General features: G+C 48.3%; 3 protein-coding genes and 3 long non-coding RNA genes across 8 annotated transcripts; 3 read left to right on the forward strand and 3 right to left on the reverse strand.

Annotated features, from left to right (window-relative positions):
- Nucleotides 12,684–46,949, reverse strand: UBE2V1 (ubiquitin conjugating enzyme E2 V1). Its single transcript, NM_001205094.1, is given in 4 exon segments — nucleotides 12,684–14,477; nucleotides 15,777–15,902; nucleotides 23,979–24,127; nucleotides 46,872–46,949. Coding segments are annotated over 4 exon segments (444 nt in total). The 5' UTR covers nucleotides 46,894–46,949; the 3' UTR covers nucleotides 12,684–14,330.
- LOC110257430 lies at nucleotides 22,631–23,972 on the reverse strand. The gene is made up of 2 exons (XR_002340006.1): nucleotides 23,792–23,972; nucleotides 22,631–22,955 (listed from the first exon to the last, which is right to left on the reverse strand). It is a non-coding gene; the product is annotated as an uncharacterized LOC110257430 (long non-coding RNA).
- Nucleotides 49,636–63,888, forward strand: LOC110257429. 2 transcript variants are annotated; one of them, XR_002340005.1, is made up of 4 exons: nucleotides 49,636–50,700; nucleotides 60,978–61,239; nucleotides 62,177–62,247; nucleotides 63,699–63,888. It is a non-coding gene; the product is annotated as an uncharacterized LOC110257429 (long non-coding RNA). The 2 variants fall into 2 exon arrangements; XR_002340004.1 differs by having other exon boundaries at nucleotides 49,646–49,731.
- On the reverse strand, nucleotides 56,550–80,436 carry TMEM189 (transmembrane protein 189). Of its 2 annotated transcripts, NM_001205093.1 has the most exon segments (6): nucleotides 56,550–57,980; nucleotides 59,895–60,107; nucleotides 61,740–61,884; nucleotides 63,302–63,393; nucleotides 72,716–72,835; nucleotides 80,217–80,432. In NM_001205093.1, coding segments are annotated over 6 exon segments (816 nt in total). In that variant the 5' UTR covers nucleotides 80,341–80,432; the 3' UTR covers nucleotides 56,550–57,858.
- On the forward strand, nucleotides 80,577–94,961 carry LOC102164659. Its single transcript, XR_002339851.1, has 3 exons — nucleotides 80,577–81,041; nucleotides 84,454–84,536; nucleotides 94,596–94,961. It is a non-coding gene; the product is annotated as an uncharacterized LOC102164659 (long non-coding RNA).
- On the forward strand, nucleotides 105,084–106,124 carry CEBPB (CCAAT/enhancer binding protein (C/EBP), beta). The gene is given in 1 exon segment (NM_001199889.1): nucleotides 105,084–106,124. A coding segment is annotated over 1 exon segment (1,041 nt).

Here is a 127,115-nt window from a genome sequence, read left to right on the forward strand (position 1 = left end):
GCTGATTTGCAGCTCAGCCATGAAGTTGTTCAGAACCCCCTTTTCAAGCTCCCATCAGCCACTTGCTAGCTGTGTGTCTCCGGCCAATGGTATCCCTCTCTGAGCCTCAGGGCCCTTGCCCAGCCTCTCCCCTCCGCACCAGGGCTGTGCTGGCTTCCAGGAACTCAGGCCAGGAAGGTGCTTGGCTGTACCCATGTCCGGTCAAGGAGCTGGTTTTGTGATTTATCTGAACAGCGCTGTGGTGGTGTGCAGACTGCCACACACAGCCCTCGCACATTTGGTCCTGCCTAGCTGGTTGGGGTCTGCCTCCTTGGGCCCCAGAGTCCCGCAGAGTCTTTGCTTGGCCAGGCTTGAGAGTCACATTATCTATAATTTCACAGGAAGCACTGGCCTTGGGTAAAAAAAATGTTACAAGACATCAGCCTAATGGATCTGGTCCTGGGCTGGGAGTGAGCAAGGGGTTTACAATGCTCCTCCTGGGGCTGGGTTTTGGGAGAGGACTCAGGGCGCTGAGTCATGGCCTATGTCGGGCTGAGGGGCCTGAGGCTCAGGGACCAGCAAACAGCCCAAGGTCATCCAGCATCACTAGCCTTTCCCACCACCCTGGGCCTTTGGGAAGGATGGAGTCAGTGGGGACACCAGGAGCTGCAGGGGCCAGCGGACTCCCTCGGACCATCACTTAAACCTCAACTTCTTCTTCCATAAAATGGGTTTGATAAGTAGTCCCTGCCTCATAGGCCTGGGGAAAGGTATTTCAGTAAATGGACCCAGCATGTGGAAGACACTCAGTAAGGTTTTTTTTCCTTTTTTTTTTTTTTTTTTGGTCTTTTTAGGGCTGCACCTGTGACATGTGGAGGTTCCCAGGCTAGCGGCTGAATCGGAGCTACAGCTGCTGGCCTATACCACAGCCACAGCAATGCCAGATTCAAGCCATGTCTGCAACCTACCACAGCTCATGGCAACGCCAGATCTTTAACCCACTGAGTGAGGCCAGGGATCAAACCTGCATCCTCATGGATGCTAGTTGGATTCTTTTCCACTGCGCCATGACGGGAACTCCTGTTAGGACTTAACTGTTATTTGTAACCCCTAGGTCACCTCTCCTGGCCCACGAGGCATAGGGGGTTCAGATCCCAACTCTAGTAGTAAGTTACCCTAAGCTAGAAACTTAATCTCTCTGAGCCTCAATGTCCTCATCTGTAAAATGGGGGCACCAACAACATCATAGGATGGATGGGAAGGAAAGTGAGATTGTGGGTGTGATCATTCAGTCACCTTAATTTATTTAGTCAGAGCTGCATAACTGGACCTTGCCGGACAGGTCAAGTAGTTGATAATCTTTGTGGTGGGGGGCAGGCCATGAAGGTTGTGTGACTGGTTCGAGGCTACACTGTTCAGAGCTGAATCTTACTTTGTGGCTCAGAGCTGTGTGATCTTGGGTTGGTCACTCAGCCTTTCTGGGCCTCAATTTCATCCTGCTGACATCAGAAGACCCCAGGGCCATGCAGCAGCGGGCTAAATGAAATGTGGAGTCCAGTCCTGGCTGTGCTCTGTGCCTGGGGCAAATCAGTGCCCGTGAGGAGAGGCAGAGCGTGCCAGTGACTCCCAGGGCCCCTGCCCAGGTGGGCTACACCTGTAGGAAGGGGAACCTCTTCCTAATTTTTTTTTTTTTTTTTGTCTTTTGTTGTTGTTGTTGTTGTTGCTATTTCTTGGGCCGCTCCCGCGGCATATGGAGGTTTCCAGGCTAGGGGTCGAATCGGAGCTGTAGCCACCGGCCTACGCCAGAGGCACAGCAACGCAGGATCCGAGCCGCGTCTGCAACCTACACCACAGCTCACGGCAACACCGGATCGTTAACCCACTGAGCAAGGGCAGGGACCGAACTTGCAACCTCATGGTTCCTAGTCAGATTCGTTAACCACTGTGCCACGACGGGAACTCCCTCTTCCTAATTTAAAAGCCATGAGCAGTGGAACTCTACATGGGCCTCCCTTTCTCTTTCTAACCTTGCTGCTCCTGGGGAGCTCAGACTCAGCCTTAAAATCTATTTCCATGCCTGCTACTCTGGCGTCTGTCCCCACCGCCCCTCCCTCCAGCTCTCTGCTCAGCTCTAGACCTGCCAGCCTCCTTGATCCTTTGTCTGGGGGTCTTGTAGGCATCACCATATAACACTCACCCCCAGCACGAGAAAGGCCCCCTCACAAACTGCCTCCTCCAAAGCTTTCTCTGCAGGAAACGCTACTTCCTGGACTTGAGCCAAGCCTGCCCCCAACCCCAACCCGCTCTACTCACACCCCACATCTACCCCATGAGTGAACTTTGTGGTCTCCACTGTCTGCACATTCTGCATTTCACTGAATCTACGAGGCCTCCCCCTCCCTTGTTCTGTTCCAGCCACACTGGCCTTCCAGCTGTTTCTCCAACAAATTAGGTGTGCTCCTGCCTCAGGGCCTTTGCACTGCCTGTTTCCTCTACCAGAAACACTATCCCTCAGCTATCCATATGATTCACTTCCTTTCCTTTCTCAGGTCTGTATTCAAACGCCACCTTCTCAAACATCAAGGCTTCCTTGCCCTACCCTACTCATACCACCAGCACCTCCCACTCTGCTTTAGTTTCCTCCGTAGAATTTATCACCAACCAATATTCTACATAATTGGATTTTCACTTCTTTATTGTTTCTCCCTCAACCATCACCACATCCAGAATGTCAGTTTCACGAGGGCAGCTGTTTCTTCCTGATGTATCCCCTGGACTTAGGGCAGTGCCTGGCACACAGTAGGTGCTCATTAAATACTTGTTGAATGAATGAATCTGGAAGTGTGGATGCCAATGCGTCCCTGGGTTAACTGGGAAGTTCCAGGGAGCTCATGGTTTGGCATCACCCTGTAAACTGTAGAGGGCAATGCTCCCGGGACTCCATGGCTGGGTAAGCAGTTGGGGCTTGTGGGAAAGAGGCAGCTGAGGGTCCTGGGTGTTTACAGTTGGATTCCCAGAGCTGGGTGCTGATCAGGAAGGGCAAGGGGAGGCATGGTCCTGGGTCTGGCTTTAGGCCTCTGACCACAGTGTCAAGTTTGTGGAGTGAAGGGTCAGGAAGGCAGTGAGAACAGTGTGGCCGGAAGTGGCCAGTCTGTCTTCTGGCCTGAATTATCTGGGAAGAAAAATAATCACATTCCAAAGAATCCATTGCTTGGGTGTCAGAGCCACTGCAAAGGCTGAGGGGCAGGGGCAGGGCTGGCCTGGGCAGGTGGTGGCCCCACCTGAGGCTTAAAGAGATCAAGTCATCCACTCAGGGTGACCCAGGGGAAGCAGGATTTAGACCAGGCTTGGGGAGATGCCCCCAGATTGTGAATGGCTGAGGCATGGCAGCCAGGGTAGGGCTCCTTGGGAGGGGAGACCACTGCTCTAGGCTAGAGTGCCCCTCAGGGCACCTTGTGCCAGGCAGGGTTCAGTCCCATTCCCCAGACCCTGGTAGGGACAACTGGGCCAAGAGAGGAGACCACTATGCTACAAGCCACAGATAGAACCTGAAAGACCTGATGGACCTTCTCAGAATGGTCCCAAGGCCCAGACCCAGGGAGGATGACAGTGATGGATAATAACAGTAATAATAATAGCTCTTACTGTGTTTTAGACAATCACTCCATAAGGAGGCCACTATCATTTTTTCCATCACGGCAGTCCTCAAGAGCCTGGAGGTCTGCCTCCATTTCATCCTCTCTCCCACCACCAGCACCCTCACACACTCTGTTCCAGCCATACTGCCCTCCTTGCTGTCCCTTTATCCCTCCCAGCGCATGCATGCCTCAGGACCTTTGCACCTGCTGCTCCCTCTGCCAATTCTTTCTCCAATAAGCACTCAGCTCAGATGTCACTCCTCAGAGGTCTTCTCTGACCACCCATGTAAAGTAGTTCCTACCCTTTCTTCTGTCACATTGGCTCACTCTATGGCCTTTACTGCCCTGATCCAGTTATGAAATTATCTTGTTTGGGCATTATTTCTTTTGTCTTTTTTTTTGTCTTTTTGCCATTTTCTTGGGCCGCTCCCACGACACATGGAGGTTCCCAGGCTAGGGGTCTAATCGGAACTATAGCCACCGGCCTACGCCACAGCCACAGCAACGTGGGATTCAAGCTGCGTCTTCGACCTACACCACAGCTCACGGCAATGCCCGGATCCTTAACCCACTGAACAAGGCCAGGGATCGAACCTGCAACCTCATGGTTCCTAGTCGGATTCGTTAACCACTGAGCCACGATGGCATTATTTCTTTACTCTGTCTCCCACACCTGGAATGATGTCAGAGACTTTTCTGTCCTGTTCATTTATGCATCCCCAGTGCCTGGCGCAGAGCAGGCCCTCATAGTATTTGTTGAATGAACAAGAGTCAGACAGACAGACAGACATGTCCTCTCTGTGTACTGTTTATGACTGAATGAGCCAAGCTGACCACCGTTCAAGAAAGACCTCATTTCATTCAGGCTGGACCCCAGCCCAGGACAAAGGTGGGTGGGGGCTTCTGTAGCCCCCAGATCACTACCTTCCTGAGGAAAGGCCTGATGTTCCTGGACCCTCCTGCTCACCTTGGCCCAGGGAAATGAGATACTAGCTCAGCTCCCCTCTCCACCCCACACCCCTGGACATACCACGTGGACTCTGGGCCAGTTTCTAGGCCACATAAATGGGGACTCAGGCCAGACTGGGGGGCAATGTCTGAGGTTATGCAGGCCAGCCAGAGATGGAACTGGAAAATTCCCAGCCAGCTGTATATGAGGTCAGAGTGTGTGGGCAGAGGCCTGGGATCAAGCTGATGAAACCAGAGCAGAAGCAGCTGGATTTGGGCAAACCCTGGGTCTGTTCCTTCATGCATTCACCCATCCATCCATTCATTCAGCAGGTATCACCTCCCAGTGCCCAGTGCAGGGCCAGGCACAGCATATCCTTGTGTCCCCTGATCTGATTATAGTGCTTACTATGGGCCAGGTGCCGTGGACTTCTGTGACCACGTGACGTGCATCTTCCCACCTCAGGGCCTTTGCTCTTGTGATTCCCTCGCCTGGAACTGCCCCCTGCCAGGTTCTGGGCAGGGAAGGTCCTTGGCACTTTGGAAGTTTCCTCCTCAGAAAGGCCACCCCTGCCCAGTGCTGTCTCTCCATCCTGTCCTTTTACTGGAGTATTTTTATTTTTTGGCCTTTTAGGGCTGCAGGTGTGGTATATGGAGGTTCCCAGGCAAGGGGTCGAATCAGAGCTACAGCTGCCAGCCTACACCACAGCTACAGCAACTCAGGATTCAAGTCGCATCTGCAGCCTACACAAGTGACGGCAACGCTGGATCCCCAACCCACTGAGCGAGAGCGGGGATCTAACCGGCACGCTCATGGATACTAGTCGTATTCATTTTTGCTGTGCCACAAGGGGAACTCCTTACTGGGGTATTCTGCTCTGAAATGACATTGTGAGTTCACTTAGCCTATTTTGTCTGCTCTATTCCAATATCAACTCAGAAGGCAGGGGTTTTGGTTTGTCTTGTTCTCTGCTGAGACTCCAGTACAGAAATCAGTACACAGAAGCACTCAATAAATGTTTGCTCAATGAATGAATGAACCAAGGAAGGAACGTTCCACTGGGAAAGCTCAGGGATGGGTTTGGCTCCTAACCCAGATGGAGCAGGGGGCCTGCAAACTGAGGCCTGAAAGAGGGGGACCAGGTGAGTAGGTCAAGAAAGGGGGGACATGGTTTTGCCTCAAAATGCCTTCCTCCAAGGAAGGGTTAAAAGGTAGCTTGGAGGTGGTAACTGGTGATTGAAATTAAAAAGCCTTTAGGGGAGTTCCCGTCGTGGCTCAGTGGTTAACGAATCCAACTAGGAACCATGAGGTTGAGGGTTCAATCACTGGCCCCGTTCAGTGGGTTAAGGATCCGTGAGCTGTGGTGTAGGTTGCAGACACAGCTCGGATCCAGCGTTGCTGTGGCTCCGGTGTAGGCTGGCAGCTACAGCTCCGATTAGACCTCCTAGCCTGGGAACCTCCACATGCTGTGGATGTGGCCCCAGAAAAGACCGAAACAAAACAAAACAAAACAAAACAAAACAAAAATAACCAAAAGCCTTTAGGGAGTTTCCTTTGTGGCTCAGCAGTCAATGAACCTAAGATCCACGAGGATGTGGGTTTGATCCCTGGCCTCGCTCAGTGAGTGGGTTAAGGATCTGGTGTTGCCGTGAGCTGTGGTGTAGGTTGCAGATGTGGCTCAGATCCTGCATTGCTGTGGCTGTGGTATAGGCCAATGGCTACAGCTCTGATTTGACCTCTAGCCTGGGAGCTTCTATATGCCCCAGGTGTTGCCCTAAGAAGCCAACCAAAAAAAAGAAAAAAAAAAAAAAAGCCTTTAATCCATCGCCACCAGAGTTCCCGTCGTGGCTCAGTGGTTAACGAATCTGACTAGGAACTATGAGGTTGCAGGTTTGATCCCTGGCCTTGCTCACTGGGTTAAGGATCTGGGCATTGCTGTGAGCTGTGGTGTAGGTCGCAGACGCGGCTTGGATCTGTGCTGTGGCTCTGGTGGAGGCCAGTGGCTATAGCTTCGATTGGACCCCTAGCCTGGGAACCTCCATATGCCGCGGGAGCGGCCCTCAAAAGGCAAAAACACACACAAAAATAAATAAATAAAATAAAATCTATCGCCACCATCAAAATTGAGTTATTTTAGTAAACCTTGATGTCTGGCTTCTCTCTCAAACTGAAAGATGTGGCCATCCTAAGCCCTCATTCCTGAGGCAAAAAGTCATCTCCCAGTTCACAGCAGCCCTCCTGGGCCCTTGCAAGATTTGACCCCTTAAGTCAGAAGCCGCCTTGTCCTGGCTGCAGGACCCCACCATGAACACCTAGGCTAGGCAACCTTGAGGACACATCCTGGACCCTAGCTCATCCTCGGTAAAACATGCGCTGGTAGCGTGGATGCGTTAGTCCTCCAGGTATGGGACAGGGGGTGGTGGTTGTGTACCCCCCGCAACCCCCGCCCATTGCAGCGTCCCCCTGCACCAAGAGCGCACGGTCAGCTCAGAAGTGGTCGGTCCCTGCCCAGAGGCCACATTTGCCTGCGCTTCCACCCCAGCCCTGCCCCCCACCCCCGACCCCGCCCGCACACGTCTGCAGGGCGCGGGCGCCCTCTGCTGGTCCACAGCGGGCACGCAAGCTAGAGCCAGAACCCAGGCACCTGGAGGGAGTACCTGGGAGGTTTCTCTGCGGTGGAATGGGGTGATTTAACAGTAGCTAAGTAACGTTTACTGAGGGTTTGCTCTGTGCTGAGGATTGTGAGAATCTCACTACACGTAAAACCTCACGTAATTCTTAGAACAATCCTGTGAAGTGGATACAGAGAGGCCCGTGGCCACACAGCTGGTAGACGTGGAAGTGGGTTGGCGCACCTGACTCCAGGGCCTGCGCTGGCACCCCCTGAGATGGAGAGGTTACCTGAAGATCTCACCTCCGCTCACTCACAGGACCCTCGTGGCTGGTGAAGGTGGCCACTTACTGGCTGACCTGGCCAAGCCACACACAAACCACTGGTCGGTCTATGCTTCCAATGAGAATCTCAGACAGTAAGAACTCCTTCGCTTGAGGCACATTTACTAATCAGTAGGAGAAAGTAATGAAGATGACATAATTGAGGGTGGAAGAAGGCTTTTCAACTTAAGACAACCTTGCACGTAAAATGCACGTGAAACTATAAAGTAGTTCAGCTGAAAGATGGGCAAATAAGAGGTATAAGAGAAAGGGAGAGGAGAAGCTGTCCTACATTGCTGGTAGGAAGGTAAGTTGATATGACTTTGGGAGGCAACTTGAAAATGACAAAGCTGGAGTTCCCGTCATGGTGCAGCGGAAACGAATCCGACTAGGAACCATTAGGTTGTGGGTTCGATCCCTGGCCTCGCTCAGTGGGTTAAGGATCCAGAGTTGCTGTGAGCTGTGTAGGTTGCAGATGTGGCTCGGATCTGGCGATGCTGTGGCTGTGGTGGAGGCCAGTGGCTACAGCTCCGATTAGACCCCTAGCCTGGGAACCTCCATATGCCGCAGGTCGGCCCTCAAAAGACAAAAGAAAAAAAAAAATGACAAAGCTAAACATGCCCATGTCCTTGAACAGGGCAGTCCACACTTCCAGGACTTTTTGTCTTTCTTAGAGCCGCATCTGTGGCATATGGAGGTGCCCAGGCTAGGGGTCTAATTGGAGCTGTAGCTGCTGGCCTACGCCAGAGCCACAGCAACTCGGGATCCGAGCTGAGTCTGTGCCCTACATCACAGCTCACGGCAACGCCGGACCCTTAACCCACTGAGTGAGGCCAGAGATTGAACCCGCATCCTCATGGATCCTAGTCGGGTTTGTTAACCGCTGAGCCACGAAGGGAACTCCTTAAATTTTTTTTTTTTTTTTTTTTTTTGGCTGCGCCTGCAGCAGGTGTAAGTTCCTGGGCCAGGGATTAAACCTGCACCACAGCAGTGACCCAAGCCACAGGAGGCAACGCCAGGTCCTTAACTGCTAGGATCCTCAACCAGGGAACTTTAGCAGGTTAATTTCTTTAGCAGGGGATGTCCGATGGTTTCCATCCTTCACTGCCAGGGTGGCCACCACCTCTGTCCTTATCACCCCTGACAAGACACCCTACTTCTCAATCCAATCTAAAATGGACACTTTCACATCTTAACATTTCTGGAACTGGGGCATTCCTCAGAAACAGGAGTGTCTTACCCTTATGATTGGCAGCGTTTTTTCCTGGCCAGTGTACATAAAATAAAGCATCTCACAGCAGACAGCGTCTCAGACTCAATGAAACGTGGGTCTGTTTCCCATGGATCCTGCGGCAACTCTGCATTACTTGGCACCTTCTACCTGTGTCACAGGTGGTGCTGCCCGGGCTCTGAGGACCCACCACCTGTCCCCAGGCAGAGCTTCCAGGACTGCAGGCTTCCCAAAAGTCAAAGGCTACCAAGATGAAAATCTTGGGACAAGGTACAGCTGGTGACAGAGCCTCATTGTTCAGAGAATTCAACTGTGGCCTGCAAACTGCGATGGTACTTTCTTCTACGTGGGAATGAAAAGAAGTTGTCAGTTTGACACACTAACGTTAGGAGATTTCACATAAAAATCTGTATCAGAAAGATTACACCTAAAATTAGTATGATACAAATGAACTACATTTCAATTAAAAAAAAAAAAAAAGACTGGGGTCCCCTGGTGACCTGGTGGTTAAAAACTTGGTGTGGTTGGAGTTCCCACTGTGGCTCAGTGGAAATGAATCTGACTAGCATCCATGAGGACACAGGTTCGATCCTTGGTCTTGCTCAGTGGGTTAAGGATAACGGCATTGCTGTGAGCTGTGGTATGGGTCGGAGATGTGGCTCGGATCCTGCGTTGCTGTGGCTGTGGTGTAGGTGGATGACTACAGCTCTGATTCAACCCCTAACCTGGGTACCTCCATATGCTGTGGGTGCAGCCCTGAAAAGACAAAAAAAAAAAAAAAAAAAAAAAAGTCTGGCATTGTCACTGCTGGGTTCGATCCCTGGCCCAGGAACTTATACACGTCACAGTGTGGTCAAAAAAAATAAAAATAAAAATCTGGCATTCACTGAGCCCACATCCCCAGCACCAAGGAGCACCTTCATCAGACACATGCCAGAACCCTGATGAGGTAACGAGGCCAGTGCCTTCTTATTCAGGGCTGGGGAGGCTTGCTCTAGCACTAAGACCTCCCCTCTTCCACGGTCACCTCCAGATAATGGGCCAATAACCAGTAACTTGATGGAATCCCCACAAGAACGCCTCTGAGGTGGTCCAGCTGTCACCCCTATAGCTCACAGCCATGAGCAGTCCGCACAGCCCACCCCCAGCATCTTCTCTCAAATGGAGAGAAGAGAAGCTTTCATAAGCTGCCCTTCCTTAGAACTTGCTCCTCTGATAACTGAAATCCCCGATTCCATGTACTAAGTCCTTCACAGAGTTCCGTAGCAGGCACAGGCTAGGAAAGGGAACATGACTGAGGGTCCACTTGTCATGGGCTGGGGGGAGGACAAGAGGACAGGCAGGGACTGGCCGGCAGGCAGACAGGAGTGGACACCTGGCAGGGCCGGTACCGAGGACTCAACTACATCAGATCTGAAGGCAGCAGTGCATCAGCGGCACCTCCCAAAGGGCCCTCAACTCAGCAGAGAAGCAGCTCAAGGGTACTGCCCTCACTCCAAGGTTGTGGTCAGAGGTCACAGCGCAGCAGAGACCCCACACTGGTTTGCTGTTGGCCAATCAGAATTGGGTGCTCCCCCCGCCCCCAGCATTGCCAGGTCACGGTGAAGACCCCCCCTTCCCCCCGCCCCCTGCCGTTCTACACAGTGAAAAGCAACAGCTGGAAGTACTTTCTCTCAAGAGCAGAGACCTGGTAGGAGCTGGGGATCAGAGGTCACCTGGTGAAAGAAGGGCCCTCTCTGCACCTCAGAGAGCTTCTTCTCGGCCCTATGTTCAGGGCATCCACTAAGACCACCTGTGAACCCCACGAGCAAAAATGAAGAGCAAATCACACGAATGTGGGACGTATCCTCAGACATGGACTCAACCACTGGTCACAGAAGGTTCTAGCTGAGGTCTTGAAGCTCTAGCTCAGTTAGTTCCCTGAAGCCCACTAAGGTAAAGCACACCAAGTCTAGGATTTCATTTGGGACTGTTTCCTCTGGAGGCCACTGGACAGAAGAGCTTCCATTTTTTAGATTTAGTCCTATATTTGCTTTGGGGTTTTCTTTCTTTTTTTTTTTTTAAATGCCTTCACCCACAGCATATGCAAGTTCCTAGGTCAGGGACTGAATCTGAGCAGCGGCGACCTACACCACAGCTGTAGCAATGCTGGATCCCTTAATCCACTGTTGGGCCAGGAATCCAACCCATATCTTCAGTGACCTGAGCCCCTTTAGTCAGATTCTTAACCAACTCCTGCTTTGGGATTTTCTAGTAGCATTTTGAAGTTATTTTACTTTATTTTTGCTTTTTTGTCTTTTTAGGGTCGAACCCCCGGCATATGGAGGTTCCCAGGCTGGGGGTCTAATAGGAGCTGTAGCTGCTGGCCTATGCCACAGCCACAGCATCGCCAGATCCGAACTGCTCCTGCAACCTACACCACAGCTCACGGCAACGCCGGATCCTCAACCCACTGAGCAAGGCCAGGGATCGAACCCACAACCTCATGGTTCCTAGTCAGATTCGTTAACCACTGTGCCATGATGGAAACTCCTTGAAGTAATTTTAGAATCCCCCATCTGCTTTCTCCCTTAAGAGAACTGACCAAGGGTGAGGAGCCCACAGATGTCCCTCGCCTGATCTCCTCTCAGGGGAGCTTACAGGCAGCAATTTACTCCAGAGGTCAGAGTCCTAAGGACCATTTGGCAGAAATTCGGGCAGTGCTTTCTGACATTTGATCTGGTTCCACAGCCCACATGGAATGACCTGGCTCCTGCCACAGGACACCAAGGTGGTGCCTGTTGGTGGCTGGGACCACAGCAGCAAGTTCAGATCCTGAGTAAAAATAGCCACTGACATGTTTCCACTCCTCCCACAGTGGATGGGAGACAAACTGAATCATCAGATCAAGATTCTTATTTATTTATTTACTTTTTGTCTTTTTGCTATTTCTTTGGGCTGCTCCCGCGGCATATGGAGGTTCCCAGGCTAGGGGTTGAATCGGAGCTGTAGCCACCGGCCTACGCCAGAGCCACAGCAACGCGGGATCTGAGCCGTGTCTGCAACCTACACCACAGCTCACGGCAACGCCGGATCGTCAACCCACTGAGCAAGGGCAGGGAGCGAACCCGCAACCTCATGGTTCCTAGTCGGATTCGTTAACCACTGTGCCACGACGGGAACTCCAAGATTCTTATTTTAATCACTAGAAATACATGGGCAAACTCTATTTTCTTTTCTTTCCAACAGATAACTAAATTGAGCCAATAAGCAGGTACCAGTGGAGATTTAATAGCTAGGGTCCCACAAAGCTACTTAAATCAAAGGAAAGAAGACTCAGAGTTCCCTTGTGGTTCAGTGGGTTAAAGATCTGGCATTGTCACTGCAGTGGCTCGTCGCTGCTGTGGCACAGGTTTGATCCCTGCCCCAGGAACTTCCACATACCACAGGTATAGCCAAAGAAAACAACAACAAAACAACCAAAAAAAACCAACCCAATCTTTTAGATCTGGGGTTGGCAAACTATGGTCTATGTGCCAAATCTGGCCCTTTGCCCAGTTTTGTATGGCCCCTTGAATGAAGGATTTTTATAGCTGAACATTTGCAATTGGTTTGATAACAGGGAATACTAATCTTGAATCCAATTAAGTAAAATGTCATCTCCAAAAAAAAAAAGCATTCCATTCTTCTCAGCAGATCTGTAACATTACAAAAAACTGTACTCAATTATTACCATTTTGAATTTCATCAAAACAACCTGGAAATTTGTTTTCTCTCATGTATATAAATACTCATTTTCTTTGTTTTTTTGTCTCTTGGCCAATTAAGCCTAAATATTTACTAACTTTGGCCCACTGTAGAAAAAGTTTGCCGACCCCTGCTCTAGGAGACCAAACTGAATCCCAAAGCATCTATGATATTAAATTCTGCTCCTGAATAAATTATATGCCAAGAGGAAGAAGAGCACCGCTTCTTAAATATTAACGCACACTTCTTTTTATTATATTAAAATCAGGCAATGGTCTGACAATAAAAAGGCTGCTTATGGAATACTGTTATGTTAAACTTTACTTACAGGATGTTAAATCCTTAGAACTAAGGTTTTCCCCAGAAAAAGATTAATGGAAACATCAATTGCTTTTCAGACTTGATAGTTGCTGCTTCAAAAGGTGGTTTTATACAAACGCTAAATTAAAAAAAAAAAAAAAAACCCTTAGAACACAATGAATTGCTTTTATTTCGGTATGCATCCACACCTCAGCATTTAGTGGTCCTGAACAGAAAAGTGGAAAAACGCAGCAATTTGCCGGAAAGTCAAGCCCGCCAATTTCGGGGATCTGCCGTGCACACCGAGTTCTTTCTTAATCCCTGCTGAGGACCGTGAGAAGCAGCAGCACCAAAACCAAAGTATGCACCGAATTCAAGATTCTTTTTGTTCCAGTTGTCAGATTCCAAACTAGACCCAAATTGGATTGCAAGGATGACCAAATGAGATACCTTCAAAACTTCTTCAATTTTTAAAAGCAAAAGCAATTACAGGAAAAGAAAACAATTCATTCAGAGGGATTGTGTGTGCTTACAAGTGTCTTCCGTGGCCTTTCTCCAAGTTTAACCACCAAGGACTTCGAGAGCTGGCAGGTCTGAGTAGCCCTGGTGACTGTTCTTTCATCTTATCAAAACCTGAGCTAAAAACGCATCAGCTGATGATGACAGCAGAGGGTGGCAGGGCTGAGAACCCAATATTCATTTCCCAGGCTGGTGGAGAGTAAATAAACATGGTTCCAAAACTAAATGAGGGCGGTCAGAGACTCTTTCCAACCTTACCTGATGGCTTCTGGCCAAAGCAAGGAAGTGCCATGGAAAGTGTTGGGTGGTGATGGTGCAAAAAGGGATTTGAGGAGGAGGAAGGAAAAAGCAGCACCCCTCGATTAAGGTAGGGGGAGAAGATATGGGGAAAGCCCTGAATTCCTCACCAAAGGCCAATTTCAGAGGGGAGCAGAGGGGGTTACAATCTATGCTTCGGCCAAGGGTGGGAGTGGAGAGTTGGGGAAAGGATGATGGCTTGGAAGGGAGGCATCATTTAAGACTTAAAAAAAGAAACAAGGGGTGCAGACAAAGCACCCCCCCATACCCAGCAGTAGTCCAACAGGCTGTGACCTGAAACCTTCACATCTACTCTAACAAGCCACCCCAAGCTGGAGGGCTGTTGCAGGGAGGGAGGGAAGCAGGGGGAGGGGAAGGGGAAAAGGCAGAGACCCTAGGCCATGTAATCAGCAGCAAGGTGATTGTGTGATGTGTCTTTTCACAGTTGAGTTAGATGTGCCCCACCGGTTATGATGGGAATCAATTTAAATATACTTTCTTGATCCCAGAAGTTCAACTATGTGGACAGTGGTTACACTTGACAGGATGATTTGTTATAGCACAACTTATATATTTCAAATGGACAAAAAAATTAGTATCATTTACAGTATCTTAAGATAAATTGCCTTTGAATGGAAGCTTCCTTTCCAGTACTTTGAGGTCTACAAGATGTATCTAGAAAATTTACTACTGTGGAAAATGAAGACTGCTTAAATCGAATGGGGGGTAGGGGAGGGCCTGTGGTTTTTCTTTTTGATTAATTGCTGTAACACTGTCCTTCAGGCGGCTGAGGGAGTTTCATATTTTCTTTAGACATCATTAGGCGTCGAAGCTCTTGCAGAACAACTTTGATACTATATGAGTTCTGCCATTTTGCTAGCACTGATATGGCTCTTGGGTCCACCTACACAAAGGCAAACAAAAGCCAAATTACTGTCAGGTTCTCAAACAAAAGAAGAGCTGTATGCTGAAGCTAAGCTACAGAAGAAACACTGAGTAAAACGCATTTTTTCAAATTGAACATGCTGATCACGCAATGGTATGTGACACACAGAGTGTTCATGGGACTCTCTCCTTCCAGTTAGTCTGTTTCCCCCTTTTTGTGTCCCAAACGCTCACTGTTTGGGAGAAGGAAATTATGGATAAGCAAAGCCACTTTTAGAGAAATGGTCCTGACACTTGGTGAGACTCAATCCAACTGGCTCTGAAACAATGACATGACCTGACCTGCTTCTGGGCCAGCTGCTGCCACTACTCAGGACCAAGGCTCTAATCACAAGGGCCTGCCTCAGAGTCATCCCTTTTCAAGTCGTGCGGCTTCTCCCAAAACAGTTTCTCAGTGTGAGCAGAGTCCTGGATTCAGCACTTCAGGTGGAACTCAGACAACACTGAACACAGAAACAAGGCTCACCTCTTTTCTACTTTGTCAAGTTTTCCGACTATCTCAAAACAGAAGGCTTATTAGCTTGTGTGATGCTAATATGTAGCATCTTTAATACTTGCTGATCTCCTCTCTGAACAAGAGAGCAGGGATCAGAGGCTCAAAAGCCTTTGGTAAGCAACATATGGTGGAAAAACTATCAAGCTTGTTTTGTTTTTTGTAACATTTGCCATTGCCATCACTGCCTTCTTATGACAAATGAGACTGGTTTCCATTCATGGTAGTGAAAATGGTGGTAAAAATAAGTTTAGGAGTTCCCGTCGTGGCTCAGAGGAAACGAATCTGACTAGTATCCCTGAGGATGCAGGTTTGAACCCTGGCCTCGCTCAGTGGGTTAAGGACCCTGCACTGCCAGGAGCTGGGGTGTAGGTCAGCGGCCACAGCTCTGATTTGACCCCTAGCCTCGGCTGCATATGCGGCCCTAAAAAGACAAAAAGTTTGAAAAGCAAGGCCATTAAAGGAAAAAAAATACTATGCATTAGTCGTCCACAAAAAAGGCCCATGAGGTAAAAGCGTGACCTTGAGCAAGATCTTTCACCTTCATGCCTCCGTTTCCTCCTCTCTACCTGCTGGGGGTTTATCAGGAGACTGAATGAGCTCTTATCTCAAAGTGACTGGCACAGTGCTGAGTAACACAGGGCAGAGTAAATGCTGCACAAGGAACAGCTAAACACAACTGAGGAAGAGGCTTTCATTCCAAATCTGCACGTTTATACTGCAATATCATCAAATAACCAAGTAACACATGGAAAAACTACTTACCACTCCATTAGAACTATTAACTCCATTCATATTAATTTTTGTTACAAATCTTACAAAGGGGGGTGCTTCTGGGTATTTAGGTCCACATTCTATTTTAAGGCTGTATATTCGGTTTTCATAAATTGTCTGGAAAAGAAAAAAGGGTACAGCCATGTCAGGCAATTACAAAGAATTCAAAAAGGTAGAACTTCTGAAACCCCATTTATTCCTGACTGCAGAACTGATGCATTTGCTTCCATTACTCAAAGTCTACTTGTTACTTGAAAAGTTAGCAGTCCCTACACCAGTGTGTATAAATTCTGGCTTCAGGAAAACATAAGGAAGACAGAAAATTTAAGTTAGTATCACTGAAGTTTTAAGTCAGTATTATTAAATCCAATCAGATGGACTTGTTTTTATGTTAATTTTTCTACACTCTGGGAAATGGTAAGAGGCATTCTTTCTGGGAAGTCACACTAAATATTTGCTCATGTCAGGATCATCAGCCAATGCACTAAATACCATCATGTACAAAGCATAGAACATAACTCGTTGGCCCCCTGGAGGGCAGGGACCACTCTCAGAGCTCTGGGTGCCCCTCCCTCACTGTGTGATGTGTCAGAAATGGCTCCCGTGTAAACAGCGACATCTAGTGGTCTTTGGGGGGAATAAGTTAAAGAAGATGCGATTTACATGCTTGGAAACTTTACATTTGAGCAGTGGCCCATCCCTAATTTAAAAACTGGAACATATATTTTAAGATTCAGAATGCAGTCATAACATATACCCAAAGATAAGTTCCCATTGTGGCTCAGCGGAAACAAATATGACTAGGAACCATGAGGTTGCGGCCTTGCCATGAGCTGTGGGGTAGGTCGCAGACACACGGCTGGGGCATAGGTCTCAGCAGCTGCAGCTCTGATTAGACTCCTAGCCTGGGAGCCACCATATGCTGCGGGTATGGCCCTAAAAAGCAAGGGAAAACAAAACAAAACATATACCCAAAGAAACTTTTCACATCCACTTAAGAGGGACCTCAACCTATAACAAAATTAAAATTCAACTCTGGATTTCACCTAGCCTCAAGATGCTCCTCCTCTCTTATTCCCCTTAAGGAGCACCACCATCCACCAGTGAGTTAAAGCAGACACCCAGCAGCCGGCCAGGATTCCCTTTTCCCTCACCTCCTACCCTCCAATCATCAACAGGTCTCAGCTTGCACCTCTAAGAGGTCCCACACCCACTTTTCTCTACCACCACGGCTCACCTGAACCACTCTCCCCAAGCCTCTGCCTTCTCTCTTGCTCTGCTACCACTTGCTCCCCACACAGTAGCCTAACTGTTTAGTACCAGAAACTGTTCCTTCGGCTGAACCCCTGCAATGGCTTCCTGGTAGCCTGAGAAAGGAAGTCTGAACTCCTGGACTGGACCCTGCAAACCTCTGCTTTCCTTTTTATTCATCTCCCTCTGCATCCAGCCCCTATAGCTTCCATGCTACAGCTCTTCAAACACCCCAAGTTCTCTTTCCCTCAGGGCCCTGACACTGGCTGCCCCCCTGCAGCTCTGCAGCCCACGAGCACTTTTCTGAGTCCTCCTGACCCCTCATCTGAAGACTGACATTCAGTCTCCCATCGGACACCCCTCACTAAACTCAGGATAAGGAGGGGAGGAGCCACAACTGAACTGGTACTCAAAGGTTTGTTGAATGAACAAACATTGCTCTTTACGCTCTTATAAAACGAACACCTCACTGCAATTAATGAGTTTCTCCAGAGAAAGAAAAACTCACTCAGTAAACATAACAAGCAGGAAGCAAACAGGGGCATGGTTTCCATACAGATTTATGGAAAATATGATAAAAGGTCTAGCCTCAGCACCTAGCACAGCCTCACCATCAATAAGGATCTGTTGACGGCATGGATCTCAAACTCGTCTCTCGGTGTGTCCTGCATTCATGCTCAATGGGTTTTTTCACACAATTTCTTATATGAAAAAGTTCCTGGGGGAGTTCCCTTCGTGGCTCAGCAGTTAATGAACCTGACTAGGATCCATGAGGACATGGGTTCAATCCCTGGCCTCACTCAGTGGGTTAAGGATCCAGTGTAGGGTCGAAGATGCAGTTTGGATCCAGCACTGCTATGGCTGTGGCGTAGGCTTGCAGCTACAGCTCTGATTAGACCCCTAGCCTGGGAACTTCCATACACTGCAGGTGTGGCCCTAAGACAAAATTAAAAAATAAAAATAAATAAATAAATAAGACCCTGGGGAATTCCCTGGCAGCTCCGTTGGTTAAGAACTCACATTGTCACTGTTGTGGCTCACTCAGATTATTGCTGTGACACAAGTTCATTCCTGGTCCAGGAACTTCACATGCTGCAGGCGTGCCCCTCTCACCCAAACCCCCTGAGGGCTCATAATTACTAAAATCACAAAGTCTTTTTTCTTTTTTTAAAATGGCCTCACTCTGGGCATATGGAAATTCCCAGGCCAGGATGGAATCTGAGCCACAGCTGTGACCCATGCCACAGCTGGGGGCAATGCTAGACCCTTTAACCCACTGCATGGGGCTGGGGATGGAATCTGCTCCTTCTTAGCAACCTGATTCTCTGCAATTGGATTCTTAACCCACTGTGCCATACTGGGAACTCCACAAAGTCTTTTAAAATATTTGATACATCTTGGAGACACCAATGCATCAATTCATTCATCTGTTGACACATTTTGTGGCTTATCATTGTGGATAAGAGGTCATGGACCATTCGACATATTAACAGTTTAGTAATAGGATTCTGATAACATAGATTACATCTTAACATTACTCTTGACACAATGAAAGTCTAATTTAAAAATATCTATGCTACAGAATTCCCTGCTGGCTCAGAGGGCTAAGGATCTGGTTGTCAACTGCTGTGGCTTGGGTCACAACTATGGCATGAGTTTGATCCCTAGTTTGGGAACTTCCACATGCAGCAGACCAAAAAAAAAAATTACTTAAAAATAAATAAATAAAAACATCCAAGCAATGATTAACTTCTTAGAAAAAGAGAAATACTGAATTTCTCTCTTTTTTTGGCTGTGCCCACAGCACGTGGAAGTTCCTGGGCCTGGTGTCGAACCCAAGCTACCTCAGCGACTCAAACCACTGCAGTGACACCACCAGATCCTTAACCTGCTTCGTCACAGGAGAATTCTACGAAATACTGAATTTCTAACCAGTGATGTTCAACCGGCAATTCATTGTAACACGATGAAAACTACCTCAAGTCAAATGAGCAGAGATACCTGAAGGGTCACTAAAAATTTTAGCCCAAAGCAAAACTTTTACAGATTCTAGTTTTCTTCTATTTTAGAGTCCTCCAGGGACCTGCTAAAAAAGGTTTCACTGAAGAAAGGAAATGTGCCTAAAGGAGAGTTGCCAGAACATTCGGTCTCTGTGAGGTACACTGCTCTCTTTAAGATTCATTATTTGAGAAGTTCCTGTTGTGGCTCAGCGGTAATGAACCCAACTAGTATCCATGAGGATGTGGGTCCAATCCCTGGCCCTGCTCAGTGGGTTAAGGATCCAGCGCTGCTGTGAGCTGTGGTGTAGGCCACAGACAGGGCCTGGATCTGGCGTTGCTGTGGTTGTCATGGTGGCTGGCAAGCTGTGGCTCCAATGTGACACCTAGCCTGGGAACTTCCAAATGCCGTGGGTGCAGTCCTAAAAAGAGAGAGAAAAAAAGAAAGATTCATTATTTGATCATGAAACAACTTTGTGGCTATGACTTGAATTTCACGGGACAATTTGGCAGTGCCTACCAACATGTGAAACAGACATGCTCAGGCCAGCAGGACCGTTTCTAGCAATTTCCTACAGGTGGCCTTATACCTGCACAAAGTCAAAGCATCGTTATTTTTGCTACTGCAGACAATCCAAATGTCCACCTGCCAGGGACTGACTAAATAAATACGGCAAATTCACACAATCTGATATTTTGTAGCCTTTTCAAAAGCTGAGGCCCAGACAGACAGACAGACAGACAGACACACACACACACACACAGGCACGCAGGAACACATGCACCTGGCTACTATTAGCACCTCTGAGGTCAGGGTAGAAATACTCCATATCTAATGCTGTGGACAATCAGAGATTTGCCAGAGTTTTGTAAGGGGCACTTGGACAGGAAGCTCTGCTTTTAGGTTTGGAGGACTTGCTTTCCAATATAAATATATACAGGAGTTCCTGCTGTGGCACAGTGGGTTAGGAGCTGTCGTTGCCTCTAGCAGTGTAGGTTCAATCCCTAGCCCAGCACAGTGGATTAAAGATCTGGTATTGCTGCAGCTGTGGCATACGCTGAAGCTCAGATTCGATCTCTGGCCTGGGAACTGACATAAGCTGTGGGTATGGCCAAAAAACCCCCACCTGCGCACACACACACACACACACACACACACACACACACACACACACACACGATTAAAGCACTCAAAGAGCACGCCCCAGACAGCCAGATTCCCCTTTTTTTTTTGCTTTTTAGGGCTGCACTTGCGGCATATCGAAGTTCCCAGGCTAGAGGTCTAGTCAGATCTACAGCCGCCAGATCCAAGCTGAGTCTGCAACCTACACCACAGCTCACGGCAACACCAGATCCTTAACTCACTGAGCAAGGCCAGGGATGGAACCCACAACCTCATGGTTCCTAGGCAGATTTGTTTCCACTGAGCCACGACTGGAACTCCAGATTCCTTTTGAAGAAGGCAACCAGTCACCAGCTTACGTTTTCCAAAAGGATTTTAAGCACACAGAGGTAAGAGTGTATGTTTGACCTCTTCCTCCTCCTTCACCCATCCCCATCCCAAGTGACAGAATCTTCTGTGTACTGCTTTCTTTAAAGGTACCTCACTTTTTTCACTTAGGTTTCACAGAGACCACCACACCATTTCAGCACACATAAATCTGTTTCACTCTTTTCAGAAGCTAAACAGTACATAATATGGTCTATTCAAAGACACTGAGATGATTTCCAATATTTGCTACTGCTGAAAACACTGCATGAAATAATTTTGCATGTGCAGGCTTTTGGGCAATACGTTCAAGAAAAGCAGAGTAAATTCCTAGCAGAATTGCTGGATCATATGGTATATGCCTTTTAAATACTGGTGGAGGATTTTTGAGATTCACAGTAACAAGAATTAACAGGGAGAGATGAGTTACTCAGGCTTTATTTAGATGCCTTAATAATTGTGTCAATATTCCAGACACAGAGCATATACCTTGTATGTTAACCATAAAATAGACGGGTCACAGGAAGCATTTAGAAGCAGATAATTTCCTATATGACTTTGCTTTTAACATTGGGGAGCCAGGGCAATAAAAATAATAAGGGAAAGAGTTTCCTGGTGACTCAGTGGGTTAAGGACCAGTATAGTCACTGCTGTGGCATGAGTTCAATTCCTGGCCCCAGAACTTCCATGTGCTATGGTGTAGCAAAAAAAAAAAAAAAAAAAAAGACAGACAGGATTGGTGACGGAAGGGGGCAGAGAAATCGATACCCTTGGAGGTTCCACTGTGGTGCAATGAGCTAAGGATCCAGCATTGCCAAAGCTGTGGTGTAGGTTGCAGCTGCGGCTTGGATTTGATCCCTGGCCTGGGAAATTCATAATGTTCCAGGTGTGGCTGAAAAAGAAAAAAAAAAGAAATTGATACCCTCATACACTCATGCATTGCTGGCAGGAATGTAAAATGGGTGCAGTCTCTTTGGAAAAGTTAACATCTTTAAAATGCTAAAACAGAGGGAGTTTCCATTGTGGTATAGTGGAAATGAATCCAACTAGTAACCATGAAGTTGAGGTTTTGATCCCTGGCCTCGGTCAGTGGGTTAAGGACCAGTGTTGCCATGAGCTGTGGTGTAGATTGCAGATATGGCTTGGATCCCGGGTTGCTGTGGCTGTGGTGTAGGCTGGCAGCTACAGCTCCAATTTGACTCCTAGCCTGGGAACCTCCATATGCCATGGATGTAGCCCTAAAAAGCAAACAAAAAAAGTTAAACAGAGTTATCATATGATCCAACAATCCCACACCTATGTATATAATTAAGAGAATTGAAAACATTTGTCCACATATAAACTTGTATACAAATGTTCATAGCAAGTTTAATCATAATAGGCAAACAGTGGGAAAAATCCAAATGTCACATCAACTAATCAAGGGATAAACAAAATATGGTATATCCATATTAAAGAATATTATTCAGCCAAAAAAAGGAATGAACTACTGGTAAGCGCTATAACATGGATGAACTTTGAAAACATTATGCTAAGCAAAAGCCCATCACGAAAGACCACATATTCATTCCGACTACATGAAATGTCCAGAGCAGAAAAATTCATGGATATAGAAAGTTAATGATTGTCAAGGGTGTAGAGTGAGGGCATAGAGGGACAAATGAGAGTGACTACTGACAGATATGGCATAATCTCATTAAAAGTTAGCTTCCTTTGGAAAGAGGTAAACTGAAACTCAGGGTAATCAAAGGTGTTTTAGGCAGAGCCGAATATTTAACAGAACTCTGTGGTTCATTTTATTTGTTCATTTAAGTGTATAACCCAGTGATATTTAGTGTATTCGTGATGTTGTACACTGATTCATTCTTAATTTGTTAGAACCTGAAAATCAGTTCTGCTGATTAACAAGTCTACTGAAACAACTATCCCATTCGGAGTCATTTCTAGGTGCTCTGAAGAGTAAAGAAGAGGGCAGAACAGTTCGCATCCTCAAAACACCTAAACCATTCTTAGGAAGAGAAGAAATGCAATGAAGGAAGTCATCGCTATGCAATGGACTTTCAGAGACAGCAAGAGAATGACCCCCATGGAGAAATGAGCTTTCTAGATCAGGTTTTTCCCAATATTTAATAGATTCAGAAAAGCCTGGTTTTCTCGGATTAAAAAAAGATCAAGAACTGAAGAAAAACAGATCAAATATTTTTTGTTCTTTTTTTTTTTTTTTTTTTTAAAAACCCAAACAAAACTATAGGGTCACAAAAATGACTCAAAAACTAATGTTAAACAGCAAAGCCAGTCATTCATCATGAGTGTTCACGACAGTCAAAGATAACTGCTGGGTTGTCCTAACACCGAAGGAGCACCACGCACGCTTCCTTTTCTCAGCCAGGGCCACATCCCACGTGTCTATCTCCCACAGAGCTGGTGCAGGGCCTTGCGTGAAATGAAAAGAATGAATGAACATCACCATCCTTAAGCACAAGCAGACACAGGAAAGGGCCTGATGCATTCAGGCAGAATCTCTTACTGCTTGTCTGAAACAAGTGTCACATAATTGGAATCTATTTCTTCATATCTACATCAAATTACTACTTACCACTCTAGGATATTCTCTAATGGGAACAGATGAAAACTCAAAATATAAATAGGAAGGAGACAATATAGCATAGCGTTAGGAGCACAGGCTCTGGAGTCAGACCTGGTTTGGGAATAATCAGCTACATGACTTTGTGCGGGTAACTTCACTTCTGAGTTTCTTTCCTTATTATCTGTGAAATGGAATGCAACTACACAATGGTAGCATCTAACAACAGGTTCTGGCATTAACTGGCATTTCTAGGGGGGTTACTATGCACCATAAAAAAAGGTTAGCTGACATCACGAAGGCTGGGAACTCGCAAACCATGAAGGTCTCCAAGAGAGGTCACATTCCCCCTTCCCACTGTCGTCTTCTCTGCAAAGGCCTCTGGGCCTGGAACAGACCCAAGCAGACTAGGCAGGCAATAACCCTTTGCTGAATGGCTCAATGAATTAGGAGAGAGATGCATGGTAGGACTGGGAAATGATGAGTAAAAACCACAACCAAGACGGCTTTCCAAAGTTCATCTGGATATTGTCTTCAGGAATGTTGGCTGTATCTGGGAGTCGTGTTATTTGATAAGCACAAGAGTTTGTTCCAAATCTGCATCTGAGGGTGCAATTACCTCAAACCTCACTGTCTACATTGTCATGTAAATTCACACTATGAGTCTGAACAGGTTTTTGCTTACCATTTAGAGGGATTAAACAGCATCAGAGGAGGTTCAAATATATAAACTGAAACTGGTCAAAAAAGAATAGCCACATTTCAGAAACTATACCATTGGTGAGCTTTTTCCGTGATAAGGCTAATATTTTTTAAAAGGAGGCACAGTGAATTTAAGACATTGACATTTATAGCCGTAGCTCGACGCTTACTCTTGGAGGCCCAATTATCATCCCTGTCCATCTTGTAAGTGTCATGTCTTCGTCATCTTCTAGACCCCAGCTAACTGTGCCATCTCCTACTCCTTTCTGGCCTTCTTCGAGTTCTTCCAACAGTCGGAAATTGCGAGGGACTTTTACTCCTAAAATAAATGGAGAAAAATTCAAGATACTAGCAACTCCAGGGGAACTTGTAAACCTACAGCTAGCTGCTCAATAGCACCACCTGAGAATAAAGATGCTTACATGCAAAAAACTGCTCAAAGTTGTCATACCTCAAGCTTGCTGCTTACGAGGCTATCCGTACTGACCAGCACAACGAGAAGGAAGGGGTACCCGGTTTGTTACAGGTGAAGTGACGATTAAACCAGGGCTACTGACCGAACCTAGAAAGACACCCCACCCCCACAGCTTTGAAAAACTTCATAAAGGGTTTACATGTCATAATGTTGATTAATTTAGGCCCACTAGTTTGAGATGAAAACTGTCAATAAAGTGATAACAACAGTTCCTTGGAAGAAAAGACGTGAGTCTACTTCTTTTGTTCTTATTGTACATTTCTGAGTCTAAGACATGCTCATTTACTGGAATGACTCCCAAACTACTTTAGGAGGAACAGCTGCCCTGACCGTATCACATAACAATGGTGTCCTCTTGATCAACTCAGAGTCAACTGAAAGCAAGAATGAAAAATTTCAAATATTTAAGGCATAGTTTCTCTCTTAACTTGTGAAAAAGCTAAGAGGGCAGCCAGCACTCTGCTTTACCTGTTTCCAAAAACCCCAAAGGCCAGCAAGTAGCTCATGGAATCAAGCAAACAACATGTCTCACAGGTTCATGCCCCTGTACCCAGAGAGGCTTGCACTGTTTCTGGGTGTCTTCCAGAGCAGAATCTAGGTTCTCAGCCAGACAGGGATGGTGCTCTCCCGACCAGTCCTGCCAACCTCTCTCCCCACTCCCCTCTTCAAGCCCTGGCACTTAGACTATTTCCACTGGGAAAAACTCAGGATCCAGGCAAGTCACAAGCTTGCTTTCTTTCTTTTTTTTAGGGCCCACACCTGCGGCATATGGAAGTTCCCAGGCTAGGTGTTGAATCAGAGCTACAGCTGCCAGCCTGCACCACATCCACAGCAACAGAGGATCCAAAGCTCATCTGTGACATACACTGCGGCTCATGGCAACCTATATCCTTAACCCACTGAGCACGACCAGGGATTGAAACTGCATCCTCATGGATACTAGGGTTCCTTACCACTGAGTCATAATGGGAACTCCCACAAGCTGTCTTTACCGAGCCCCCAAATGGCCAGACTCTCAGAGCCACGCAGCGCTTAACACATGACCATGAAGAAAAACTCACTGGAGGAACTCAAGACTGTGGGAAGTGTTCCCAGTATATTTCAGTATTTCCCAAGGTGTTCAATACATTATTATTAATTCAACTGGACTACCGGAGGAGTTCCCATGGTGGCTCAGTGGTTAAAGAATCCCACTAGGAACCACAAGGTTGCGGGTTCGATCCCTGGCCTTGCTTGGTGGGTTAAGGATCTGGCGTTGCCTCAAGCTGTTGTGTAGGTTGCAGACGTGGCTCGGATACTGCACTGCTGTGGCTCTGGTGTAGGCTGGCAGCAACAGCTCCGATTAGACCCCTAGTCTGGGAACCTCCATATGCCGCCGGAGTGGCCCTAGAAAAGGCAGGCAAACAAACAAACAAATCAACTGGACTATCTGAGCATCTACTTTGTCAGGCACTTTTCTAGGCACTAGAAAACAAGCAGTGAACAACAAAAAAAATGCCGGTCCTCATGGAGCTTACATTCTAGTAGGAAACATATACAAATTATGCAAATTACCTAAGTATGACAGATGGTGGAGTTCTGGAGCAGAGAGTAATGCTTGGGGGAGTTACAATTCTAAATAGGGAGCATGACTTACGGGTAGCTGAGGGGAGTCTTCCCAGCAGAGAAAACAGTAGGTGCAAAGGCCCTGAAGTAGGACCTTTCCCAGAGCATCTGAGAATAGCAAAGATGCTGATTTAATAACCAAGTTAGTGAGATCAAAGAAAAGTACGAAATGAGGGGCTCCAACTGTCAAAAAGCCACTGGTGTTTTGAACAAAGCAATGACAGGACTTGTTTTTAACAGGATCCCCCTGGCTGCTGTATACAGTGACGGGAGCTAGGGTACAAACAGCTAGGAGGCTATAGCAATAATTCTAGCAAAAGATTACAGGTATTAGCAGTGAAGGTGGTGAGAATATAGCATAATTTTATTTTATTTCAGAGGTCACAATTTTAGATATTTACTGTCAGGCTGCCTAAGAATGTGAGATGAGAGATCTCTGATGGCCTAGTGGTTGGGATTTTGTACTTTCACTGCTGTGGCCTGGGTTCAACCACTGGTCTGGGAACTGAGATTCCACAATAAAAGACGCTGCATGCCATGGCCAAAAAAAAAAAAAGTGTACAAGAGAAAGAGAAGTCAACTATATGGCTCTCAGGCTTTTGGTATAAGCAACTGGGAGGATGGAGTTACTACTGGGGCACTAGATAATTTTAGGTGGTACATGGAACCCTTCATTTTACAGTCATGAATTCACTTTTAAGAAAAACTTATTCAGAAGTTCCCATCGTGGCTCAGTGGTTAGCAAACCTGACTAGTAACTATGAGGTTTCGGGTTCGATTTCCGGCCTCGCTCAGTGGGTTAAGGATCCGGCATTGCCGTGAGCTGTGGTGTAGGTCACAGACGTGGCTTGGATCTGGCATTGCTGTGGCTGTGGTGTAGGCCAGCAGCTGTAGCTCTGATTCAACCCCTAGCCTGGGAATCTCCATATGCCGTAAAAAAAAGAAAGAGACAAAAAAACAAAACAAAAACCACTTATTTAGGGCAAGTAATAGCATACTACCTTTTCCTTTATGATGGTGGTAAAAGTTTCCTTTTAAATTGTACAAGCAAAAAGAGTCAGGTGATTGAAGGAAAATATTACATAGCACAGAGGATACTACAAAGGAAACAGAAAAAACCTGAAAGCATTCTTGAATGGTCTGTTTGGAAAACACTAGCATTTTTCATTCCTAGAATGACCACCTGGATTACTTGGCTATAATGATTAAGTCTTCTTCAGCAAGTACAAAACTGAAGAATATTTGTGACATTATAAGCAAAACACCTGACAATACAATGCTTTTTGTTCAGAAAAGGTTAAATCTAAATCTTTACTAATCCTAACTAATCCAGTTTGGCTTGGGGGGGCGGAAATCACTGTGCCATTATTACTACTGTGGTCACTAACAGGTAATAAAAATGAATATCCAAAGAACACAGAATCATACTGACAGACTGATAAACACGAGGTACTTATTCACAGATTGTGTAATGGGCTGAACTGTGTCCCCTCAAATTCACACACTGAAGCCCTAACTCCCAGCGTCTCAGAAGGTGACTGTATTTTGAAACAGAGCCATTAAAGTGGTGATTAAATTAAATGAGGCCTTAGGGTACACCCCAATCCAATCTGATTGGTGTGCTTATACAAAAAAGAAACAGGAGTTCCAAGTCATGGTGGCTCAGTGGTTAACAAACCTGACTAGTATCCATGAGGATGCGGTTTGATCCCTGGCCTCGCTCAGGCGTTGCTGAGCTGTGGTGCAGGTCACAGACAAGGCTCGGTTCTTGAGTTGCTGGGGCTGTGGTGTTGGCCAGTGGCTACAGCTCCAATTCGATCCCTAGCCTGGGAACCTCCATATGCCGTGGGTGCGGCCCTAAAAAGACAAAAAAAGTTTGCATATATAAAAAAAAGAAACTTAGATGCACAAGGAGACAACTGGGATGCACACTTGCATGGAGTAGAGAAGACACAGTGAGGAGTTCCCATCGTGGCGCAGTGATTAACGAATCTGACTAGGAACCATGAGGTTGCGGGTTCGGTCCCTGCCCTTGCTCAGTGGGTTAATGATCCGGCGTTGCCGTGAGCTGTGGTGTAGGTTGCAGACGCGGCTCGGATCCCGAGTTGCTGTGGCTCTGGCGTAGGCCAGTGGCTACAGCTCCGATTGGACCCCTAGCCTGGGAACCTCCATATGCCGTGGGAGCGGCCCAAAGAAATAGCAAAAAGACAAAAAAAAAAAAAAGAAGACACAGTGAGAAGGCAGTCACCCGCAAGCCGAGGGGGGAGGCCTCAAAAGAAATCAAACCTGCTGACCTTGATCTGGGGTTTCTAGCCTCCAAAACGCTGAACAGATTTCCACTGTTTAAGCACCCAGTCAGTGTATTCTGTCATGGATGCCTAGTAAACTAATACAGATGCTAAGTGACATCCTGAGAAACTTTCAGAGTTCTCCTGTGGTGCAGCAGGTTAAGGATCTGGTGTTGTCACTGCAACGGCTTGGGTTGCTGCTGTGGCACGGGTTCAACCCCTGGCCAGGGAAATTCCACATGCAGCAAATGTGGTCAAAATTAAAACAAAACAAAACATTGGAAAGCACAGACTTAGATGGTGACAGAAGTTATCTCTGGGTGCAAGGATTATGGATGATTTCAACCCCCTTTTCCATATTTTGATTTTTTTTTTAGTGGTTTTAGTTTAAAACCACTACCTTGTGATATTTGATCCAACCTGTAGGCAAGGTCCTAACTCTGGCCTCTTCATTTGCCATTCCCTTTGCCTGGAACACTCTCCCCAGGCGAGTTACATCAGTCAAGCCCTGCTCAAAGGGCTTTAGTTAAATGACACCTGATTGAAATAAGGATCAAGGATTCTCTGAGAGTGGGAATCTCACTTAATGGTATTTCTTAAGTGACTAAGCAGTCCATTTTTTTCTTTTTCTTTTTTGGCCGCATCTGAGGCATGTAGAAGTTCCAGAACCAGGGGTTGAACCTGCACCACAGATGTTACCCAAGTCACAGCAGTGACAATGTCATATCTTTAACTCACTGTGCCACCAGGGAACTCCAAGTGGTCCCTATTTTTTAGTGTCACCAAAACTTGTTCAAGTCAAATGATCAGCAGCAAGTACGGCAGCTCCCATGGCTAAGCCCTTCATTACTGAATGGAAGTTAAACATATGACCTCTACTTTAAGTTACTCTTTTTGGTAAGATAAAAAAAAGTACTGGGAAGGATGGACTGGGGGTTTGGGACTGACACATGCACACTGAGGTATATGGAATGATTGGCCAATGGGGACCTGCTGTACAGAACAGAGAACTCTACCCAATATTCTGCAATAATCTATATGGGGAAAGAATCTGAAAGAGAATGAATGTGCGTACATGTATAACTAAATCACTCTGTACAGCAGAAATTATCACATGGTGAATCAACTATATTTCAATAAAACTTTAAAAAATGTGCTATTTTTTGTGTCAGAGCTTGAAGTCGGGCTATATTAATTATTTCTGGTGTAACTGTTCCTCTTGTAAACTTGAGCAAAGAATATCCTTATGGCTAGAAATGTTTTCTCTTCATCTAATAACCAGGTCTGATCAGGAAATCTTTTTTTTTTTTTTCTTTTTAGAGTCGCATCCATGGCATACAGAAGTTCCCAAGCTAGGGGTCAAGTCTGAGCCACAGCTGCCGGCCTACACCACAGCCACAGCAACAAGGGATCCAAGCTGCATCTGCGACCTACACCACAACTCACAGCAACACCGGATCTCTAACTGAGTGAGGCCAAGGATCGAACCGCATCCTCACAGATACTAGTTGGGTTTGTTACTGCTGAGCCATGATGGGAACTCCCTGCTTAGGAAATTTTTTTTTTTTGGTATTTTTGCTATTTTCTTGGGCCACTCCCACGGCATATGGAGGTTCCCAGGCTAGGGGTCGAATTGGAGCTGTAGCCGCTGGCCTACGCCAGAGCCACAGCAACGCGGGATCCGAGCCGCGACTGCGACCTACACCACAGCTCATGGCAATGCCGGATCCTTAACCCACTGAGCAAGGGCAGGGATTGAACCCGCAACCTCATGGTTCCTAGTCAGATTCGTTAACCACTGAGCCACAACGGGAACTCCTGCTTAGGAAATCTTAATCCAAATATTACAAACTCACTGCTATCAGTTTCGAAACTGATAGTGAATTCAAGTTATATCTTTCTGATGTTTTTATTTTTTACTTGTGAAGTAGGGAAAAATACAATATTAGTAATGAATCCTGTACTTCCAATAGTTATTTCCATTGGATCAGCCATTCAATTACTTAAAAACAAAGTGTACAAGGCCCACATACACAAGAGAACAATAACAAAAAAATGAGTCAGTAAACTTATTTTAGATTAGTATTTGGGGGAGATGGGATTAAGATGGCTGGAACAGAAGGACTGGAGCTCAACTTCTCTCCTAAAAACAACAAAATTTACAACTAAATGCTGCGCAATCTTCAACCAAATGGACCAGAAACCTTCAAAAAGATATGCTACTCCAAAAGACAAAGAGGAGGCCACATCAAGAGGTAGGAGGGGTGATTACGCGATATAAGCAACCCCATACCTCCCGGGTGGGAAGCCCCACAGACTGGAAACTAACTGGTTCACAGAGACTCACCTACAGGGGTGAGTTCTGAGCCTCACATCAAACTTCCACATGTGGGGATCTGGCACTGGGAGAAAGAGCCCCTGGAGTATCTGGCATTGAAGGCCAGTGGGGCTTGTGTGCAGGAGCTCCACGGGACTGGGGGAAACAGAGACCCCATTCTTAAAAGGCACACACAGAATTTCATGTGCACTGGGTCCCAGGGCAAAGCAAAGTCTCCATAGGAATCTGGGTCAAACCTGACTACAGTTCTTGGAGGACCTCCTGGGAAAACAGGGGTGAATGAGGCTTGTTGTGGGGGAAGGACTTTGGAAGCAAAGCTCTTGGGAATATTCAGCAGCATGCCTTTCTCTGGAGGTGGCCAATTGGGGAAAATCTGGCCCCAGGCCAAACAACAATCCAGGTGGGATCACAGCCCAGCCCATCAGTAAACAGGCTGCTAAAGACCCCCCAGGCACACAGCTGCCTCTAATCCCATCCAGAGACTAAGCCCCACCCACCAGAGGGATAGGAATCAGTTCCACCTACCAATGGGCAGGCATCAGTCCCTCCCATCAGGAAGCCTACAGCAAGCCCCCATACTGACTTCAGCCACAAGGGGGGCAGACACCAGAAGTAAGAGAGGCTACAACTCTATTTTCTGTAAAAAGGTCACCACACCAAAAGCCCATAAAAATGAAGACAGAGAACTATAACTCAGATGAGGGAGAAAGAAAAAACCCCAGCAAATTGGCTAAGTGATCAGGAGATTCTCAGCCTCCAGGAAAAAGACTTTAGAATGTTGATGCTAAAGATGATGTAAGATATTGGAAATAAACTGGAGGCAAATATGGATAACTTACAGGAAACACTGAGCAAAGAGATACAAGATATCAAACTTAAACAAGAAGAGATGCAAAACACAATAACTGAAATAAAAAATTCACTAGAAGCAGCTAACAGCAGAATACAGGAGGCAGAAGAACGAATAAGCAAGGTGGAGGACAGATTAGTGGAAATTACGGATGTAGAAGAGAAAAGAGAAAAAAGATTGAAAACAAATGAAGAGAGTCTCAAAGAACATTAAACATTAAATGCACCAACATCTGTATCACAGGAGTGCCAGAAGGAGGAGAGAGAGAGAGAGAAGAGGACAGAAAAAAATATTCCAAGAGATAATAGCTGAAAACTTCCCTAACATGGGAAAGGAACCATTCATTCAAATCCAGGAAGCCCCATGAGTATGATATAAAATAAACCCAAGAGGAGGAATACACTGAGACACACATTAATCAAACTGACCAAAATTAAATACAAAGAGAAAATATTGAAAGCAGCTAGAGAAAAGAAACAAATAACATACAAGGGAACCCCAATAAGGTTATCAGCAGATTTTTCAGCAGAAACTCTGCAGGCCAGAAGGGAGTGGCATGATATACTTAATGTGATGAAAGGAAAAAACCTCCAACCAAGATTACTTTACCCAGCAAGGCTCTCATTCAGATTTGAAGGAGAAATCAAAAGCTTCACAGATAAGCAAAAGCTAAAAGGATTCAGCAACACTAAACCAGCTTTACAATGAATACCAAAGGAATTTCCCTAGGCAGAAAAGAAAAGGCTGCAACAGGAAACAAAAATACAACAAATGACAAGGCTCACCAGTAAAGGTATATATACAGTAAAGATATGAAATCATCCACACACAATTATGCCACGGAAATCAGAAATCATGAGAAGAGGTGAGTAAAAATGCAGGACACTGGAGATGCACTTGCAATTAAGAGACCAACAACTTAAAACAATCTCATATATATCAAAACATCAGAATAACTGCAAACCAAAAATCTACAATTGATACACAAACAAGAAAAATCAACTCAAATACAACACTAAAGATCCAAAGACAGTTTGGGGGGTGGGGGAATGTGCTGGGGTTGTGGGATGGAAATCCTATCAAATGGATCGTGATGATCACTGTACAGCTATAAATGTAATAAATTCACTGAGTAATAAAAAAATTAAAAATTTTATGACACTATTTAAATCTAAAAAAAAAAAAAAAAAAAAAAAAAGATTAGTATTTGGAACAGTTATTGAGCACCACAGAAGACAAAGTCAGTTTTTTGCTAGTTCTGTAGCGACATTACAGGATGATTCAATTTGATTCAGTTATAAGGCAGGCATCAAAACAGCTTAATAAATGAAAAACTTTGGACCAGCCAATATCTACTAGGCAGTTTAGAAATATTCCAAGCAGGAGCTGGAATATACATATAAATATCAGAATAAATATACTATATATTGATTACAATACGCATTTATTCCATTTGAACAACAGTTTTTAGCTTATTTGGCCTCAACACCCTTTTACCCTCTTAAAAATTACTGAAGTAGTTCTCATCATGGCTCAGCCGTCAATGTATCCCACTAACATCCATGAGGATTCAGGTTCAATCCCTGGCCTTGCTCCGTGGGTTAAGGACAGGTTAAGGATCTGGCGTTGCCATGAGTTGTGGTATAGGCCAGCAGCTACGGCTCTGACTGGACTCCCAGCCTGGGAACCTCCATATGCCGTGGGTGCAGCTGTTTAAAAAAAAAAAAAAAAAAAAAGAGAGAGAGACCAAAAAAATTTATTGATGTCAAAGAGCCTTTGTTTATGTGGGTTATAGCTATTCATATTTACCAAATTAGAGATTAAAACTGAGAAATTATAAAAAGATTTAATTCATTTAAAACTAACCACAACAAACCATTACATGTTAAGATAAATAACATATTTTTCAAAGAACAAAATTAAATTAGCAAGAAGAGTGGTATGGCTTAGCAAATTTTTTTTTTTTTTTTTTTTTTTTTTGCAAATTTCTTTAATGTCTAGCTCAAAACAACTGAAAGTCTTAAGAATTGAGATGAGCTGGAGAATACATGTCCCTTCTAAAGGGGAGTCCCTCCTTTGCTCTGGCTAAATGTCTGTGGGTCAAATTCTGCTTATGGGCCACAATTTTGCAACATCTGAGGTCACCTAATTGTTATCAAAAACCCCTTTGAGCCCTAACACCCTAGGTTTAGCTCAGAGGATATTTTAAACCTTTTGTCAGAATGGTAAGTAAAGACTGATAAACGTGCTAATCTGGCATTGGGCAGTTAAGTACTCATTTGGTTTTTATTTATTAGCTAAATCTACAGAATTTAAGTGCGCAAAGTGGATAGCTTTTACAGGAGACTACTACTTTTTAACTCATTTTTTTCTAAGCCATAAACTTTTATTTTCACTCAAAAATTGATTGAAAGAATAAATAAATGACAGAAAAAAAAAATCTTAAAAAACTGATTAAAAGCAAAGCCTGGGAGATCCAGTCGTGGCGCAGTGCTTAACGCATCCGACTAGGAACCATGAGGTTGCGGGTTTGATCCCTGCCCTTGCTCAGTGGGTTAAGGATCCAGCGTTACCGTGAGCTGTGGAGTAGGCTGCAGGCTCGGCTTGGATTCCGCATCGCTGTGGCTGTGGCTGTGGTGTACACTGGTGGCTACAGCTGCGATTTGACCCCTGGCCTGGGAACCTCCATGTGCCATGGGAGCAGCCCAAGAAATGGCAAAAAAACAAACAAAAAAACCCCCAGAAAACAACAACAACAAAAACAAACAAACAAACACAAAGCCTGGAAGAACAACAGCTAGCAGAAATTAGGAACTGCAAAAATTTGCAAATTATGCAGTGATTCATTCAACTTTTCTGATATTTAAACAGATTAGCACCTGCTCAGCTGGTATACAACCCTCTATCTGGTAAGGAACCATCTATGGTTTACCATGCCTAATGTATGTAAAACTGAGCTCATTCCACATTCACACATTTCATGACTGCAATTTTTTACAAAGTTAGCTAGGCGTTTTACTTGTCAAAATTTCCCTACCCATAAATTTGTCAGTGATATATACATACAAACCCTTCTTTCTGTACAATAATTATCAAACACCTATCCGACACCATGCAGGACCCTACTAGGGCTATGAAAGTAAAAATGGGAGCCTCCCAATAAGAGAGAAAGTCTCACTATGGAAATAAGATATATACATACAAAGTTCAATAAAATAGTATCAAAATGTATGAGAGAAATATAATCATAGGACAATGTTTCTTAACCTTTGAGTGGGTCATAACCCCTCTAAATTTGATGAAAGTTAAAGAAGTGGGAACATATTACTACTAAAGGGCCTGGAGCTTATCCTTAGGGTGACAAGTGGAGAGCTGTGAAAGGCTCTGAGCAGGACAAGAGACAAGGCCAATCTCCTGGGTAATGTTCAGGATTGGCTGAAGGATTAGAGGCCAGGTTAGGATGTGTTACTATGAACATCTCAGGATAGAAAGCCAGAAGCATTTGCTTAGAGCAAATACTGTCAAGACAGAACAGGTTACCGAACTTCTTAGAGGCTGAGATAGGTGGGAAATGGAAGGAATGTTAAATGATTTAAGGCAGCACATATTAATTTGTGTGATTGTGGCAGTGGTTCCCATTTTTACAAAAAAACATTAAAATAAGTGGTCTTTGAGTTCCCTGGTGATGTAGCAGGTTAAGGATCTAGCATCCTCACTGCTGTGGCCTGGGTTTGATCCCTGGCCTGGGAACTTCTGCATGCCCCGAGGGAGTGCCCCCCCCCAAAAAAGAGAGAAATAAAAAAACTGTTTCTAATATTTCTCCATTAACCCCCACCCCAAACTAGCCTTTGTGGTAGGCTTTAGATAAATATTTGCTGAAAAATTTAAAAATTGAGCAAAGGATAAAAAGGTATGCACACTCTATTTTAAAGACGATTAACACAAAGTCGACCCATGCTTCCTTGTATGTGTGTACTCACATAAATGATTTTTAGATGCCAAGGAAGTAGAAACACAAACGTAAGGAAAGTTAGTGGACCACTCTCTCTGAAACAGGCTGTTCAGAGTAATGGCAAAGCTCTCTCCCACAAATAAGAATCACAGCATACATACTTAGGAGAAAATTCTATAATCTCTCAGCAGGGGATTGACAGCACAGACCTAGGATCAAGTCCTTGGCTCCGCAACTTTCTAGCAATCTAGCTGAGTGACCGTGCAAATTACCCTGACGTCAGCATAACAGGGGTCCCAATACGCCCTGCCTCTGCAGGCGGCGGCGAGGAAGAATAAATGAGGTAAAACCTGCTGAGCACTTTGTGGAACAGCTGGCACAGGGACTAAATCACCTTCTCTGGCACACTGTATTAACCACCATAAAATAAAACCCCCAAACGCCTCACCTGACCTCATATCCCCTTCTAGCTACCATCTCATTTCTTTGTTCCTTTTTAGCAAAACAACTTAAAAGGGCTGTCCAGACCCCGTGTCTGCAATTCTTCACCCTACTTGCACCCACTCCAATCAGGCTTTTCTAGCTAGTCACTCACCCAAAGTGTTCTCGCCAAGGGCACCAGGCAGCACTCACTAGCCAAATCCTGTGGTCAGTTCTCAGTCCCCGCCCCAAGTCCCTGGAGCTCTCAGCTGCACCTGGCAACTCCCTCCTTCTTCCCCCAGCCTCAGCTTCACTTCCTTCCTCACTGGCTAAGAGGCCTCACCTCCTTGACCTCCAAACACTGGTTTGCCGGGCTTTGGGGCACAGCCCACTAACCCCTGCTTTTCTGCCCTACTCAAGTGATTTTATCCAGATCAAGGAAGCTAATAACTCTCTAATTTATATTTCCAATTAACAGCCTCCTAGACATCTCCACGTAGATGCCTAATAGGCCTCTCCAACTTAAAATAATTCCCAAGAAAAGTCCCTTGCACGCCTCAAAAAACAAAAACTACTATGTACTCCTGAATCTCAGTATATGGCACAGATTTCTCTGGCTAGAAATTCTGGAGTCATGATACGAAATCTTCCCCTCACAGCCCATATCGAACCTATTTCCAAATACATCCCCCAGATGATCATTTTCACTGTTCCCACTGTGACCACTGCAGAGCAGGCCACCTCAGCTTCCTGTTTTCTTGGTCTACCTACAGTCTATTCTCTGCAGTGAGCCTTTTACTGGTAAGTTTAGATCCCATCACTCCCCTTTCTCAAAGCCCTCCACTGGCTCGCCCTTACAACTAGCATCCAGACTCCTTGCCTTCCCCACAGACCCCCACCTGCTTCCCAGCACCCTGTCCTGTCACCTTCCCCCTTGCTTGCTCACCCTCCTTCAGCCATACCATCCTTCTTGAAGTTCCTGAATAGGCAACCTGAGTTGGCCTTTCGTGCTCTGCTGTTCCTTCGCCCCAGAATTTTAGGTCCCAGCTCTGGGAATGGCTGGCTGGCTCCCTTATTCTTCATCTAAATTCCCATTCCCTTATCTTACTTTATTTTTCTTCACAGCATCATTACCACTTGACATTTTAAATGTACAGTATTCATTTCCACTTCATTAATTGTTTATTGTCTGTCTCTCCCATCTGAATATGAGAGTAAAATTTCGCTGCTTTGTTCACTGCTGAATTTCCAACACGTCAAAGAGTGCTTTGCCAGAGCATGCATTCAAATGCTTGCTGAATGAATGAATGGGTGGCTGGGTGTCAGCCAGGGTTATTATTCCAGTATGAACAATGCTCAATGTCACAAAATTCTAACTCTGGTCTATTTCTGGGAATACAGCAAGGAAACATTCATAGAACTATTAAAGGAGAGTTCTAAAATGATGATGTTATCAAAGGGGTTTAGTATGGATTTTAAATAGCCCAAGAAAAGCTATACATTAAATTTTGAATACAATGATCTTAAGAAGAAACACAAATCTTCAATAAGGAGCTGAGCAGTCAGGCTGCAGAGGTACTGGTACTCTTAGAGCTCCCCCTCACCCCCAAGTTCCTTTACCCTCACACAATGTCTGTTCTGGACCTTCTCTTTTTCTTTAAATTTCATTTTCTTTTTGTTGTCTGACTCACTCTTGGAGCTTCTCAAGTTAGAGTCATGACTCATTCAATCCTTTCTCCCCAGAACCCAGTATGCTTCTTGGTATGTAATGATCCTCAATAAATGTTTCTGATTGAAGAAAAGGCAGTATCTCTTCCTTTTTCACCGTAAACTCTAATATGCTCTACTGCGGCCAAGATATTGGACACTGATACCATATAACTGAGGTACCTAAGGTTTTTTATTTTGACATAATTAAAATTTGGTAAGTAGTTTTATTTTTTAATGAAGTGTGATCAAGACTTTTAGGGAAATATGGGAATTCTGGCTTAGTGGTTAACGAACCCGACTAGTATCCATGAGGATGTGGGTTCAATCCCTGGCCTTGCTCTGTGGGGTAAGGATCCGGCATTGCTATGAGCTATGGTGTAGGTCGCAGACTTGGCTGGGATCCCAAGTTGCTGTGGCTGTGGCGTAGGCCGGCTACAGCTCTGATTCAACCCCTAGCCTGGGAACCTCCACATGCCGCAGGTATGGCCCTAAAAAGACAGACAGACAGACAGACACACACTTTTAGGGAAACTTACTTTAAGAGAAATAAATGAGGGGATCCCGTCGTGGCTCAGTGGTTAACGAATCTGATTAGCAACCATGAGGTTGTGGGTTTGTATCCCTGGCCTTGCTCAGTGGTTATCTGGCGTTGCTGTGAGCTGTGGTGTAGGTCGCAGATGCAGCTTGGATCCCGCGTTGCTGTGGCTGTGGCATGATGTTATCAAAGGGGTTTACAGCTCTGACTGGACCCCTAGCCTGGGAAACTCCATATGCCACAGGAGCGGCCCAAGAAATGGCAAAAAGACAAAATAAATAAATAAATAAATAAAAGAAAGAAATGAGGGAAAACCGGTTTTCCCCCCAAAGCACACAAGTCAAGGATTCTTTTTCTTTCTTTTCTTTTTTTTGTTTTTTGTTTCTTAGGGCTGCACCCGAAGCGTATGGAGGTTCCCAGGCCAGGGATCAAACTGGAGCTGCAGCTGCTGGCTACAGCCACAGCCACGCGAGATCCAAGCCACTTCTGCAATCCACCTCACAGCTCACAGCAATGCCAGATCCCTGACCACTAAGCAGGGCCAGGGATCAAACCTGCATCCTTCTGGATATTAGATTCATTTCTGCTGCACCACAACAGGAACTCCAAGTCAAGAATTCTTCACTACAAACTGATCTGTTTCATAAAAATATATTTGAGAGCATGTCACTGATATTCCAACCATTTAGAAACTGCATACAAAGTTAAGGCACCTTATTTTCTAACAAGCAAGCGCATCTAACTCCAACTGGACTGACCATACCCTTGTTCTAGAATTTCGGGGGCTAGCCTAGGGACGTAAATTCAAACATTGGTGGAATTCAGGAATCCTGTACACCTTGTGAGTCTATCAGCTACACGGAGGACTTCATCCCATCCCAAGGGAGGAGAATTAGCTCAAAATCATGACACGTTAAACAAAAGATTTCAGTGAACATATTAAAAATTAGGAGTTCCCGTCATGGTTCAATGGTTAATGAATTCGACTAGGAACCATGAGGTTGCAGGTTGGATCCCTGGCCTTGCTCAGTGGGTTAAGGATCCAGCATTGCTGTGAGCTGTGGTATAGGTCTCAGACTCGGCTCGGATCCCACGTTGCTGTGGCTCTCGCGTAGGCTGGTGGCTACAGCTCTGATTTGACCTCTAGCCTGGGAACCTCCATATGCCACGGGAGCGGCCCAAGAAACAGCAAAAAGTCAAAAAGCTGGAAAAAAAAAAAATTAAACCCGTGTATGTCAAAAACCAAGAACGAATCAGAAAAACTCAGTATTACTCTTTAATGTTTTCTTCCCAGGGTGACTCAACCTAAATTTTAGGAATCCTAAAATTTCTGTGTTAACCTGACACCTAAAAGGTGGAGAAACAGCTTCAAGAGACAATATTAATACAGAGGATGTAAAAATGGACTCTTGTTAACAAACTGTAACTATCAAAAAGTTAACTATGCAAATGTTAAGATAACTTTATCAAGGTGCTAAAATAACACAGTAATCCAAGATATTTTAAAAAAGAAAGCATTGGTTCCTGTTACTTCAGAATTCTTTTCAGAAGGATTTTTCCTGGATCTGTGTCAATATCAAAAGTCAGCCAGTTATTCTCTTGGCTAAATATAAACTGAAAAGTCAGCAGCTGCAGGATATTATAAAGAAAATATGACAACCAGGTTGAAAAAGCATGAATATTTGATAGGGTTTTACACCATGCCCTAGTAAAACATTTAATGCAGTAATTTGAAACACAGCAACACATTAAAATATTTGTGGTACAAAACGGATTTTGAAGCACTTTAAAATATCTTTTTGGGAAAATCTTGGCCACAAAGCAGCAGCTATTATAGTATACCAGTCTTAGAAAATCCTGTTCTGGTCTGGGTCTTGATTTAAAATGGCAGAGACGGAGTTCCCATCATGGCTCATCAGAAACGAATCTGACTAGTATCCATGAGGATGCAGGTTCGATCCCTGACCTCGCTCAGTGTGTTAAAGATCTGGCATTGCTGTAAGCTGTGGTGTAGGTCGCAGACGTGGCTTGGATCTGGCGTTGCTGTGGCTGTGGTGTAGGCCAGCAGCTACAGCTCCAATGCGATCCCTAGCCTGGGAATTTCCATATGCCTCAGGTGTGACCCTAAAAAGACCAAAAAAATAAACAAATAAATAAATAAAAAATAAAATAAAATAAAATGGCAGAGACCTACAGGTTTCTCTTGGAAAGAAAGCTGCTAGTTGTAACTGGTTTGGTTACCCATTCAGGGAAGATGTGAATGGGTAACCAAACTCCTGAACTGGGCTCCTGAACTGGACAAGGAGCCTGCTGTGGCTACCATTTTGGAAAACAAGGAGGCCTGGAAGGTGACGTACCTGGATTCAATGTTCTTGAAAAGTGGATATGAAGTCAGGGGCAGGTCCTTTTATTGCTGAGCAACTGGCAAGCGCGGTCTGGGTGCCTAGTTAGGCTTGTCCAGAGGAGCCTGTTTCTCCTCTCCAATTATGGTCCCCAGACCTACAGCCTACACATCGCCTGGGAACCTGCTAGAAATGTGAATTCTTAGGCCACACACCAAAACACTACACTATGCGACTAATGAATCTGAAACTGAGGGTAGAGCCCAGCAACCGAATACACTCTCCTGGTGATTCTCGTGTACACTGATTGAGAATCAGTGATCTACAGTGGCAATCTATCATTCTTAACAGTCCAGACAATGTGACAACAAACGGCTGGTTGCAAAATGTAAGACCCTGTGTTTCTCTGCTGCTAGGGACATTGAGGCCAAAGACCAAATTTTCTCTGAAAGGGGTGGAGACAAAGAATGAGGTGTGGTAAGTGTCTCAGGACACCTAGGGATAAGAGCTTTCCTTTTTGAAAGGCTGAGCAGGTACTCTTGCTTCTGTCTGATCAGATACATTGTTTCCAAATATGTCAAATGTATGTATTTGGCTACATTAAAATAAGAGCCTGGATTAACTAACTGCAACATTCAATATTTGCTGAGCACCTACTATACATCAGGGGCTATGCTGGGTACTAGGGATACAGCAGAGAACAAGACAGACTCCTGCCCTACTGGAAAGGCACAGAAAATGTGCAGAACAAAACAAAACAAGAAACCTTGGCATTCCCATCATGGCACAGTGGAAATGAATCCCACCAGGAACCATGAGGATGCAGGTTCGATTCCTGGCCTCACTCAGTGGGTTAAGGATCCAGAGTTGCCATGAGCTGTGGTGTAGGTTGCAGACATGGCTCAGATCTGGTGTGGCTGTGGTGTAGGCCAGCAGCTGTAGCTCTGATTAGACCCCTAGCCTGGGAACCTCCATATGCCACAGGTTCGGCCCTAAAAAGACAAAAGACAAAAAAAAAAAAAAAAGAAAAGAAAAGAAAAAGAAACCTTCAGACAAGGTTAAGCACTTAGAACAGAACAGAGATGTGACAATGAGTGAGAAGACTATACTGAAAGGGGTGGGCAGGGATGGTCTCTCTGCAGAGCTGGGACCTGAAGAAGGAGAAGCAGTGGTCACGTGCAGGCAGAGCATTTCCCAAAAGTGGAAGAACAAGAGGAGAGGTGTACACGTCACGCAAGGCCACGTGAAGGCAAGGCCAAGACCACAGAAGGCCTAGTGGGCCATGGAAGAGAGATGGATTTTATGCTAAGTACAGCAGGAAGGGCTTTCTGCGGGGAATGGTAGTTTCTGTTTTGTCTGGAAAAATCATTCTGCCTCCTCTATAGAGAATGCACTGGACAGGGGCAAGTCCGCAAGCAGGAGAATTTTGCAGTTTTCTAGGCAAGAGAAAGACAGTTCTGGTAGGACAAGGACGACAATAATGGAGACAAAGAAGAAGATTTGGGATAACACTTACTGGAAGTACTACTGTATAAGGTGAATGTGACAATGAAGAAAGAATCCTACTTGGTGTCATTACTATCTACCCATGAAAGAACTAATCTGCCAAGGAAGGAAATGTCATAGACCTGCCAATGGCAGAAGGAACCTGAGATGCCTAGCTGGAGAAGAGGCAGTGAGGGGCTGGAAAAATGATAATACGGCCAAGAGCATATGTCCTGGAGCAGAGCTGTCCCAGTTCTGAACCCTGATTTGCAAGTCACTGGCTCTGAGCCCCAGACAAGTCACTTCTCCTCTCTGGGCTGCGATTTCCTCACCTTCACAATAGATACCTGCTTCAAAGGGCTGTTGTCAGGAAGGAGACGATGCATTTAAAACAGCACCTAGGACAGCAAGCCCTAGAAGTGCAGCTTTTTAAGAAGCCTGAAGGACTTGCCTGTAAATTGAAAACAAGGACTTAATTACTTTGCACATGACATGAGGGGCCCTAAGTGCAATAAGGGCAAGTGATTTAGTGTATGGTATAAGCAAGACCCTCCTCAGATGTGGACTTCACTCTCATTAGCCAGCGCACTACCCAGAATGGGATAAAAAGTTGCCAGCGATGCTATAAAAAGAGTTGCTGCTACAGGCAGCAGAAGCTTCTCATTAAAGCCCATTGTATCACCAAGATTAACACCAAGACCAAGGAAGGGCATGTGCCCAAATTCTTGCCTTTCCATTTCCCTCTGATGGTACGAGAGCAGGCTGGGGAAGGAACTAGAGACAAAAATCCCTCTAGGCTCTAGTCTGAGTGTCACCATTCCTCAGCCAGCCACCAGTCTCCCTTAGAAACACTTTCCCTGATTAGCTTACTAGCTTGAGGAGCCTTAAATGAGACGACATAACAGCTAAGTTAAAGTACTAAGAAAAACTCTAGACCACTACGTGTAATATCCAGCTGTAGTGTTAACATCGCTACTTCACAAAGTGTGCTGCTCTGTACGTCCCTGAGGCCCTTCAGAATTAAAGAGAGGATTCCTGACTTCACATTTTTCTATTCTACTTTTATCAAACCATTGCGGAGCTACACTTGAGGTAATGGGGTGGGAAGCGGGGAGAGAAAGGGGATGTGGCAGTGGCGGGTAGGAAGAGGGTGCTTTTAAAGTTATTGTGAAAAATAAAAAAATAAATAAAGTTATTGTGAAGGGGAACATCTCAATCATCACATTAGCCTTGGCAATCCCTATGAGGAGCTATAGGCTGTACCAGCCCAACAAAGCATTTTCCCTCCATCACTGGAGCAGAATGCTGTGCCTTCAGCTGAGTACCACATGAAGAAGTCCTCTTGAAAGCAGGGCCCATGTCGTACAAAAGGCACTCAGCTGGTATCATTCTTGTGTGTCTCACCGTGTGAGCATCTTAAGGTGCCAGTTGGAGCTAAGAGACCACAGGTTCTCATCTCCCAGCTCCAGCTGCTCCTGGGGAACACCCCTGAATGAAATGGAAGACCACGTAATATCCACTGCCCATTTAGTTAAATGTTCATTTGAGGAGTGTGTGTATGAGGCCACTCCAGCATATGCAAATTTAAAACGCAAAGGGATTACTCTTCTGGTACTCAAGTTTCTGGTTAATTGTCAGGGAAGACTGTAGGCGGCTGGGTGAGAGGAAAGGCCTGGCAACCAAGAGCTACTCTTTGAGGTCCTGCAATCTTGGCCAGGGCAGCATGGGCATCCTGAGGATTCTAGTGTACTTTCCACAGTCCCACACCCTAAGAGCTAGGCAGAAGTCACACACTGCAGAACCAAAGGAGGTGAGAAGGTGTTGCCAAGTGTTAAAAGCAGTGACCACAAAAAACTAAGCCCTTATAGGAACTCAAAGGCTTCACAGCTGTTTCCTGGCAACCAGGGGCATGGATTAATCAAGAGGCTTGTTCTAAACCAGTCTAGGGAAGGCCTCAGGGCCTCTGACCACACCTGAAAGGCTTCTCAGGGTTAGCAGAGAGGCCTGTACACTTATTTTAGTATAATACAAATAAAATCTTTCTGCTTCGACCGTAGCACTCTGCACTCTTACTGCTTGGAAGCAGATATCGGATCTTTCTCCTCTTTTTAAGACTCTCATTTATTCATTCAACAAATATTTACTGAATGTCTCTTTCAGACCAAACACTTGTTAATGGCTTCCCTTCACACAGAATAAAATCCAAAACCAAGAGTTCCCGCTGTGGTGCAAGGGGTTAAGAATCCAATTGCAGTGGCTGGGGTCACTGTGGAGGCATGGATTGGATCCCAGGCCCAGCTCAGTGGGTTAAAGGATCCTGCACTGCTATAGCTGATGTGTAGACTGGATTCAATCTCAGGTCCAGGAATCTCCATATGCCCAGGGTGCAGCCATTAAAAAAAAAGAAGGGGAAAAAAAAAAATCCAAAGCCGTATCTCTGCAACCCATCTCTTTAAGAAGACTTCCTTGCACACTAAGGCCTTTATTTTATTCTTTCAGCATGCCAAGCTTCATCCTGCCACGGGGCCTTTGCACTCACTGTCTCCCCCTCCCCTGCCTGTGACACACACTGTTGGCTCCTTCCATCATTTGTCTCAGTTCAAATGCCCCTTCTTGGAGAAGCCTTTCCTGACCACCTCTCCAGACACTATTACATTACACAATTCCCTTCACAGCATTTACTGTTATCTGAAATCTTCTTAATTATTTTGTCCTTTAATGGGCTTCTTCCTGACTTGAAGAGAAGCTCCTCAAGGACAGGGACTATGTCCATCTTGTTCGCTATTCACACGGAACACAGCAAACCCTTAATAATATACCTGTTGAATAAATAAAGGAGTTCTGGGAAACCCATTTTAGGGCAACTCAAAACCTGTTCCATCTTATCTAAACCATGCCAAGTGTTCTTATATGCCACTAGACAGCAGCTGAAGATGTTTTATCTGACCACCACAGCATTTATGAAGAACTCTTCAACTGGCAGGGCCTCAAGAAGTTAGAATTAGGTAGCTGTTAAACCGGATTATAGGTAGCCACTATCAAGTGATTGCCAACAGGGCTGAGTTGCAAGAGCACCATAATGCTGGCTGCTCCAGGCACAGTGCACCCCCCTGTTCATAGCAACCTGGCAGGGGTGTTATTCTAGTGAGAGGTTTCCCACAGCAGTCTGGCCTGACTCAGCCTCTCTCTTCTGAGAATGTCTCTGGCGGTCTCTTGGTAAATGAACTGACTCAGCACTGTTCCAACTGAAATCAAAATCTAGGAAAATGATGTATGGTTTCCTCTGTCCTCTAGGAAGACCCCATTGCTTTAAGTATAAAAGGCAGCCTGTGGCAGGTGACTTCAGTCAGATCCCCCACTTCAAATTCCCTCTATTCCCACTATAACAATCAGCCAAAGATGGCTCCTTAGGATACTGGAGGGGGACCATCGTTGAAAGACACACTCCCCCCACCCTGTTCACTTTGGGTCACCGACTCTCTCCTAACAACACTGCTGCAGCATCAGATTTCAATGTCCGGGCTGGTGGTCCTGTTTGCTTTTTCCATCACAGGTCACCCACTGTCACCTCATCTGGGAGGACTTCACTGGCCAATTTGACTGCCAGGCACCTCAGGGGACAGCATCCTCACCAAAAGGGAGGGAGACACTGTCATTCCCAAATCCTGCATTTCCAGAATCAGACTCTCTTGCATCATCAACCCCTCTGAGGGACCTTCCTCAGGCAATCCTCAGCCTGCCTGCTCCAGAAGGCCATTTGAGTCCATCCCCTGATGCTCAACTGGGAGTGTTAACTCTGAAACAGACCCTTCAGGATTTGATCCTCTGGCACATCTCAGAAATGTAGAGCAGGGAATCCAGTTTCAAAATAAATGCTACTTCCCTTTATCTACTAGGGCCTGGTAGACCCCCCCCTCCACACACACACACAAAGTGTAGCCCCCTCATGCTCTCTTGCCTCTCAGCCTTCTTCTCCAGTCACCCAAGGTTCCCATTTCACTTGTCCCTCTCCCCATGCCCATCAAGTCGATGGAGAACTGCTGAGCTGAACAACCATGTGTTATCAATATTCAAAAGAGTGGAAAGGAGTGACACTCAATAAAGATCTTTTCTAAAAGAAATATTTCTGAAACCCGACCTTTTCTTACTGTCACCCACTGCATGGGGCTTCCCTCAGTTGACTCCTACCCCAGACACCTCCAGGGCTCCCAATTCATCTCTTCTTCGCCCAGTATCGCAGGCTTCCACCAACTGCCCTACCCGGAGCTATCCAAAAACCTAACATCTATCTTCTCAAATAGGGGCCTGGTAACCATGGGGTCATTTCACTTTCTGATGCTCCAACGAGATCCCGCTGGAATCCGAGAAATCCTTTTCCCCTTCTCTTATCCTGTAGAGATACCCCGAATCTCCCCAAAAGCAGACACCCCAGACACCCCCTTTCTAATCAACATAGAAATTTCCTCAGCTAACCCCATCCCCAAAACTAACACTGGAGTCGTCCCCTGAACCAATGGGGGATCCTCTCAATCACTTCTCAGAATGCTGTTTCCTTCCCCCATCCATCCGGAGAGGCTTCTCTGAAGTCCCCGCTAAATGGACATCCCACGGTTGCTTCCCCCCCGCCTAGACCCTCAGCACCCAATAAAGGACTTCCATTCGTTTGGGGGAGCCTCCTCGTCCTCCAGAGAACCCCTTGATCTCCCCCCAGAGAGCCGCCAGCTCCAGTCTCCTCAGGGGTGTCTCTGGGCTCACCCCTCGCCCGCTCTCGCCGCCCAGCAGCGCAGCGGGGCCGGGCCCTTCCTCTCAGCTGGGCCCTCACACCGCCCGGGGGAGCCTCTGGGCCTTGCCGCGCCTCCCACAGGCCCCTCAGGCCCCCGCCCGTGCTTCCGGCCACCGCCTGCTCCTCCTCCCCACTCAGGCCGCCTGGGTCGCCGCCGTGGGGCCCAGCAGACAGAGGCAACGCAGAGACCCTAGCCCCGCAGCAAGGGCCTTTGCAGGTCCCCCGCCCCCGGCCCGAACCCCTGCCCCCTCGGCCGGCCGGGCCCGGCGCCCCCGCTCACCCGAGCCCGTGGTGGCTGCCATCTTGCGTCGCTGTCGCTCAAAGGCCGGCCCCTTCTTCACCCCCCGCCCGTCCCGGGGCCTTTCTACGCATGCGTGTGCGCATGCGCAAATCCCTCCGCTGACGCCAGCTCCGCAGACCGCGGGACCCGTTGCCGGGAAGGTTTTTTTTTTTCTGCCCTTTAGGAGAGGAAATATTTGCGTGCGCCATGGCCAGCAGCTTGCAAGGTCCTTCAGGTTTGGGTGCGAAGGAGCTATTGAGGTGCTTGGTGAGAAAGGCAAGGGTGATCAGACTTGGAAAGGCGTGACTGGGAAAGAAAAAGATAAGAAAGCTTAAAAAAACCCGCGTATTGTCATAACCTATAATGGAATATAATTTGCAAAACAACAACAGCACCACACCACAAAAACCTGAATCCCTATGCTGTGCACCTAAAGCTAACACAGTATTGTAAATCGATAAAAGTAAAAAAGTAAACATGCAAATTTATAATATATTTTTTAAAATGCCTATTTTGCTTTAAGCATTTTCCTATCTAGTTGGATCTTCACATTTCTACCAGGTGGGGATAAAAGAATGAAGCTGGGATTAAACTGCAGAGTGAAGGGAAGAGGTGTTAACCGATTTAACTAAACTCAGCTGTTAAGTGCCTCAGTCAGAATTTGAATGTGGGCCAGGTGTCTTGCTTCCAGGATGGATGCTCCCAGGCCAGAAGGGTCTTATAGAAGGGTAGCTAAAATGGTTTGGGGGGCATTAAAGTGTCAAGGAACGCATTCCCCATTCGCTTGTTCCTTCCTTCATTCATTATATCAAACAAATATTTACTAAGTATCTATTATGTGCCAGATGCAGTCCTAGGTGCTAAGGATGACTATAATCCCTGAAAAAGCAAGCCCTTGCTCTCATGGGCTTACATTTTAGTTGGAGACAGGAAGAAAGTAAACAAGTGGGAAAGAACATAACTATAATAGGATAGAGAGTAAACTAGAGAAGGAGTGGTCAGGGAGGGCCTTCTAAGGCCTCCTTCAAACTTCAATAAGGACCTGAATAATAGGAAGGAGGTAGAGGGAATGGCATGTGCAAAGGCCCTGGGGACATTTTGCAAATGTTAAATCCAGAAGAAACTCTTCAATCTTAAATGTTCTGAGAAGCCCTTAATATGGATATAGAAACTGATGCTGAGAGAGGTGAAAAGATTGCCTCAAGGTAACACAGCTAAATATGGGCAGAGAAAACACCAGGGCTTTCAGTGCAGAGGAACAAGGAAGTTGGAAGCCTTCACTCAGTGCATGCAATTCATCATTCTGTTCTGACAGCAGTGTCTCCTAAGCATCTCTCTTCTCCATCCACTTCTTCCAGGCTCCCCCTTTCTCCCACTTGGATGACCTAGCAGCCTCCATTCTTGCCCTCATGTTCCATTCTCCTTATGGCAGCCTGAGTCTGCTCAAAACATCCTTCAACTTAACTTTTCAGTGGCTCCCCATTCTCACAGAATAAAACACAGACTTTGCAAGTTGAGGGACCACAGAACACTTATCCAACAAGGAGAGTCATTAGACTGAAAGGGGGCCAAGACTGAAATCTTGCTCAGACAACAAGCAGAACCAGGACTCGCCAGGGCAAATCAAGATGTTATCCACCCTACTACCCACAAGACCTGGCACCTAGGGCCAGGACTAGGATCGGGCCAGTGAGGTGTTTAGGGCACCCAACCTAAAGGGGCTTTCACTCTCAGATCTAGGCTCTGCGCTTGCACCACCCTTCAAATGAGTGCCTCCCTAAAATCTGCACCCTGGGTGTCTTACTTCCTCCCTCCCCTGCCTGAACCTCTTAAGACTTGCTGTCCCTCTCTAGCTACACTGGCCCTTTTCAAGACCTCTGGTATGCATGTCCTCTTCCTCCTCAGGGCTTTTGCCTGCGTTGTTCCAACTCTTCCCAGCTCCAGCACTGCCCTTTCAGGGACGCTATCCCTGATTTCTCCAACCAGCTCAAATTCAGCTATGATTCTCAGAGTGCCACTTGTGTCTTCTTCCCAGCAGTGGCTGCCTGCAATCATCTTGACATTATTCTGTGTATCACATGATTCAAGTTTACCTTGAAGGGCACAGAAAATATTTGCCCCCTGACTTTAGGTCACTGTAAACGTCAAGATAGCAAGTGGGAGGTTTTTGGGCTCCTTAGCTGGGCTCACCTCTGGAATGAAATTTTCTGGGTTCGGGGCCTGCTTCACCACTCACTTTGCAGTCTGACTTCAAGCAAGAGACTTGAACCTCTCTTGGCATCAATTTCCTCTTGTGAAAAGGGGGATGACAGTACCAACTTCATAGGGTTACTGTGGAGATAAATACGTTGATAAACGCATTGGCACTGAGGGAGAAGGGGATACTAGAAGAGCTGACGTTTATCAAGCTGTCATATCCAGCTCTTAATCCTCAAAACTCAATGCAACAACTCCCAGGAATAGCCCCATTTTTTCAGATGAGAAAACAGACTCAGAGCTAACAGGTGGAGGCGTGAAGATTAAAACACAAGCCTCTCATCCACAATGCTCATAATTATTTACTGGCATAGATTCCTTGGTTCCCGCAGGAAACTTCTGGCAAGCAAAACTCACAATAAGACTAACTCCACAGAGCGCTTCGAAGGAGGAGTAAATTAACCCCGACAGCCCGTGGCATGCTGGTTATTATAGGCTAGCGGTGTCGCAGAGCCTGCTGGGAGTTGTAGTCCTCCCTAAACTAAAGCTCTCGTAGAGGCTCCGCCCCCTCCCCGGAGGTCGCCGCCAGACCTTAGAGCTGCATTATTTCTGTCGCCTGTACTCCCTTCGGTCTCTGCGCTTGAGCTGGTGGTAGCTTCAGCGGGTGAGGATGAGAGTCTTGTTTTATTGGATTCGTGGGAATATTAAAATGGCTAATAGAACTGAAGAATTTAGAAAAAGACTTGGCACAGAGCGAGTGGTATATAAATATTAGTTGCTGCCATTATTAGTTTTTATTTTTATTTTTTATAGTTGCTACCATTATTATTATTTTTACTGTTATCATTTCCTCAGTGACTCCTGCTAAGTAGCTATCATCTCGACATTTGTCATCTGTGGAAACAGACTCGGTGGAGTAGGATGGCTTTCCCAGGGTCATGTAATAAGCAGTAAAATCAGGTTTGGAAGCCAGTTCATTCAACTATGGGGCACTTGATATTTCCTCTATGGTGAGGGAGCTGAAGCCTGGGAAGTTTTAAGCAAAACTTAAGCGGGTTTGCATTTTTACAAAGTGCAGCCTGGCTGCCTCAAGGAAATTGAATTGGGTGGCAGCAAGACTGGAGGTGAAGAGTCCAGAGTGGAGGTGTGTTGGACACTGTTGACTGCCAGATCAGTCATGTCTTTCCATTCTCACGGAAGCCTGGTTTTGTTTAGGAGGCAGAAGGTCCAGTTTCCAGGTATGATCCCAAGCCAGTCACAGGCACTGCCATTTCTTTTTGCCAGTGATTGGTCCAGGGGTGTGCCTGTGATCTAGTTTTTTCTAGCCAGTGAGTTGGGGAGGAGCCATATTTGGAAAATTTCCTTCTTCTAATAATAGCTAGGGAGGAAGCCTTTTCTGTCCCCTTTCCTCCTTCATACAATATGAGGTTGTGATGGCTGGAGCTGTGGCATTTATGAAGACACCATGAGGCACAAGCCTGAGGTTGAAAAGCTGACATCCCAAAGATGCCAGCGCAGAAAGAGGGCAAGAACTAAGCAGGACCTTGATAATGTAGTTGAACAGCTGAATGAATCCTGGGCTGCCCAAGACATGAAATAATAACTGTCTTTATTGCTTAAGCTGCTCTTAAAGGTAAGTTGTTATCTACAGCCAAGGAAACTAGCACAGTGTTCCAGGAAAGAGATATATGAACTTGGACTGTTTCACAGCATTCACTCAAAAACACGGTGCTCAGCAGGGTGGGAAAACATCCAGGCAGTTTGGGGATCTCTGACCAGATATATTCAAAGTGTAAAAATTGCAATATACTTTACAGGACCTACGATATTATTTTTTAGCACAATACTTCTCAAACTCTAATGTGCACGGGAATCACTAGCAATCTTGTTAAAATGCAGACTCAGTGGGGGTGAGGGGTGCTGAGATGCTACATTTCTAACAGCCTCCTAGGGAATGCCGATGCTGAGGCACAGACCACACTTTGAGTAGCAAGGTTGTGGATAACATTATAAAGTTTTCTGTTTATATTTCCAATCGATAGTTAAGGAAAAAAGCCCAACCTCATGCTATAGCTTTTATACTACAAAGTACAGAAAGTAAAGCTGTTGACAGGAAAGGGTTGTGGGCACTCACAAGACGGAGGGAGGGATCTGTGCAGGATGGGGTGTGTGACACACTTGCTGGTAGCATTTCATAGTACATTCACGGAGTTATGTCTGATGTGTAATATTAAGGTATTTAGTTTGCTGTGGTTGCTAAAACACACAATCAAAAAAATGGAGTTTCCGTGTGGCTCAGCAGGTTAAAGATCTGACATTGTCCATGCAGTGGCTCGGGTTGCTGTGGTGGCACAGGTTTGATCCCTGGCCTGGGAACTTCTGCATGCTGCAGTTTCAGAAAAAAAAAAAAAAAAAAGGATGGGAGTGGGTGGATAGAGAGTTATGGTACAGTTCATTTACTCATATATATATATATATATATATATATTTTTTTTTTTTTTGTCTTTTTGCTATTTCTTGGGCTGCTCCCGAGGCATATGGAGGTTCCCAGGCTAGGGGTCTAATTGGAGCTGTAGCCGCCAGCCTACGCCAGAGCCACAGCAACGCGGGATCCGAGCCGCATCTGCAACCTACACCACAGCTCACGGCAACGCTGGATCATTAACCCACTGAGCAAGCGCAGGGACCGAACCCGAAACCTCATGGTTCCTAGTCGGATTCATTAACCACTGCGCCACGACGGGAACTCCCATTTACTCCTATATTGATGGACATCTGGGTCATTTCCACTGACTTCTTCCTATACAGTTTGTTTCTGTAATGTCTGAATTTTGTGTCATCTGTTATTTTTTGTGGTCAAGGAAAAAGGAGTAAAAACCAGGGATCTGGGGTGGGAGAAAAACCAAAAGGATGAGTTTCCTTAACGTATAAAGATCCCTTGTGTCTCAGTAAGATAAAAAGATCCTGAAGTTCCCTGGTGGCCTAGTGGGTTAAGGACCTGGCATTGTCATTGCTGTGGCATGGGTTTGATCCCTGGCCCAGGAACTTCTGCATGCAATGGGCTTGGCCAAAAAAAAAAAAAAAAAAAAAAAAAAAAAAAATTAAAAGAAAAATCCAAAAGGAAAGATGACAACCATAAAAGACATTTATGGAGCATTTAGTATGTTCCAAGAACATTGTGTTTTGCCTATGTAAATTCATTTAATCTTCGCAACTACCCTATCTTATGGATGAGGAAATTTGAGAGGTGGAAAGATTAAGTAACTCACTTGTACGTGGCAGAGCTGGGATTTGAACCTGAAGCTCTTAACCACTACTGTCCTGCCTCCCAAGAAAAATAAGAAAAGGACCTGTACAGAGTAAAGAAATGGGGTAAGATACCCAATTTCACTCAACATACTGTATTTCAGTGATTCTAAGATGCAAATTTTTACCTTCAAAGATCTCTAAAATCAGTTTGCATCTTACAATCAATGATACCTTGATTCAATGAAATAAAGTAAGAGAAATGCAAATTAAAACCACTTATCAGATTGGCAAAGAACAAAACACTTGATAACACTCTGTGTTGGCAAGGGTGTGGGGAAACTGGTACTCTCAAAAGTTCTGAGAGTTTAAATGGGCACAGCCTTAGTGGCATGAGCTCTCAAACGTCACCCATGGACATCCTTGACCCAGCAGTCCTGTTTCTAGGACATGACCCCTCAGGGCTACTGGCCTCTAGGAACAAAGACTTAAGTTCTCTGATGCACACAATGGCAGCTTGTATTACACTAAACTGAAAATGACCTCAGAATTAGAGGATAGATGAGTTAAAAAAAAAAAAAAAAAAAAGGCCCATCCTGAAGTTAGAATGCTATACAGCTGTAAGAAGGAATTAGGAAATATTGATATAACAGTTTCCAAAACATAGTGAATGAAAAAAGGCAAGGTGCAGAACTGTATATGTAATTTTCTACCTATTTTGTGAAAAGAGTGGGCACGGTCATGCCTCTGTGTCTATATAAGGGACTTGCAAGGGTCTTGTCCTCTGGGGAGAACTGAGGGCTCGGGGGGCACATGAGTGAGGAGCAATTTACCCTTCACTCTAGACCTGGAGTTGGCAGATTTTTTTTTTTTTTCCATAAAGGGCAAGATAGTAAATACTTTAGGGGAGTTCCCGTTGTGGTGCAGCAGAAGCGAATCTGACTAGGAAAACCATGAGGTTTCGGGTTCAACTCCTGGCCTCACTCAGTGGGTTAAGGATCCGGTGTTGCCATGAGCTGTGGTGTAGGTCACAGATGCGGCTCAGATCTGGTGCTGCTCTGGCTGTGGTGTAGGCCAGCGGTTGCAGCTCCGATTGGACCCCTAGCCAGGGAACTTCCATATGCCACAGGTGCGGCCCTAAAAAGCAAAAAAAGAAGAAAACCAGCCATAGATAATGTGAGTGGGTTTGGCTATGTGCCAGTAGAACTTGATGACTGACACTGAATTTGAATGTCACATGTTAGGAAATATTCTTTTCCCTCCCACCATTAAAAAATGCTCGTGGGGACAGTAGAAAAATAGGCACACTGGATTTGTCCCCCTGGAGACAGTCAGCTGACCCTTGTATTGTTTATTATTCTTTACCTTATGCATGCATTACCTATTATAATGTTTAAGAGGGTAGCTTGAGGAGTTCACATTGTGGCACAACAGGATCGGTGGTGCCTTGGGAGCGGTGGAATGCAGGTTTGATCCCCGGTCCCCCACAGTGGGTTAAGGATGGGGCATTGCTGCAGCTACGGCTTAGGTTGCAGCTACTGCTCGGATCTGATCCCTGCCCCGGGAACTCCACATGCCTCGGGGCGGCCAAAAAAGAAAAAACAAAAAGGTTGAAAGTTTTAGGTTTATCAAAAGAGGGTGGGGCTGATATTGGGAGTAGGGGCCCAGGCCAGACTCCCTATAAGAAGTCAGCGCAGAGGGGGATGCGTGACTTTTTCCAGTGGAGCTGGAAACCCCTGTTTGCTCTGCATGACCACCTGCCCCACTCCACCGCCAGATAGCAGCACAAATCCACCTGACATCAGGCCATCCCTGCACCACCTGGGACGTTGTGGGCAGAAGTCACCTGAATACCTGTTTTTATTTTGCCCAGGGTATATTTTAAAAATGGAGCATTTAAAAAATTTGGATTTCTTTTTTCTTTTTCTTTTTTTTTGTCTTTTTGCCTTTTCTAGGGCTGCTCCTGCGGCATATGGAGGTTCCCAGGCTAGGGGTCTATTGGAGCTGTTGCTGCTGGCCTACACCAGAGACACAGCAATGCGGGATCCAAGCCACGTCTGCAACCTACACCACAACTCATGGCAACGCTGGATCCCCAACCCACTGAGCAAGGCTAGGGATCTAACTGAACCCGCTAGTCGGATTCATTAACCACTGAGCCACGATGGGAACTCCCTAGAAAGTCTGGATTTCTGTCTCCTCTTTCATCAACTGATGTGAGTAGTAGCTGCCCTTTTGGGGTCTGATGCCTCCAGGGCATCCCAGCTCTCAGTGTCAGCTGCTGTTTCTCATCCAGCGCCTGCCTCTGCATCCTCCTTCCTCCTGTGGGGAGGCAGGCTCGGGTGAAAGCTTCAAACGTGCAGGGTCAGATCAGGGCTCAGATTCCAGCCCTGCCACCTACCATGGACAGTCTGTGCCTCAGTTTCCTTATCTGCAAACGGGACTAGGTGTGCTCCCCTCTCAGAGCTTTGGGGACTGCTTGATGGGACCCACACATGCTGCTCTCCACAGTCTGGCCTGTGCTAAGGGTTCAGTAGGTATGAGTCAGCATTTCCCACTGCCTGGCCCTCAAGAGGTACTTTTTGGAACACTGCCATCTCACAAGTGACCCCAACTTTCCCACACCTGCCACAAAACATTTCTCCTTTTTTTTTTTTTTTTTTTCTTTTAGGGCTATACCTGCATCATATGGAAGTTCCCAGGCTAGGGATCCAATTGGAGCTGCAGCCACCGGTCTGTGCCACACCAGAGCGACTTGGGATCCAGCAGCTTGTGGCAACGTGGGATCCTTAACCTGCTGAGGGAGGCCAGGGATTGAACCCACATCCTTAAGGACACTGTGTTGGGTGTCCTGCTGAGCCACAACAGGAACTCTTTCTGTCTTGTTTTTTTGAAACTCAATAAATTTTATTATATTTATAGTTGTACAACGATCATCATAATCCAAAGTATTTTTCCAGCCCTTGGGATTCAGGAGCGGTGAGGTAGTTGAGTGTGAGGCCTGGCTCTGCCTTACTTGCTGTGTGGTCTTAGGCAAGTCACTTCACCTCTCTGGACTCAGGCTGTTTTTTCTTGTTGGCTTTTGGGGAACTAACATGTTGGTAGGGCCTAGAAAACACCCCCAGCAGTGTCTGAAAACAGGAAGGCAACTCCTGCAGCCTCAAGGCTGCTTATTTTGACTCTGCCGAGTTTGGCTGTCTGCCCCACCCCACTGTAGACATCTCAGTCCTTGGCCAATCAGATCCCTTCACCATCCCCTGCCCTCCCAAACCCCAAGATGGTTAGTTCAGGGTAGGCACATGACCCAATCCAGGCCAGTAAGAGCCTGCCTTGGGGCTTTTGCTGCAGCTGCTGGGAAAGGAGACTTTTTTTCTACTGAGATGCTGAACTGGCCCATTGTCAAATCTCAACTCAGAAAAACAGAGCTAGACAGAGACCTAGTTCTGATGAATCATGTGAGCCTTTGGGTCCTGCCAAATCTTAAGTCAGAAACACCTCCTTTCAATTATGAGCTAATAAAATTATTTTAGCTATTAATTTTTGCTTAAGTTATAGTTTCTGTCATTCAGAGTTGATGAATTCTATCTGTGACTCCTCTAAAGTGTCTTTTATTGGAGTCCCCTGGTGGCCTAGCAGTTAAGGGTCTGGCATTGTCACTTCTGCAACACAGACTTGATTCCTGGCCCAGTAACGTCTGCATGCTATGGGTGTGGCCCAAAGCAGAAAACTTAATGTTATTTCTCTGTCCCTTCCAGGTTTTTGTTTTCCCATTTAATAGTGTGGAACCTTTTTAGCCCAGACTAGATATTAACTGCAATGCCTGTGTGTTCACTGCTGAATCCCAGTGCCTGGTATAAACGGAGGTGCCTTTTATTTGTTCCATAAGTACATGAACAAGATACTCATATGTTTAAAATGTCCTGTCTTCCCACTTGCCTCCATCGGTGAGGTTCCATATAATTAGTTTCTATTTTTCAGACCTCATCTTTCATTTTCCCCTTGCTCACTCCAGTCCAGCCACACTTTCTCTTAAAGGGCCCTTATACTTGTTGTCCAACCAGGAGGGCTTTCCCCTCATTCTTTCCCCAGCTGGTTCCATCTCCTCCTCCAGGTCTCAGCCCAAATGTCACCTCCTCAGAGAGGCCCTCCCTGACCGCCCTGCCAAAGCAGCCCCATCCTACTTTTCCAATGTAATTGCAAGCTGTTTGATTTTCTTTACAAATCACCATCTGAATGTCCATGTGCATTTATTTATGTTTATTGTCTCTCTCCCCAGGAGGTCCACTCCACCAGGTTAAGTGCTTGTTTGTTCCCTTCTGTGCCCCGTGTCCAGGGCAGCTCCTGGCACACACCACGTGCCAATAAACATTTGCTGAAGGAATTCAACAGTAGGGGTCAGCCTTCATTACTCTACCATCATGATCTCCTGAATGAAAAACATTTCTCACCAAATCATGAGTCCCCTCCAGAAGCGTTTGGAGTAGATGTCAGCATTGATTGTTTCAGATGACAAAGCCTCCATCCTTCGCCCAGGCTTGGGGTGGGGCCTCACCCTCCAGGTTCCTGACTCCCACACCCCCAGCCAACCAGGAAACACGAGGCAGCTGAGGTTAAGTAGACTCTTGCTGCTTTGTTATAAATATATTATGTACATCCAAAACATGACATTAAAATATTACTCCGTGTTACAGAAAAGATATTAAGGCTTTCTATTATTTACATTAAACAAGCAAGCACCTTTAAAAAAAAAAAAAAACAAAACGAAGAGCCCCACCTTTCCTTCTCTGACATACCCCTGGCCAGAGGGGACACTGTGTCTCCTCCCCAGTGACCAAGACCCTTTGAAGGGGCTGTGCCCTCTGAATACATACTCTGATTAGAATTATCAGCTCTGGCTGGAATCACATGGACAGATGGGGGAGAGGGGAGGTTCAGCCTTGATCAGGAAATTCTGGCCTCTCTGGCTGGCTGCCCCCAGACCCTTGCTGCCCTCTGCCATCCTCGGGCGGACACGCTAGGCTGAAGGGAGTGACTGTCACTGTCTACTCATCCAGGCCTTCAGGGTCAGCTTGCAGGGCCACAGCAGGGTGATGCTCCAGGAAAAGAGTTGTGCCTGGGGGCTCCTTGACTACTGAGGGCAGACACAGAGGAACAGGTAAGTTGACTCAATGCCCCAATACCAGCCACACTTCTGGGCTGCCCAGTGGTGGTGGGAGTGTGGGGAATTGATGAGCTTTTCCTCAATCCCAGGGATGGCTGGCAGGGCTCCTTTTTTTTTTTTTTTTTTTTTTTTGCAGAGTCAGGCTTGGCAGACAGAACAGCTCAGGTGGCTGGGGAGGGGCCAAGGAAAAAAAATGAAAGAAAATGAAAAAACCAGTGGCTCAAGTATTCTCTGTCACAAGGGGTGGGCTGGGGGTGCCTGGGCCCAGCCCAGGAGATGTCCTCTCCACCTAGAGGGGCCAGTGCAAGGAGGCTGGAATTTGGCAGATGGCTTCGGTTTAGGGGAGCTGGGGAAGGTTGGCAATAAGGTGGCGGCACAGACGACTTATTTAATCTTCTGTGCCCATTTCATGTCGTCCGCCCGAGGCTTCTCGCCTGTCAGGCCTTGGATGATGTCTTCTAGGCGTCGCCAGAAGCCCATCTTCTCCAGAGGGTAGTTGAGCCAGCCTGCAGTGGAAACAGGGCAGGGGGTGGGGGAAGGGGTGAATGGAAGAGCAGCAGTAAGAGGATGTAGAGAGAGTTGGCCCTGCTTGGATGGGTGACAAGGACTGATCAAGGAACCTAGGGACCAGAGCTTCCCACAATGGACTTGGGGGCTTCTCAGACATGCCTTCATCCCCTCATCACTTTCTTATTGAACGCTTACTATATGCCAGGTATGGAGGCGGTGTTTCTTATTATTTGTCTGTATTGCCACCTTGCCCAGGAAGCCTGTCCTGACTACCACTTAGCATTCCAGGACTGTCACATCATCCTTTTATTTCTTTATAGTCTTTGTGATAAATTGTAATCATTTTCATTAACTCATCACTTCCGAGTTTTGTGTTGGTTTCTCTCCCTAACTCCCAACTAGAATGTCAGCTTGAACAGCAGAACCCCGTGCTCTTTCACTGTGGATCTCAGTGCCTGGAATGATGCCGGCACACAGGAGGTGCTCCGTGAAGACTGCTCATAATCTTATTTAACCCGTATCACAGCCTCCACTTGAACCTTGAAGTAGATACTATCGTTACTCTCATTTTCCACATGAGAAGACTGAGGCTTGCAGGGGTGTCTCCCAGTTAGGACATGGCCAAACCAAGACTATCCCAGTCCTGGAGCAGTTAAATGATCTCCTAAACAGCCTAAATTTGAACGCCTCCACTGGCGCCTTAAAAACATGACTGTAGGATGTACAAAATATTTTTCGTGCCTGTCAGTTCTGCTTCCAGAAAGGGAAAAAAAGAAACAATCAAACTAACAAAAAACCCAAACCAACCCCAATCCCACAGCCCCGCCAAACCAGTAGCTGTAGCTTACTGAATACCTACTATGTGCCAAGCCTTTGCATCTGCATTCACACCCCAGCCCTGGGAAGTGGTCTGTGGGGGAGGTGGCTGTAGCCTCAACTTGTGGATGAGAAAAGTGGTAACCAGGGAGGCTTGTGAGCCTCCGAAAGTTACATGTGGAAGAGCGGAGAGCTGAACCCAAGCTGGCCTGACTTAACAGCATCTATGCAATACTTAAGCTTAAAAAGATCTCAAGCTGGCCCTGGAAAACCTGCCCGCCTTGCCTCACCTCACAGGCACTGGCCTGTTAATGACCAATGGCGTATTCCTCCCTCACACCAGATATGATCTGGCCTCAGGGCCTTTGCACTTGCTTTTCCCTCTGCCTGGACTCATTTGTCCCTATTTATCTGCAGGGCCCTTCCCACAGTTTTTTCAGATTTCTGACCTCCTTTACAAATAGCTACGCCCTCCTCCCCAACGACCGCCCTTCATCCCGTTTCCCCCCCCAGAATTCTCCACCTGGACTGTCACCTCTCCTGCCCTCAAATAAACCATATGTGTTCCTGCCTCAAGGCCCTTGCACCTACTGCTCCTGCTGCCTGGAGCGCTCTTCCTCCAGATCTCTCCCTTCAGTTCCAATGTCACCTTCTCAGTGAGGCCTTCCCTGACCTCCCTATTTAAAGGGTAAAGCTCCCCCATTTCCCGCTCTTACCCTCTGCTTTATTTCCCTCCATAGCAGTTAGGACCATCAGATGTAGTGCTTATTTTAGGCAGGGATCTTGGCCTCTCTTGTTCAGTGCTATGGCACATAGTAGGTGCTCAATAAGTATTTTCTGGGTGGACAGGTGGTTGGAACCACAACTCTGTGAAGAGGGTATGTGTGTGTGTGTGTCTGGTTTCCTGCTGTGTCCTCGGCACATAGAAGAGTGCGTGGCACATAGTAGGTACTCAAGAAATAGGTGTTCGGAGAGAACATTCCTGTAGGGCAAGGACTGTACAACCTCCCATTGTGACCTCTGCCACCGACTCTAAGGATGGAGCTGAAGTCGGAGTGGGGGGTGGCCCATTCCATGCCACCCTACAGCCGCACCTGTGGTGATGCAGAAGTAGGTCTCGTGGGGTGAGACATGGTGGATGCGATGATGTTTACGGGGCAGGATGACATGCCAGTCCTGCAGGAGGATGACCCAGCTCGGCAGCCCAAAGTATGTGTGCGACCACTTGTGGATCTGATTGGTGAAGGTGACAAAGATGACCAGGCAGAAGATGAAGCATTCCCAGGGGTACAGCTGCTCCAGGGCTTCTGCAGGGTGGGAAGAGGGTGCATCCAGCCGTCATACAGGGCGGGGCCCACTGCCAGCCTGGCCCTCAGCACTTGCCCCTGGGCAGCTCCCTTCCCAGGACGGCATCCGGGCCTCCTTCCATCTTCCCATAGGGCCCGGGCAGTCTCAGACTCCCCTTTGGGCCCCAGTTTCCCCTTTTGCTCAGTGGGCAGAAAATGGAATAAGCATAAGTAATAGTTAAGAATGTGAGGCAGGAGTTCCCATCACGGCTCAGTGGAAATGAATCTGACTAGCATCCATGAGGATGCAGGTTTGATCCCTGGTCTTGCTCAGTGGGTTCTGGCGTTGCCATGAGCTGTGAGGTAGGTCAAATATGCGGCTTGGATCTGGCGTCACTGTGGCTGTGGTGTAGGCCAGCAGCTGCCGTCCAATTCGCTCTCCCTAGCCTGGGAACTTCCATAGGCCATGAGTGCGGTCCTAAAAACACCAAAAAAAAAAAGAATGTGAGGCAGAGCTGGGTTCAGATTCCTGCTCTGACATTTCTTGACTGTATGAACTTGGGACAGCGACTATGGCTTTAAGTCTCAACTTCCTCATCAATAAAATGGGAATCACATTTTTTCCAGATTCCCTAGCAGCAAAGCCTGTGATAAGGCACATGAGTTATCTGATGGGAGGAGGGGAAGGATCCGCTCTTCTGGAAAAACGTCTGAGGGCGGAAAGCAGGACAGGGCAGGGCAAGAGTTAAGCAAAGATGAGGTTGGGGGAAGTCTTGTCTCAGCCTGATCCTGGGAATGGGGGTTTTGAAACGTTGCTGACTCCACAGAGTTAGTCCCACTCAGAGGCAAGGGGGCTGGTCTTTTGTAGACTTTTCTTGTCATTGGCTTCAGGCTTATCCCAAGGAGAGACAGGACCTGCCTGGCAGTTCTCAGAAGGGGCAGCTGGGAGCTCACAGCAGCCGCCACTCACAGCTGCTGGGGCAGAGGATGCGGGTAGGGCGCCACAGCACCCACACCATCACACCCTCATCGCAGCTCCCCGAGGTGGGGGTGCTCTGAGCAACAGCAAGGTGTCAAGTTCTTAAAAGAAGCCCGCACAGAGGAAGACGGGTCTCCCATCTTCCCGCCGCCGTCCTCTGACCTGACACACAAGGTAAGTGAGGCTCGGAGAACTGGACTGACTTGCTTTACTTTAGGACGTTCCCTCCCCCAGACAAGCAGGGCGGAGATCTGAATCCAGGACAGAGTTCGCAGGCACAGGGAGGCAGTGCCAATGGGTAAGGCGGCCCGGTGTAGGGGAGCAGGGGGTACTGGGGAGGGGGCAAATTGGAGCACGTGCATTGTGTCTAAGGGGGGCTTCTGCAGCCCAGCTCTGGCCCAGTGCAGCCAAGTGGGAACAAGGACTCAGGGAGGCCAGACTGGGACTGTACAAGAGAAGCTGGAGATACAGAGCTTTTATGTCAAGTATCCTAATTTCAGTTAGGGAGCATCTAACTAAGAATTATTACAATACTGTGACCCCCCCTACCCCTAACTAAGAATTATTACAATATTGTGACCCCCCCCGCCCCCAGTGTGCACACACACCACAAGAGGCCCATGGGGGCGTGCTGTGTGTCTGGCCCCGATGGCTCCCTGGAGGCCGATGCTCACCTGGGCTCTGGGTGCGGAACTTGTAGGCCATGTTTAACAGTGGCAGGAGCGTCACCAGGCAGTTGTCCCCATTGGTCTCGATGAAGTCATGCCTTGTAATGGCTGTTGGGTCGATGTGATGCTCTCGGAAGGGTCGGATGAAAGCCTGGGTGGGATGGGAGGCAGGGGTACATCCAACCAGTCAGCCTGGGGTGGTCAGCCACTCTCCACGACCTCCTCCGCCCGGGCTCACCTCCTTGCTTTGGGGTGCTGGAGCATGCCTCCATGTACAGGCCCCACCCAGCCTTCGGGGTCTGGGTCTAGTAACTTTAGCAGAAGAGGGGTCGAAATGACCTGGTGGGGACCTTGGGATGGTACTGCCCCCCGTGGGCCTCAATTTCCCCATCTGGGCTATGAGGGTTCTTGGTGACAATCTCTGCTCTCCTTTCCTACCCTAGGACACTTGAGGAGGCTCCTCACAGTGGCAGGCAGGACCCTCTATTTCTTCCCAGCATCCAGGCCCCTCCTGGTAACAGCCCCTTCTCTCTCTCTTTTTGCCTTTTTATCCTTTATGGCCGCACCTTCGGCATATGGAGGCTCCAAGGCTAGGGGTCAAATCAAAGCTACAGCTGCCAGCCTACACCAAAGCCACAGACAGCAATGCCAGATCTGAGCCGTGTCTGCAACCTACGCTACAGCTCACGGCAACGCCAGATCCTTAGCCCACTGAGCAAGGCCAGGGATCAAACCTGCATCCTTATGGATACTAGTTGGGTTCATTAACCACTGAGCCACGAGGGGAACGCCCCCTCTTCTCTTAGTACAAGCTGTTCCAATGAGGCTGACCCCTCCACCCCCTAGTTCTGAGTGAGTGTGACCCTGGCCTGCACAGAGCATCCCATCCCTCTGGCCACAGTGAGTGGCTAAAGGTGAGCATGTGACTCAAGCTGGGCCAGTGGGAATAAGCCATAGGCCTTTGGCCATAATTATGGGAAAAGGGAGTTCTACTGGGGATGCTGAGCTGGGAGGATAGACGCCTGGGAGCTGCGAGCCATCTTAGCCCCCTTTCCAGGGGAAAGAATACATGAGCGTGAAGCCAGGAGGGAGGAAAGCAGAGACAGACACGGAGAGGGGCTGAGTTCAAAGAATCCGGTCGGTCCGCCCTACTGGACCCAACCATGCTCTAATTTGGCTCTACCCCTAAAATTTTCAGTACATGAATCAGTACCTTTCTTTGGTTAAGTCTGTACAGATTTTCTACCACAATCAAAAAAGTCTGACTGACACAAGATGAAGTTCATTGAAGACAGCGAGTTGCAGGGCAGGCAAAGACCAAGATGTAGTGTGGCCCCCAAATTCAAGGGGTTCTGGTTAGGCGGACACGTATCAAAGCTGACTGTCCCACACCTGATGCCTTTGCTTCCAGAAAATCTCAGGGGATTCTTGTTCTGGTCTTGGAGGAGGGGCACAGAGGTCAGGCTGGAGTGATGACTCCCATCGTTCAGACAGGGCAACAGAGGCTCAGGGACTCACCCAAGGTCAGAGAGCCTGACCTTGTCCTTGGGCTGGGTCAATATACGCACCTTCCCCACAATGGGCAGTTCCACGGAGCCCCAGGTGTCGGCTCCCCAGTGCACCAGGCCAGACAAGAAGTCAGCAATGAGCGCCCCTGCAACTGTGGACACGAGGAGGGTGAGCTGGGGGGCAGGGGGGCAGGGGGACATCCCTGCCCACTCCCTACCCCAAATCAGGAAGTTGCTCCCTCCCTGGCTCGCTCACTCACTCATCTGTTAGGGGAGAGGGTGTCCCTTCTCTCCTTGGAACACTTCCTCCCTTAGGATGGAGCCTCAGATGTAACACTCCCGGCCTCAAGCTGCCCCTTTACTTGCTCTTCCCCAGGGGAGGTGTGGGGCCCCATCTGCTTGGCGGGTCAGGAGAGAGTAAGGGGCCTGCTGAGACCCTCCCGTCCTTTCCTTATAGGAAGAGCTGACCCCTTTGGGCTCCCAATGGCCCCACGGGGGAAGCCCACTCTGCTCCAGCGCTGCTGGTGACTAGATGGAAACATCCTGGGGTTTGATGTCAGGAAGTACCTTCGGTCCAAACAGAAGACATGCCCCACCCCTGACCCTAGCTTTGATCAACAATAAATGTGATATTTTGGCTTCTAGCAGCCTTTTTCTTGTCTTTGTTCTGAATTTGTTCAAAACTGGAATGCAGTCCCTCAGAAACCTCTAAACCATTCACTCACTTAAGGGTTTGGTACCATAGAAAGGTTAAGTGCTGTTACATCTGGACTCACATTCCAGCTGTCACTCACTAGCTGTGTGACCTTGGGCATGTTACTTAACCTCTCTGCGCCTGTTTTCTATAGATGGTTGGAATGATGATGATTAAAAAAACCCATAGCAACTGCAATTTATTGAGCACTTTCTCAGTGCCAGACACAAGGGCTTTACATGCTTGATCTTAACGAATTCTCACATTCTGTTAGAAGTTGGTGCCGTTTTTATAGAGGCGGAAACTGAGGCTTGGGGAACAGAAATAACTAGGAGTTCCTGTCATGGAGCAGTGGAAATGAATCCGACTAGGAGCCACAAGGTTAGGGGTTTAATCCCCAGCCTCGCTAGCCTGGGAACTTCCATATGCGGCAGGTGCGGTCCTAAAAAGCAATAAAATAAAATAAAAATAAAGGAGTTCCTGTCATGGCTCAGTGGTTAACGAATCTGACTAGGAACCATGAGGTTGTGGGTTCGATCCCTGGCCTCGCTCAGTGGGTTAAGGATCTAACATTGCTGTGGCTCTGGCGTAGGCCGGCAGCTATAGCTCCGATTCAACCCATAGCCTGGGAAGCTCCACGGGTGTGGCCCTAAAAAGGACAAAAAGACAAAAAAAAAAAAAAAAAAAAGAACAGAAATAACTAGACTGAGGTCACATAGCTGGCAAGTGGCAGAGCTGGGCTCTTAACCTGCCTTGAGGTCCAAATCCAACACATCAGGATGCACTGCCACCCCGTCCACATGGGGAAACCAAGGCAGAGTGGCCAGCAAACTGCCCAGGGTGACACCCCAGTGCCATCCCGTCTCGCTCCCCTCCCTCTGCATCTCAGCCCTACTTGCATATTCTCTTTCCTTTGCACCCCCTTACATGCCTCTGGGTCTCTGCATTTGCTCTTCACTCTGCTAGAACATTCTTTTCCAAGATGTAGCACAGCTCACTCCCTCGCTTCTTTCAAATCTCTCTGCCTCAAAGGTCCTCCAGGGACACCTGATCTAAAACTGTAACTACCTCCATCTTCCAGCGTCTTCTACCTCCTATCTTTCTTCTCCAAGCACCTATCACCCTGGACTTCATTTCTGTTTGTTTCCCCCAACAAGGGCATCAGCTTCATGAAGTCAGGGATTTTAGTCTTTCCTTTACAGCTGCATCCCAGATCCCAGCCCATAATATGGTTCAGTAAACATTTGTTGAGCACCGCAAGCCCTCAATACATATTACTGCTGTTTTTCAGTTATTCAGTCTCTCAAGCAACATTCTCTGAGGACCTACTACTGTGTGCTAAGCTCTAGAGCCAGAGATGCCTCAGACATAGAGCTCATATCATTGGGACAAAGAGATAGGAGGGGGAGAGCTGTAAACAAACACACAAAACAAATGCAGACCACTGGGTCACGTGACTTCAGGGCACACCCTCTCAAGTTTAGTTTCTCATTGCAAACTGGCTGTCCAAGGTCTGGCGGGGCCGTTTAAGGGTTCTTTGAGGGGCACCCTACCCCCTCCCTGAAGATCTCCAAGGGGCTGACTCCTTCTCAGCCTTCTAGCTCAGGACCAATGTCACCTGCCACCCCCCCACCCCAGCCATCCTCCCAGGCAGGTGATCTTGGTCACATCTCCCTGCTTTATTTCTTGATAGCACTTGTTACTATCCGAGGTGGCCTTATTTATTTTCCCTGCTTCTAGGATGAGGAAAGGGGCTCAGAGTTGAACTACCACCCTGGTCCCATGGCTTGGAAGTGGCAGCCATGGGATGGGGAGTGGTGGGTCTACCAGCCTCCAAAACCAGTAGCGCTTCATGCCTTTAGACTGTGCTCAGTAGGTCTAGAGGCATTAATAGAGTGCCTGCTGCATACTACAAGATGCTATGCACACACTGCCTCATGTCTACCAGGAAGGACTAGAGGCACTGTGGCCAAGAGCTAAGGAGGAGCTAGATCAATGAGTCAAGGGCCTCCCCTGTTGCTACCACATTGCTGTGTGACCCTGGGCAAGCCCACTCTGGGCCTCAGCATCTTCACTTGCACAGCAAAGGGTCAGCTGAGGTGCCTCTTGGCCCCCTGTCCCAACTGCTCTAAGGGTGCCCCTAAATGCTGCCTTTAAGAGAATGCAGCCCCCCAGTAGGCCCCTTCAATTTCCCTTCCCACCCCTGTTCCATGGAACCACTGATCTGCTTCCCATAATCATAGATTGGATTTGTCAATTCTAGAACTTCATATAAATGGATTCGTACAGTATGTGCTCTTTTGGACCTAGATTCCTTCACAAGCATAATGTTTCTAGAGTTATCCATGTGTGTATTTAGGAGTTCACCCTTTTTACTGCTGAGTCATAGCCCCGGTCTGGAGGTACCACAGTACATTTATCTGTTCTGCTGTCAGACGACTAGGTTGTTTCTAGGTTTGGGCTGTTATGATTTAGGCTCCTGTGCCTGTTTATTCATAAACCTGTGTGAAGACACAGGCCCTCATCCTCTCTGGGTAAAGACTGCAGCTATCTACCTATTTCTCCATCCATTAAACTTATTTTTTTACCTATTTATTACCTGTTTTTACTTGACATTTATTGAGTACGTATAGTTACCAGGCCCTGTGCCAGCACCTTAAATGTGTTCTCTCTCTTAATCCCGACACTGCACCAAGGCCAGTCTTAAGCCGGTTACACATCTTATGTCCTTAACGGTCCTAAGCATTTAATCCGTACAGATGATAACAATGATAATAAAAACAACATTAGAAAAACAACGTTTTGTGATCATGGTTAACACTGGAGCCCTTCTTGTACGCTGGGTGCTTTGTCAAAGTTGTTAAAAAGTGCATTATTGGGAGTGAAACTCCCCACAGCTTAACTATGGGCTGTGCACAGTGACTTCTCTCCAAGGAGAACACAGTAGGGAAGGGGAAGGGGAGAAGCCGTACAGTGCAGGAACTGGACTAACACCACTTGGGCCAGGGGGTCAAGGTTGACATCACAGTGGGAATGATGCTATGCTAGGACATACCCTTGCTACAGTGTGATGAAAATGGCACTTGACTTCGAAGCTCTTCCTCCCCGAGCCACATAACCCACTAAGAAAAACGCTAAGCAAGTTCTACTAGAGGGCAGCGTACAAAATACCAGCACTCCTCAAAACTGTCAACAACACTGAAAACAAGAAAAGTATTAGCTGAGTCACAGCTAAGGAGCCTCAAGGGATATGACAACTAAACATGATATGGAATCCTGGACGGGATCCTGGAATAGATAAAGGACATCAGCTAAAAACTAAGGACATCTGAATAAACTATGGACTTCAGTTTATAATAACGTATCCATATTGGTGTATTAACTGTAACAAATACATGATACTAATACAAAATGTTAACAATAGGGGAAGGGAGTTCCGTTGTGGCCCAGGGGAAACAAATATTATTCCCGTCGTGGCTCAGCAGTTAATGAACATGACAAGGATCCATGAGGATGTGAGTTTGATCCCTGGCCTTGCTCAGTGGGTTAAGGATCCGGCGTTGCCGTGAGCTGTGCTGTAGGTCACAGACGCGGCTTGGATCCTGGGTTGCTGTGATTGTGGTGTAGGCCGGCAGCTGTAGCTCCGATTTGACCCCGAGCCTGGGAACTGCCACATGCCATGGGTACGGCCCTAGAAAGCAGGAAAAAAAAAGGGGGGGGGGAGTTGGGGGCAGAGGATATATGGGAACTCACAGTACTATTTGTTCAAGTTCTAGAAATGGACTGGGGACTTGGGATTGGTATATTCACACTACTGTATATGGAATGGCTGGTCAACGGAGAGCTGCTGTAGAGCACAGGAACTCCACCCAATATTCTATAATAACCTATATGGGGAGTTCCCGTCGTGGCGCAGTGGTTAACGAATCCGACTAGGAACCATGAGGTTGCGGGTTCAGTCCCTGCCTTTGCTCAGTGGGTTAACGATCCGGCGTTGCCGTGAGCTGTGGTGTAGGTTGCAGACGCGGCTCGGATCCCGCGTTGCTGTGGCTCTGGTGTAGGCCAGTGGTTACAGCTCCGATTCGACCCCTATCCTGGGAACCTCCATATGCTGTGGGAGCGGCCTAAGAAATAGAAAAAAGACAAAAAACAAAAAGCAAACAAAAAAAAACCTATATGGGAAAAGAATATGAAAAAAAAAAAAGGATAGGTGTCTGTGTATCACCGAATCACTCTATTGGACAGAAGAAATTATCACAACATTGTAAATCAACTCTAATTCAATAAAACTAAAAAAATAAAGCTGTTCTAGGAAGTTAAGTCAATTTTTAAAAAATGTCTACTGTCTCATGTCCTGTGCTATGGCGATGGGCTCGAGCACATCCCACCTTCCGGAGGAGGAGGTGAGACCAGGCAGGTAAGCGCCCCACTCAACCCCCTGGCCGGGAAAGGCCTCTGGGGCTGGCAGGGCTGCTGGGGCGGGGCTGAGACCATGGCAAGGGCCACTTATGTCCAGCTCTGGGAAATGGGTATTAATGGCACTTACTTCATTACCACAATCGGTTAATAACAATGGGCTAATGCAGGTCCTTAGGACAAAGGAAGTGCTCCCCAAATGTAGCCGCAGTTAATAGTTAAACATTGCTCCCCTCTCCAGGCCTCAGCTGTGTCATCTATCAAACGACCCGGGTGAGCACGGAGGGATGTAGGCTTCAGGCAGATGTCAGGATTATTTTTGGAGAGGAGCCTTCTCTGACTCAGTGACAAAATGGCTCTGTGATCTCAAGCAGCAACCCCAGGCCTCCAGTTCACGGAATCTTTAATGAAGGTAGGGGTGGCAGAGGCAGGCACACAGAGGCTTCTTTGTCCTGGCGCTGGTGGCAGAACCCAGTGGCTGCCTCACCCTGGGAGTGGTCTGGGCCTGGTTACCAGTCCGCCTGCAGGGCACTGGAAGAGGACTCACCAGGCGACCTTGAGACAGTCCCTGGGCCCCCTGGGGCCTCCATCTCCTCATAGGCCCCCCAGCTGGGGCTTCTTTGCCCCTGCCCACCTCATTCCCTGATGTGGAGACAGAGAGAGGGGCCGAGACAGAGCAGAAGCTGCTGAGGGCTGGGCCATACGGAGTTCTGGGGCCAAATCCTGTCTTTACCACCTTTTAGCTCAAATCCTGTGGAGACTCTTCACCTGATCTGTGGGACGAGCTATGACCCGAGGCCCTGTGACTGCTCAGCTCATTGCTGACCTCTGTACTCGCTGTGACTCTCTGCTGGAACTCTCTTCCCTCTGTCTTTCTGTCAGAAAACTCCTACTCACTCCTTGCAACACCAGCTCACAACCCCTGACACTTTTCCTTCACTTGCCCCAGGTGCAGTAAACAGCTCAGGGCTCCCGGGCCATTCATCTGTCACTCATTCACTGTGGCAACACTGTCCTTGTCGGGGTCGCTAATGACCTCCATGTGGCCCAATCCATGGGTCCCCCTCAGTGCCTCTCCTTGCTGGTCTGTTCGGTGGTGGCTCCTGGTTGACCCCCCAAGTCTTCTGGAAACATAAGCTCCTTTTAGCTTGTGCAACTCTGCCTGGTTCACCTTCCACCCGTTTGGCTGGCTCTTCCTCCTCTTCCCGCCTGGAAGCAGGGAAGGCCTCAGCCTCCTCTGGGGTTTGCACAGCTGAGTTTGCACAGGGCTTGGGGTGGGGTCTCCGCCAGCACCTGGGCTTCAAACACCATCTCGACTCCCAGGACGCCCAGATTTTTATCTCCAGCTTCCTTCCCTGATGTCAGACTCTGATCTCCAATTTCTGGACACCTCCCCAGGGCCCTCAGGCAGGCTCCTCCAACCCTGTCCCAGCCACCACCTAGGCCACAGACCCCTCTTTCCTCTCACCTCCACAGTCACACTGGAGGCTCACCTATCACAGCTCATCCAGAGTTTGATGACTTTCCACCACCTCCACTGCCCTCCTGGGGTCTGGGCCACCATCTTCACCTCCTCTCTGGCCCTTCCTGCCCCTTCCATCCTCCCTGCAGGTCAGATGATGTCTGGGAAATTGGGAAACTCACCAATGGCTTCTCATGGCCTGTAGAATAAACCCCAAGTCCAGACTACAGCCTTCAAGGTTCTACACGACACCCGCCCCCACAGTGCCTCTGAGCTGCTGCCAGCTCCTTCTCCTTTCATGAATTTTCTCCAGCCACACTGGCCTCCTCTCTATCCTCCAAATGCCCAGGGTTCACAGCGGCCTCAAAGCCTCTGCACTTGCCACTCCTCTGCCTGGGATGCCCTGCACAGAGGTAACTGTTTGCCAGCATCCCCCTCACCCCCCCGCCACCTCCTTCAGGCCTCTACACAAATGTCCCCTTCTCCAGAGTGGGCTTCCCTGACCTCTTACCTCAACTCTTCCTTGCCAATTCCCTTATCTTGACTTTGCTTCCTGGCATTTTGTCGTCTGTGTTTATTTACTGGGCACCTTTTCAGGGCTTCCCGCTCCCTTGGTTTCTGGGGCCTGGCAGGGGCACCAGAACCTCTGGGGAGATGGCACCAGGCTGGGGGTGGGCTCTTTAGGCTGGCACGGTGCCCTTACTTCTTGCATGTCAACACACAAATCAGGGCAGCTATTTAAATCGATTAGGAGCTGTGCAAACACCACTATCAGCGGACTGTCTGCTCTTATCAGCCAGAAGGCAAAGGTGTGGGATGGAGAGCAGGTGTCTCATGCAGGTGAGAGAGCTCCTGGCCCAGAGCTGGAAGCTGTGGTCCCAACTGCCTGGAATGCCCAACCTCCTGGCTTGCAAACACAAACCTGGGCTCTGGTACTGCTGACCCTTTGCCCAGCCTGGGCCCACTGCCTGGAACACGCCCTCCTCCCAGAGCTGACTGCAGCCTGTGCAGTAACCCCAGATTCTGCGGCTGCCTGGGGAAGGCCAATGGCCTCTCAGAAGACGGTGATGAGAACCTACTCACTAGGCTACCACCAAGAGTTAAAAGGGCCCAGCATGGGGCTTGCCCAAGGCGCCCAGTCAGGAAGTGGCATGGCTGGGAGTTGAACCTGGGTCTGTAGGGGCCCAGACCCACATGGCGCATCAGGGCTCACACTGTCTGCATCCCCGCCCTTGAATGTGGTGCTCTGAGGCAGAGAGGGTGGAGGTGCAGGTCCTTCTCCCCTTGGGTGGAGGGGGGCATGCTTGGTTCCTGTGGGCAGGGTGCAGGTTCCCCAGCACTGGATGGGTTAATCCCCAGTCCAGACCCAGATGGCTCAATTAACTGGCCTGAGCACTACTGGCTTCGGCGCCAGAATGCTTTTAATGACACTGTGGAAGCTGAACACTTAGGGCGGGCCAGGTGGACCAAGGGCACAGCTGCCCCTCAGCCTGGGAGCCCAGGGTGGGGGAGGGGATGAGTGTCCAGCATAGGGGGTGGGGGGCGGTGTGAGGAGAGGAAAGAACTCAGTCGCCCCAGGACCTGGGAGTGGAGACAGGGAAATAAGAACTATGCTGTGCTTTCTGGTGTGAGGTGTGACTCTGGTCAGTCCCTTCTCTGAGCCTCTCGGTCTCCTCATCTGGAAAATGATAACTGCAAAATCTACCTCCCTGCCTATGGGGAGGTGGGGACTGACCAATGGAAAACACCCAGCAGGCACTAACGCTCTGCAGCGTGCTCATTCATTCACTCATTCACTGATTCAATAAATATTTACCAAGCACCTTGTGTGAGGCCTTGTGCTGGGGACACAGCAGCGAATAAACAAAAATCTCTACTCTCAGGGATTTGAGTGGGAGGAGACAGATAATCAAGAAAGAGGCAATACACTGGAGAAGGGTCAGGGGTGGTATGTGGCAGGGCTGCTATTTTTTTTTTTTTTTTTTTTGTCTTTTTAGGGCTATACCTGCGGCATATGGAAGTTCGCAGGCTAGGGATTCAATTGGAGCTGCAGCTGGCGGCCTACACCAGAGCCACAGCAACGCCAGATCCCAGCCATGTCTGCCACCTACACCACAGTTCACGGCCACACCAGATCCTTAACCTACTGAGCAAGGCCAGGGATCGAACCTGCATCCTCGTGGTTACTAGTCTGACTCGTTTCTGCTGAGCCACAATGGGAACTTCCAGGGCTGCTATTTTTGAGGGAAGCCCTCTTTGAGGAAGTGACCTGGATGAGGCAGTGAACACCACGAATGTCTGTGGGAAGAGAGTTCCAGGCACAGGAAGAGCATGTGCAAAGGCCCTGAGCTAATGGGTGCGCCAGAGGAGAGGAAGGAAATGATGCGAAGAGAAACTGGGGCCAGGCCATGCCGAGGAGCTGGTGTTTTACTCTAAGAATACGGGCAACAACAGGCGAGTGGTACGACCTCATGGAGGATCTAACAGGATCCTCCCAGCTGCCTGTCGAGAGTGGATGGGGTGGGGGCAGACCAGGGAGGAGGCTTCCGCCACAGTCCAGGCGGGAGAGGATGGCGCTGGGCCGGGGCTGGGATGATGGAGGTGGAGGGTAATGGACCCTGGAGGCGTTTTGAAAGTAAATAGCCAAGAGTACTTGCTGCCGGCTGGGATACGGAATGGAAGAGGAGGAGAGGAACTGAGGTTTCTGGCCCAAGTGACAAGGACAGAGGTGTCAGCGACTGAGATGAGACGCAGGGTTCCCATCATACCCTGGGCCCTATTTATGTCCTCACATGCGCACACACCCTTGTGGGTGTGTAAGTCGCCATCCATGGCACAGACCCTAGGTCAGTCCCTGGCCCCGGGGCAAACCAGGGCAGGCAACAGGGCTGTGGGCACTCACCGACACCCAGCATTACAAGGGGCGTGTGCTCCCAGCGGGCCAGCAGCAGGAGGTGGACCATGTTGTGAGCGATGAGGCTAAAGCAGAGGATCACACTGCACCACTCCTGGAAGCGCTTGCCTGCAGGGAGAGGAGGTGAGAGGTGAGTGCAGGCCGCGTGGCAAAGGCTGAGGGATGGAGCTTTAAAGCCAGGCAGAGCTGGGCTCATGGGGCATCTCTGACTATGTTCCGTGAGTCTACAGTGTTAACCACAGGCTGAACTGAGGGACTGCCTACCCATTTCACAGATGAATATCACTGAGGCCCCGAGAAGGGGAAGGCCTGCCCAAGGTCATACACTCAGTGCCGGCTATGTTAAACCGAGTGTGAACATAGGGCCCTGTGCACCGGTCACAAGCCCACAAAGCTGGCCTTGCATATGCCGCATTCTTTGGCAGACAGAACCCGCATGCCAGCCTCCCGGGTCTCTCTAGAGACACCTCAAAGAATCTGAATGAGCTTCTTTTTAAAATCCCATCACCCATCCCCTTTCACAGGTAATTATTTGGAGGTAGAGGCTATAAACGGTTTTTAATCCTGGGGGTTCAGACCCCACCCAATCTCCATGAGGCAGGGCTCTAGCCAATGAGTCAGGAAATCAGGAGAACCGGGCCTTGGTGATCATTTCTGGAGCTCCTGCCACAGGGAGAAGAGGCAGTACTGAGCAGGCTCTCAAACTTTTATCCCCCCTGGCTGCGCCTGTAGCATGGGAAGTTCTCAGGCCAGGGATGAAACCTGTGCTTCAGCAGTAACTAGAGCCACAGCAGTGACAAATGTCAGTTCCTTAACCCAGAGCCACCAGGAAACTCCGAAAGGGTTAAACTCCAGAGGCCAGGCAGGTGATTTGAAGGAGTGAGGTGGGCTGGGTGGGACAGTGGGACACCAAGCACCTGTTCTCTTTCTAAAGCAGCAACGCTGGATCCTTTAACCCACTGGGCTGGGCCAGGATTGAATCAGCATCTGCAGCAACCCAAGCTGCTGCAGTCGGATTCCTTTTTTTTTGCTTATTAGGGCTGCACCCAAGGCATACGGAGGTTCCCAGGCTAGGGGTCTAATCAGAGCTACAGCTGCCAGCCTACAGCACAGCCACAGCAATGTCAGATCTGAGTCGCATCTGCAACCTACACCATAGCTCATGTCAACGCCAGATCCTTAACCCACTGAGCGAGGCCAGGGATTGAACCTTCAACCTCACGTTTCCTAGTCAGATTTGTTTCCACTGAGCCATGACGGGAACTTAACCCACCGTGCCACAGAGGGAACTCTGTCTTTTCCTGTAATTGTAAACTAAAATTTACAAAAGCAGAAGGAAATAAAAACACCATGTGGGTGACACAATGTGTGACAGGGTCCCTGGAAATACTGTTTCCTCAGGCAGACAGTCCCAAGGACCCTCAACCTGGAACCTCCACCTCCAGGAAGCCAACCATGATGCCTCCTTTGACCCCCGGAGTCCCTCAACCCAGGACTCATCATGGGGACTGTCACTGCCTGTATAATGCCTATCTCCCCTAAATGCAAACTCAGGAGGCCCAGGACCATGCCTAGCCTGCTCACCAGGGCTCTGGCACACAGCCGGTACTCAAAAAATCCTTGTGTGATGAGCAAATTGCCAACCACGATCCTAAAGAAAAGTGCCAGGCTTTGTCTCTGGGAGCCCCTCACTGAAGCACCAAGGGGAGGAAATATGAGGCGACCCATTGTTCCTGACAGGGCAACAGGCTCAGAGAGAGAAAGGGCCTTGCCCAGGCTACACAGCAGCAGACTGCGCCCTAAGCCAGGAGCAGAACAGCTGCCTTGTGAAAAGGCCAAGGCTCAGAGCGGCGAAGGGACATTCCCTGGGCCCAGAAAGGGCTAGGATCCCAACAGCAACACAGTGGCAGATGCGGAAGCCCTTTCCTTCCCACTCTGCAGTCAGGGGCCGTTTCCCTTGGGCCACGAGGCCCTGGCCCCCCCACCCCCAGTGGTCCCCACGTGGGCTCACAACGATCAGGCCCAGAAGGGCCTTCCCTTTTGTGGTTTCTGCTTGTGGCCAGGACCTGTGGTTCAGAAGCAGGAAGCCAGGATGGGTAGTGGTATGGGACCCATCTGCTGTCCCCTGCCTATAGGGACAGCCACATGATCAAATAACAGTAACAACAACAATGGCTTCCACCCACTGAGACCTCTTACGGGATGGGGTATAGGAGGTAGGACACGTCTGAGAGGCTGCAGACCTGCTCCTTCTGTCATATTATACTCTCAGTTTAAAAAAAATTAGCTACATTTAAAAAACCCCCACTAAATTCCTATCTTCCTGCTTCCTTTGAGAATACAGGGCTCGGCCACCCCTGGCCTGAGCAGCTGTGGCTCCCATCAGACAGCGCAAGAGCTCCCAGTTCACCCCACTCCTTTCCCCTTCCTGCAGCCTCACACTGGGTGGGCCTCCCTTGGTGGCAGTCCTGGCCAGGCCCCTGCAGTGGTCTGGGCTTTCTAGCGGGAGCCATGGTCTCACTCACATCCAGTCCCTTCAGAGAGGAAATGTCCTAGACGAGGGAACTGAGGCTCAGTGGGTAAAAACGAAGAGCTGGGTTTGGGTCTTGGGCTCATAAATGGAACATATTAGCCTGGATATTCAGGGCTGTCCTGATTTCAAAGACAGTCCAGCTCTCTCCCCATGCCAAGAAGAATGTCCCCAAATCTGAATACTTTCCCATCTAAACTCTATCTCTTTGGCTTCTGGAATCTGGATCCTTCTGCAGACAACAAGTGCCTTAACTTTGATCCACAAAAAAATAAATCCATAATAATAAGTGGCCCTCATGGAGCACCTATGACATGTCACATACGGGGGGCCAGGGGTGATCCCAGCCAGGCCTCGCCTGCCAGATGCCCCGTCCTTCAGAGGGAGAAACTGGGCCTGGAGAGAGAAAGTGTCTTGCCCACAGCATCATCAAGGTCACAGCATGGACAGTCAGCCTGGCAGGGCCTGCATGGTCAGGTGGTCTAAATGGCATTGCTTCACAGATGGGCAGACTGAGGCCTAGGGAGGGACGGACTTTGTTCAGTTCAGAAGAGCTCAGGCTGCTTCTGGTAGGGCGCTGGGCCTGGCCAGGGTACATGACCTGGGCCGAGTTATCATGGGGATGCCTGATGGCCTGGGGAGGGGGCTGGGTTGTGTGTGGTGGCTGTGCAGGGTTGGGAGGTGCAGGGGAGGCCACCTCTGCTTTCCTGGGGGCAGGCCATGGCCCAAGGCGTGGCATCAGGCCCGACGCCTCCGGTTTTGGTCAGACAAGCCCTGGATATCCTGCACTTCTGGTGGCCCTTGGCCACTGGGAAACCCTCAGCCTCAGGGAGGTGGGGGGACAGGAGGTAGAAGACAGGGACCAAGAGAGACACAAGGAAGAGCGACAAAGAGACAAACAGAGATGGGAGAGAAGAGGAATCAGAGACACAGAGAGATGAGAAAGAGAAGAGGACAGAGACAGGGAGCAATTACAGGGAGACAAAGAGAAAGAGGGAATGAGTATGGCCAGGGAGGAGGAGAGACAAAGAAATGGAGAAAGAACAAGATTGAGGGAGACAGGGGAATCCAGGCCAGAAGTGTGGCAGGAACAGGGCCCAGTCAGGGAAGGGGCCTCAGGGAGGCATGTGTGGGGGACAGAACCCAGGCTCAGCTCTAGGACTCGGGCCAGGACCCCCGCCTAGCAGTCCTACACCCTCCACCTTTCCCCTGAGCCCTCGCTAAGAGTCCCTGTGTCCCACAGGGCAGGGTCATCCATAGTTAGCCAGGGTAGTGAACAGCTGGTTCCAGGGACTCCTCAAAATCCACCCCTGGAGGCAGGGCGCCAGCTGGCACCTTCTGGGAAGCTGGACACCTGCCTCACCTCCCGGTTTGCCCAGGAGGCTTGGGGAGGCCGGCCAAGCCCTCCAAGCTCTTCCCAAACACCAGCACCTGGCAGAGGGGGCGGTGGTGCTGCGAAACCCAAACCTGGACGCTTGTGGCTTCTGAGACCCACAGGACCAGGCCCCAACTCTTTGGCCAGACACTCAGAGCCCACAGGATCAGTTTGAGGCTGCCTCGCCCCAAGCTGCCCTGACCAGGCGACTCACAGCTCTTAGCTGACACGAAGCCCTTTGTCTCGCCTGCTGGCCCTGCACACATGCTGCTGCTCTGTTGACCCGGAACACTGGTCCCTGCCCGCACACCCACCCCAGGATGGCTCACCTCCACAGTGAAAATTTAGAACATGGAACCCACAATGCCCCTGACCAGTGTTCTGGTTCTGGCTCTGCTGGCTGTATGACCACGGGCAGGTCACCACTCTTTGCGAAGCCTCAGAGATCTTTTTTTTTTTTTTTTTTTTGGTCTTTTTGCCTTTTCTTCTAGGGCCGCTTCCGCGGCATACGGAGGGTCCCAGGCTAGGGGTCGAACTGGAGCTGTAGCCGCCAGCCTACGCCAGAGCCATAGCAACGCGGGATCCGAGCCGCGTCTGCGACCTACACCATAGCTCACGGCAATGCCGGATCCTTAACCCAATGAGCAAGGCCAGGGATCGAACCCGTAAACTCATAGTTCCTAGTCAGATTCATTAACCACTGTGCCACGATGGGAACTCCCATCAGAGGAGATCTTAAAGATGGACAGAGTGCAGGCACTTTAGGCAGGCCAAACAGATGCAGCCCCTGGCCCTGCTGGCCTTCCTCTGGTGGGGGCAGATGCAAGTCGCATCCCAGGCAAGAAATGTTAGGAAGAATGCATATGGGGGGTGGGCCATAAGGAGGCTACTGGGGTCTGTAAAATGGAGTTAATACCAGGGTGCCCCAGAGACAACTTCCGTGAAGATGAAATGAGAGTGTATGAGAGAAAAGCCCAGCATACAGTCAGTGCTCAATAAATGCCAACTATGTTAACTGCCTTATTATTGCTGCCAACTACTAAGGTGCCAATCCCCTCTGGCCCCAGGAATCTCAAGAATTCAGTCCTGGAACCCAGGAACTTTCCGCCTCTCCCCTGGCTCACTCTGTTCCAGCCCACCAGCCTCCTTGGTGTCCTGCAAACACTGCAGGCTTGCTCTCACCTCAGGGCCTTTGCACTTGCCGTGTCCCTGGTCTGGATCAATCCTTTCTCAAATATCTTCATGCTTCCCTCCCTTCTAGTCTCTGTTTAAACGTCATTTGGTCAGTGAGGCCTCTCTCTACTGCCCTCTCTCTAAAATGTCACTGTGATTTCACTTTCCCTTTTTCTGCTACAAGTTTCACAGCACTTGTCACCATTAGGCAAGTAAGATATTTCCCTTGTTTACTGAGTTTACTAAAATGCCAGCTCCATTCTTCTTACTTTGTTTACCTCTTTGCCCTCAAAGCCTAGAACAGGGACTGGGACAAGGGTGCTCAATATGTATTCAGTCTGGCCCCTTATTTTAGGCCCAGAGAAATGAAGGTTCTTATTAAAAGCTACATAAGAAAGGGACAAAGGCAGGCAGAGGGAGGAGGATGGAATTTGGAGAAACCGTTCTTCCTTCCTCACTCCCCCTACCCAGGCACTTTTCCCAGCCCTGCCCCAAGTGCAGTCAGGAGGAGATAAGGTCTCTGACTGCAGGTGTGGGGCACCAGGAGATTGCAGCCTTAGATCCCCAAGTGGCTGTTCTTTAGAGAGTGAGGGGCACTTGGGGAAACCAGAAGTGGACAGAGGGTCAATCATGGGAATGAAGAGATGGTGGTCCACTGGGGAGGCTTAGAATGACAACGTACGATTTGGTTGAAGGTGGGTAGAGCTGGACACCAAAGGAGGGGGGCCCCTGAATCCTTGATCCCAGGTGGTGAGTCTGAGGACCAAAGAGGCAAGGCAGCTTACTCCGAGACTCACAGGAAAGGTTCAACTATTGGGTTAATAACAGGGATTGCCTACTGTATCCCAGGCACTGGCCAAGGGAGATGATCTAATTTCTTCTTTTCAATGATACTGAGGAACAGATAAACTGTACCTTGTTCCCATTTTAGAGGTGAGGAAACAGAGGCTCAGAGATGGAAAGTGGCTTGGCCCAGGTCATACAGCTAAGAAGTAGAGTCCGGAAGTCAGGTCCAGACTGTCTTAGGGAGCAGAGGAGGTTTTAAAGGCCACAGACTGGGTGTCTGGGGAACAGGCTGAAGAAACCATGGCAGCATGGGCCAGGTGCCCAACTTAGGCATGAAAAAAAATTACAAACAGAACATGGAATTACAAGTCTAGAAAGGCCTCTGGTGAGCTAGGACACAAAGAGAGAGCAAATGGCCCAAGGTCACAGTTATGGCAGAGATGGTATGCAAACCCAGGCCAGTCAGGGCACAAAGCCAAAGGTGGTAGTGGACTCATGCCTGCCCCAGGCTAGGGCTGTACATGGTGGATACACCCTGGCAAAATGAAAGATGTCCGAACGTTTGACAAACAAAGCTTGGTGTGATGGCAACATCCAGGCAGAGGGGCCTCCCAGTCACCTGACTCCAGAGTTCTCAAAGGCACTTCCTTAACCCCTGGGGACACTTGGCCTTCCTGCAACCTGGCAATGAGATTCCTGAAGCTCAAGTGGAAGTCAGAGAAGGGGGAGGGCGCTGGTGCTTGCCGGAGCAGAAATGGTAGGCCCAGCAGGAAGAAGCCAGGGCCCTTGGCCTGGGGACAGAACCTCTGGAGACCCTCAAGTCCTAATAGAGGGGGCTAATATAAACACATGGGAGAAGGTTGGAGTTGGGGCTTGTATATGAGAGGAGCTTAAATGGAAGATTCGTAGTGCCCCCACCACCCTAGGATTCCAAAGTATGGAGTGAGAGATAATGCTGGGGGGAGGGGAGGAGGAGGGAAGGGTGGTCTGCAGATGGAATCTATAAATACAGGATGGGGCTTTGGAGGAAAAGTTTCTGGGGAACCCATTAGCTGTGGGACCCTGAGTTGATGTTCCCAGAGCAGGGAGCCTAAACGTGCCCAGATTTGTGGGGTGAGGTTACTAAAGTCCAGGGCCTTGGCTAGGGCAGAGATGGGGCCCTAGAGTGTGAACTTCCGATCTGGGGAACTTGGAATACGGTGTAACTTTTGGGGGGGTCGAGGACGGTGCATGTGGCTGAGGGGTTGCCTTCAGCTTGGACGGGGTCCTGGGGTGCGGGGTGGTTCCTAAGTCTAGGGACGCTCTTTGCAGCCGCGGGTACCCTGGGCTAGGATCTGGATCTGGTAGGATGATGGGAGCTGTTTGTTGCCCGAGGAGCTGATATGGCAGTTTCTAGACCTGGGGACTGTTTTTGCATCCAGAAAGTCCCGGGACTGGGATTCTAGCTTGGGCTTGGAAGAGGCGCAGGGGTGGGGTCCCGGACTTAGGGGTGCTATTTGCAAGTTAGAAGCCGCTGGAGTTTGCATCGAGGCCTGAGGCAGGGGTTCCGATACAGCGGACTGGGGGTCGCTGTCCGTAGCTCGGACGGGTGACTGCAGGCCCGGAGGGGGGCCCAGAGGTCCTACCTGGTGAGTAGAGCGCGGCCAGCTCGCGGGCCCCGGCATGCTGCGCGCCCCAGCGCCGGCAATACGCCGCCTCGTCCTCGTCGAGCTCCAGCTGCTGGCCCGGTCCGTCTTCCGCGCCCGCCATGGCCACTCGCCTGGCCCGCCCGGTGCTCTCTGCTGGCGGCGGCGGCGGCGGCGGCAGGGCCGCGGAACCGCGGCGAGATCACGCCGCCCAATGACCGCCCAGCACCGCGCGCGACTGCGGCGCTGGCGGGGACCTCGCCCGGCCGCGCGTCACAGCCAATCCGGACCCGCGCCGGGGCCACACCGGCCAATCAGCGGCCGCTGAGCCGCAGCCAACCGCGGCGAGCGGGGGGCAGGACCGCAGCTGGCGCAGCTGGGCACGGAAGCGTAGGGCGGCGGCGCTTCTCTCCCGGTCCCGCTCCGTCTCCGGCGCCAACCGCACCGGAACGCGGGCAGTGTGGACGCCCACCTCGGGCTCGGTTTACCCGCCGGTGGAGAGGGCCGAGGTCTTGCGCCAGCGGACCTAGAAGCGGCGTCTCTTCAGCACGCGCAGTCCAGCGTCTACTCTGTGCCAGGGACCCGTGTGGAGGGTGCCTGGTCGGGGCCGGGGAGCCAGCGCTTCCTGGGCACTTTAAACAGTGCTCCCTGGCTGGGACCGGTTTACCCCGGGCCGGCTTCTGGGCCCTGCCGCGCGAGGACCGAGCGTACCCCTACGGTGCGCGGCGCGCCGGGGGACGAGAGACGTCGAGCCTGACTCACCCCTGGGGACTCCTGCTCTCCTGAGGGAGAGGACAGGAAACTGCTGAGAGTCACTAAGATTTGGTGAGCGCTTAAGACCTGTTAGGCGCCGGGCCAAGGGCTGGACAACAGCATGTTCTTACAATAACGAATTGTGTTGCCTCCTCAGAGGCCCCTCCTGACCGCGCCACTCTGAGTTGCTCCCTCCTCTCCGCCAGTCACTGTGACATCATCCCTTTTGTCTTCTCAGTGCTTGTCGTAGGCGGTGAAGAGTTCGCGTCCTCCCCACCAGAAAGCAAGCTCCCGAAGGCCGGGACTTGGGTGGTTCACAGCTGAACCGCCGTGTCTGGCTCAGCATAGGGCTCCTGTTGGAAGCTCAGTAAATGCTGAATGCGTTAAGGCTCAGCCAAATGACTTTACTGCCTCAGCAGGTAAATGACACGTCCAGCTGGCTACAAAGTACAGAATAGTTGTTCACATAAATTCCATATGGTGCTACCAAATGGGAGGCCACGGAAGGACCCAAGAGGTGCCCAGGGGGAGCAGGGACCGGACATAAGACCCCTTCTAGAATGTATTTTGGAGCTCCATCCTTGTTCTGGTGTTCTGAGGGTTTAAGCCCTGGATTTCTCAGCTGCTAGGAAAAGCCAGTCACCTCAGGTGTGATTCCTGGGTGTTCTTGTGCCGGGTGGCTGCTGTCTCCAGCCAGGCCTGTGCTCCTTCCCTGCTTCCTTCTATACTTCCTCCCAGGAAAGAAAAGTATGCTTCTGTAGCAGGGACAGGTTGCAGCCCAAATCCTGATGAATTCTGGCAAAAGTGGGTGGCCTTGTATTATTAGCATACACCATTCGATTTTTCAAATCCAGGAGTTTAACGTGTTTTGCCTTGATGGGGGCTGGATCTCAGATTTCAAGGAGACAGCTTCCCAAGCTCTCTGCACGTGTCCCAGACCTCCAAGCAGGTTGCGATGGCTGGTTACTGCTGATGTCTATCAATCTCCTAGTGCAGCACAAGATGGGTGAAGGACAAACAGACTGCTAAGGTCATTCATTCATTCACTCAGCACATATTTATTAAGCACCCACCTGGCCTGGGCTATTCTAGGGAAATAGCAAGGAACATGACAGTCTCCTGGGAGGTGGGGGTGAAGGTCAGAGAAGACCTGTTCAAGAAGTGACATTTGAGCTAAGACCTAAAAGAGATGGAATGAGCTATGGCAATATCTGGGGGCAAACTGTTCCAAGCTAAAGAGTTCCCAGTGTGGCTCAGTGGTAACAATCCTGACTAGTATCCATGAGGATGCAGGTTCGATTCCTGGCCTTGCCTAGTGGGTTAAGGATCCTGTGTTGCTGTGGCTGAGGTGTAGGCTGGCAGCTGTTGCTCCAACTGGACCCCTAGACTGGGAACTTCCATATGCTGTGGGTGTGGCCCTAAAAAGCAAAAAAATAAATATGGGAGTTCCCATCGTGGCTCAGTGGTTAATGAATCCGACTAGGAACCATGGGGTTTCACGTTTGATCCCTGGCCTCGCTCAGTGGGTTAAGGATCCAGAGTTGCCTTGAGCTGTGGTGTGGGTCCCAGACTTGGCTCAGATCCCGAGTTGCTGTGGCTGTGGTGTAGGCCGGCAGCTATAGCTCCGATTAGACCCCTAGCCTGGGAACCTCCATATGCCTTGGGAGCGGCCTAGAAAAGGCAAAAAGACAAAATAAATAAATAAATAAAAAATAAATAAATAAAAATTGTTCCAAGCCAAGAGAACAGCAAGTGTAAAGGTTCTGAATCAGGAACATGCTTGCCATGCCCAGGAACAGCAAGGAGGCCAGGGAGATAGGAACCAGGTGAGCGATGGGAAGATCGGGGGAGGGGAGGTCAGAGAGGGTCAGATAGGGTAGAATCTTGAAAGGATTTAGTGGGTCTTTGGTTTTTACTTAAAATGAGCTGGGACATCTCTAAGTTTTTTATTTTTTAATTTTAAATATTTGTTAATTTTTTAAACTTTTACAATTTATTTTTTAATTTTTAATTATTTATTTATTTATTGTTTTGTCTTTTTGCCATTTCTTGGGCCATTCCTGCGGCGTATGGAGGTTCCCAGGCTAGGGGTCCAATCGGAGCTGTTGCCGCTGGCCTACACCACAGCCATAGCAACTCAGAATCCGAGCTGCGTCTGCAACCTACATCACAGCTCATGGCAACTCTGGATCCTTAACCCACTGAACAAGGCCAGGGATCGAACCCGCAACCTCATGGTTCCTAGTCGGATTCGTTAACCACTGAGCCACAACGGGAACTCCATAAACTTTTACAAATTTTTAATTAATTTTTTAAAAAATTAATTTTTTTTGGCTGTGCCTATGACATACAGAAGTTCCCGGACCAAGGACTGAACCTGGGCCACAGCAGTGACAATGCCAGATCTTTAACCTACTAGCCACCAGAGAACTTCCCTCTAAGGTTTGAATAGAGAAATTACATGACCTGATTTGTATTTAAGAGAATGATTTTTTTTTAATATGTAGGACATTCATACAGTTTGAAAGTAAAAAATATATATATACATATATAATATAATGGAATCATACAGTATGTGGTCTTTTTTGGTCTGTTTTCTTATATTTTGCATAGTGTTTTCAAAGTTTGTCCCATGTTGTAGGACTTCATTCCTTTTTTGGTCATCACCATTCCATTGGATGGATAATCCTCATTTTTGTTTACACATTCAATTGATGAACACTTGAGTTGTTTCCACCTCTGGTTGTTATAAACAATGCTGCTGTGAACACATTCATGTCCAAATTTTTGTGTGGAGATTTATTTTCATTTCTCTTGGGTTTATGCTAGGTCAAATGGTAACTTTGTTTAACTTTCTGAGGAATTGCCAAATTGTTTTCCATGACAGTTGCACCATTTTACACCCCCACCAGCAATGTATGAGTGTTCCAGTTACTGTATGTCCTTGTCAGCATTTGTTATTTTCTGGGTTGTTGTTGTTTTGTTTGTTTGCTTTTTGTCTTTTTAGGGCCATACCTGCGGCATATGGAGGTTCCCAGGCTAGGGGTTGAATTGGAGCTGTAGCCACCAGCCTAAGCCACAGCCACAGCAAAGTGGGATCTGAGCTGCATCTGCGACCTACACCATAGCTCACGGCAATGCCAGATCTTTAACCCACTGAGTGAGGCCAGGGATCGAACCTGCATCCTCATGGATGCTGGTCAGATTCGTTTCCACTGAGCCACGATGGGAACTCCTATTTTCTGCTTTTGGTTGTAAGCATCTCACTATAGTTTTGTTTTACATTTCCCTAATGACTAAAGATGCTGAGCATCTTTTCATGTCCTTTTTGTCCATTTGCACATATTTTTGGAGAAATAGGTATTCAAATCCTTTGCCCATTTAACAGTTGGGTTGTCTTTTTATTGTTGAATTGTAAATGTTCTTGGCCCTAAAAAGAAAAAAAAAAGAATCATACAGTGACCTTGACTTTACATTTTTATAGGATCCTCAGTCTGTGTGTGGGAAGTGCACTCAGATACCATGCAGAGGCAGGAGTCCAGAGAGGATGTGGCTGCAATAGTCCAGGTAGGAGGAGATGGAGGGTCAGACCAGGGTGACCTCGGAAGTGGGAGAAGTGGTGGATTCTGGATGCATTTTGAAGGTGGAGTGTCTAAGACTTGCTGGTTGATGGAATGTGGGGTGAAGGAAAGAGAAATCGAGGACAACTCCCAGGTTTCTGGCCTGAACCACTGGAAGAATGGAGATGCCATAGACTGAGCTGGGGAAGAACAAGGTGGGAGGAGGCTTAGGGAGGGGCAGACCAGGGGTTCTGTTTTGGGCATGCTTCGTGTGAGGCGCATGTTGGATGTCTCAAGTAGAGATGTTGAGTGGCATAAAGCAGTTTTTCTGCCCTAGAGAATGATGCATAATTTTGGTCATTGAGGTAGAACAAAGTCAGAAAGGAGGGAAGATGTGGAATCACACACCTAAAATTGGGGAAGGCCAAGGGCAGTGAAGGACAGTGGAAGGATCCTGGCCTTTGAAGCTTGGAGTCTCACGGCTGTGTTTCTGAGCCTGTGTGGGTCCATTTTCCTTCTATGCAATGGAAAGAATAACATTTCATAGGCTTGTTGTAAGGTTCACAGTGAGCACCGTGAAAGGCAGGAACCCCTGCAGAAATATCTGTTAATGCTTGACCCTGAAGTGATGGGGTGAGAGCCACACCCTCACCTGACAGTCAAGGCCCTGCTGACTCTTCAGCCTTGTCTTCTGTCACCGCCCACTGTCATCCTGCTGCCAGGCCTTTGCCCTCACTGTACCTGCTTTCTGGTTCACATGCTCCCCAGAGAGGAAGTGGCTGTCCCCTTCTTCAGATCTCTGTTCTCCAGCTCCTCCTAGTTGTGAGACTCAGGCTGCCAAGCTGCCCCTCAAGGTGTCACAGTGTTGGGGGATGGAGCCCCCCCATGACTTGCCTCAAGTCACATTGATCTGGATTGCCCCATTAATTTATTCACCAAATCTTTACTGAGACCTGCCGTGGGCCGGATGCCATGTAAAATGCTGGCCATATAGCAGTGGTTCCTGCCCTCCCAGTTGCAAGTAAAAAGACAATCTAGGGACAGGAGATGTGGGGAAAAGAGATGGGTGCAGGATGATAAGGGAGTGCTTTGTTAGATGGAGGAAAACGGAGGGAGTGTACGGCCCGGGGTTGAGAGCAGTAATGTGTGGTCCGCAATGGTGATCAGCATCTACTGAGCACTTCCTGCATGCCGGGTCATGTGATAACTTCATCGAATCTTCACACCATCCCCCAAACAGTTACTTATAACAGTGCCAATGCATTTCTCCTTACAACTCTGTGGATTGGCTGGTGGTTCCGCTCTTTGTTTCACCTGTCTTACTCTTGCAGCTTCATTCAGCTTCCTGCTGTGCTGCAAGGTCCACAGTGGCCTCATTCTTACATCCAGCAGTGGGTACTTGTTGTTGGCTGGGGCGTCTCAGTTCTGATTGTGGCCTCTCATCTTCCAGGAGGCTATCTGGCTTTTTCACATGGTGTCATCAGGGCACCATCCAAGAGTCCTCGGGTCAGATGTCTTATCAGTTACTCCATTGCGTCTTATTCATCCAAACAAGTGAAAAACCAGCTTGGAGACTCCTTGTTCCTCACTGGCTCTCTTGCACCACACACCCATTCCTGGACAAGTCACTAGCGGGAAGATAAGTTGCCCCTTGGACTCATCAGGCTTTCCAAGGATCTGGGGATGGGGTCACTTTTCTGAGGCAACTGGGCTGCCTAGGGGAGGGGTGGACATTTGAACAAAACTGGGGCCTGGTGGGTCCATAACTAATCATTGTTAATGTTGGGTGAAACTTCTTTCTCGGCACTTCACAGATGCAAATAAATGCAAAGAGAACTCGTACTGGGAGATCCTTGGGACTGTGACCTGAATGAGGTCCAGATCTTGGGCACAGTCATGGATCTTTTTCCTGGGAGTAGGCGGGAATAATAGATTAAAACCATGTTTCAAAAACTAGAATAAAGCATAGAGGATTTTTAAAAACTCTTTTAAGGAGTTCCCGTCATGGTTCAGCAGTTAATGAACCCGACTAGGATCCACGAGGATGCGGGTTCCATCCCTGGCCTCACTCAGTGGGTTAAGGATCTGGCATTGCTGTGAGCTGTAGTCTAGGTTGCAGACTTGGCTCAGATCCCTCATTGCTGTGTTTGTGGTGTAGGCCAGCAGGCTGTAGCTCCGGTTAGACCCCCTAGCCTGGGGACCTCCATATGCTGTGAGTGTGGCACTAAAAAGAAAAAAAAAGAAAAAAGAAAAAAAAAAACCACCACTTTTAAAATAATAATTGCTAAAAAATAATTTCAAATTTACAGAAAATTTGCCAAAATGTTGCAATAAACTTCCATATATCTCCTTTACTCAGATTCCCACAATTATCAACAATTTGCTACACTTGATTTATCATTCTTTCTCTGTGCATGTGTAATTTTTCTGAACCATTTGAGAGTCAGTTACACAGGAAAGACACATTGTCCTTTCAGTCTTAACTACTTTGATGTGCATCACTGAATAACATGTACATTCACTTCTATGACCACTGTATAGTTGTCAAAATCAGGAAATTTAATGCTGATACAATGTTATAATATCATTCTTATTGTCCATATTCAAATTCCACTAATTATCCTAATAATGACCTGAAATCTTTGTTCATAAACTAGTAACTAGCAAGGTCATAGACCCTTTCCAAAGAGAAGAAAATCAGTAACATCCACAAATCTGCATAAAGAATCTGTGTTTAGAAACCCTACTGGCAGGCTCTGTACTTTGAGAGCAGTGATTCTCAACTGGGGATGCTTTTTACCCTCAGAGGACATTTGGCAATGTCTGCAGGTATTTGTGGTTGTCGCAACTGGGGGTGATGGTATGCTCCTGGCATCTTGTGGTGGGTAGAGGCCAGGAAAGCTGCCAAACAGCCTACCAGACATAGAACAGCCCCCACACCAGAGAATTCTCTGGCCCAGAATGTCAGTGGTGCTGAGGTTGTGATCTGTCAGTAACTTGGGGAGAGTCATCTCCCTCCGTTGCAGTTGGAGCACCCCACAGATCTGTAATTCACCCCAGCAATTCCTTCTTCCCAGCCTCTCTGGAAATCCCTGCTCCTGTAGGTATGGGAAGGCCCGGCCAAGTCTGTTTATGGTGACTCCAAACTGGAACCAACCCCCATGCCCCATTAGGAGGAGACTGATAAAATAAAACAGTGTAGTCACACTGTGCTTGCAATCTTCCCTTTGGCTCTATTTGCTCCTCTGGAAAATGGGGTTGGGGAGATGGGCTTGGAAGGATGCCAGGAATTCTGGGCCCAGCTGCTGCTTTATGACTTATGGGTATAACTGCTCTGACTCATGCATGATTGATGCATTGGGATTATTCATAGACATATCTCTGGGCTTTTATTGACAGCAGGCTGCCCTGGAATGTCTCTCCACTGGAATCGAGGGCAGGGCCTCTGCTAAGTCACCTCTGGCCCCCGGAAGTCTGGCTTAGGGTCTGGCTGATTTTAAAAGCAGCTGCCATTTCTTTTGTTTTCTCTCTTTCTTTTAAAACATTTATCTTTTTATTTGATGGTTTAGATCTGTGCTGTCTAGTATAGTACAAGTGACTACTGAGAACTTGAAACATGGCTAGTCTGAATTGAGATGTGCTATCAGCATAAAATACACATTGGAGTCTGATGCAACTGCTGTTTCCTTAGTGCCAACTGTACACCAGGTTCAGTCCTAAGTCTATATCGTGTCTCTCATAAAATTCCCGCATGGGATGATCATGCTTACTCTCTTGTCTCCATATTATTAATGAGGAAACTGAGGCTCAGAGAGGTGATGAAATATAGCTGGGAAAGACAAAATTGGGATTCAAACCCAAGACAGTCAAATTATGAAGTTTACGCTATTTCTAGTCTGCTGCACCTTCTTCTGCACATGGTGGGTGCTCAGAAAATATATGAGTGACAGAGAATGGATAATATATTCATTGGTAATAGAGTCCCAAGTTTTAGAGGAAAACATGATGGCTGCCCAGCTATGTTATCCAATGACTACTGTTCCCAGCCTCTCTGGCAGTATTATAGGACATATGCCTAATTCCAGCCAGTAAGGTGAGAGTGGAAGCGGCACAAAACATTCTTGTTTGTGTCCTAAAGAGGGTGACTTCTACTTCTTTTTCTCTACTTCCTACTGGTAGTATTGTAGGTGCAATGGCAATGCTCAAGCAGCCATATTGGGCCATGAGATGAAAACTACTGGTTGAAGATGGGAGTGCTCTAAGATAGAAAGAGTCTGAGTCCCTGATACCGTAAAGCCATCATCCAACTCTGGACTGTTTTCATTCAGATTGAAGTGAAAATGGAAATGTAAACTAATTTTTTTTGTCTAGGAGACATTTTTTTTCCAGGACTTCACCTGTGGCATATGGAGATTCCCTGACTAGGGGTCAGATTGGAGCTGCAGCTACTGGCCTACACCACAGTCACATCAATGTGGGATCCAAGCCATGTCTGTGACTTATTCCACAGCTCATGGCAGTGCTGGATCCTTAACCTCCTGAGCGAGGCCAGGGTTCAAACTTGCATCCTCATGGATAATAGTTGGGTTTGTAACCTATTGAGCCACAACAGGAACTCCAGGACATGTGTTATTTGAGCCATTCTTACAGCATTGAGCCTGTATCTCACTAGTGCATTTGTTAAATGAACAAACGGATGATTGAGTGATGGAAGGAGTAGTCAGATCGAGGTCCAGAGACATAAAAATGCATAAACATAGCACTTGAACTTAGGTGGAAATATCTTCCAAGTGCATTGGAAAAGTTCATGGCCAGTGGAGCCAGTTTCAAATCTGGCTCTTGTACTAGCTAGCTGTATGCCCCTGGATAACCCACATGCCCTCTGTGGGCCCCACACTCCTAAGTTGTACACCAGGCTTAGCAAGTTCATGGAATCCGTGCAATTTAAAGATGTTCAGGAGTTCCCATCGTGGCGCAGTGGTTAACGAATCTGACTAGAAACCATGAGGTTGCAGGTTTGATCCCTGGCCTTGCTCAGTGGGTTAAGGATCTGGCGTTGCCGTGAGCTGTGGTGTAGGCCGCAGATGTGGCTCCGATCCTACATTGCTGTGGCTCTGGCGTAGGCCGGCGGCTACAGCTCTGATTAGACCCCCTAGCCTGGGAACCTCCATATGCCTCGGGAGCGGCCCTAGAAAAGGCAAAAAAAGACCAAAAAAAAAAAAAAAAAAATGTTCATTGCTCTCTGCAATTCCATTTCTAGGAATCCATCCCCAGAGAAATTATCACCCAATAGGCCATGAACACAGGTGCAGGGATGTAGCTGCAGACTGGTTTGTGTAGCAAAAACTTGAAAATATCCTTAAAGGTAATTAAATAAACTGGAAGGTTCATGCTCTAGAGTGCTTAACAGCTAATTGTGGTCGAGAGGAATTCTGTGATGACACCTGCTGGCACAAAGTGATACTGCAGCCCAGTTCAGGGAGGAATTGGAAATTTGCAGAATAAGAGGTTCAGGGTGGCTGTTAAGCCACAGAGCAAAGAGAGACTTAGAAGGCCAAGGCAAGGAGGCTGGCCTGAGTGTGGAAGTTGAGAACAGAGATTTGGGTTCAAATTCCATCTTCACTACTTACTGGCCGGGTGACCTTTGGACTTAGTTTCCGAGCCTTAGTTTCTTCTTCAATAGAATGAGGATCCTGGGGCCCTCACCTTACAGATGTCTGGTGAGACTTGAGAAGAGCATTCACTCCTTTGATTATTTATTGAATTAACATTAAGCACCTATGATGCATCTTATCTAGGCGCTGAGGGTACACCAAGACCTGGGTCCTGCCCTCAGGGAGTCTAGTTGGGGGAATACTATAAAACACACACATGCACCCGTGTGCGTGCGTGCGTAGGAGACTTTCAGGCATTGATAACACTGTAAGGGAAAATAAAGCAGGAGATGGATCTGTGTGGGTAGAGGCATTATTACAAATAAGGTGCTTGGTGGGGGTTTGAGCAGTGGATTGAGGGAGAGGCATCTCGTGTATACAGAAGACATTACAAAGTGCCAGTGGAGGAGTTCCTATCATGGTTCACTCAGTGGTTAACAAAACTGACTACTATCCATGAGGACTTGGGTTCCATCCCCGACCTTGCTCAGTGAGTTAAGGATCCAGCATTGCTGTGAGCTGTGGTGTAGGTTGCAGACGTGGCTCAGATCCTGAGTTGCTGTAGCTGGGGTGTACACCATCAGCTGTAGCTTTGATTTGACCCCTAGCCTGGGAACCTCCATATGCTGTGGGTTGGCCCTCAAAAGACAAACAAAAACAAAAACACAAAGTGCCAGTGGAAGAGCTGGTCCATAATAAATGCTCAACATGTGCTGGATCAGTGTTGGATGACACAGAGAAAGAAATTAAGGGAAGACCAGAATCCATTTCCCAGGGGCTAGGCAGTCACAGAGAGTGAGGGAAGAGTCCTGGGGGCCTGGTAGGTGAGGCAGCTTGGACCTGAGCTGACTCAGCTCTAGGTGGCCGTGGGCTGATCACTGTCTGGGCCTCCATGTCCTCATTTAGAAAGCAGGGCTGGTAATGCCCACCTCGTGAGACTGGGGGTTGTCGTGGGCTGAATTGCTCCCCTCCCAGTTCATATGTTGAAGTCTTGGCCCTAAATGTGACTGTTTTGGAGATAAGGTCTTAGATGATCAAGTTAAAACACAGTCATCAGGCTGGGTCCTAATCCAGTATGACCAGTGACCTTATAAGACAAATACACAGAGAAAAGAGGATATGAGGACACTGGGAGAGGATGGCCATCTATGTGCCAAGGAGAGAGGACTTAGAAGAAGACAACCCTCTGGACACCTTGATCTTGGACTTCCAGCCTCCAAGCCACCCAGTCTGTGGTGCTTGGCAGCCCTAGAAAGTTTACGGCAGGCCTAGAAATCTGACGTGGGGATGTATGGATACAGAGAGGCACATAGGAGCCCCTAATAGAAGCTGATTTCCTTGGCCCAGAGCTAGATGGAGCCTCTCAGCCATACCTGGGTCCTGACTTTTGAATCCACAGCGTCTGCGTAGACCCAGAGTCAGCCTTGGGATTGCTGTGGTTACTCTGTAGCTTGGCCCATGGTGTGCCCGGGATCTGCCCTACTTTGAGAACTCAGCTCACTTAATTTCTGCTCCCCCCTCTGGTCCATTACTCAGTCAGTCCACAAACTTGGCATGTATTACCGTGGCCCTTCTGTGATGTATGGCTTGGTTGTATTAGCAAGGGCCCAGTTTAGGAAATGGAGGCCACTCTAGGCATTTAAAACAGAAGATGGAGGAGTTCCCGTCGTGGCTCAGTGGTTAATGAATCCGACTAGGAACCATGAGGTTGTGGGTTCGATCCCTGGCCTTGTTCAGTGGGTTAAGGATCCAGCGTTGCCATGAGCTGTGGTGTAGGTTGCAGATGCGGCTTGGATCCTGCTTTGCTGTGGCTGTGGTGTAGGCTGGTGGCTACAACTCCGATTGGACCCCTAGCCTGGGAACCTCCATATGCCACGGGAGCAGCTCTAGAAAAGACAACAAAACAAAACAAAACAACAACAACAAAAAAACAGAAGATGAAATACAGGGAATTGCTTATACAGATGATAGAAGAGCCTAGAAGCCAAAACGGCAGGATGAGGCACCCAGGATGAGCTACAGCTGGGGGCCAGAGGGACAGAAGGAGGATGTAGTATCACTGGATCCAAGAAGCCAGAGTTGGAACCATGGTGGGGACTGCCTGGTGGGAAATGGGACCAGGAAGGAAGGGCCTGTTGGGGAGGGACTGGTCCTCTTTGCCCTCAGATCCCTGTTCAGCCCTTCCCCTGTTCTGCTCTGAGTTACAGAGGGGCTGGTCTGTGGAGGCTGCATGTCCCAGGCTCCAGGTCAGCTGACTTCCCATTGGCACATGGGGGCTCCTGGTGGGAGATTGGAGGATTGAGGAAGGGAGGAGCCAGAGTATTTTTCCCTTTCTCCTTATACCTTGGGCTGCATCTCCATCAACAACTGAGACTCTCCATGGTTCCAGATCCTGCAGGACAGTCTACTGTGTTTCCAGCTTTGCTGAGTGACCACAGGCCCCAGGCTGCTATAATGTGACCTCCTCCCTTGATCCTTCCAGCCTAGAGGTGGCAATGGCTTTGTGATGCTGTGGATTCTGAATTTCTTCACAATTTCTTGGTAGCTTCTGGACTCATTATCATCTTTCTAACTAATTCCCTGTTGGAAAGTCTCTCTATTTAAATGCTCAGTGGTTTCCTTTCATAATATGAGTGGTTTTCCTTCCTGATACGAGAACTGACTAGCAAGTGGCCAGCCCAGCAGGCCTTTCCAGCCTTTTCCCCCTTCTTACAGATAAGAACCTGGCAAACTACAGATGGGAGAGGCAGCTGGATGCTGGAGATCAAGGGGCAGCCTGAGAATCAGACAGGCCTTGTCTTGTCCTAATTCTGTCACTTGCCAGCTCGGTAAACTTCAAGTCACTTTTTGTCTGAGGCCTCAGTTTCTCACCTGTCATGTGAGCATAATGGTTGTACCCATTGACACAAGACTGTTTTGAGGATTTGATGAGATGTGGCCTGGGAAGAACTTAGCCACAACCTGCAAGAAAGAATAGTAAAGAGGAGAATTCCCCATCAGCAGTTAAAAGACATAGGCCATTATAACAGAAACAGCGGGGGTGCCGATGCAGGGAGAAACAGACCGATGGGGCAGAGTGGTGACTGCAGAGCATCTGGATGCATGAGGACCAAAGACGCAATAAAGACAGCCCCACGACCCAGTGGAGGAGAGACCATTCAAATGATGGTGTTGGGAATGTAGCCGTAAATAAAACTAAATCTTTAACTCACACTGAAAACAAAGGTAGATTCTAGCTGGACTTAACATGGAGTGCAAAATACAAAATTAATAGAAGTTGTATACGCACAGAATAGAATACTATTCAGCAGTAAAAAGGAATGAAAATTTGTCCTATGCTACAATGTGGGTGGACCTTGAAAACAAGACGCTAAGGGGAAAAAGCCAGTCACAAAAGAAAAAATATCGTATGATTTCACTTATACCTAGAGTAGTCAAATTCATAGAGACAGAAAGCAGATTAAAGATTTCCAGCGGGGAGTTCCCATCGTGGTGCAGTGGAAACGAATCCGACTAGGAACCATTGGTTGCAGGTTCGATCCCTGGCCTCGCTCAGTGAGTTAAGGATCTGGCATTGCTGTGGCTGTGGCTGTGGCTGGCAGTTGCAGCTCCTATTTGAACCCTAGCCCAGGAACTTCTATATGCTGTGGGTGTGGCCATTAAAAAAAAAAAAGAAAAAAAGCCTTGTGCTTTCCCCTTGCTCTCTCCCTTGGATCATTTTCTCTGAGGAGGACAACCTCTACCTGGATGTTCAAGCAGCCCTATGAAGAGGCCTGCATGCTGGGGAGCTGAGGCTGCCCACAGCAGCCATAGACGGGAGTCATCTTGGAAGTAGATCCCTTAGCACTGAGCTGTCTGCTGCGATACCCGCTACACGTGCAGTGTGGCTGGTCCAAGTTGGGAGGCACTCTGTTGAACACACACTGAATTTCAAAGATAATGTGAAAAAAACCACGGAGGTCAAATATCTCATTAATAATTTTTTATATTGAGAACATGTTGAAATGAGAAGATTTTAGATATATATATTTTTTCTGTTTATGGATGTGCCTGTGGCATATGGAAGCTCCCAGGCTAGGGGTCCAGTTGGAGCTGCAACTGCAGCCCTACGCCATAGCCACAGCAACTTGGGATCCGACCTGCATCTGAGACCTATGCTGCAGCTCAGAGCAACACTGGATCCTTAACCCACTGAGCGAGGCCAGGGATCAAACCTACATCCACATGGATGCTAGTTGGGTTCTTAACCTGCTGAGCCATAATGGGAACTTCTGATATATTGGGTTTGATAAAATATGTTACTAAAATTAATTCCAGTTGCATCCTTTCTACTTTATAAACTGTGACTACTATAAAATTAAACATTAAACATGGGGTTCTCATTATGGCTTACATTCTACTCTTTCTGCTAGACAGCCCAGCAGATTGCAGCTCCAGCCAACATCTTGACTGAAAACTTCTGAGAGGCTCTACGGCAGAAACTGTCAATCAAGCTACTAATGATTTCCTGCCTCACAAAAATCAGTGAGAAAATGAATTATTATTGTTTTAAGCTGCTAATTTGTGGAGTTATTACATAACAATAGATCGATTGGGTCAAGCATCATAATGGATGCTAAAATTAGTGAAATAGTGAAAAATTTGTGAAAGTTGCAGGAGTAATAGGATATTTAAATGGTTTAAAAATATTTCCCCTCAGGATAGTTATTCCAATAGCCAAGACATGGAAACAACCCAAATGTGCATCGACAGACGATTGGATTAGGAAGATGTGGTCTATATACACAATGGAATACTACTCAGCCATAAAAAAGAATGACATAATGCCATTTGCAGCAACATGGATGGAACTAGAGACTCTCACACTGAGTGAAAGAAGTCAGAAAGAGAAAGACAAACACCATATGATATCACTTATATCTGGAATCTAATATATAGCACAAATGAACCTTTCCACAGAAAAGAAAATCATGGACTTGGAGAATAGACTTGTGGTTGCCCTGGGGGAGAGGGAGGGAGTGGGAGGGATTGGGAGCTTGGGGTTAACGGATGCAAACTATTGCTCTTGGAATGGATTTACAATGAGATCCTGCTGGGTAGCATTGAGAACTATATCTAGATACTTACATTGCAACATGATAATGGGAGGAAAAATTATGTATACATGTATGTGTAACTTGGTCCCCATGCTGTACAGTGGAAAAAAAATTAAAAAATGACACAAATGATCTATTTACAAAACAAAACAAAAAAAAAATAGTTATTCATTACAAAGAGAAAACGCAGTAACCTGACAGTGGTGAAACCCGGCAGCTGTCACTCCACCAAGTGATTTATATTAACATCACTAGTAATAGGACATGTGGCTCTCAGGTGCCACCTGGTGGGAAACACAGGACACACCACCACTTGGGTGGTTCCTGCATAGCCTGAGTCCAACCATGAGGAAACTTCAGACAGACAGACCCACAGGAGGGACATGCTACAAAATAACTGACTTTTTCAAAAGCATCAAAGTCAAGCTTAAATTTTTAGGGAAGACAGACCAAGGAACTGTTCCCAATAAAGAAGACCAAAGAGATAGGGCAGTGAAATGCAGAGTAAGTTGCAGGCGCCAGTGCGCCTCACCCCAAAACACTTCAGCATGCACACCAGGAGCTAGAGTTCAATATTTGTTTCTCTGTCAAAGTGACATTCAGTGAAAGTATTCAGTGAAAGGTTCTGGGGGGCAGTGCTGGTCTAGAGCATCTCCCGCAGAGCTGCCCCATTCTTTTTTTAGCATCTGCAGAGTATTTCTTGGAAACAACAGTCACTGATGTTCCATCACGAGATTTGCTATGGCATGTCCATGTGTCTTTGTGCAGGTGTGTCTCTGTAGTATAAATGCCAAGTCTTTCTGGGCTCATTGGCGTTTCCCATTTATAACCTATGGCCAAAGCACAACTTGAGGTTTGATGCACCTTGCAAGGTCACTAAAAGTGTGTAAACGTGTTGTTTTCCCAAACCTTCATCAACCCCTTGTGGAACTAACAATTTTTTTTTAAGCTAATGGTGAAAGTTTTCAAGACAATCAGAACTCTACCGGGAGACTGCTCTGCCACACCCTTCTTTCATCTCACAACACCACTGGGCGTCTCTCCATGTTGACATGTGAAAATCTACCTTGTCCTTTAAAAAAGTTGTGGTGGAGTTCCCATCATGGCTCAGTGGTTAACGGACCTGACTAGCATCCATAAGGACTCAGGTTCGATCCCTGGCCTCCATCAGTGGGTTAAGGATCCAGTGTTGCTATGAGCTCCGGTGAAGGTCGCAGACTTGGCTTGGATCCTGCGTTGCTGTGGCTCTGGCGTACGCTGGTGGCTACAGCTCTGATTGGACCCCTAGCCTGGGAACCTCCATATGCCACGGGTGTGGCCCTAAAAAGACAAAAAAAAAAAAGTTGTGGTAAAATTCACATAGCATAAATGTTACCGTCTTTTAAAAAATTGAGGTATAGTTAGAGTTCCCTAGTGGCTCAGCAGGTTAAGGATCCAGCGTTATCACTGCTGTGGCTCAGGTTGTTACTGTGGTGCAGGTTCAGTCCCTGGCCTGGGAACTTCCACATGCCATTGGCATGGCCAAAAATAAATAAATAAATTGAAGTATAGTTGATTTACAATATTGTGCTAGTTTCAGGTGTACAACAATGTGATTCAGAAATATTATGAGATATTGAATAATAATATGAGATACTGAATATAGTTCCCTGTGCTATACAGTCAGTCCTTGTTGCTTATCTATTTTGTGTAGAGTAGTGTATGTCTCTTAATCCCATACATCTAATTCATCCCTCCCTGCCTTTCCCATTTGGTAACCATACGTTTGTTTTCTATCTGTGAGTCTGTTTCAGTTTTGTATATATATTTCTGTTTTTTTTTTTTAGATTCCACATATAAGTGATATTATATAGTATATCTTCATCTGACTTACTTCTCTAAGTATAATATTCTCTAGGTCCATCTCTGTTGCCACAAATGCCATTATTTCATTCCTTTTTCTGAGTAATGCTCCACTGTATATATTATACCACATCTTCTTAAGCCAGTCATCTGTCGATGGGCACTTAGGTTGTTTCCGTGTCTTGGCCATTGTAAATAGTGCTGCTAAGAATACTGGGATGTGTGTATATTTTTACTTTTTGGCCACATCCACAGCATGGGGTAGTTTCTGGGCCAGGGATCAAACCTGAGCCACAGCCATAATCCAAGACACACAGTTCCCTCTAGGGAACTCCCACATGTATCTTTTAAAATTAGAGCTTTCATCTTTTCTGTATATATACCCAGGAGTGGGATTGCTGGATCATATGCTTGCTCTATAAAATTTACCATCTTATAATTCCATAGTTTTGATAAATGTGCTATGCTTATGTAAGAGGCTAGTAATAAAGGAGGCTGTACAAAGAGTTTATGGGAATGCTGTACTGTCTTTACAACTCCTCTATAAACCTAAAACTGTTACAAAGTAAAGAGTTAAAATTAATCATCAGTAAACAAATGTTCAAAAAAATTTGCCATTTGGGAGTTCTTGCTGTGGCACAGTGGGTTAAGAATCCACCTGCAGTAGCTTGGGTTGCTGCGGAGGTGCGGGTTCAATCCTCAGCCTGGTGCAGTGGGCTAAAGAATCTGGCGTTGCCGCAGCTGTGCCTCAGATTCAGTCCCTGGCCTGAGAACTTCCATATGCTGCAGGTGTGGTCATAAAAAAAAATTACCGTCTTAACTACAGTTCAGTGACATTAAATGTATTCACCGTTGTGCAACCATCACCACCATCCATCTCCAGGATGTTTTCATCTCCCCAAACCGAAACTCTGAACCCACTTAACAACTCCCCATCCCCTTCTCCCCAGCCTCTGGCAACCACCATTCTACTTTCTGTCTCTGTGAGTTTGACTGCTCTAGCTGCCTCATATAAGTAGAATAGATGATATTTGTCCTTTTGTTCCTGGCATATTTCGCTTAGCATAATGTCCTCAAGATTCATCCATGTTGTAGCACCTGGTAGAATTTCCTTCCTTTTAAAGGCTGAACAATATTCCCTTGTATGTAGAGACCACATTTTGTTTGTCTATTCATATATCAGTGGACCCTTGGGTTTCTTCCACCTTTTGGCTATTGTGAATAACTGCTTCTGTGAACATGGGTATACAAATAAATCCGCAAAAAGTTGCTTTTGGTTTTGGTGGGGTATATGCTTAGACGTGGAATTGCTGGATCATGTGGTAATTCTGTTTTTAGTTTTTTGAGGACTCACCTTACTGTTTCCCACAGTGGCTGTACCATTTTACAGTCCCACCAACATTGCACAAGGGTTATAATTTCTCTGTATCTTCACTCACATTTGTTATTTCTGGTTTTTTTTTTTTGACAGTAGCCATCCTATTGGGTGTGAGGTTGTCTCTTATTGTGGTTTTGATTTGCATTTCCCTAATCATTAGTGATTTTGAATATCTTTTCATGTGGTTATTGGCCGTTCATATCTTTGGAGAAATATCTATTTCAAGCCTTTGCCTTTTTTTTTTTTTTTTTTTTTTTTTTTGTCTTTTTGCCTTTTCTAGGGCTGCTCCCGTGGCATATGGAGGTTCCCAGGCTAGGGGTCCAATCCGAGCTGCAGCCACCAGCCCACATCAGAGCCACAGCAACGTAGGATCGGAGCTGCGTCTGCAACCTACACCACAGCTCACGGCAATGCTGGATCCTTAACCCACTGAGCAAGGCCAGGGATCGAACCCACAACCTCATGGTTCCTAGTTGGATTCGTTAACCACTGTGCCACAACGGGAACTCCTTTGTCCATTTTTAATTGGGTTGTTTTTCTGTTGTTGAGTCGTAGGCATTCTTCATATTTTCTGGATATTAACCACTTATCAGAAATGTGACTTGCCAGTATTTTCTCCTATCTTGTAGGCTGCCTTTCTGGTCTGCCAGTTTTGTCTTTTGCTCCCCAGAAGTTTTTAATTTTGATGTGTCAAATATATCTACTTCTTTCCTGTTGGTTGCTAGTGCTTTTGGTGTCATATACCTTGTTCCTTTAAATGGCTCTAGAGTGTCCATTGTGTGGTTTTTCCGTAACTGGATCTATCAGCAAATCCTGAAGCTTCTACTTTTAAAATAGATTCAGACTCTACTTATCAACACCTCCATGGCCTGGTGGAATCTACCGTCACCAATGACTCTAGTTGCTTCCGCACTGGGCTCCCTGCTTCTGCCATTACCTCCAGTACAGTCCGTCCCTTGGAGGCAGCCAGAGGGATTCCATTAGAACTTAAGTCAGACCTTGTCACTCCTCTGCTCAGAATTCTTCATGGCTCCCACTAACCCAGAGTAAAAACCAAAGTCTTTACAGTGGCTCACAAAACCTTGTGTGATATGGCCCCTCTATTTCTATGAGATAATTTCCTACTACTTCCCCTGTATTCTGACCATAGCAAATGCATGGGCCAGGCATGCTCCTACCTCGGGTCCTTTGCACTTACTGTTCATCCCGCTGCTATCTGCATGGCACACTCCCTCAGTGCATTCATGGTTTTGGTCACTTGTCACTTCAGTGAGCCCTATCCTGGCAGCACGATGGGATTGGTGGCATTTTGGGAGCGCTGGGATGCAGGTTCAATCCCTGGCCCAGGAACTCCATATGCCACAGGGCAGTCAAAAAAAAAAAAAAAAATGAGGTCCCTCCTGACCACTCTAACCTAATGTTAAAATAAAATCCCCAACACGCCCCATCACCTTTCTTTACAGCATTTTTTCCACGGTGCTTATCAGAATAAACACAGTGCATGCTTTACTCATTTATCTTGTTTATTGTTTGTCTTCCCAAAAAGGAATATCAACTTCTTAAGAGCAGGAATTTCTTCTGTTTTGTTCATAGATATGTCTCTAGGGCACGAACCACAGCAGGTGCTAAAAACTACGTGATTAATGGCTAAACGAAAGTACCTTTTGTCTGTTTATTGGGCATTTTTCTTTCTTCCAGTGGCATCTTGCTCTTACCCTTTGAGCATCTAATTATATCCACAGTGCTGACCTCTGTATACTAAAAGCAAAATATCTAGTAGGTCCTCAATCAAAGAGCTTCATTTAAACCTCTCCTGCCTTCCCAGAGCTGGCCACCTGGTGGCAGCATATGCTCAAGCAAGTTTCACTAGCCAGGCACCCCTCCATCCCCCCACCACCTCGCCCCCACCACTCCCAGCCTCTCCCTGACTCCGAAATTCCGGATCCTAGGACACTGGACCTGACAGGCCTCAGGGATCTGACCTAGGCACCATTTGGCAGATGGGGAAAGTGAGGCCTCAAAGAGGAGGCATGGCGGGAAAAATCTAGGACATGTCAATCAGGGGAATCTGTTTTTTTCTTTTTTGCTTTTTAGGGCCACACTTGTGGCATATGGAATTTCCCAGACTAGGGGTCAAATTGGAGCTGTAGCTGCTGGCCTACACCACAGCCACATGGGATCAGAGCCCTTATCTGTGACCTACACCACAGCTCACAGCAACCTGGGATCCTTAACCTACTGAGCGAGGCCAGAGATCGAACCTGCATCCTCATGAATACCAGTCAGGTTTGCTTCCACTGAGCACAATGGGAACACCTGGAATCTGGTATTTTTTGTCTCTTCTACCAGTTCACTGTGATCCTGGGGTTAAGTCCTAACCCCCTCTGGACCTGTTTCCCAACTGCCTGCTTTGCGAGGTTTTCATGACTTGGGTGGTCAGACCCTTTTGGGGGCTCTGGAGAGGTAATTCACTCCCATGTGTTGAGGCAGGCCAGTGTTTGTGGGGAACAGTAAGCCCAAAGGCCCAAGAAAGAAGGGATATTATCACCTTCATTTAAGAGATCACCAAAGGGCCACAGCCAGGTGCGTACAGAGCAGAAACAAAAGTCTAACCCTGCAATCCCCTAACTCCAAGTCCACTAGAGACAGTCTTCACGGACCATCTCTGATGGTTCTCCCTTCAGCCTTATTTTTCCACCTGCTGGCTGATTTCAAAGCCTCCCCTGCAAACACTTTTACCCCACTCTGTCAAAGAAGCAACAATGGGAATCCCTTTGGGCAAATTGCCTTGGTTTTTTCCTCCTGGGAATGGGGCTAAGGAAAGGCTGCAGAGACTGGGAGAAGGAATTCTGAAAGCAGTTTGGGTGCAGAGGGTGGCGCATATCTGGGTTAGAAAGTGCCTGTTCCTCCACAGTCCTTGCCTGGCTCCTGCCCACCACTCGTAGCCATGTGAGCCCAGCCCACGGCTTCTGGTTTTGAAAGAGAAGCTGGAATTTTGAATTTTGATGTGGAGTATCTTGATTTAAAAATATTGGCAATAAATGCATTAAAAAACCCACCAGACAAACACAAAATCTGAAGCAAAACACCATGGGGTCAAGCTGAACACAAGTCTGGGCTGGATTTGGCTGTTGGCTGCCAGTTTGAGACCCTCCCTGGACTCCTCCCCAGGTTCCTACAAACACCTAGTCCAGACGGTAACTGGGAGAGGTCGTTGTAGGTGGTGTCAGGTGGATCCTGGTTTCTGGGCCCTTGCTGCCTGCAGGGCCACTGGGGCATGCGCCAGGCCTCTGGGCCATAGTGGTTCAGCTCACATCATCCCCCTCCTCGGGGGAAGGCTGAGCATTAACGGTGGGGCAGCAGGCAAGGCCAGTTGAGCAATGAGCCTTGTGAAAACAAGGGCTTACGTCACCCATGCACGCAGCCTCCCTGCAGGACACCTGGGGTGGCACTGGGGTGGCAACTGCCACTAATTTCACCGTCAGGCCAGGGCAGGGTGGGAAGCAAAAGGTTTGGTATTTGGTGGGTGAGGACAGAAAGGCAAGACCTTGATGGGATCGAGTCTGGTCCTTGGGGGCTGGTTCCCAGGGTCTGGGTTATCCCTTGACTTACTGTGTGACCCCAACTGCCTTCTCAGGGTTTCAGCTTTTCCATTCACAGAATGGGGCTAACATGGTCAGACCTATTATGATTTATTACAGTCCCAAGAAGGGGGGGAACCTAAAGAGGAAAGTCAGACTGGAAAGCCTTTAATCCTTCCTACCCCTTGAATGTGACCTTGAACAGGCACACTTGGCTAGCTCTGCTGGGCCTCAGGTTTCTCATTTGTAAAGTGCAGATTATAACAGGACCTGCTTCCTACCAATTATTGGGAGGATTAAATAAGTTAATTCATGGAAAGAGCTTAAAATGTGGTTCAGAGAGGGTGAAATATGGGCCTGAGGACACACAGCAAATCCTTCAGTTAGCTGCAGACTCCCTAGATCTCAGTGCATCTCCCCAGAACCCTGGGGGGGGGTGTGTGTGTGCTGAGGCTCAGAGAGGGGATCCATCCATCTTATCTGAGGTCACATAGTCCAGTTAACGGGGAAGGACCTCACCTTCTTCTCAGCCTCCTCCATTTATCGGGCACCTCTGTGTGCAAGGCACTGTTCTAGGCGATGGGGGAACAGTAGTGAACAAAACAAACAAAAATCCTTGCCCTGGTGGAGATGAAAAGGGGAAGTGGCAATGGGGACAGAAATCACGCTGAGTAGGTGAGATAATGTTAACTATGATAATGGCAAAGGACATGAAGCAGAGGGAGTGAAACGAGTGATTGAGGGCCCAGGACTTCCCACAAGGAGGTCAGGGAAGGCTTCTTGGAGGAGGTAACCTTTGGGCTGAGCGCTGAGGAGCTGTCTTGGGCAGAGCTGGGGAAACGGTGTTCTTGGTCCAGAGGTAACAGCAAATGCATTCGCTCACTGGTAGATTTTAGGCATGCCCGACCTATGCTGGAGGAGGGTCAGTGCTCATGCAGTAGCACTGGAGTCTGGAGGGGGGCTGAGGTATAGACAAGACAACTAGGAGAATGGTGGCTGGAGAAAAAGGCTGAGAAGGAAGTTCACCAGTAGATGGGGCAGGGAGGCCTCTCGGAGGCAGTGGCCCTCAAGCTCAGCCCTGAGTGTCCCATTTTGCAGCTTGGGAGGCTTGGCTGGGTGGCCCTGGGGCCTTGGATCCCTCCCTGGCCCAGAGGCTGCTGGGAAGGCCCAGCAGGCTAGGCCAGTGTTTCATCCTGTCCCTCCCTGCCCCCCACCCCCCAAGGGCACTCAGAGATGTCATTTCTCCAGCTCTCTGGGGCGGAGGTCACTCCAGCTCAGCAGATAACGCTGAAGGTTGAGCAATGCCCGCCTGCCCGCCAGGGCCAGGGCTGGGGTCAGTGGGCTGGGGGTCAGACCAGGCAGGCTGGGAGCTCCTGCCTGGGCGGTCTGGACCAGGAGTGGCAGAGGGGTTGGCCCAAGGAGCTGCCCAAATGGCCTAGGAATGGTGCTGGAGCCCACTCAGCAGAGAGGGCCTCAGGCCTACCTTCAGATAGATCCAGGTGGGTCACCTTGTTTCCCCATCTCTGAACCAGGGGAGTAAGTGCATTGTCTCCACAGGGTGAAAATGCAAACTCTGGGGCCAGGTCCGCCCACATCACACAGTAGGTGCCTGGGAAAAACAGGGGAGTCCCTTCTCTCTGCATAGCCCCCACTGGGGCCTGGCAGAACTCCTTTCGCACAAGCCTCAGAAACAGGTGTTTTGGCCTTCTGGTGGCAAATAGGTCTGAGAGTGTAGGGACCAGGGCTTTTCTTTGAGAATAGTGGGGGACATGAGGCCATCTGACCTGGGGTGTGCTATGCCCCCTCTGGGCCTCTTTACACCCTGGGAGAGGCCCTTCTCTCTGCTGTGCATCTTAGAGCAGAAAGCCTTATGTTTGGGAGTCTGTGGTGGAGACAATAATACAACTAATAATAAGTTTTGAGACCTTCAAGGATTGAAGGTTAGCTAAGTGACCTGCGCAAGGTGACACAGTAATGTCAGAGCTTAGCACCTACACCCCCTTCTACACTTTGGGTGCCCAAGTGGGAGTGGGGTGGGGCTGGAGAATACCCGGGTGTGGTCTGAGGGGGCGGGCGGCTGTGCTGGGCAGGGCTAGGAGAGGGGCAAGGTCGGGCCCCTGGCAGATGCTCCAGTGGAGCTTGCTCCAGACTTGCACTCCCAAAGCCCCCAACCACAAGTCTTCGCATTTAGGAGAGAAGTCCCTATAGGCGTGAAATCCTCTCCTTCCAAAAGTTGGGGACGAGGGCAAGTTTAGGGGCGGGGCCGGGCCCTGGAAGGGCTTTGGAGATGGGCTACCTCTCCAATAGCCAGAGCAGGGGTTTGGGGTCTCCAGGATCCCGCCTGGGGCGCGTCCCCTCCTTAAGGAGTTGGGGCTGAGAGCCGCTGATCTTGAAGCCACGGCCTCCTCCAGCAGGGGGCGGGCCGCGGCCGCGTTTAGGGTGGGGGAAGGCGATGGCGTCGCCCCCTCCCCGGATTCCCCCCTCCCTTCTAGTACAGCCTCCAGCCCAGAGGGGGCGGTCCGGGGGCGGGTTCGCGCCTCTTCTCGCTTCCAATCCTGAGTCCGAAGGGTGGGGGTGGGCAGGGGGCGTGTGGCGGCCCCCGAAGCCGGAGGACCCCCCAAGGGCGCGCTCCAGATCTTCAGTCAGGTCACGGTGCCCCACCGCCGCCCTGCCGGGGGTCTCGGGCGGCCACAGCGTGTCCTCTGCGTGCCCGGGGAGGGGTTGGGGCGGCCGCCAGGCGTGACGCAGCCGTTGCCATGGCCCGCCTTATAAATAACCGGGCTCTGGAGAAACTTTAGCGAGTCAGAGCCGCGCACGGGACCGGGAAGGGGACCCACCCGAGGGTCCAGCTACCAGCCCCCGCACTAATAGCGGCCAATCCAGCGGAAAAAGCAACAGCAGCAGCAGCGACACAGCAGCGACAGTTCGGAGCCAGGAGGCCGCGCCACCTGCGGGCCGGCCGGAGCGGGCAGCCCCAGGCCCCCTCCCCGGGCACCCGCGTTCATGCAACGCCTGGTGGCCTGGGACCCAGCATGTCTCCCCCTGCCGCCGCCGCCTGCCTTTAAATCCATGGAAGTGGCCAACTTCTACTACGAGGCGGACTGCTTGGCTGCTGCGTACGGCGGCAAGGCGGCCCCCGCGGCGCCCCCCGCGGCCAGACCCGGGCCGCGCCCCCCCGCCGGCGAGCTGGGTAGCATCGGTGACCACGAGCGCGCCATCGACTTCAGCCCATACCTGGAGCCGCTGGGCGCGCCGCAGGCCCCGGCGCCGGCCACGGCCACCGACACCTTCGAGGCGGCTCCGCCCGCGCCCGCCCCCGCGCCCGCCTCCTCCGGGCAGCACCACGACTTCCTCTCCGATCTCTTCTCCGACGACTACGGGGGCAAGAACTGCAAGAAGGCGGCCGAATACGGCTACGTGAGCCTGGGGCGTCTGGGGGCCGCCAAGAACGCGCTGCACCCGGGCTGCTTCGCGCCCCTACACCCGCCGCCCCCGCCGCCGCCGCCGCAGCCGGCCGAGCTCAAGGCGGAGCCGGGCTTCGAGCCCGCGGACTGCAAGCGGAAGGAGGAGGCCGGAGCGCCGGGCGGCGGCGCCGCAGGCATGGCGGCTGGCTTCCCGTATGCGCTGCGCGCCTACCTCGGCTACCAGGCGGTGCCGAGCGGCAGCAGCGGGAGCCTGTCCACATCCTCGTCGTCCAGCCCGCCCGGCACGCCGAGCCCCGCCGACGCCAAGGCGCCCCCAGCCGCCTGCTACGCGGGGGCGGCGCCGGCGCCCTCGCAGGTCAAGAGTAAGACCAAGAAGACCGTGGATAAGCACAGCGACGAGTACAAGATCCGGCGTGAGCGCAACAACATCGCGGTGCGCAAGAGCCGCGACAAGGCCAAGATGCGCAACCTGGAGACGCAGCATAAGGTCCTGGAGCTCACGGCCGAGAACGAGCGGCTCCAGAAGAAGGTGGAGCAGCTGTCGCGCGAGCTCAGCACCCTGCGGAACTTGTTCAAGCAGCTGCCCGAGCCCCTGCTCGCCTCCTCCGGCCACTGCTAGCGCGGCCCCCGCGCGCGTCCCCCTGCCGGCCCGCCGGCCTCCGCGCTGCCGGGCGCGCCGCGGCCACAGTGACTCCGGGAAGCGCCCGCGCTCCCGCCCCCGCCCCCAGTGGCGCCGGCAAAACTTTGGCACTGGGGCACTTGGCAGCGCGGGGAGCTCGTCGGTAATTTTAATATTTTATTATATATATCTATATTTTTGTCCAAACCAACCGCACATGCAGATGAGGCGCCCGCCCGTGGTGTTATTTAAAGAAGAAATGTCTATGTGTACAGATGAATGATAAACTCTGCCTCTCCTCCTGCCCCCTCTCCAGGCGCCGGCGGGCGGGCCGGTTTCGAAGTTGATGCAATCGGTTTAAACATGGCTGAACGCGTGTGTACACGGGACTGACGCAACCCACGTGTAACTGTCAGCCGGGCCCTGAGTAATCGCTTAAAGATGTTCCTACGGGGTTGTTTCTGTTGCTGTTGTTTTTGTTTTTGTTGTTGTTTTTTTGGTCTTTTTTTGTATTATAAAAAATAATCTATTTCTATGAGAAAAGAGGCATCTGTATATTTGGGAATCTTTTCCGTTCGAGCATTAAGAACACTTTTAATAAACTTTTTTTTTTTTGAGAATGGTTAAAAAGCCTTTTGGGGGCAGTAGTTGATTTTTGATTTTTTTCCTTTTATTTTGGATTTATGATTTTATATTTGCTTTTCTGGTATGCAGGGGGGAGGTTGTTGTGTGTATGAGTTGCTCTTATTTTTGGCTTTTTAGGTGGTTGGGTGGGGGTGTTGCAGCTGCTTTTTCTCCTCTGATTCTCCCCCCAGGGCCTGTGCTTGGAGATGGGGGTACCAGGCCTGGGGTGGGGGAGGGGCAGAGGAGTGCTAGGTCAGGCTTTCAGGATGACTCAGTGCCCCTGGGTGCTGGGAGGAGTGTTTGGGAACCCTGCTTGGTGAGGGGGTCCAGGGTTTCTGGCTGGCCCTGAGTGCTAGGCTTGGGTTTCGAGGGGCCTGGAGAGCTGTGACCTCTGCACAGTACTTGGGGACCCAGCCAGCAGGACAGTGATTCTGAAAGAGGAGGGGTACAGGTCTTGGTCCTACCGAGCCCAAGTCTTGGCAGATTCTTTTGGTGAGTGCAGTGGGGGCAGGCTGTTAAATAAATAGTATATGTGTACATATGTATTTTTAAGAGTAGCTTGGGTGTGTGGGCGAGTTTGTGTTTGTGTGTCCCTGGCCAGCCGGTGGGGAGAATCTGGGCCAGGTGGGGGAGGTGGGCCAAGGTTTGTACTTGCACTCCTTTCCCTAGAGGTGGGAGATGTACTGCTTGTCCTCTTTGCCTAGGTGTAGACACTGAGGTCCAGCCTTACCTGCTTGCTCAAGGTGGCTGAGCCTAGGTGTAAACCCAGGGCTGTGGTCCCTGATTCCCTGGGACAGAAGTGGGCCTCCAGCAAAGCCTTTGCTTCCCTGCCCACCCCCCTGCCTGCCCCTCAACACTGAACCTCCACCCCCATTCCAGCCCTGGACAGCATTCCTGAGAGTTGAGGATATAGACAGAGGGGTTAGTGGATACACGTACAGCGTCCCACAGTGCCTGGCACGCAGGAGGTGTTATATAAGCGTTTGCTCGTGTTATTATTTTCACTGGGAGGCTCCTGGCATTTGGCACTTGAGTCTTCAGTGCAGTGCGAGTGTGGCCAGTGCTTGCCAGGGGATGTTGTCCAGTAAACCCTGGACCTGCCCCATCTCATTTAAACCTCACAACAACCTTTGGAAAGGTTGCTGCTATTACGAGGCCTGCCTTTAGAGCTGTGGAGCAGCCTTTTAGCTGTCACATCCCTAAATGTGAGAAACTGCTTTGGAGTCCTCCTGCCCTAGGAGTTCAGGGGTGGCGGGTGGAATGGGGGGGCTTTATAGATTCGTTTGCTGCGGGCTTTGGGGCAGCTTTGGATCTTGAGAGCAGCTGCTGATACTGGGGTTTGAGAACAGGGAGTGCTTTTTCTCTCCCATGTCCTTTGGGGGCTTGAATGTTCTTTCCCCGTAGGAGCCTGGGATATGGGAGACAGAGACACTCAGCCCCCACCATTATGGAGATCAGGGCAAACACCACCTTCCTGACGCTAGTGTCTTCTCTTTGTGGCCTGAGGGCTGTCCAGAACACTGGGCACAAATAACTTCACTTTGGCCCTGGACCTCCGGTGTGGCCCCAGACAGGTCTCCTCCTTACCCTGTGCAGCCAGATGACTGATGGGAACCTGGAGCCTCAAAGTCCAGTACCAGCAACAGCACACCAGCTCAATGGCCTCTAGGATTTAGCTGCCGAAGGGCAGAGCCTGGGGGGCTGGACCTAGGGAAGGAGGTGGCTCAGTCTTTGGGTGGGGAGGGGAGTTGCAGTTTAGGAACAAACCTCTCCCATCCCCATTCCTTTGGTCATTGAGGGTTGCCTGGTGGCTGTGGCTCACCCAGTTTTGTCACTGGTGCAAAGGAGGTGAGAGGGGAGCAGCCTGGCCAAAAAGTGACCTCCAGGCTCCCCTTTCCTGAGTGCTGTGGCAGAGGCGGCGCTGAGTGTGGCTCTTTGCACACTCCCAACTTGCTGCAATCTGCATGAGCACCTAGGGACAGTGCTCCTCCTGTTTTACAAAAGTAAACTGAGGTCCGCAATAGTGGGGTTAATGCTCAGGTAGAACAAGGGTGGAGCTGGTTAGAAAGCTATGTCGGACTCCCAAGTCTCTGGGAAAAGCTTGGGGCTGAGAGCCTGGTTGGGAATCCCAGCCCCCACCTGAAATCTTGGACTCTGCCTGGAGGGCTCCCTGTGCTGCCCCCAGCTCAGGTGCCCCAAGTGCCAGTTAAGTGACTTGCTTATGGTTTCACACTTTGTAAGCAACATTAAGGGATTTGAACCTAAGCCCATCTGAGTACCCCTGAAGAGGCCTTGGAGAAGTAGTTAACAGGTTGAGGGCTCCGATGGCAGTCTGGGTGGCCTGTGGAAGCATCTGTGGACAGAGCTGTGCCCAAGGACTTGGGGAAGTGTCATAGGTGGGGGGACACCCACCCCATGGATCACTAGGCTAGGAAGGCTAAGGGCTTGCAGGGAGGAGAGGCCAGTCCATCCAAAAGCTGGCAAACAAGAAAGTTGGATGGAGTGAAGCATGAGGAAGCCGGGGACATACCTTGAGAAGTAAGAATGACAGTGGATGCAGGTTCAGTGCTTACACACTGCACAAAACAGCACACCAAAACCTTGACACAGATGGATTTGCTGGTTTCTTCCATCTGTCCGGGTAGGCTGGTCATGATAACCACCGACCCATTTAGTGGCGTTGACCACTGAGGCTAGCTGGAACCCCAACCAATGTTTGCCCAGGACAAGAGAGTTGAGGGAATGCATTTACACTTTATAATCTTACGTAATTGCCTCAGTCTGGTGATTTTACCAAGGAGAGAAGTGGGTGTCAGAAATAAAAGCTGGAGACACTGCCAGGTGCCCGGTCGTGTGCTCAGCGTGTGCTGGCTCATCAGCTTCTTGGAGACCATGGCTTTTGTTATTGGCATTTTCCTGCCAAACAAGCAGGCTCAAAAGGGGAAGTGACCTGTCCAAGGCTGCACATCTAAGAATGGTAGAACTGGGTAGGAAAGTGAAGGGGGACTTCCCTATCTAAACACCTAAAGAATGTTACCTTCTCCCACAAAGTCCTGCCAGACCTCCCTGGGACTGTTTTGTTGTTTTTGAGATATTTATTTGTCCAGTTATTTTTTCCCCCACTTATTCAGTAAGTGTGTATCGAACACCTGCTGTGTGCCAGGCCCTATGCTGGGTGCTGGGGATATGTGGAGACCACGATGGAGGTGACAATTTATGGGGAGAAACAGTGAGTATCTAGTAACCAGACAGGATAATGACAGGTGGGGTCAAGGGCTCTGAAGGCAGGAAAGTAGGGCAGGGAGGGGTGGGGAGATCCGGGAAGGCCTCTCCAAGGAGGTGGCATCTGAGCAGAGGCCTGAGCCAGGTGAGGTATGATGGGGGAGGAGCCTTGGTTTCCTGAGCACTCCCTCTGTACCAGGTGTTACCATGTGTGCTTTACGTGCCTTTTACTCTTGCCATAATCCAATGATTTGGGTGCTGTTTATCATCCCCTTTCCCTCGTTGGGGAAATTGAGGCACAGAGACGTGAAGGTGCTGGTCAGTGGCTGGTGAGTGCCTAGCGTGAGGCCTTCTCCTCCTGTCTCCCCCTGCCCCCCTGCCCCAAACATCTCATCTGCTCTGTTTTCCTTCCTGCCCCCACCCCTTAGTCCTTTCTTGGCCTGGATGATCGCCTGGGTAGCTTGCAGTGGAGACTCAGTGGCTCCAGCTGGTGCACCAGCTGGTTGTCCTTCTTTGGGGGTTTTCAACCTTGTATTGGCCGTGGCCGTGTGCAGGGGAGGGAGGCTTGGGTGGCCTGAGGAATCGAGGCTCTTGGGAGAGTTTGCATCTTTCCCAGGTGCCCTCTGAGACCAAGCAATACGGGTCCGGTTCATAGAGTGAGGACCTGAAGTTCTGAGATGGGACTCGCCCAGAAATCAGAAAACTTGGAATGTGAATCCATATCTGTCTAAGACCCAGGCTAAGCTACTTTCCTGTCTCCTACCTTCTGTACCTGGGGAAACAGAGGGGCAGACCCCGATGAGACCTTGATGGACTCATGTTTGAGTAAGATGCAGAGCAAAAACCCCTCTGAGCTTTGTCCCTTATGTGCTGGGTGACCTTCAGCAAGATGCTTGACCACTTTGGGCCTGGCTTCCTCACCCGTGAACAAAGAGCAGTACCAGCTTCCACTCATATAGTTAAGTCAGCCATCATCAAATGAACACCTGCTGTGGGCCCAAGACAGTCCCTACACCCCTGGGGCTGACATTCTGGTGGGGTGGGGGTGGGGGGCAGGATGATGGATTGGCAGGCTAATTTCAGATTGTGATAAAGGCCTTGAGGAAAGTGGTACAGGGTGACTGGGGAGAGCATTTAGAGTGCATTCTAGGCAGAAGCAGCAGCTGGTGCAAAGGCCCTGAGACAGGACCAAGTTCATTGTGTCAGGGAAAAAGTGAAGAACCAGTATGGTAAGAGTGGAGGCATCTGGGGTGGAGTGGGAAGAGGAGGACAGAGGGGTGGCACAGTCCTTCATGCAGGGCAGTGGAGCCCAGGGTGGGGCTCAGAGAGGTTGTTTTGAGGATGAATGACTAGGTGTCCCTGCCAGGGCTTTAACAGATTTGTTGATGGGATGAAATGGGCCCCTTGGCTCTGGATTAGGCAAAGTGCAGTGGGTGAAGGGCACAGGGAGGCTGCCTGCCTGGGCCCAGGAGACCTTGTGGGTGAGGAACCTCTGACCCAGGGCCTGAAGCCACAGGCAGCTGTTCACCCTGCAGGAATGAGGGGAAGGGCATGCCAGGAGTGGGCTACGGGAGGAGCGGAGGCTGGGAGCCAAGAGAGGGAGAGTTCTTTGGGAAGTGGTGATTGCAGGGGAGAGGGCACTGAGGAGGGAAAGAGGGGAGGCTGGGGAGGGAGGTGGGCCAGGCCTCCCTGAGGCCTCCGGGTGGGGTAGTAGGCAGTTAGGAGGAAGGCAGAAGGCTGGACTCTAAGAGGGGTTGATTTTATTTGATATCCTAAGTAGTGCACAATCGTGGTAGGATGGTTGGAGGTTACAGAGTGTCAATAAAAGAAGGGAATAAAAGCACCCATAGTTCTAGTTTTTTTCTTTTTTTCTTTTTTTTGTACCTTTGGTGTTTGGTATCGTATGAATGTATTGTCTTTTTTTTTTTTTTTTTTTTTTTTTTTTTTTTTGTCCTTTTGCCATTTCTTGGGCCGCTCCTGTGGCATATGGATGTTCCCAGGCTAGGGGTCTAATTGGAGATGTAGCCACCAGCCTACACCGAGCCGTGTCTGCGACCTACACCACAGCTCACGGCAACGCTGGATCGTTAACCCACTGAGCAAGGGCAGGGACCGAACCCTCAACCTCATGGTTCTTAGTCGGATTCGTTAACTACTGCGCCACGATGGGAACTCCCTCTTTTTTGCTTTTTAGGGCTGCACTCACAGCATATGGAGGTTCCCAGGCTAGGGGTCCAATTGGAGCTATAGCTGCTAGCCTATACCACAGCCACAGCAATGCAGGATCCTTAACCCACTGATCGAGGCCAGGGATCGAACCTGCAACCTTATGGTTCCTAGTGGGATTTGTTTCTGCTGTGCCATGATGGGAACTCCCCAAAAGCACCAATAATTCAACCCAGAAATAAGCTCTGTTAACACTTGCTGTGTTGCCTTGGGCAAGTCACTTTACCTCTCTGTTCCTTAGTTTCCTTGTTTATAAAATGGAATAATAATAGTACCTGACTCATAAAGTTGTTGTGAGAATTAAATGAGTTAATACATGCAACATATTTAGAGCAATGCCAGCCATCATCATCATTTTCTTTTAAATTTATTTTTATTTTTCCATCATCATTATTAATAACATCATTATCATCTTGGGTTAAGAGTCCAGATCCTACAATTTGGCTGCCTGTATTCTACGTCTGAAGTCACCATTTCCTGGCTGTGTGATTTGGGGTAAGTGACTGTATCTTGCTGTCTTCAGTTTCTATATCTGTAAGTATAATAAGAGAATAAAGAGTTCTTGTTGTGGCTCAGAGGGTTAAGAACCAACTAGTATCCATGAGGATATGGGTTTGATCCCTGGCTTTGCTCAATGGGTTAAGGATTTGGCATTACTGCAAGCTGCAACGTAGTTTTCAGATGAGGCTCAGGTTTGGTGTTGCTGTGGCATAGGCTCCAGCTGCAGCTCTGATCCTACCCCTAGTTTGGGAACTTATAGATGCTGCAGGTGTGGCCCTAAAAAAAAAAAAAAAGAAGGTAGAAGAAGGAAGAAGAGGAAGAAAATAAAATTCTTTACAGTGTTTTGGTGTTTTGTAAAGACTTGACAGGCTAATTCATGCAGGGTGATTGTAGAAAGAGAGCTCTGTGAGCAGCAGTCATTATTTTCTTCCAGAATTTTTGTTCCAAGGGTGTTTTTCTTCATTGTAGCTAATGTCTATTTTTTTTTCTTTTTATGGCCCCACCTGCAGCATATGGAAGTTCCTGGACTAGGGGTCAAATTGGAGCTGCAGCTGCAGGCCTACGCCACAGCCATACTGGGCCTGAGCCGCATCTGTGACCTATGCCACAGCTTGCAGCAATGCCAGATCCTTAACCTTCTGAGCGAGGCCAGGGATCAAACCCGTATCCTCATGGAGACTTTGTCAGGTTCTTAACCTGCTGAGCCACAATGGGAACTCCAAATGTTATCTCTCTGATATTCACACGCCACCCCCGACTTTCCTCATTAACAACGGGACCTCTCTACTGTTGGGGGCAAATGCCCTACGGAGACTGCATTTCCCAGCTTCCCTTGCAGCCAGGGGTGACCAATAAGATAAAAATAGAGGTTGTCGGTGAGGGCACCAGGAAAGCTCCTTAAAATGGGCTGACTCAGCTGTGGGATACATTCACTTTTGTCTCCCTCCTCTGCAACCCCCCAATTCCCACTTCTTTCTACTTCTTGCCTGGGACTCATGTCATGGCTGGAACTTCAGGGACTATCTTGAACATGAGGCAAACACTGAAGTGTGCAGGCCACGTGCTGAGAGGGTTGAAACCAAAAGGTAGAAGGCATTTGGGTTCTTGATGGTGAGAGAACAGCCACACCAGTCCTTGTCTGCCTTGCTCTGGATTTGTTTATATGATAGAAAAATAAATCTCTGCCTATTGAGGTCTCTGACATTTTGGCTTCCTGTTACTGGCAGCTGAATCTATTTCTAACTGATACATTTGCCAAAACGGAATCAACCTGTGTGAGCTGTTTTGTGACCTGCATTTCTTAGTGATGCCCCAGTGCTTCCTTGTCTGAGAATGTTCTACTGACACTACTGCACATGAGCTCAAAACAAAGGGCTTGCCTTTTGCTTAGGAACAGTGATTTCCATCAGATGTGGTGGAAGGATTTCTTTCAATTCATTTTAATTGCAGAAGTAATGCAGAAGACATTCGGCCATGAGTTTTCTGCCTGTCCTCAGGTGTCTCCTCTAAGACTCTGAAATCTCGCTGTCTGTTGGGATAGGCTTGAATCAGGCCTTTGGAACAGACAGAATCTCTTCTGCTAAGTGAGCCCCAATCCTGCTCCCCAGCCTCCATATGTGATCTGCCAAGAAGGCCCTCAGTTTGGAAACGGAGAGGGTCAGCCCCTGTTGTCGCTTGCAGAGCACGTTGGCAGCTGCACTGGGACCAGTTACCCCGCACCACCCCAGATAACCCCTCTGCCCCATGCTGCCACCGCCACCACCTGCTCCACTGAGCCTTCGGCCTGCCAGGCCTGGGAGGCACCTTGGCCAGCCTGCCTGGGCCCAGCCCAGCTGAGATCTCTGTGAGGTGAGTCTGTAGGCCAGGGAGCTGGGCGGTTGTTTATTTTTATAGCTGTCACCAGATCCCTGCCTCACAGGCCTTAGCCCTCCTGAGCCCTGGAGGTCGGAGATAGTCAGGGAGGAGAAGGATTCCTCTGAGAACTGGTAGGTGGGGGTCAGTAGGCTGGGGAGAGAGAGAACTGGGGTAGGAGACAGGGCTGCCAAGCCAGGCCTCAGTCCTCTCATGCTGAATGGGGCCGGTCATCAAGCTCACCTCGCTGACCCTCTTGGGACTGGTGAGGGACATGTGGTTATTAGGGACCCTTTCCTTCCTTTAGTCTTGACTCAGGGGAGGGCATTAGCTAGTCACGCTTCCCAGTTCCTAGGACGGGGTTGCCATCAGTCCTTTCAAGGTCTTCATTGCATTTTGTTTTATTTTCTGCCTCTGTCCCTACTCCCCATATCCATTTCACTCACTTCTCATAGCCCTCACCCCAATGCGCTTGATCTCTGTCACACATGCATCTCATCGTTTTTGTCTTTTCTTCCTAGTGAAATATACACACCGAGAAAAGTGCACACAACATAGGGATACAGCTCAGTGGGTTTCCCATGCATGTAGCCCGCATCCAGATCCAAAACCAGACCATTCCAGAACCCCAGAAGCTCCTCCACCACCTGAGGGCAATCATTATCCTGATTTCTATTTTTTTTTTTTTTTTTTAGGGCCACACCTGCAGCGTATGGAGGTTCTCAGGCTAGGGGTTGAATTGGAGCTTCAGCTGCTGGCCTACATCACAGCCACAGCAATGCCAGATCTGAGCCCCATCTGCAATCTACACCACAGCTCATGGCAACCCCGGATCCTTAACTCACTGAGAAGGCCAGGCATCCTCATGGATACTAGTCGGATTTGTTACCACTAAGCCACAGCGGGAATTCCTTATCCTGATTTCGTAACAGAAAACATGAATTTTGCCTGTTTCTGTACTTCATATAAATGGAATCATACAATATGCATTCTTTTTTTTTTTTTTTTGGTCTTTTTTTGCTATTTCTTTGGGCCGCTCCCACGGCATATGGAGGTTCCCAGGCTAGGGGTCCAATCGGAGCTGAAGCCACTGGCCTAGGCCAGAGCCACAGCAACGCGGGATCTGAGCCGTGTCTGCAGCCTATACCACAGCTCACGGCAACGCCGGATCCTTAACCCACTGAGCAAGGGCAGGGACCGAACCCGCAACCTCATGGTTCCTAGTAGGATTCGTTAACCACTGCGCCACAACAGGAACTCCAATATGCATTCTTTTGTGTCTAACTTCTCTTAATTCAGTACTGCAACTGTAACATTGATCCAAGTTGCTGTGTGTATCAGTGTTCGTTCCTTTTTGTTAATGAATAGAATTTCACTGCAGGGCCATACCACAGTGTAATTACCCATTTTATTGCTGAGGGACATTTAAGTTGTTTCCAGCCAATGGCTCTTTAGAATTGGGCTATGATGAACATTCTAGAATACACATCTTTTGGTGAACATATGTACATATTTTAGTTGTGCATATACAAAGGAGTGTCTTGCTGAGTCACAGGAAATGTTATGAGTATGTGTTTTAATTCCTGTTAATCATATTCAATCCTGGATCTTTTTCTATTTCTTACTTTTTTTCTGTTTTAAAAAAACTTTCTGTCTTGGTCAGTTTGGTTGCCATAACAGAATACCTTAGGCTGGGTGGCTCATAAACAACAGAAATTTATCTCTCATAGTTCTGGATGCTGAGAAGTTCAAGATCAAGTTGCCAGCAGATTTGGTGTCTGGGGAGGTCCTGCTTCCTGATTCGTGGATGCTGTGAACTCACATGGCAGAAGGGGCAAGGGAGCTCTCTGGGGTCTCTTTTATCAGACACTAATCCCATTCCCGAGGGGCCTGATCACCTCCCAAAGACCCTCCCTCCAAACACCCTAACATAGAGTTATTTCCACACATGAATTTTGGAGGTCTTAGTCTGTAACACTTTATTTTGAAAAAGATCTCAAATTTATAGAAAAGTTATAAATATGGTACAAAGAACATTCTTTTCCTAAATTATTTGAGAATCAGATGCTGACCTGTTGCCTGATCATCCCCTGATGCTTTGATGTCCTACAAACAGGACACTTTCTATAAAATCACAGTATAACCATGTTCTGAGTTTACAGGTTCCCCCAGTTGACCTAAGCGTGTCCAGTACAAGGATCCAGTTCAAAATTACATCTGTGTTTAGTTGCCATGTCTCTTTAGTCTCCCTTAATCTAGAACAGTTCCTCAGTCTTTCCTTAATTTTCATGACCTTGACTCTTGTGAGGATGACAGGCCTGTTTTGTATTTTGTAGCATGTCCCTCACCTTGGGTTTGTCTGTTGTTTCCTTGTGGTTACGTTCAGGCCGTGCATCTTCAGGTCATGCAGATAAACCACACAAGTGATGCCATGTTCTTCTCTTCGTCTTCTTGTTGATAGTGTTTACTCCCCCACCCCAGTTTTATTGAGATATAATTGATATATAACATGATGTAAGTGTAAGGTGTACAACCGAATGATTTGATACATGTATATTTTATGAAATGATTACACAAATTTAGTTAATATCCATCACCTCACGTTACACATTTTTTTCCCCCTGTGATGAGGATGGTATTCTCTTTGATCACTGGGTTGAAGACATCTGCCAGAATTCACATCTGTAAAGTTACTTTTTCCCCCTTTGCAGTTAGTAACAGTTTGAGGGGCGGTACCTTGAAGCTATGTAAATAGCCTGTTCCTCATCAAACTTTCAATGACTATTTGTTGTTAGCTTCTTTGCCCTTCTGACACATCCCCATCCTTCTTTGAGCACTTCCCCTTACCTTCTGGCACGAGGTGTTCCCGGTTGAGCTAGTGCTTCCCCTACTCCAGCCCTGGGATCAGCCATTTCTCCAAGGAGCCCTGGCTTCTTTTAGTAGAGAATGGTATTTAGAAGACAGCATCTGTACAATGAGCAGGAGGTGTGCCCATTGTACTCCCAGGCGTACGCACAGGCTCTGTGAGAGCTATGTGTGTATATATACATAGACATGTATTTATAGCCATATTATTTCCCTATCTCCCCCCCCCAACATCTATTTAGAAACCTGTGAGTTTACAACTGATAATTCTAGATGCAGTCCAGCACCATAACGTTTATTCTAATCTTCTCTCTTTCCGTTTTTGCAACAGTGGGAAAATTGGCTTCCATTGTCCTCAATATATTTACTTATTTGACAGTCCTCTGTATGCAACCAGTTTCCTACCTCTGCACACACACCCCTCCCCTCCAGTTGGATGCCCTCCTTACCCTGTTCTGTCTCCCACACTGTCACCTCTCATGAATGATTTCGGTTCAACTTCTGCATGGCCTCTATGCATTTTTATTTTTAATTTTATTTAATTTGAATATATAATGTATGCTCATTGTTCAAAATTCCAAAAGATGTGAAAGGGTGTGCAGTGAAAAGTTGGTTTCCCTCCCACTTTAGTCCTTAGACTCTTGGTTCCCTTCCCCAAGGTCACTGCAGTTCCTAGCAGTTTTTCTCTTTCCTTCCTTCCTTCCTTCTTTCCTTCCTTCTTTCCTTCCTTCCTTCCTCTCTCTCTCTCTCTCTTTCTTTCTTTCTTTCTTCCCTCCCTCCCTCCCTTCTTTCTCCTGTCCCTTTCTCTCTCCTTCCATCTCTCCCTCTTTTCTTTCTTTCTTCCCTTTGCCGCCTCTGCACCTGCATAGCTTATGGAAGTTTCTGGGCTAGGGGCTGACTTTGAGCTGCAGCTGCCGGCCCACGCCACAGCAATGCCAGATCTGAACCACATCTGCCACCTGTGCTGCAGCTGTGGCAACACTGGATCCTTAACCCACTGAGCAAGGCCATGGATGGAACTTGCATCTTCATGGATACTAGGTCCGGTTCTTAAACCACCAAGCCACAAAGGGAACTCCAGCTGAGCAGTCTTTCTTGTTTCAGATGGTCTGTGTGAGCTTGAGCACACACACAATATTTACATGCATCACATCATACCACTTTCCATTGTGATTTGTACTTGGCTTTTTTTTAATTCAAAAGTGTATCTTGGAGGTTGTTCATACCAGTCTGTAGAGCTGACTCAGTCTCTTAAATGATCACATAATATTCCATTGCATGGATGTACAGTAATCATTTAACTGGTGCCTTTTCAATGGACATTTAAGTTGTTTCCAACCATTTTTTAGCTCAGACAGTACTACAGTGGATGCAGGTCACTAGATGTTTGTCACTTAGATGTTCGACCTGGAATAAATACCCTCCCCCTTCTAAGCCTCGGTGTCTGTATCTGTGCAATGGGTCTCTGACATTCCTGACTGTTGTACAGCATGGGCTTGGTGGGAAATAAGCCCCTGATGGATCCCCAGGCCTTTGTGGTAGAAATCTCTACCTCACGCCCAGGTTTGGGGACATAGCCCCTTAAAGCAGTGAGAGAGAGGACCAGGGAGTAGAGTCGGAGTGGTTGGGCTGGGGTTGTTATGGCCCAAGAAGAGTTGTAACCGAATTTCTGATTCAGTAATGTTTGAAGGAAAAATGCTAATCTAGGTGGGGACTGGTATTCATTTCATGCATTCATTTGTTCATCCATTCATTCATGTTCCACTTAACAGCTTGTGACTTTGGGCAAATGACTTAACTTCTCTGTGCCTCAGTTTTCTCTTCTGCAAAACAGGGGTGGCAAGAATAGTAGCTAATGCATCGACATGGTGAGATTAAATGAGATGATACAAGCAAAATGCTAAGAGCAGTGCCTGGCACATGGTAAATATTCAATAAATATCAATTATTATTACAATTCATTTTGTCCACAAGTCATTTACTGAGAATCTGCTACATGCCAGGTTTAGTTGTTTCTCTCTGCCTGGAACTAGGACCACCTGGAGCCTCAGATTTTATAAAATCAGAGCTCAGAAATGATGATGTGATCTCAGGATGTAGCCACCCTCACCTAGCAATCTTGCTACTGGGGTGGTTTAAGATACCCTGCCTCTTGCATTTCCAGGCCAGGGCTCCAGACACCCCTGTAAGCTCCCACCCTCCAGCTCCCCAGAGGCTGTGACATCCTCAAAAGCACTGAACTGAACCCTCCTTGACTTGGGAAAGAACAGTCACAGCCAGCAAAGCCCTGTTTGTGCAATGGGGACTCCTCTCTTTAAGCCGTAAATGCTGCTGAAGATCCAGGCTGCCTTTACTTTGCAGCCAGTTGGGCCCTGTGAGAAAGCAGGCAGCATAAGTTAGCCGGAGGCTCACCCTTTGGCTTCTGTCAATTCATTGTGAACCAGAGCTTCTCAACCTTGGTACTGTTGGCATGTGGGACAGGATCATTCTTTGCTGTGGGGTGCTGTCTTAGGCATTGCAGCATCATTGACCTCTACCCACTAGATGCCAGGAGCATCCCTGCCCCCAGTTTTGATGACCACAAATGCCTCCAGGCATTGCAAAGTGTCTCTTGGGTGACAAAATCACCCTAGGTTGAAAATTCCTGGAGTTATCGAATCTGACTGGTATCTGTGAGTTCGCAGGTTCAATCCTTGGCCTTGTTCAGTGGGTTAGGGATCTAGCATTGCCATGAGCTGTGGTGCAGGTCGTAGATGTGGCTCATATCTGGTGTGGCTCTGGCTGAGTGGCTGTGGCATAGACAGTGGCTACAGGTCCAGTTCGACCCTTAGCCTGGGAACCTCTATATGCTGAAGGTGTGGCCCTAAAAAGAGAGAGAGAGAGAAAAAAAAAAAATTCCTGGCATGGAGGGTGCAGCAGCCAGAGCCCCTCACAGGCTGAGTGGCTTGCTCTATGACACTGGGGAAGCCCTCAGTACTCTCAGGGCCTTGGGTCCCCAAAACACAGGGGATTAGTCTGAGCCAGCATGAAGGGGCCTCCAGCCTGGTCTGACTAGAATTTTGGCTTCTGTGCATTCCTGTCTCTCTATGCATCCTGGTTGCAAGTTCTAGGAGGCAGGGTGAGGATTAGGGCCCAGGAGACAGGTCTGGGTGGGGACAGCCCTATGTTTGATCCTTTATCCCATGCCTGTCCTCCCTCCAAATGTAAGAGAGATAGTAATTACAAAAGCAGGCCCTAGGTCGTGTCTCATTTAATCCCTGTAGCAGCTCTAGGAGGTGGGAGCTTTTATTATCCCAATTTTCCAGCAATGGAACAAATCACAATAGTGTGCCACTTGACAGGACACACAAGAAGAATACAGCATCACTTCTATTATATCTCTGCAAAGATGCATAGCCTGAATCTAACTAAGAGGAAAGATCAGACAAATGCAATGCGAAGGACGTGTTACAAAATAGCTAGCCTGTCATCCTCAAAAGCAGGACAAGAAAATCCAGGAGAGGCTGAGGAACTGTTGAAAGAGCCTGCATACAACTGAGGGAAGCTAGATATGAACCTGGACCAGAAAAAAATCTTCAAGATCTTTCTGGGGACAATTATGGAATATTGAATTGGTGTGTGGATTCGATAATAGTGCTGTATTGATAAATGTCCTGAATGTGGCAATAGTACCGCGTGTGTAATGGGTGCGCCAGGAGATACAGACTGGAGGGTTTAGGGGTAAAAGGATATCATGTCTACAACTGGCTTTCAAGTAATTCAGGATAAGAGGGAAATATAAATGGAGAGGACGTGATAAAGTAAGTGGGATGAAATATAAACAATCTGGGTGAAGGATATCCTGTATCCTGGGTGAAGAGTCCCTGTAACTCTTGTAATTTTTTTTCTGTTAAGTTCAGAAATTATACCCAAGTAAATTAAAAAAAAAACACACACAAAACACTTGCCCTTCAGTATACCCAAGAGAAATGAAAATATATGTCTGCAAAAGACCTGTAAACAGAAATTTTATTTAAAATAGCCCCAAACTGGAAACAACTCAAATGTCTTTCAGCAAGTGAAGAGATCAGCAGAATGTATACATCTATAAATGGATACTATTTAGCAATAACATGGAGTAAGCTATTGATTCATACACATTGAGAATGAATCTTCACAGCACATGTAGAGGGAAAGAAGCCAGACACAAAAGACCATATACTGTGTGATTCTTCTGATGGGAAGTTCAAGAGCAGATCATATAAATCTAGAAGTCCTATTAGTGGTTCCTTTTGTGGGCAGAGTATTGCCTGGGAAGGGGCATGCGGGAGCCTTCAGGGCTGCTGTGAAAGTCCTATGTTTTGATCTGGATGGTGTTCACATGGATTTATACATATATAAACATATATTGAGATAAAAAATTCTTTGAGATAAGTTCCTTTTCTGTACTTTATACTCAGTCAACCTCAAAATCAAAGTGAAATACTGCTACTACTACTACTAATAAAAGATACACATCGAATATAGGAGAATGAGGTGGGCAGGGAGTGGCGTTAAAGAGAATAAATGAAGCCAGAGAGGAACCTTGTGTGGACAATGATGACAAATGATGTGAATTGAGGAGCTGGCTTGGATAATTTGCCCCTTTGTGCCTGAGGTTCAAAGGAAAAACCGAAAGGGACACAGAGGGGGATTACCTTGGCTGAGGTCACAGCGGGTGAGTGGCAGAGGCAGGATTTGAACCTGGGTCTCAGTGACCCTGGAGTGTGCTTCTTCCCCAGTGGTCTGGCCTGGACAGCTCTGCTGGGCTCCCAGAGGCTCCCCAGGGCCTGGCAGGGAATGATGAAACCACTGCCTGGCAAAGGCCATTCCAGCCCTGAGCTCAGGGCTCCAAGTGGGGAGGGGAGGCAGTGGGACAGAGGGTAGCCCTGCCTGCAGCTCCCATCCTGGAGCCTTGCTCCCTGGCCTAGGGCAGCCCTGCCAATCTCCACCCACCCGCCTCCTGCCGGCCTTTTCCTTCCTTCCTGGGCCAGTGTGTGGGCTCTGGAGCCCCACAGGCTTGGGTACGAAGCCCATCTGGTTATGTGACTTGGGCTGAGCAGCTCCTCACTTTGTGCCTCAGTGTTCACCTCCAGAGCCTGCCCATAACAGCATCTACCTAATAGCATTGATGAGTGGACTTGAGCAGTTGGATGGGTGCAAACCCCAACACAATGCCTGCACACACTAAGTACTCAGGAATAGTAACTGCTATTGTTATTTTTATTGCTACTTGTGGGAAGGAGGAGCCTATGTTGCTCTTAGGCCTTCCCAACACCAGCATGTTAAGAGAGCTGGCGTGGAGTTCCTGCCATGGCACAGTGGGTTAAGGATGCGCTGTTGCCGCAGCTGTGGCATAGGTCGCAGCTGAGGCTTGGATTTGATCCCTGGCCTGGAAACTTCCATGTGCTGTGAGTGCAGCTAAATAATAATAATAATGATGATGATGATGATAATAATAATAATAATAAAAAGGCAGCTGGCATGGAAGATAGTTGGCATGGAATGGAAAGTTCCAGAGGTAGGAGCTTTCAGAGTGCCTGAAGGTACTCAGAAAACTTCCTTAATTCTCAATCTGGGTTTTGAAAAAGTTCTCGGTGGGCTAAACCAAGACTAGTGCAGGCTTCATGGGCCAGCAAGCGGGGCAAGCGCACAGGGCCCTGGGTTCAGAAGGGCCCTGCTCTTGGCTTAACGCCCTGCTGCTGCATCTGGAGATTCCTAGTGATTTCAGGATGAGGGGCTCTGCATTTTCATGCAGCTGGTCCTGAGGCATCCGGTGAAGTCACTAAGCACTTTCACCTGGGTTTCTCCTTAAATGTTCAGGAACATTCTTTGTGTGTTGGTGTCCCCATGACTAACCTTGCTGACCTGTTTCCTCATCTGGGAGGTGGGGAGAAGTACTTTGTGCAAGGCACAGGGAGACAGAGAGGAACCCAGACTCCTGTTTCCAGCTTCCATCATTGGTGGAGCTAAGGTGACACCTGGGAAGATGAGGACTTGGCTGGTCAAACTGTGTGCCCCTGGAGCACATAGTAGGTGCTCAATAGATGCTCCTTGATTCCCTATCTGGCCTTTTTGTCTTTTCTAGGATTAAATTGTGTTGTCAAATGATGCTAGTAATACACACATCCATTCTTTCAAATCATGAAAACATTTCTTTTTTTTTGGTCTTTTTAGGGCCACACCTGTGGCATATGGAAGTTTCCAGACTAGGGGTCCAATTGGAGCGATAGCCACCGGCCTACACCATAGCCACAGTAGTGCCAGATCCAAGCCCCATCTGTGACCTGGATCCTTAACCCACTGAGCGAAGCCAGGGATTGAACTTGTGTCCTCATGGATACTAGTCAGATTCCTTTCCACTGAGCCATGACGGGAACTCCCATGAAAACATTTCTGATGAGACAGAAAGTCCATCTTGGACCACCCACCCCAGGGCTGGGCCCTTCCTCACCCTCCCAGGGTGGTTTTATGATTTGGGGTGTGAACTTCCAGACCCTTGTCTATGCATTACTTCGATCTGTGTGCTAATGTGTCTTCTCCTTCCTTCCTTTTTTTCTCTTATACTTTTTAAAATGTAAAGTTTTTGTGGAAGTATAACCTGGGTCCAAAAGAGAAGATGCATTTTTACCAACCCCATCCAGTGAAAGCCCACTCAGTGATTATGCCTTCTTGTGGCTTCATACCCGCTCCTGGTTTCCTAGCCCGTCTTTCTCCTTGTTTCCAAGTCCCTGTATGTATCGGTCCTGTCTGTAAGTGGGGCATCCGTGATATTCCATGTGAGCCACAAGCTTGGTGCCTGGGAAGTGAATGACTGGTAAATGAACTAATGGAAGTAAAAAGAAAGACCAAATAAACAACAGCAAAACCCAGCTCTGGGTCATTGAGGGTTCCGTCGAGGTGGGTTGGGTTAATTGGAGTCTCTGGTGAAACGTGAAAGCACAGATCGTATGGTATCACTGAGTGCAGCATTTTCCAGAGAAGGATGATGACATTGTGGATGTCATGGTATCCTTTGAAAGAGCCAGTGGGATGGCACTGGAGTGGGGAGCTGGTCTTTGGGATCAGCTGTGCCTCGGGCTGCTGATATTTTTCTGAGGTCCCACAGCTGAGAAGTGGCTGTGTGAGGTGCTTGACCCAGGGCCTCTGATGCTGCTTTCCACCCGTATTGTTCTTTCCTGTATCTGCCACCTCGAGTCTGGCACACAGAAGACTCTCAAAGATGTGCTCCAGGAATGAGCACTTGCCATGTGCCAGGCACTGGGATAAGCCCCAGAGTACAGCAGAAGACAAGGCAGCTCTAACCCTGTCTTCGTGGAGTTTACATCCTCACGGTAGGGGTACAGTTGGTCAGATGGTGAGTGCTGTGAGGGAGAAGAAAGAAGAGGAAGGAGAGGAGGAGTGCTGGTGTGTGTGTGTCTGTGTGTGATGTTGCGCTTAAATGCAGAGGTCAGCGAGGGCCTCAGTGAGAGAGGGCTGTATTTATTTTATTTATTCGGTTTTTTTGGCTGTGCCTGTGGCATATTGAAGTTCCCGGGATAGAACCCATGTCACAGCTGCAACCAGAGCCACAGAAGGGACAACGCTGGATATTTAACCCACTGCACCACAGGGGAACTCCAAGAGAAGACTGTATTTAAACAAAGGCCTGTTAATGCCACAACGTATTTTATTTATTCTTTAGATTTTAGCCTCATAAGTTAAAAGTGCTTTACATGATGATGTTAAAAGCTATTTGTCCCTTGACTGGGTTTGGGGGGTTGTTAAAAGGTAGGGAATGAAGGATGCAAAATGGTTTATTGTTCAAACTGTCCACTCTGATCCAACCCTGTACTGATAGTAGTACCTTTCCAGTATGATATTGTGGTGTTTCATACAATACAGTGAACATAACCAATTTGTTACCTAAATAAAGAATTGATCAAACAAACACACCAACCAACCCAAAGTCCCGAAGGAGGTGGGAGAGAGGAGCCATAGGGATATCTGGGGAACAGGGGAGAGCAAGTGCAAAGGCTCGGGGGTGGGATCGTGCTTCTGTTCGAGGAGCAGGAGGGAGGCAGGCCAGTGTGTGTGGGGGTGGGAGGGTGTGTGTGTGTTGTGAGGGGGCTGCTGTGAGTGAGGGGAGAGAGGAAGGAGAGACATTGGAAGGTGGTGCGTGGATGTGGTCATGAGAGTGGAATTCTGAGCAGAGGAGGGATATGATCTGATTTCTTCTTCCCAGGTTATGGGGTGGTGGCATCCAGGGAGCGGAGAGATCAGAATGAAAGAACTGTTGGAAAGTGCTGAACCCAGAGTCTGGTACACAGCAGGCACTCACTTAATAGCATTGTGTTACTGCAGAGGCTATGTGGAGGTTTTGGATGGATGGAATGACCTGCTAAGTTTAATGGGTTCCTAGATGACTAGGTGGTGCCTAAGGGGACCCCTGATGGGAACCCCTAATGAGCTGGGGCAGGAGTGGGGAAGATCCCACCCCCAACCCCCTGCAGCGGCACGATCGGCAGGTAAGTGGGAGGAGGTGGCCTGGCCACCTGGGCAGGGGGGTGGAATCTGGGAGCTGGTGGGGGCACTGGGGAGAGTATTCCAGCTGGATGGGCAGACTAGGGCTGCTTCTCCTGGGGGGAGAGGCAGGAAGGAGACCTGTCCTGAGAGGAGCTTTCTGGCTTCCCAGTGCCTCTTCTCAGTGGGCTTCCTGGAGTCTGTTTCCTGGCTTGGTGGTCTCTGCTCTGTACCCCTACCCCAGGTCCCGTGATCCTCTCAACACCCCCCTTCCCCCCTCCCCTGCACCGTGACGTGACTGGGGTTCCAACCGGAATCATCCTCACTGTGGCCAGTGTGTCCCCACACCTCAACCCTCTCCTCACCTCCCGCCCTCTGTCTTCTCTCCCCCATCCCTCCAACTTGTTGCTCTTTCTACTCTTTGCCCATGCTATTCCCTCTTCAACAAATGCCTCCCCCTTCTCTTTCCCCCAAGTTTTTTTTTTTTTTTTTTTTTTTTGGTCTTTTTGCCATTTCTTGGGCAGCTCCCGCGGCATATGGAGATTCCCAGGCTAGGGGTCTAATCAGAGCTGTAGATGCCAGCCTACGCCGGAGACACAGCAACGTGGGATCCGAGCCGCGTCTGCAACCTACACCTCAGCTCATGGCAACGCTGGATCCTTAACCCACTGAGGAAGGCCAGGGATCGAACCCGCAACCTCATGGTTCCTAGTCGGATTCGTTAACCAATGAGCCACGACGGGAACTCCCTCTTTCCCCCAAGTTCATGCCTCTTATTATTTAATTCTCAGAGGAGAGGGTCTTCACCCAAAGAGGCCTTCCCTGGCTTTCCACTTTCTCCCCTCCATTCCTAAACATTCTCTTTTGGGGTCTGTATTTGCATGATTATCTGTCTATAGTCAATCTCTTCCATAGGCACTGAAATTCCGGGGTGGGAACAGAACTGTTGTGTGGATGCTGTGCTCCCAGTGCTTGGAGTGGCCTGGCACTTATTGGGTGCTCGAATCCTGGATGGAGGATGGGTGGTTGGATGAGTGTCTATGGACACAGAGATGGGTGGATGGTCCCGAACGGGTAGGAGTGGGCTGGGTGATGGTGTGAGCAGTGAACAGGTGGAGGAGGGAGGGGTGGTGGGAGCATGAGCAATGGCAAGCTGACAGGAGGCAGGACCAGGGTGGTGTG

The sequence above is a fragment of the Sus scrofa genome, chromosome 17 (genome assembly GCF_000003025.6).
Source record: "Sus scrofa isolate TJ Tabasco breed Duroc chromosome 17, Sscrofa11.1, whole genome shotgun sequence".
Classification (NCBI taxonomy): domain Eukaryota; kingdom Metazoa; phylum Chordata; class Mammalia; order Artiodactyla; family Suidae; genus Sus; species Sus scrofa.

Coding starts and splice junctions, on each gene's coding strand:
- TMEM189 (XM_005673004.3), bottom strand. CDS start 80,340: ATGGCGGGCGCGGAAGACGGACCGGGCCAGCAGCTGGAGCTCGACGAG. Junction 63,394..80,216: donor GGCCGCGCTCTACTCACCAG/GTAGGACCTCTG, acceptor TCGTGTCCACAG/TTGCAGGGGCGCTCATTGCT. Junction 61,885..63,301: donor AACTGCCCATTGTGGGGAAG/GTGCGTATATTG, acceptor CATCCCACCCAG/GCTTTCATCCGACCCTTCCG.